General features: G+C 45.9%; 5 protein-coding genes and 1 pseudogene across 7 annotated transcripts; 3 read left to right on the top strand and 3 right to left on the bottom strand.

The window, feature by feature from the left end:
* The first annotated feature begins 48,987 nt into the window (after positions 1-48,987).
* Positions 48,988-56,857, top strand: LOC103631744 (serine/threonine-protein kinase EDR1). 2 transcript variants are annotated; one of them, XM_008652999.3, is made up of 13 exons: positions 48,988-49,650; positions 50,940-51,359; positions 51,676-51,782; positions 51,982-53,195; positions 53,377-53,417; positions 53,572-53,640; positions 53,763-53,863; positions 54,436-54,514; positions 54,592-54,690; positions 54,762-54,830; positions 54,938-54,987; positions 56,017-56,193; positions 56,291-56,857. In XM_008652999.3, exons 1-13 carry the CDS (start codon positions 49,204-49,206, stop codon positions 56,424-56,426), a joined length of 3,009 nt encoding a protein of 1,002 aa, XP_008651221.1. In that variant the 5' UTR covers positions 48,988-49,203; the 3' UTR covers positions 56,427-56,857. The 2 variants fall into 2 exon arrangements, with proteins under 2 accessions (XP_008651221.1, XP_008651224.1); XM_008653002.4 differs by lacking the exon at positions 50,940-51,359 and having other exon boundaries at positions 48,995-49,650.
* A 452-nt stretch (positions 56,858-57,309) lies between these two features.
* LOC100275123 (uncharacterized) lies at positions 57,310-58,056 on the top strand. Its single transcript, NM_001365942.1, has 2 exons — positions 57,310-57,787; positions 57,903-58,056. The coding sequence occupies exon 1, from the start codon at positions 57,369-57,371 to the stop codon at positions 57,771-57,773; it is 405 nt and encodes a 134-aa protein (NP_001352871.1). The 5' UTR covers positions 57,310-57,368; the 3' UTR covers positions 57,774-57,787; positions 57,903-58,056.
* Positions 57,427-78,191, top strand: LOC103631745 (uncharacterized; annotated as a pseudogene). The gene is made up of 5 exons (NR_158682.1): positions 57,427-57,787; positions 57,903-58,032; positions 75,898-75,980; positions 76,395-76,481; positions 76,613-78,191. The product of NR_158682.1 is annotated as an uncharacterized protein (transcript).
* A 253-nt stretch (positions 78,192-78,444) lies between these two features.
* Positions 78,445-79,446, bottom strand: LOC100279067 (uncharacterized). Its single transcript, NM_001152121.2, has one exon. The coding sequence runs from the start codon at positions 79,337-79,339 to the stop codon at positions 79,046-79,048; it is 294 nt and encodes a 97-aa protein (NP_001145593.2). The 5' UTR covers positions 79,340-79,446; the 3' UTR covers positions 78,445-79,045.
* Positions 79,447-84,813: 5,367 nt separating this feature from the next.
* On the bottom strand, positions 84,814-89,300 carry LOC103631746 (probable RNA helicase SDE3). The gene is made up of 6 exons (XM_008653011.3): positions 89,079-89,300; positions 88,900-88,977; positions 87,487-88,277; positions 87,253-87,414; positions 85,699-87,147; positions 84,814-85,614 (listed from the first exon to the last, which is right to left on the bottom strand). The coding sequence occupies exons 3-6, from the start codon at positions 88,267-88,269 to the stop codon at positions 85,105-85,107; spliced, it is 2,904 nt and encodes a 967-aa protein (XP_008651233.1). The 5' UTR covers positions 88,270-88,277; positions 88,900-88,977; positions 89,079-89,300; the 3' UTR covers positions 84,814-85,104.
* Positions 89,301-92,932: 3,632 nt separating this feature from the next.
* On the bottom strand, positions 92,933-98,357 carry sfp4 (sulfate transporter4). Its single transcript, NM_001147642.1, has 10 exons — positions 97,873-98,357; positions 97,514-97,721; positions 97,092-97,263; positions 96,691-96,756; positions 94,807-94,920; positions 94,498-94,614; positions 93,768-94,372; positions 93,594-93,679; positions 93,413-93,489; positions 92,933-93,300 (listed from the first exon to the last, which is right to left on the bottom strand). The coding sequence occupies exons 1-10, from the start codon at positions 98,198-98,200 to the stop codon at positions 93,112-93,114; spliced, it is 1,962 nt and encodes a 653-aa protein (NP_001141114.1). The 5' UTR covers positions 98,201-98,357; the 3' UTR covers positions 92,933-93,111.
* Between the last annotated feature and the right edge of the window lie 45,822 nt (positions 98,358-144,179).

A 144,179-nucleotide genomic window follows, 5' to 3' on the forward strand; every position in this document is an offset into this window, starting at 1 on the left:
CATAAGCCACAGCCTGCTCAAGCCTTCGAACAACCCGTTGTATGGCTTCGGCGGCAAGGGCACCTTTCCTGTCGGCAAAATAGAGCTGCCTCTCTCCTTCGGTGTAGCACCCAATGCCCGAAGCGAGCAAGTAACATTTGATATTGTGGATATGGTATATCCATACAATGCCATCATGGGCCGGGGCTCCATTAATAAGTTCGAAGCAGCCATTCACGGACTGTACCTATGTATGAAGATACCAGGTCCGTTAGGCGTTATTACGGTCTACGGCAATCAACAGACTGCGCGCAACATAGAGCGAGACTTCGTGCCCGGTCAGAGAAACGTGCACTGCCTCACGGCCCAGCGCGAGGTCCCCGCACCCGCCAGCCCAACCGATAAACAGCACGACAAGGCACAGCTGCAGAGCAACGACGGGACCAAGACTGTCCCCCTCGACCAGGCCACGTCCAAGCAGACAGTCACTATCAGCGAAGACCTCACTGCGCATGAAGAGGAGAAGCTCCTCTGCTGCCTGTCCAAGAACAAAGATGTCTTCGCCTGGTCAGCCCTCGACCTGGTCGGGGTCAACCGATCCATAATTGAGCACAGCTTGGGAATCGACCCTTCGGCGAGGCCAAAAAAACAGCGGCTTCGCAAGATGTCCGACGAGAAGACAGAGGCCGCCAAGGCAGAAGTGCACCGCCTCCTGGAAGCCAAATTCATCGAGCCGGTGGCTTACCCCACGTGGCTCTCCAATGTCGTGATGGTGCAGAAAAAGAGCGGGAAGTGGCGAATGTGCATCGACTTCACCAGTCTCAATAAGGCCTGCCCAAAGGACAACTTCCCGTTGCCGCGGATCGACCAAATAGTCGATAACGCGGCCGGATGCGAAGTCATGTCACTCCTCGACTGCTTCTCCGGTTACCACCAGATATACATGAGGGAGGAAGACAAGGCTAGCACCAGCTTTATAACGCCCTTCGGCACATATTGCTTCATCAGAATGCCGGAGGGACTCAAGAACGTCGGGTCCACCTTTTCCAGGCTTACCAAGACAGTGCTCAACGGGCAGGTTGGCAGAAATATATTCACATATGTGGACGACATCGTCGTCGCCAGCAAGAGCAAAGAGGACCACCTCGCAGACCTCGCCGAGACATTCGCGAACATGCGGGACGCACGACTTCGCCTGAACCCCGATAAGTGTGTCTTCAATGTTCGCCAGGGGAAAATATTGGGTTATCTGGTATCACACCGCGGCATCGAGGCCAACCCAACCAAAATCCAGGCCATTATTAACATGACGCCCCCGCAGTCACCCAGAGAGGTCCAGCGTCTGACGGGCAGATTGGCCGCCCTCAATAGGTTCATTTCCAAATCCGCTGAGCGAAGTCTTCCCTTCCTCAAAACACTCCGTGGCGCAAAAGACTTCGTTTGGGGACCAGAGCAGGCGACGACCTTCGCCTCACTAAAACAGTACCTAATGGAATTGGCCGTTCTTACGAGCCCCGACTCTTCGCTACCACTGTTGCTTTACGTCGCGGCTTCGCCGCACGCGGTCAGTGCGGCACTGGTTCAGGAGCAGACGGTAGAGGGCGTGATCAGGCAGTGCCCAGTATATTATGTCTCCGAGGTGCTCACACCGTCAAAGTGTAACATGACGGAGCTCGAAAAGATTGCATATGCAGTTGTCATGTCTTCGCGCAAATTGTGCCACTATTTTGAAGCATTCAAGGTCCGCGTCACCTCAGATAGGGGACTCGGCGAATTATTCAGAAACCCGGAGGCATCGGTGCGGATCGCCAAATGGGCGGCCGAGCTCTCCGGCTACCACATCACTTTCGAGCCAAGGACAGCGATCAAGTCACAAGTTCTAGCAGACTTCGTCGTCGACTGGACCGGGCCAATAACACAGCCGGAGCCGTCCGCAGAGAAGGTTTGGACAATCCACTGCGACGGCGCTTGGTGCCATGCAGGGGCAGGCGCTGCTGCAGTCATCACCTTACCCGCTGGGGTCAAGCACAGATACGTGGCATGCTTAAGCTTCGCTCTGGAATCTGACAGATGCACAAACAACATCGCAGAATATGAAGTTGTCATCCTCGGCCTCCGCAAATTAAGAGCCCTCGGCGTCACCATCTGCATAATCCGAACAGACTCCAAGGTAGTCGCCGGCCAAGTCGAGAAAGACTATGCAGCAAAGGACCCCGCACTTATGCAGTACCTCGCGGCCATTCGACGCCTCGAGAAACAATTCAAGGGATTCACTTTGCAGCATGTGGACCGGGCCAAGAATGAAGAAGCTGACGCATTGGCCAAGGCGGCCGCCAGGGGTGAAGCCCTCCCCTCCGACGTGTTCTATCACGTCATCGGCACACCAGCCGTCCGCAGCCCCGAAGGGCTCCAAATAACCAACGACAACGAGGGCCAGCGCACGGTCAACCTTATCATGACCGAAGACTGGAGGGCACCAATAACCCTGTACCTACAAGGGTTCTATCACCCAGTCGACAGCAACGAGGCCAAGCGCCTCCACCACCGAAGCCGGGACTTCGCATTGATCGAGGGCCAACTATACAAAAAGGGGGTCAGCCAGCCGATGCTTAAGTGCGTCACCGAGACCGAGGGCGTTCAAATCCTGCGCGAAGTCCATAGGGGGACCTGCGGCTCCCACGCAGGCCCCAGGGCCCTGGCGGCAAAGGTGATACGACAAGGCTTCTACTGGCCCGCCATTATCTGCGCCGCAAATCGGGTCGTCGGATCCTGCGAAGCCTGTCAGAAATTTTCCCCACGCTCGGGGCGCCCCTCGCAGTTCACGAAGCTGATCGCCCACACGTGGCCCCTTCAGCGCTGGGGCCTAGACATCGTCGGGCCCCTGCCCACGGCTCAGGGGAACCTCAGGTTCACCTTTGTAGCCGTTGAATACTTCACCAAATGGATTGAAGCGAGGGCAGTCTCCACCATCACATCAAAGACGGCCTAGAAATTTTTCTGGCAAAATATTGTTTGCCGCTTCGGAGTACCATCCGAACTAACGGTAGACAACGGCAAGCAGTTCGACAACCAAGATTTCAAAGACTTCTGCTTCTCCATCGGCACCAAGCTTGCCTTCGCCTCCGTGTACCATCCCCAGTCCAACGGAGTCGTGGAGCGCGCCAACGGCAAAATTTTCACAGCTGTCAAGAAAATGCTCCTCGACGACAAAAAAGGCAAGTGGCCCGACCTGTTACCCGAAGTGGTCTGGGCACTAAATACAACTGAGTGCAGGGCGACTGGGTTTACCCCCTTCCGCCTATTATACGGATCGGAGGCCATGACTCCGCAAGAAATAAAGCACGGGTCGCCTCGGACAGCCGCGTCGGCCGTCCCAGACGTAGATGAGCCAACTTCGAAGGATCTCATCGACGGAGACCGCGTCTTCGCCCTGCAGGCTCTGGACAAATACCAAGCCCAGACAAAAGCATGGCGTGACCAGGCAGTCATCCCAAGGGAATTCAACGAAGGGGACCTCGTCCTCATCCGAACAGCTCGAACGGAGTCCAGAGGCAAGCTGGAACCCGCGTGGGAGGGCCCTTACATTGTTAAGTCGAAGGCCTCCCCCAGCGCTTACAGGCTTGCAACGCCAAACGACGAAGACTTAGAGCATTCCTGGAACATTGATAATCTGCGCAAATTTTTTATTTGACTCATCAGGGCCAGCCCGCCCTTGTAATTTGTAAAAACAATTTTGTTCTGGCCCGCACTCTTTTCCTCTCGGGGGTGAGGTTTTTAACGAGGCGGAGTCATGTAATATACAAGAGAAAAATCCCCCGCAAAATCCACGTCGAAAAAAGACCGCATCAACGGTCTTCGACATTCGACTAATACAAAGTCACCGCGAGGCCCCGCAGCAGCCGCCCTCGCGTGCGACAAATCCGCGCAGAAGTCGCCTAAGGGTGCAGCCGGATTAGCACAACAAGTGTGAAAAATCGAAATCTACCGCGAAGACTTACCGTGCAGAAGTCGCCTAAGGGTGCAGCCGGATTAGCACAACAAGTGCCAAAAATCGAAGTCTACCGCGAAGACTTACCGTGCAGAAGTCGCCTAAGGGTGCAGCCGGATTAGCACAACAAGTGCCAAAAATCGAAGTCTACCGCAAAGACTTACCGTGCAGAAGTCGCCTAAGGGTGCAGCCGGATTAACACAACAAGTGCGAAAAATCGAAGTCTACCGCGAAGACTTACCGTGCAGAAGTCGCCTAAGGGTGCAGCCGGATTAGCACAACAAGTGCCAAAAATCGAAGTCTACCGCGAAGACTTACCGTGCAGAAGTCGCCTAGGGGTGCAGCCGGATTAGCACAACGAGTGCAAAAAATCGAAGTCTACCGCGAAGATTAGCCGCGCAGAAGTCGCCTAAGGGTGCAGCCGGACTAGCACAGCAAGTGCGAAAAACCGAAGTCCACTGCAAAGACCATCCGCGCAGAAGTTGCCCGAGGGCACAGCCGGACGAACGCCTTCGCAAGCATAGCCAAATGTGCGAGGGCACACAACTTCACCATACAAGCCTTTACACATGTACAAGCGAGGGCACCACACTCTACATCGGCTCAACCTTCGGAATAATTCACATCTCCCTATAGTTAAATAACATAATCCTAAGCTCCTCACCCGCAAAAAGACTTCGCAATTCCCCTTCACCTGTACTCGCGGCAGCCGGCAAGGACAACAGTTCCTGCCGGCTAGCCCTACTCACACGAAGCCGACCGCCCTCCGCCCCGCTCACTCTACGCTTCGCAACAGCCCTTCGCCACCTGCGCCCAGTACTCGGACCAGGCACATCTTCTGTGTCCGCAGCGTGCGGTGAAGCCTCCGCCGCTGCCACATCAAAGGCCGCAAAATAGTCCAAGTCCTCATCCGACGACTCCTCAGTCCACTCAACCGAGCTCCCGGAGTCACCAAAATCAGAAAACTTAGATGTGGATCCATCCGATTTATTAACACCATCCACGGTCGAAGCCGCCAAAAAATTAGTAGTGGCGGTTGCGTGCGCAGGCCCAAAATCTTGAACCTGCGCAGCAACCAAGATTCAGCAACATATCCAAAATTCCCTAACTACCCACACCCATTACGCCACCTGCGAGGACCCAGCCGTTGCGGGAGCCTCCGCCATCGCCTCCACCGCCACCGTCGCAGGATCTTCAACCCTCGGCACAGCAGTTGGCGGCGGGCCTTCGCCGGCTGCAGCGGCTGCGGGGGCATCAGGAACGCTTTCGGCGGCCTCCAGGGGTGGGCCTCCGCTGGCCGCAGCGGCTGCGGGGGCATCAGGAGTGCCTTCGGCAGTCTCCAGGAGCGGCTCCAGGGCGGCCCCGGACACGGCCTCCACCGGGTTCGACTCCGGGTCAAGCATCACGCTGTTCAACGCCTCGAAATCATCCACCCTCTCGCCGCGCGCCGCCTAAGACACAACACACAGATTCAGCAAACCCACACATAGCCCACATCCAGCAAATATCAAACAAAAGCCAAACGTTACCTGAGCCCTCGCCGTCTCGGCCCGCTCCCTGACCACCTCTCGACCGTGCGGGCCCCACATCCGGTCGTAGATGGCTCCGGCGGACTCCTTCACTATAGGGTCCTCAACCTTGTAGATATCTCGTTCAAAATCCTCATCGGCTTGGTCGAAGACCTCGAAGTGCCGGCACCCTTCGCGAGAGAGTGCGTTCATCGCCCCCTCGCAGGTGACCAGGGAGGCATACGACATAAACCCCTCCACGATAGTGGGGAGTGCCTGCAACTCCTCCTGTACCCACTCCAGGCAGCGAAGTCCAGGCTCTCGGTCCGGCACTTCGAAGTCACCGGTCCGCGCGCCCAGCTCATGGTATGGATCCATAAGCTGTTTGCGCGTCCGCTTAGCCTCCGCGCGCGTCGTGGCCTCGGTCCTCTCCACGCGGCTCTGCAGGGCGTTGAGCCGCTCCTCCAACTGCGCGGCACGCTCCCTGGCAAGATTGCCCTCCGCCCGCGCCAAATTGGCCTCCGCCAGCGTAGCCTGCGCCTTGGCGAGGGCCTCATTGGCCTCCCTCCTCTCCTCCACCAATTGGCGCCGGAGGCTGGTTTTTCCCCCTCCATCACGGCCACCTTGTCCGCCAGCTTGCAGCACTTGCTGTCGGTGGCCGATTTTTCCCGGACGGCGTCGTCATGTTGCGTCCGAAGTCTCTCGACTTCGGCAGACACAACGGCCGTAAGGGCCCCCGACGCCGCGCGGCCGGCGAAGTCAGCCGCCTGAAAAACACACATAAGACAACAGCCCCAGCGAAGCCAAAAAAACGAACCGAGGTCTAGCTCAATGTACCTGACTTAGCGCCTCCTTCATCTCCTCCAGCCGGCGGGACACAGCGCCTGCCTCGTCCCTCACAGCAGCAAGTGCCGGCATCTCGCCGCCAGCACTAAGAGCACCACCCTTCGCCTTTGGCATTACGGCAGCCGCCGTGGTCACCGCGGCAGGCGGAACAACGACAAGTTGGCCCTTGTCCGACCCTGCGACGTATCAACAAATTAAAAAAAAGGTCTTCGCAACGCCTTACCAACAAGATAGTCGTCCACACTAATGTCGGTGGTGAAGTCGGCGACGCGCTTGCCCGGCGGCGACAACCCTCGGGCCGACTTCGCAGCCTCCGTCACTCTGCCGGACGCCGGTGCAGCCTTGGAACCACCGGCGGCAGCCGCAGGCTCCGGCGCCCTGCTGGATGCAGGGACGACCGACTTCGGCGGATGGCCTCCGCCGGGGGCCGTAGCCTTCGCAGCCCCCCGCTGCCTCTTTGGCCTGGCTTCATGAAGCCTGACGACCGCCTGGCGCTTCTGCGCAGCTCCTTGGCGATCCTTGTCCATCACTGCCGACACAACAGCAACAATATTCCGCCCGTAAGGAAACACTTTCCACTCACGAACCATGCGAGATGTAAAAAAAACTTCGCCGGCCGCGCGGGGGATAGGAACATTCCTAGGCCACCAACCCCCAGTAACCCTCAGCATCCGCGCCGAAGACTCCCGGAGCTCGGGCGAAGACATCCTTCCCCCCGGGGCCGCGCATGTCCTCATCAATTCTCTAGCAAAACCATCGGAAACCCCAAGTCCTCCCACAGCAGTACCTAGTTTCCTCTTCTTCGAGGATGGGGCGGCCGCCGACGTAGGGTCGTCTCCAGACTCTACCACCGGTTTCTTCCCGCGGCGGTCCACATCGTCTTGGCCGGGATAGCCGTTATACGGCAGTCGATTCAATTCAAAAACCCTGTTCAAACGGTCATTCGACCCGCGGATATCCCAGCTACGCTAGCCCTCTGTCCTCGGCACGTATCGACCAACGATCCGCACCGCCCCATCCTCCGCCTCACGCACAAAGGCGGCCGGATCGCGGCTTTGCAGATCTAGCGCGAAGGCAAGACTTCGCACCAGCTTCCCACCATGGGAGGGCATCTGGTGAGGGCACACTTCGCCCAACGCCCAGCCATGCGCCAAGGGCCACACCCCGTACGCCACAAATTCTTCAACCAAATCGCGCCCACTGCTCAGGCCGGCGGCGCACCGAAGGGCCCCTTCGTCCGCATCCTCCTCCGCCACCTCAAAGGGCGGGTATGCTGAGTAAAAATGCGAACACATCTCAGACACGGGGAGCCCCTCATGGTCTTCGACGGTACCCTCCGCGACGTAAAACCAAAACCCATTTCAATTGCCCCACTTGTTGCGGGCGCAAGGGACCAACTCGACTACCTCCATCGTGGTCTTGCCGGTCTTCGGCGTAAACGTACAGGACCCAAACTGAGCAACTTCATCTCCAATCATCCTCTTCTGCCAGTGCAGGCAATAGTACTTCGCAAAGACTTCGACTGATGGCTGCCCGCCGTACGAAGTCGTCGCCCAGACATACTTCGACAGAGCCACCACGACATTCGGAGTCAGCTGATGTATCTGAACATTGAATCTGCGCAGGACTTCTCCAACAAATCGGTGCGCAGGCAGGCGGAGACCAGCGGCGAAGAACGCCTCGAACACAACCAACTCGCCCTCCGGCTCGGGGACTTCCTCCGTCCCCGGGACACGAGCAACTCCGCCGCCAAAGTAACCCAACCGCTGCATATCTTGCACGCGGACCGACGACATCCTCAACACACCAAAATCCACCGTATCGCCGGCGCGCAACTCCTCCGCCACCAAAGTACTCAGCGTCTCCTCAGACGAGGCGTCGGCCGGCGGCGAGGCGTCGGCCGGCGGCGTAGCGGTAGCAGAAGAAGAGGAGGTCGGCATCGCTACGTACCGTCGGCGGTGGCGGGCGGTCTGCTTCACTCGAGCCAGATCTCCGGCGAACAAGAGCAAGGAGGGCAGACGAGCAGCAAGACGGTGGAAAAGGCGGCTAGGGTTTTCACGGAGCGCGAAAAGTGAAGTTCAAAAAGCGCCGACCCCCGCCCCCTTTTATACACAGGGCGCGGCGCTTCGGGAAACCCGCAGTCCAACAGTACGGTGTCAATCAACGGTCATGTCAAAAACCCCCGCGGAACCACTTCGAGCGAGGGCAGCGTCTCCGCCATCTAGCGACGTCTTTGGCACCAGATGACTTTGTCGAACTGGTCCCTCGGAGGGCAAATGTTGGGGCGAAGGCAAAGATGCCACCCTTCGCTCGAGGCCTTCGCTGCAGTCGTTGGTCCAACGGAGATAAAGCGGGCAGGGACACCCTTCGCCCCACACGACATCAGGCGAAGGCCTGCGACGAGGTCATCCCACCATGCGGCCTCGTCCAACTCGGAGGCCCACGTGTGACCCGACCCATTGTAACGGGCCCTGCGTGGCCGCTGCGTGTTACGGGCCTAATCTGTAAAGGCATCCCTGTAATTACAGTCTGTAACCCTGCTTTATGGGAATATTCTGGGGATAACCTAGGTGTCTGAGGGCACATGCGTCCTTAACACGAGACGCTGGGTGCTCAGACACCTATAAATACCCCCGCACAGTGCCCGTGAGAGGCTAGGTTAACAGAGCTATTGCCATCTTGCGCGAGAACCCTGTTTACGTCACTACTCCCCCCGTTGGATCCCCTTGCAGCAGAGAGCAAGTTCCAACAAGCGTCCTCTAAATTTTAGAGGATGTGGCAGACACTCTAAATGTGGAGGGCTCCGGGAGTGCGCTATCCGCGCTGCTCCTCCACCAGCCGCCGCGAGGAAACTTCCGCGTCCTCCTACCCCGCGCTGGCGACTGCATCTTCCGGGGCCGAGCCCTCGATCCGGCGCGCTTCGCCGCCGACATCGAGGCAGGAGGGCGAGAAGCGGCCGTGCGGAGGCGGGTATGTCGGCGTAGAGCTCGCACCCCTTCGAACCGAGGCCGTGCGACCCACCGCAACCCAAGATCCAAGCTAGCTTCCCCCTGCTCGTCGCCGGAGAGTCGCCATCGGCAAAAGGCTTCGTCGTCCGCCGACTTCGTCGAAGGCAGCCGGCAAAAGGAAGAGAAGCTCGTCGCCGCCGTCGTCTTCCTCTTCGATTCGGTCCACCGAGGCAGATCCGCGAAGAGCGAGGTACAAACTACACAAATCCTTTTTGTTTAGTACTGAATCATTACCGTATTGTATTGTTCGTATTTGGGGGCATGGATTAGGGTTTGTGGGATGTTTAGGGTTTACGATCTGGAGCATTCTAAATAATGCGCTTCAAATTCATGCATCAAAGGCTTATTGTTGTGTCCGGATGCTTAAATTTTGACCGGTTTTGGGGGATCCATTTCGGGTTTGGGGGGTTTTTCGTCCCAGATGATGCGGTTCTGTCCGGATTCAAATTAGTCAACATTATTTTTTTATGCGACCATGGTAACCTAATCTGCAAATTTATAACAGGTTCACATAGATGCAATGTACATTGATTAAGGGTTCATTTCAACAGTGTACTCATAGTTTGGAATCCCTTCTATGCAGTAGTTTGTATAAGATACATAATTTGTAGTCGGTGTTCACTAATTCAACACTGTGTTTGATGTAGCCATGGATTCGGAGAACGAAAAGCTCCGTAAAGCACTCGCTACTCTGCTCAGAGTTGTTCAAAAGCGTAGTTGTGACATCGTTGATGTCGTCAAATCAGCCTTCCAGCCTTTCAACTCACCTTTGGTCGACGAATTGAACCGAGCACTAGTTGAGATTGACGACCTCGCCAAGGATCTTGAAGACGTAGCAGTGCAAACTCAGTGGGAGGTAGAAAATATGGCTAACAGTCAAGTCAAAGAACATCCACAACAAGAGGAAGCAGTAGAGGACCTTCTGATAGAAGATGGTTCAGAAGACGACCTACTGATAGACGAAGAGTCACCAATTAACTATGAAGACCTTGTGGGCTACGACGATGGTCGTGACTACTCAACCGACGACACATATCTGTACTAGTGTTCTAGGTTTAACTTAAGTAGAAGTATTGTAGCATGTTCAGGTCTATGTTCAGGTCTACTTGTCGGTTGGTATGATCATGCTTTTGGGGGATTTAAATGTTCTGGTCTATGTAAACTGAAACCGGTTCAGTTACTACAATAATTATTGTGTTTTGTTGGACTATGTTTGCCTTACTTTATACCATGTTACATGTTCACTACATGCTCATTTATATCATGTTTGATCTGCCTCTATTGCATAGAATGGGGAGTGATTGGAACCAGGTGATGTCTCAATATGGAAGCTTCCTTAGCCAGATTGACGAGCAGCCTATCGGAACACAACATTCTGAATTTCCAGTTGATGGGCAACCCGAGGGCTCAAGAACACCAGCTGTTACTAAAAAGCCAACTCAAAGAACTAAGCTAGCAAACTTCACTACTGAAGAGGACACAAGGGTATGCCATGCATGGCTTGCTGTTAGTTGCGATCCCATTATTAACACAGGGCAGAAACGTCAAGGATTTTGGAGTAGAATTACTGAAGCATACAACTCAAGACGAGGAACATTGCCAGAAAGGTCCACAAAATCTTTGATGAGTAGATGGGATACTATCAAAACACAGTGTTCCACTTTTGCTGGATACATGATGGCTGTCCTCCGACAGAATCCTAGTGGACTTAGTGACGCAGACAAGGTACATCTTTCATGTTAAAATTTTACATCACTATTTAGAGGTTTGTTAGTATGTTCCTGTTGTAACCATTTCTTTTATGTGGCATACATCACTGGCAGCTTCTAGGTTTGCAGCAATTGAGAAGAAGCCTTTCCACTTTTTACACTGTTGGGCCATTCTTAAGGACCAACCAAAATGGATGGACAACCACATGGGTCAACAACATCAGCAAGCCAACGCTAATCCCACACATTCTAACATTGTCGATGTGGATGCAGAAGAATCTGTACCATCAAGCTTCACATCGAAGAGGCCACTTGGTCGAGATTCTTCTAAGGAAAAGGCAAAGAGGACTAAATCTGTGGACACATCTTCATCAGATTCTGAGTTCATGACACGCATGGGAGATCTTTCTTTGGAGCGCCTGTCAGTGTACAAAACAGCTGTTACAACTGAGGAAAAGAAGTTGGATTCAATGAACAAAAATGAGAGGCAGAAATTGCTCCTAGAAAAGAAGAAGTTGAACCTAGAGAAATTAAGGCTTGAAAGGCAGAAACTAAAGGAGGACAAGGAAGAGGAGATAATGATCTTAAGCATGGATTTGAGCAAATGTAACCCTCTACTCCGCAAGTACTATGAAGCCAAGCAATAAGAGATACTGGCAAGGGTTACTGGGTCTACTTCATCTGGCCAGTGATGGTTCCTTACTTAATATGTTTGTTTGTCATTTATGAATGAGGCGTAGTCGGACTTGTTTCTGTGAGCTTGCTGTCGTCAGACCCTAATCTGGTTTGTACCAGATTTTTTTAGGTCTTCTTTGAACTATTTGTTTTCAAGTATTTGTTTTGAACTATTTGTCATGGTTTGTACCTGAATGTTTTACTATATGTGTTCAACTATTTGGTTTCATTAACTGTGAGGTTGGTGTAGTTTTTGTTTTGCATTTGTACACACATGTGGTTGCATGACAGTAGTACTCCTTGTTATTGAATTGAAACAACAGCATGAGACACTACGACAGTTGTGTCTCATAGACAGACAGTACACACACTTGATAAGAACAGACATGACACTAACACATACAATACTACATTGTAAAGTAAACAAAGACAGTTCGACAGTAGATAATAACAGCCATGACAGAACTTGTTTCATTGCATCCTATGCAACTCCGGATCCATGTACATGGTAAAAGAATGTGTTAATTGTAAATACCTCCGACGAAATTGAGCATCAGTGTACACCGGGTTGGCTCCAAAGTAGTCCGCTCGGATTCTTGCATCGCCGCTCATGTGATCACAATGAATCCTAACACGCCCTGGAATCGAACCACCATGAGGACGCTCATTGCGTGCACGTCGCCTCCTATTGACCATGTGTCTCGCCAACTGCAACTCTTCTTCTTCCTCTTCCATTTCTTCCATCAACCGCACAAGAAAATTGTTTTCTAAATAGGGATTCATGGTTGTGGAGTTTGTAAAGGCAAGGTTGAGTGAAGTATGGAAGGCTCACTCGGTATTTATAGAGGAAGTACGCTTCGGATAGAAGCCATGTGGTTGTCGTGCAAGGGAAGCTAGGCTATGGCTTCTCGAAGAAGAGTACTGGCTTACGGTGCAAGCTTGTCCATTTGAAAACATATTTTGGCAACGATGTTATACTATGTGGCGCGTTATCGACAACAATTACACAACAACAAAATAAGCAATGTAATTAATATTGACAATTCGAATTTATTACTTTCAAAATTAATAAATACAATTTTTGCGTATCATTTATGTAGCGTGAAATGCGAAGAAAACAAAGAAAAATGAAAAAGAAATGGAAAATGTGAATCTGTTAACACTGTAGCTTTAGGGGATGGAATTTAGAGGACGCTGCTGGAGACGGAGAATATATAGAGGACAGAATCTTTTAGAGTGTTCTGTAAAGGACAGGGAATATTCCTTTAGGGGACGAAATTTAGGGGACGCTGTTGAAGACAGTCTAACAACCTAATAGTTTGCTAACAATTAGGTCTAGATGTTTGGAACAGAGCCTTAGTCAGGGTATTGGATGACATGCTTTATGTTTAGTTATCTGTATGGACTGTTTTCTTTTATGAAGATGGTCATGTTAGGTTGTGTTCAGCAAATTGTACATATGATTATATAAAACACTGTTTTGAAATTGGAGGTGCATGGAGATAGCCTTGCAACCATTCATACAAGAACAAGATAGATTGTAAGCTAAATAGCAGGGAAATGTACGCCTCATTTTACTTTTGGCCCGTTCTTGACTTTCAGCTTGGAGTATTTGACATAATAAAACATTGGAACAACGAATCTAGCTGTTAGAGCCTCGAAAAGAGGAACGTTGTTAGAAAGTTGTATTTTTTCAGTTATATTTTAATCTAAAATTTAATATTAAACTATTAGTGACAATAAAAAAGTGTGCGTAGATCTAAAAAGTCTACATCCAAAATGTAATTATTAATCATTGAGCATAGCTAGCATACCATGGTGTAGACATTCTACTAGCCGATATAGTCATCTCGCTCTATGCGATGCAGAACTAGTAGATGTGTAGACGTGTACTAATGTAGTTGATCAAGAAGTCGTGTCTAAAACACTCCCTAGAAACGTGATTGCCCCTCCTCACATGAGCCAAGTGATCTTATGAACAATAGTCGTTTCGAATGCTCCGCTCTTGCCATCTATGTGCTCGTAGAGCCATGATGGTGGAGATCTAGCGTAGCTAACAACAAAAATAGATGGAGAAGGGATATGTCTCCTAAACACGAGTACCTGAAGTTTGAGATAGTTGGTGTGGAATGAGATGTGTTGGATAGAGGGTCTTTGCCCTTTATAGGTGCAGACGCAGCCAAATTCGATGAACTTAGACACCTTTGGAGCCAGCACCGAGATATAATGATCATCAATTGATGTTATAGGTAACAATCATCCTAAATGTCATCAAGCCTTAGTTTAGTAATGATTGCACTGATGGCCATGAATTAGGCATCGTCAAGTCTCAACCGACAGTAGTGGTAAAAAAGATTAGATCAAGTGTGCCGCGTTGCACCACATTGTTCGTTAGGATGTCTATCCATCTCGTCTTGACTCAATATGACATGACACGACACAACACGACATGTCATGTCTCGGCCGGGCAAGGCAAGCATGTGCAAGTGGCACACCATTCTCCTCTCCTGATGTCATAGCAAATATATTTTGAATCCACCTATTAAGTTGGGCAAAGTCTCCCTTAACTAGTAATGTGGGATTAACCTCATAACTCCCTAGAATTTAATATGGGCCATGAAATTTTAATTGTTTAAAATGGGACGGGCCATTTATTCCAATAAACACATGAAGAAACAAAATTATAGTACCTTATCAAAGCATGCAGGCCTCTAGTTAATTTAGTTTTGATGGTTAATGACAACATGTGATTATTATGTAGCATGTGTTTGCAAAAAAAGGCAAGTTTAGTCAAAATGATAAGAGTTGATTGACTTGTGTGATATTTATGCTCTTATCGATGGAAATCAACAAAAGATTTAAAAATGATTAAGAAGATTAAGTATCAACTAGTTATAAGTCTCAATGAAGTTGAAAGCATCTAGGTCCTAGTTGGTTTTAGTGATTAATGACAACATAAGATTTTTGTGACTAATATGTGTTTTGCAAAGTATATGGTAAGTTAGGTCACAATGCAGGAACTTGGACTCCAACAGATGAAAACAATCCCACCGATGAAACTTGAAGCGATGGCTGAAAAACGCAAACCAAAAGGTGAAGGACTACATATCCTAAGTGTCGAAGGAGTTGTGGGACACTTAGTATAGAGTTAGGACCTTTATTTTTTATTTTGGATGTACTATAAAGAGGGGTTGTGGATGAGTAGCTTTACCAAGACATGACTAATGTAGTGTTGGTGCATGCACACACTTAAAACTAGTATTAGGGGTCACTCAATAGCCCACACATAAGTTGAAGTCAAAACCATTTGGAAAAATCATAAGTTAGAAAGGTTTGAAGTGTTACTGGGGCACCGGACTGTCCAGTGGCTCTCCGAACATTCAACATGAAGAGCATGTTTTATGCGCCTTATCTGAGATCAGTCACCAGACTGTCCGACGATTCATCGGACTATCCAATGTGCACCGGTGGCGCACCGTTTATTGCTGTGTCTAATGGCTAGTTGTTAGAATGGCTAGTTGTCAGAACGGCTAATTGTCAAAACTAGCCATTGGTGGCGCTGAAAGTAGCCTAGAGGGGGTGAATAGGCTAATCTGAAAATTTTCAACACAAACTTTGAAAGATTGTTAAATTCACAGTTCAATTGGTGCATGCCGGTTCAACTGCTATGTGGGCAAGTTGAACCACTCTGAACCAATCCAACTGTTATGCAAACTTTAGACTATTATTTAAGAGAAAATGTAAGTTGCGAATCCTTTCGAGAAGTGAAATATAACTAGGTCAAAGTGTGGAGAGTGGATATATAAAATCTATTTCATCACAAGATCCACACGACGAGAAAATCTATATGTCTATCTTGCTAATAAAAATATCTTAAGCGCAAAGCAAACAAGAACACAAGACACAAGATTTATCCCGAGGTTCGGCCACACCACAAAGGTGTCCTACTCCCCGTTGAGGAGCCCACAAAGGGTCGGTTCTTTTTCAACCCTAATCCTCCAAAACCCGACCACCAAGGTCAAGGGATTCCTGGGGTCGTCCACAAATTTGGAGACTCCCAAGAAACCTCAAACCGTCTTGAAACCTAGGGTTTCAAGAACATAAAGAACGCACAAGAGGTGTTTGCAACAAGCTCAAGATCTTAAATGAGATGGGAGAGGAAAACCAAATCGTGAGCACAAGCACAAACCTCACACCCAAGAGCTCCTCCAACAAAGTTGAATCTAGAGCAAGATAAAAGTGTGTGTGAGAGAGAGAGGGAGAGGAGTGCTTTTGTTTCAAGTTAGGTGAGCAATAAGTGTAGGGGTGTTCAGCAGCATTTAAGAGAGGGGTGTGGGGTCCTATTTATAGTCAAGGCTCAAAAACTAGCCGTTTGACCTAGGAGCTCCTCCATTTCAGCAGCATTGAAGACCGGTTGAACCACACCCTAGGGTGGTTGAACCGCCCTTGGCAGGTCAGGCAGACTGTCTACCGGTCTGACTGTCAAACTGACTGGGAGACTGACCTGCAGTCTCACCAGGTTGACTAGACCGGTTGAACCGCCCCCTGACATCTCTGGCGATGTGTCTGCCAATCTGACTGGCAGACTGCAGGTCAGAAGTCAGAGGGATCAGAGACCAGTTGAACTGCCCCTCAGGACCAGTTCAGCTGGTCTTGACCAGAGAGTTTAGGAGAGAAAACCCCAGCTCAACTGCCCAGAGGCAAGTTCAGCTGGTGTATGGTCAAAGAGGTCCACAACTGAAGTTGAAGTTCAGCTGGAGTTGAGAAAGCTCAACTCAGTTGAAGTTCAGCTCAGCTGCAGCTGAAGAAGCTCAACTCAGCTGAAGTTAAGTTCAGCTGAAAAGCTCAGCTGCAGTTGAAGAAGTTCAGCTGCTTTTCAACAAGGACGCTCTAGGTTTCTCAAACCTAACCACGGTCAACCATAGAATGTTAAAGAGATTTTTGGTTTTCAAAAATAGCTTTTGAATTTGGGGGCTTGAGCTATAGCAAACACCATTACCTGTGCAAAAACTACTAAGGAAGAATTACATCATGCAACTCAAGATTTACATAGAGTTTTATACGTCCGTCGCATGAAGTCCTTGGCAATGAACCTGCATAGTGTTTCCTTTTGTCCTTGCTACTTCCTTTAGTTCCTGTATATTCTAAATACATACTGGGAACAAAAACATTAGTACCCTTATTTGTTTTGTCATTAAATCACCAAAACCCTCACTTATGGTTGATTGCACTTACAATTTCCCCCTTTTTGGTGATTGATGCCAAAACAAATAAAGTAAAAAACATTTTAAGTAGTAAGGTTCTTTTGAACAATTGTATGTAGATGGCTCCCCCTAAATGTGTGCACAAATTTTGAATCAAGTGTGTTGACATAATATGTCAAATAGGCAACACATTTAGAGTTAGTGACCAAGTCCATACTAAATACAATCATCCGAGGGGTGCATGTGTGTCATTAAGAGAGTTGTGATGCAAATGATTATTTCTAAACACACATCATTTGTATTTTGTGGCAATATTATTACAAACAGGTAGGTCCAAAAGATGATGGCCGGAAGACCAACATAACACAGTGAATAATATGCGAGCTGTTTTATTACATTCATTCATAAAAAAAGATACAAGCCACAACAGTGGCAAAAAACAAAACAATAAAGAAAAATTACCAAAACAATAAATAAGAGTTAAGGAACCAAACTAAAACTGACTTGACCATAGATTTTAGATTTTCTTCCCCTTTTTGGCAGCAAGGACCAAAAACGAGGAGAGAGAGAGAGAAGAGGCACAAGACTCAATACCCTCCAAGAGGAGGATATGGTGGAGGGTAGGAAGGGTAGTCCCGAAAGAAGGTCCGCGTCATGTCTTCCTCGAATGAGGAGTCCCGAGGGAGCTCTTCACCAGCAGAAAAACCAGATGCAGAAGACATAGACTAATGACGAGGAGGAGGAGGGTGGTGATGGTAACCGGCAGGAATGGGTCCCTGACCTGGGTAGGGAGGAGGAGGAAAGTGACCAGAGCCAGATGGCTTGGGGTCACCAGGAATGGGTCCCTGACCCGAAAAGGGAGGAGGAGGAGGAGGAGCCGAGGTATAGTAGGAGTCATCAAACTCCTCGGCCTCGTCCTCAGGAGTAATGAATGGCACACCAAATTCCTGTTGGTGCCATTCATTGAGGTTCGCAGGGAAGGTGGGGGTCAGAGCCGAAGGTGACCCAGGAGGCAGGGGATGTGAAAGGGAAATAGGCTTACACCTTTTCCTACATGAATTTTGGTGGTTGAATTGCCCAACACAAATAATTGAACTAACTAGTTTGCTCTAGATTATGAGTTTTACAGGTGCCAAAGGTTCACAACAAACCAATACAAAGATAAAAGAAAGGGTTCAAAACAAAGGAGCAAAGTTAAACCGAAGGCAGCCCTGGTCTGGCGCACCGGACTTTCCGGTGTGCCACCGGACAGTGTTCGGTGCACCAGGGAACCCAACTCCGAACTTGCCACCTTCGGGAATTCTGGGAGACGCTCCGCTATAATTCACCGGACTGTCCGGTGTAGCACCGGACTGTTCGGTGTGCCAGCGGAGTAACGGCTACACAGCGCCAACGGTCGTCTGTAATGGAACAGTAAAAGTGAACAGTGCGCGCCTGCGCGCGCAGAAGGCAGAGCAGCGCCAGAAGGCGCACCGGACAGTGAATAGTGACTGTCTGGTGCACCACCGGACTGTCCAGTGGCCCACCTGTCAGAAGCTCCAACGGTCGAAACCCAACGACCTGGTGACGTGGCTGGCGCACCGAATAGTGTCCGGTGGCGTACCGGACTGTTCGGTGCGCCATGCGACAAAAGCCCTCACCAATGGTTACTTTGGTGGTTGGGGCTATAAATACTCCCAACCACCCACCATTCATGGCATCCAAGTTTCAGCTATTTGCATTCAATACAAGAGCTCTAGACTTCACTCCAAGACACAAACAAGAGATCAAATCCACTCCCAAGTCCAAAGTTCATTCCAATCAAATAGTGACTAGAGAGAGTGACTTTTGTGTTCATTTGAGTTATTGCGCTTGGATTGCTTTTCTTCTTCCTTCTTTCTTGTTTCCAACTCAATTGTAATCAAGGCAAGAGACACCAATTGTGTGGTGGTCCTTGTGGGGACTTAGTGTCCCGATTAATTGAGAAGAGAAGCTCACTCAGTCTAGGTGACCGTTTGAGAGAGGGAAAGGGTTGAAAGAGACCCAGTCTTTGTGACCACCTCAACGGGGAGTAGGTTTGCAAGAACCGAATCTCAGTAAAACAAATCATTGTGTCATCCGCCTTATTTGCTTGTGATTTGTTTTCGCCCTGTCTTTCGGACTCGAATTTAATTCTAACGCTAACCCTGGCTTGTAGTTGTGCTTAAACTTTATAAATTTCAGATTTGCCTATTCACCCCCCATCTAGGCGACTTTCAATTGGTATCCAAGGCCGATACTTCATTAGAGCCTAATCCCTCGAAGTGATATCGGGAGCATCCACCAAGAGGGAGATCGGGACCGGCGACAAGTCCACAAGCTTGGGGATAACACACTCAAGAGAGTCCACCGACAAGCACAAGGAGGAATCCTCTTCCTCCATCAAGTCCCAACGGAAGGGTGACAAGAAGAAGAAGATGAAGAAGGTGGTATACTACGAGATCGACTCTTCGTCACCCTCCACCTCCGGCTCAGAATCAGCATCCGCCACTTCTAAGCGCCATGAGCGCAAGAAGTATAGTAAGATGCCCCTTCGCTATCCTCGTATTTCAAAACGCACTCCATTACTTTCCGTTCCATTAGGCAAACCACCTATGTTTGAAGGTGAAGATTATTCTATGTGGAGTGATAAAATGAGGCATCACCTAACCTCACTCCACAAAAGCATATGGGATATTGTTGAGTATGGAGCACAGGTACCAAAGAAGGGGGGCAAGGATTACGATTCGGAGGAGGTCGAACAAATCCAACACTTCAACTCCCAAGCCACTACTATACTCCTCGCCTCTCTTAGTCGAGAGGAGTATAATAAGGTGCAAGGGTTGAAGAGTGCAAAGGAGATTTAGGATGTGCTCAAGACCGCGCACGAAGGAGATGAGGTGACCAAGATCACCAAGCGGGAGACGATCGAGGGGGAGCTCGGTCGCTTCATGCTTCACCAAGGGGAGGAGCCACAAGCCATGTACAACCGGCTCAAGACCTTGGTGAACCAAGTGCGCAACCTCGGGAGCACCAAATGGGATGACCATGAGATGGTCAAGGTTTGTCGGCGTTTCGACCCCAGGGGGTCCCTGGACCGACGAGTAAAATTGTCGCTACGTGCCCCAGCCCATATGGGTTGGCGCGAGACGGAACACGAAGGGGGGAAAACCGCGGCTCGTGTTATCCTGCGCCAGAGTGGATGCGCTTACAGTAGGGGTTACAAGCGTTCGCGAGGGAGAGAGAGAGAGTGTGTGAGCCGGTTCATCAGCCCGTCCTCCCGCGGGACCACCCTCCTTCTTATGAGGGCCCTGGACCTTCCTTTTATAGATGCAAGGAGAGGGTCCAGGTGTATAATGGGGGTGTGGCTATATGCTAACGTGTCCGGCAGAGAGGAGCCTGAGCCCTATGTACATGCCAACGTGGCTGTCAGAGAGGTGCTAGAGCCTTGTGCACGCGGTGTCGTGGCCGTCGGAGGAGCGCTTGAGCCCTGTAGAAGCACAGCTGTCGGGGCTGCCGGGACCTTGCTGATGTCTCCTTGCTTCTATAGGGGGTTTGAGAACCGTCGTCGTCATGGACGCATGCGGGGGTGCCATCATTACTTATTTACCGGGGCGAGCCAGATGGGACGTCGGTCTTATTCCCCGTAGCCTGAGCTAGCTAGGGGTAGGGCAATGATGTACCCCCTGTGATGTGGTCGGTCCGAGCCCAAGGTCGGGCGAGGCGGAGACTCCTCCTGAGGCCGAGGCTGGGGTCGGGCGAGGCGGAGACCACCTTCCGAGGCTGAGGCGGGGGCCGAGCCCTGAGGTCGGGCGAAGCGGAGTTTCCTATTGCGCCTGAGGCTGGACTTAGCTATTGTCAGCCTCACCCTGGCGGGTGGCGTAGTAGTCGGAGCGAGGCAGGCGGTGCTGCTTTCCTGTCAGGTCGGTCAGTGGAAAGGCGAAGTGACTGCGGTCACTTCGACCCTGTCGACTGAGGAACGCGCGTCAGGATAAGGTGTCAGGCGATCCTCGCATTGAATGCTCCTGCGATACAGTCGGTTGGCGAGGCGATCTGGCCAAGGTTGCTTCACTGCGAAGCCTGCCCGAGCTGGGCCTTGGGCGAGTCGAGGGTGCGTCCGTTGCTTGAGGAGGTCCTCGGGCGAGGCGTGAATTCGTCTAGGAGTATTGTTCCTGCCCGAGGTTGGGCTCGGGCGAGGCGAGATCGCGTCCCTTGAGTGGACGAAGATTTGACCTGAATCATGCCCATCAGCCTCTACGGCTTGTGCTGATGGTGATTACCAGCCAAGTTTAGGAGTGTTGGGGGTACCCCTAATTATGGTACCCGACAAGGTTATTCTTAGATCACTCGTATTTCTTAATCCTACTCAAGTATAATTAATTCGTGGTGATCCAAGATATCAACTAATGTCTCCCGAGGAAGTGATAGGAAAATTTGTGAGCTTTGAATTGATGATCAAAGGCTCCAAGAAAATCATCGAGCAAGGCGCCACCTCAACATCCTAGGTGCAACCCGTCGCATTCAAGGCGACGGAAGAAGAAAAGAAGGACTCTACACCAAGTAGGATCCCCATCGACGCCTCCAAGCTCCACAACGAGGAAATGACACTCATCATCAAGAGCTTCCGCCAAATCCTCAAGCAAAGGAGGGGGAAGGATTACAAACCCCGCTCCAAGAAGGTTTGCTACAGATGTGGTAAGCCCGGTCACTTTATAGCAAAATGTCCTATTTCTAGTGACAGGGGCGATGACAAGATGGGAAAGAAGAAGTAAAAGAAGAGATACTACAAGAAGGGCGGCGATGCCCATGTTTGCTGGGAGTGGGACTCCGATGAGAGCTCCACCGACTCCTCCTCCGACGAGGACGCTGCCAACATCGTCGTCAACAAGGGTCTTCTCTTCCCCAACGTCGGCCACAAGTGCCTCATGGCAAAGGATGGCAAGAAGAAGAAGGTTTATACATCCGGGGGCTCAAGTTGGATAATTGACAGTGGGTGCACAAACCACATGACTGGGGAGAAAAGGATGTTCTCCCCCTATGAGAAAAACCAACATCCCCAACGAGCTATCACATTCGGGGATGGAAATCAAGGCTTGGTCAAAGGATTGGGTAAAATTTCTATATCACCTGACCATTCTATTTCTAATGTTTTTCTTGTAGATTCATTAGATTACAATTTGCTTTCTGTTTCTCAATTATGCAAAATGGGCTACAATTGTCTTTTTACGGATATAGGTGTTACTGTCTTTAGAAGAAGTGATGATTCAGTAGCTTTTAAGGGAGTGTTAGAGGGTCAGCTATACTTAGTTGATTTCAATAGAGCTGAACTCGACACTTGCTTAATTGCTAAGACTAACATGGGTTGGCTCTGGCATCGCCGACTAGCCCACGTTGGAATGAAGAATCTTCACAAGCTTCTAAAGGGAGAGCACATTTTGGGACTAACCAATGTTCATTTTGAGAAAGACAGGATTTGTAGCGCATGCCAAGCAGGGAAGCAAATTGGTGTTCATCATCCACACAAGAACATCATGACGACTGACAGGCCACTGGAGCTGCTCCACATGGATTTATTCGGCCCGATAGCTTACATAAGCATTGGCGGGAGTAAGTACCGTCTAGTTATTGTGGATGATTATTCTCGCTTCACTTGGGTATTCTTTTTGCAGGAAAAATCACAAACCCAAGAGGCTTTGAAAGGATTCTTGAGACGGGCTCAAAATGAGTTCGGCTTGAGGATCAAGAAAATAAGAAGCGATAACGGAACGGAGTTCAAGAATTCACAAATTGAAGGCTTTCTTGAGGAGGAGGGCATCAAGCATGAGTTCTCTTCTCCCTACACACCACAACAAAATGGTGTAGTGGAGAGGAAGAATAGAACTCTATTGGACATGGCGAGGACCATGCTTGATGAGTACAAGACTTTGGATCGGTTTTGGGCCGAGGCGGTCAACACTGCCTGCTACGCCATCAACCGGTTATACCTGCACCGAATCCTCAAGAAGACATCATATGAACTCCTCACCGGTAAAAAGCCTAATGTTTCATATTTTAGAGTTTTTGGTAGCAAATGCTTTATTCTTGTGAAAAGAGGTAGAAAATCTAAATTTGCTCTTAAGGCTGTAGAAGGCTTTTTACTTGGTTATGACTCAAACACAAGGGCATATAGAGTCTTTAACAAGTCCACTGGACTAGTTGAAGTTTCTTGTGACATTGTGTTTGATGAGACTAACGGCTCCCAAATAGAGCAAGTTGATCTTGATGAGCTAGATGATGAATAGGCTCCGTGCGTCACACTAAGGAACATGTCCATTGAGGATGTGTGTCCCAAGGAATCTGAAGAGCCTCTACACACACAAGATCAACCATCTTCCTCCATGCAAGCATCTCCACCAACTCAAGATGAGGATCAAGCTCAAGATGATGAAAATGAAGATCAAGAGGAGCCACCTCAAGAGGAGGACAATGATCAAGGGGGAGATGCCAATGATCAAGACAAGGAAGATGATGATGGTCCAAGACCGCCACACCCAAGAGTCCACCAAGCAATCCAACGAGATCACCCCGTGAACACCATCCTCGGCGATATTCATAAGGGGGTAACCACTCGATCTCGTGTTGCTCATTTTTGTGAACATTACTCTTTTGTTTCCTCTATTGAGCCACACAGGGTAGAGGAAGCACTTCAAGATTTGGATTGGGTGTTGGCTATGCAAGAGGAGCTCAACAACTTCACGAGGAATGAGGTATGACATTTAGTTCCACGTCCTAACCAAAATGTTGTAGGAACCAAGTGGGTCTTCCGCAACAAGCAAGATGAGCATGGTGTGGTGACAAGGAACAAAGCCCGACTTGTGGCCAAGGGATATTCATAAGTCGAAGGTTTAGATTTCGGTGAAACCTATGCACCCGTAGCTAGGCTTGAGTCAATTCACATATTACTTGCCTATGCTACTTACCATGGCTTCAAGCTTTACCAAATGGACATGAAGAGTGCCTTCCTCAATGGACCAATCAAGGAGGAGGTCTATGTTGAGCAACCTCCCGACTTTGAAGATAGTGAGTATCCTAACCATGTCTATAAACTCTCTAAGGCGCTTTATGGGCTCAAGCAAGCCCCCAAGAGCATGGTATGAATGTCTAAGAGATTTTCTTATCGCTAATGGCTTCAAAGTCGGAAAAGTCGATCCCACTCTCTTTACTAAAACAATTGCCAATGATTTGTTTGTATGCCAAATTTATGTTGATGATATTATATTTGGGTCTACTAACAAATCTACATGTGAAGAGTTTAGTAGGATCATGGTACAAAAATTCGAGATGTCATTAATGGGGGAGTTGAAGTATTTTCTAGGATTTCAAGTCAAGCAACTCCAAGAGGGCACCTTCATCAGCCAAACGAAGTACATTCAAGACATACTCACCAAGTTTGGAATGAAGGATGCCAAACCCATCAAGACACCCATGGGAACCAATGGGCATCTCGACCTCGACACGGGAGGTAAGTCCGTAGATCAAAAGGTATACCAGTCGATGATAGGTTCTTTACTCTATTTATGTGCTTCACGACCGGATATTATGCTTTCCGTATGCATGTGTGCAAGATTCCAAGCCGATCCTAAGGAAGTTCACCTTAGGGCCATGAAACAAATCTTGAGATATTTAGTGTATACTCCTAAGTTTGGCCTTTGGTGCCCGAGGGGATCCACTTTTGATTTAATTGGTTATTCAGATGCTGATTGGGCAGGGTGTAAGATTGACAGAAAGAGCACATCAGGGACTTGCCAGTTCTTGGGAAGATCTCTGGTGTCTTGGGCTTCTAAGAAGCAAAATTCTGTAGCTCTTTCTACCGCCAAAGCCGAGTATATTGCCGCAGGCCATTGTTGCGCGCAATTGCTTTGGATGAGGCAAACCCTTAGGGACTATGGTTACAAATTAACCAAAGTTCCTCTCCAATGTGATAATGAGAGTGCAATCCGCATGGCGGATAATCCCGTTGAGCACAGTCGCACTAAACACATAGCCATTCGGTATCACTTTTTGAGGGATCACCAACAACGGGGGGATATCGAGATTGCATATATTAACACCAAAGAACAATTAGCCGATATCTTTACTAAGCCTTTAGATGAGAAAACCTTTACCAAACTTAGGCATGAGCTAAATATTCTTGATTCTAGGAATTTTGATTGATATTTTGCACACGTAGCTCATTTACGTACCTTTGATCATATCTATTTCTTTGCTATGACTAATGTGTTTTTTCAAGTGTATTTCATGATAAGTCATAGATTGAAAGGGAAAAAGAGTCTTCGGCGAAGACAAGGTTTCCACTCCACTCCATCGAATTATTCATCCTTCGCCGTCACTCCGCACCGCTCTCAAATTTGGTATAATCTTCACTCATATATTATTTGCCAAAGGGGAGAGAAAGTAAAAGGGCTTATATTTCACTCACATGTATCCGTTTTTGGCGATTCATGCCAAAGGGGGAGAAAGTATTAGCCCAAAGCAAAAGGACCGCACCACCACCAATTTCAAAAATTTGTAGTCTTTCAATTTATTAAAGAAGTGTTTGTAAAGATTTTCAAATTGGTATCTTATTTTTGATATAATTTCAAATTGGTATACCCTCTTCAAAATTAATATCTAAAACCCTCTTGAACACTAAGAGGAGGATTTCATTAATGGGGAGTTTTGTCTAGTCAAAGGAAAAGCATTTGAAACAGGGGGAGAAAATTTCAAAACTTGAAAATGCTTCTCAAAATCTTATTCATATACCTTTGACTATTTGCAAAAGACTTTGAAAAGAATTTCCAAAACATTTGCAAAACAAAACAAGTGGTGCAAGCGTGGTCCAAAATTTTAAATAAGAAGAAAAACCATCCATGCATATCTTATGAAATGAATATTGGTTTAATTCCAAGTAACCTTTGCACTTACATTATGCAAACTAGTTCAATTCCGCACTTTTATATTTGCTTTGGTTTGTGTTGGCATCAATCACTAAAAAGGGGGAGATTGAAAGGGAAATAGGCTTACACCTTTTCCTATATGATTTTTGGTGGTTGAATTGCCCAACACAAATAATTGAAATAACTAGTTTGCTCTAGACTATGAGTTCTACAGGTGCCAAAGGTTCACAACAAACCAATACAAAGATAAAAGAAAGGGTTCAAAACAAAGGAGCAAAGTTAAACCGAAGGCAGCCCTGGTCTGGCGCACCTGATTGTTCGGTGTGCCACCGGACAGTGTCCGGTGCACCAGGGAACCCAACTCCGAACTTGCCACCTTCGGGAATTCTAGGAGCCGCTCCGCTATAATTCACTGGACTGTCTGGTGTAGCACCGGACTGTCCGGTGTGCCAGCGGAGTAACAGCTACACAGCGTCAACGGTCGTCTGCAACGGAACAGTAAAAGTGAACAGTGCGCTTTTCTTCTTCCTCTATTCTTGCTTCCAAGTTCTTTGTAATCAAAGCAAGAGACACCAATTGTGTGGTGGTCCTTGCGGGGACTAAGTGTCCCAATTGATTGAGAAGAGAAGCTCACTCGGTCTAAGTGACCGTTTGAGAGAGGGAAAGGGTTGAAAGAGACCCGGTCTTTGTGACCACCTCAACGGGGAGTAGGTTTGCAAGAACCGAACCTCGGTAAAACAAATCACCATGTCATCCGCCTTATTTGCTTGTGATATGTTTTTGCCCTCTCTTTCGGACTCGAACTTAATTCTAACGCTAACCCCGGCTTGTAGTTGTGCTTAAACTTTATAAATTTCAGATTTGCCTATTCCCCCCCCTCTAGGCGACTTTCAGGATGACCTATGGCGGCGGCATAACAAAAAAAGTCCTCATGCAGCCTGTCACTCTGGCGCCAGTGCACGGACTCCTCGATCGCCCGGTCGCGGCACATGGCGAAGGCACCAAAAATACCCTTGGCCAGACGAATGAAGAGTCCCTGGCCACGACCCCGTCCCTGGCCTTGACCACTTCCTCTCTCGCTGCGGTCCATCGGATGTGAGGCAGCGGCGGCGCGAGAGGAGGACTCATGATGAGGAAGTTGAGGAGGTGGCTCATCAGAAGAAGCAGGGCCTCTAGACCCTGAGGGACCCCGCTTTGTACGAGCAGCTGGGTTGCTGGAATCAACCCAGTAGGGTACATAGCGGGAGTGTTTGACAGGTTTTCGAAGCGAGTCTGAATGACCACTTTGATCATCTTCATAATAAAGGGTGCATGGAGACACCCCTTGAGTGGAGACCAGGAAGCACGGAGGATCTCTTCCCAGATCATGTCAAACACGTTGATGCGGGCAAGACTATTTGGAGCAAGAAGAAGAAGGAAAACTCGACTCTCCACAAGGACATTCATTTGATTTCCGCCCTTCGAGAGAACGATCGTCCGGGACAATGAGTTAAGGTACTTATAGTACCTATGCATGTTGGCAGTGGTCCAAAACTCCCGCTCCAAAGAGACATGAATAAATTCAATCTCTTCCCGCATGGGCAGCCTAATGTCATGGACTTTCATGTTGCTGCCCTGAATGTATGCATCAGAGAAGCCCAAGATATGGGTAAAACAACGGTAGCTAACTTTATGCCAGACCCCCTGGATAAAGAAGTACATGACTGGGTAGTCATACCCATCAGCTTCTTCATCAACTTTCTTTACCTAGAGAGTGGCATAGAACTGAGCCACCACTTCGTCGTTCCAGGGTTATTCCATAGTCATTATGTTTTTTAGCCCCTTTCTCTCTAAGTTGCGGAGAGATGACATCATGTCAACATCTCCCATATTCTCACATCCTTCCCAGTCAATAAAACGATGTCTAACGACTGTGTGCTTCTTAGTCATGATGACTGAATTATAAAAAATCAGCATGAAAGAGGTTCCAGAACCGAGGGTCCTGGACACCAGGATGTCTGGGTGTGAGAGAGGGATTAGTGAACCTTAAGCGTTGAAGGGCTTCCACCCCCTTCAACGAGAAGTCGACTGAAGGTTCATTCGGCCCATGGGACACAGTCGCCGGATGCATGTGGAGTCCGATGACGAGGGGAGTGTCGGATGACGGAGGTTCGACCTCGTCGTCAAAAGCTCCATCCTCCTCCTGGCAAGGAGCGTATACAGCGGAGGAGGTGCTTCGACGGGGACGAGTGGCGCCAACCTTTTGACGCCCTTGGCGCGCAGGTTGCAAGGGCATCGAGGGTCCCTCCCCTTCCAAACGGCCAGAGCCTCGTCCTCACTTGGAGAGAGAACGACGAGGCGGAGGAGAAGGAACACGCGATTCCTCCTGGATTTCGTCGGAGTCACTGCTGAACTCCACCACCGAAGGGTTGCGACGACGCACCATCTTGTTGAGAAGCTCCGAGGAGATGAACGGTTGAAATGTGAGTGTTTGAGGAGGCTCAAGAGGCTGGAGGACTGAGGGCTTAATTGAGTGAGATTGGAGGAGGAGGGGGGTCTATAAATAGGCAGTTGAACTTGTCAGACGAAGACCAGTTCAACCGGTATAGGGCAGAGCGGTCAGCCGACTGTGCAGGTGCGGTCAAAAATTAAAGCAGAAAAGTGACTGACGCATCTGCAAAAGTGGAAAAAGGAGCTGACGCGTTCTGAAAAAGTAAAAAGCAGCTGACGCATTCTGAAAAAGGTGACTAACGCGACTGAAAAAGTGACTGACGCGACTGAAAAAGTAAAGCTACAGAATCTGAAAAAGAAAAGCTGAAAAAGTGAAAGCTAAAAGTGGAAAAGTAAAGCCAGCAAAAGTCTGAAAAAGCAGCTGACGCGTCTGGAAAATTCTGAAAAGGTGACTGACGCGGTCAGTCAAACGGTCAGACTAACCGGTGCCAGGCTGCTCAGACTGCGCCAGACCGGTTCAACCGGTTTCAGCCACGGAAGTTCCTGGGGAACACCAGCTGAGCTGGAGTTGAACTCTGAAGTTCAGCTAGTTTCCCGAGTTGAACTAGAAAGTTCAGCTGGTCAAACCAGTTGAGCTTGAAATGAATTTTTAAAATAATTTTCCACAATAAACCTTATTTCAAATTTTAAAATGTACGCATAGATTGAATGAACAACACTAATGTTTAAACCTTTCAAGCACAAATCAGTGAATCAAGCAATTTTTGTGTCCATTTTCAAGTTAATTTACGAGAATCCAAGATATTTAGTTCACTCCTAAGAAAGCAAAATCTAGTCTCATCGAGGGGTTTTGTGAAGATATCGGCTAGTTGATTTTCTGTGTTCACTTCGATATCTCCTTTTGCTTCGTGGTCTCTTAGAAAATGATGTCTTATGTCTACGTGTTTGGTTCTAGAGTGTTGCACGGGATTATTGGCTAGTTTAATGGCGCTCTCATTGTCACATAGTAGTGGAATTCTTTTAAACTCACAGCCAAACTCTCTCAAAGTTTGCTTCATCCATAGCAACTGAGCATAGAAAGCACCAACAACTATGTATTCGGCCTCGGCAGTGGAAAGTGCAACACAATTTTGCTTCTTAGAGCTCCAAGACACCAGGGACCACCCAAGGAATTGGCAAGTCCCCGAGGTGCTTTTTCGATCTACTTTGCAACCAGCATAGTCTGAGTCAGAGTAGTCAAATAAATCGAAAAATGAGCCCTTAGGATACCAGAGACCTAGATTTTGGGTGTGAACTAGATATCTTAAAATTCTCTTAACAGCCACTAGGTGACACTCTTTCGGGTTAGCTTGAAAACGGGCACACATACACACACTAAGCATGATGTCTGGTCTAGATGCACATAAATACAATAGAGATCCTATCATTGATCTATAAAGCTTTTGATCTACTGATTTACCTTCATTTAAATCGAGATGTCCATTTGAAGCCATTGGTGTCTTGGCGTGCTTTGCCTTTTCCATGCCAAACTTCTTGAGCATGTCTTGTGTGTATTTGATTTGGCATAGAAAGGTTCCTTCCCTGAGTTGTTTTACTTGGAATCTTAGGAAGTATTTGAGCTCACCCATCATGGACATCTCAAACCTATTTGTCATAACCCTACTAAATTCCTCACAGAAAGTTTCATCAGTACTGCCAAATATGATGTCATCGACATATATTTGACACACAAATAATTGATTGTCAACTTTGCGAGTAAATAGAGTAGAATCTACTTTTCCTATTTCAAAACCATTTTTAAGCAAGAAATCTTTAAGACATTCATACCATGCTCTAGGGGCTTGTTTAAGCCCATAGAGCGCTTTGTGAATAAGGTAGACATGGTTTGGCTTCTTAGGATTTTCAAAACCCGGCGGTTGCTACACATAGACCAACTCTTGCAGTGGTCCGTTTAGGAATGCACTTTTGACGTCCATTTGGTATAACTTGAAATCATGGTTAGTAGCATAGGCAATTAATATTCTTATGGATTCTAACCTTGCTACTGGTGCATGGGTCTTGCTACTAAGGACCATACTTCATTTATTGTGAAGTTGTTAAGCTCTTCTTGCATAGCAATGATCCAGTCTGGATCGCTTAGTGCTTCTTCTACCTTAAGTGGTTCAAGAGAGGAGACAAACGAGTAAAATTCACAAAAAATTGCTAAACGAGATCGAGTTGTTACCCCTCTCCTGATGCTACCTAGGATGTTGTCCACAGGATGATCTCTTTGGATGCCCTGGTGTACTTGAGGATGAGGCACCAGAGAATGCTTCTGAATTTGATCATCACTTTCATCTTGTTCAAGGGCTTCTTCACTAACAACTTCTTGCTCATTTTCCATAATGGTTGGCATATCTTGCGGTACAAGCACTTCTTCAAGGATCGGAGGACTTGAGGTTGATGGGTTTGCTTGGATGGAAGGATTTTCACCAACCACTTTAGCACCCCCATCAACGACCCTATTTGTTATCCAAATTCTCCCTTCATCATCATCCTTTTCTTGTGGCTTCACTTCACCCATTGCAAGCTTTTTGATAGCTTCATTAGGTGGGATTTCATTTCCTGCAATATCATTAGAAACATGCCCTTACGAGCCATTAGATTCATCAAATGTCACGTCTATCGCTATTTCAACAAGACCAGTGGTATTGTTGAAGACACGATATCCGTGCGCATTTGATGCATAACCAAGCAAGAAACCCTCGTCCACTCTATGAGCAAACTTCGAGCTCTTGACTTTCTTGTTAAGAATGAAACATTTGCAACCAAAGACTCTAAAGTAATCAACCTTAGGTTTGTTACCGGTGAGAAGCTCGTAGGTCGTCGTCTTATAAATCTTGTGAAGATAAAGACGGTTGATTGCATGACAGACGATGTTGACCGTCTGTGCCCAAAAGTTGTCAGGTGTCTTGTATTCATCCAACATGGTTCTGGCGGCTTCGGTTAGTGTTCGATTCTTCCTTTCCACTACACCATTTTGTTGTGGAGTGTAGGGGACCGAGAACTCATGTTTGATTCCTTCTTTGCCTAAGAATTCTTCAACACCTGTATTCTTGAACTCTGTCCCATTGTCACTTCTCACCTTTTTGATTTTTAACTCAAACTCATTTTGAGCTCTTCTCATAAATTTCTTCAAAGTCTCTTGGGTTTCACCTTTGTCACTCAAAAAGAAAACCCAGGTGAAGCGAGAAAAATCATCAACAATTACTAATCCATACTTACTGCCACCAATACTAATGTAGGACACATGTCCGAAGAGGTCCATATGAAGAAGCTCCAAAGTTCTCTTGGTTGTGACCACATTCTTTGATTGATGTGGAACGCCATGTTGCTTCCCTGCTTGACATGCGCTACATATCATATCTTTCTCAAACACAACATTTGTTAGTCCAATAATGTGATTATCCTTTTGAAGTTTGGCCAAGTTCCTCATACCAACATGAGCTAGCCGGTGATGCCAAAGCCAACCCTTGTCGGATTTTGCCACTAAACAAGTCTCAGGCGTCACCCTACTTGTTGTGAAATCAACAAGATAGAGTTTGCCCTTCAAGCGACCTATAAAAGCAACAGAGGAATCCTCCCTTCTAAGGATCTTCACATCAACATCAGTAAATAGGCAATCATATCCCATTCCACAAAGTTGTGAAACGGACATCAAGTTATAGCTTAATTAATTAACTAACAAAACATTAGAAAGTGACTGGTGGTCAGAGATAGGGATGTTACCAACACCAATCACTTCACTCTTGCCACTATCTCCAAACACAATTTCTTGTGCTTCTTGAGTTAGTTGCAGGGAGTGAAACATGTCTTTCTCCCCGGCCATGTGATTTGTAGATCCATTGTCAAGCACCCAGCTTGATCCATCGGAGGAGTAGACCTGCAAAACAAGTTTAAGCTATGCTTTTAGGTACCCAAATTGAATTGGGTCTTGTAGTGTTAGTTATTGCTTTGGGTACCCACACACTCCTCTTCGTAACTTTTCTCTTTGTGTAGGCACCCACATATTTCACAAGTAGTTTACCTGAATCCCAGGTTAACATATAATCACAAAGGTAAGAGTGAGAAATGGGAGTTATATGCTTTTCTCCATTTTTGGAGACAACATCCTTGATCTTGTCCTTTATGTGACTCAAGTTTACCTTTACTTAAGTTGACTTGTCATTTGAGGAATGAATCCTCCCCAAGGCATCATATAGGGTAGTTCCCTCTATGAACTTGGGGGATCTCCATCCCTTATGCTCTATGCTAGGGTTCACCTTGTATGAGTTGTACCCAAGCCCCTTTCTCCCATTGTTGGGCTTCAAGGACTTGTACTTGGGTTCAACTTTCTTTAACCCATCATTGCTAGAACATTTCTTCAATATTTTCTCAACTTTAACCTGAGAGCTTTCCTTCCTTGCATGGTTAGTCAAGCAACAAGAAGCATGATATTTTATGCAATGTTTGCAAATATTATTATTTGAGGAGCTAGCCTTAGACTTTGCAACTAAAGATGAAGTGCTAAAGTTCTTGCAGCTTTCAAGTTGCACTTGGAGTTCTTGATTTTGAACAGTTAAGCTTAACAAGCTTGATTCAAGTGCATCCTTTTCGTTTGCAAGACTAACTATAGAGGTTTTTACATTAGCCATTTCTTTCTCTTTATCCTCTATAGTTATTTTGACTAAAGATATTTCTTTAGTCAAAACTTCGAGCATCTCATCTTTATTGGATAGCAATTCTTGAAGCTCTAGGTTTCTCTCCTTTTCAAGGATGAGCAAGTCTTCTTGAGCATCAAGGGTTGCTTTCCTTTTATCTAGCTTCTCCATCAGTTTAGTGATTACGTTGTATCCATTTAAACCAAAATCTTTAATCATTTTATTTTTCATGGCAATTTGTTCATCTTCATCATTAGTAAAATCATCATTAAATAAGGTTACCTTATCTCCTTTTGTCATGAGGCAAGTGGGAGTGTAGGAGTCTTCGGAGAGGTTGGTGAAGAGTTGCGAGGTCGAGGTGGGTTGAATAGCGACATTAGCCACCTCTTCCTCTTCCTCCGAGCTTGAACTCTCTTCGTCGGAGTTCCATTCTTCACCTATGTGAGCTTGGCCATACTTCTTCTTGAAGTATCCCTTGCTCTTGCCTCCCTTCTTCAACTTGTCCCTTTTGTAATCCTTCTTGGCATCTTGTTCCTTTTTGATTGGACAATCCGCAATGAAGCGACCGGTCTAGCCACATTCATAGCATGCCCTCTTCTTTCCTTTTCTTTGATATTTGTCATTCTTCCTTACAAACTTCTTGAAGGTCTTGATGAACATCGAAGTGTCCTCATCACTTGAACTCTCTTCATCGCTTGATGTTTCAACCACCTTCTTTGACTTATGGTCTTTGCTTTTCTTGGAAGAATCTTGCTCATTTGAAAGCAAAGCATGTGAGTCTCTTGTTTTGATTGGAGCTTCTTTGGACTCAAGTTGTTGAATTTTGGCAAACAGTTGATGAGGAGTCATCTCCTCATAATCATCACGATCTCTTATCATCCTTGCCAAACTCTTGTCCTTTTCTTTATAGGCTCTCATGAATAGCCTAGTGACCTTCGAGTCATTCCAATATTCACTACCCAACACCCTTATTTTGTTGACCAATACCATTAACCGGACAAAGAGTGATTGAAGAGATTCACCCTTAGACCAATCATATATTGCAAGTTCGCTTTCCAAAGCTTCAATTCTGTGTCTTTTAGCTTTGGGATCTCCTTCATGTGACATTTTCAAAATATTCCAAATGTCACGTGCAACTTCTCTTCCTTGAACTTTTTGGTACTCTTCCGGACAAAGGCTTCCTTTGATTATGCTCACTGCTTGAGCATTGCGATGCACCTCTTGCATCATTTCCGATGTCATCTCTTCTCCTTGGGTAGGATTATGCATATCTATATTAACAATCTCCCAAAGACTAGGATGCACACCGATTAAATGCGACTTCATCTTATCGACCCACTCATCATAGTTCAACTCACTAAGAGTTGGTAACTTTCCTAGTGGAGCCAAAGAGAAGTTGGGGATAAAATTTCTAGAGTAATCAACTTGAACCTTATTGAATTCGGTACCTTTACTTTTGGTCGATGATGCTTCGGTGTTGAGACTTACCTTGCTCATCACCCTTGACACCAAAAGTTCCACCAAGTCATCATTGTATTCAATTTTTCCTTTTCCTCTGTCTTCTTTGGCCTTTCTTCTTGTTTCTTCTTCTTCGGTCTTTTTCTTTGCATCTTCCTCTTTCATTTTGAGGAACATTTTCTCCGCAATCTTCATGGCGAGGTCGAGGACCTTGGGGTCCACTTCCTCACGGTGGAGGTGGTAGGGATTTCCTCGAGAAGAGGATCCACATGGTCCATTTGCGTAGACATGATCGCAACCTCACGCGGTTAAGCGTAAAATGAGGCACGAAGCTCTGATACCAATTGAAAGTAGCCTAGAGGGGTGAATAGGCTAATCTGAAAATTTTCAACACAAACTTCGTAAGATTGTTAAATTCACAGTTCATCTGGTGCAGGCCGGTTCAACTGCTACATGGGCAAGTTGAACCAGTCTGAACCAATCCAACTATTATGCAAACTTTAGACTATTATTTAAGAGAAAATGTAAGTTGTGAATCCTTTTGAGAAGTGGAATATAACTAGGTCAAAGTGTGGAGAGTGGATATATAAAATCTATTTCACCACAAGATCCACACGATGAGAAAATCTATATGTCTATCTTGCTAATAAAAATATTTTAAGCGCAAAGCAAACAATAACACAAGACACAAGATTTATCCCGAGGTTCGGCCACACCACAAAGGTGTCCTACTCCCCATTGAGGAGCCCACAAAGGGTCAGGTCTTTTTCAACCCTAATCCTCCAAAACCCGACCACCAAGGTCAAGGGATTCCTTATCTCAAATTTTGCTCACGAGAGCGAAATTACAAACTTCTTGGGGTCGTCCACAAATTTGGAGACTCCCAAGAAACCTCAAACCGTCTTGAAACCTAGGGTTTCAAGAACACAAAGAACGCACAAGAGGTGTTGCAACAAGCTCAAGATCTTAAATAAGATGGGAGAGGAAAATCAAATCGTGAGCACAAGCACAAACCTCACACCCGAGAGCTCCTCCAACAAAGTTGATTCTAGAGCAAGATTTAAGTTTGTGAGAGAGAGGGAGAGGAGTGCTTTTGTCTCAAGTTAGGTGAGCAATAAGTGTAGGGGTGTTCAGCAGCATTTAAGAGAGGGGTGTGGGGTCCTATTTATAGTCAAGGCTCAAAAACTAGTCGTTTGACCTAGGACCCCGTTGAAGACCGGTTGAACCGCCCTAGGGGGCGGTTGAACCGCCCCTAGCAGGTGAGGCAGATTGTCTGCCAGTCTGACCAGGTTGACTAGAGCGGTTGAACCACCCCATGACATCTCTAGCGACCTGTCTACCAATCTGACTGGCAGACTGCAGGTCAGAAGTCAGAGGGGTCAGAGACCAGTTGAACTATCCCTCAGGACCAGTTCAGTTGGTCTTGACCAGAGTGTTTAGGAGAGAAAACCCCAGCTCAACTGCCCGGAGGCAAGTTCAACTGGTGTATGGTCAAAGAGGTCCACAACTGAAGTTGAAGTTCAGCTGGAGTTGAGAAAGCTCAACTCAGCTGAAGTTCAGCTCAGCTGCAGCTGAAGTCAAGTTCAGCTGAAAAGCTCAACTGCAGTTGAAGAAGTTCAGCTGCTTTTCAACAAGGACGCTCTAGGTTTCTCAAACCTAACCACGGTCAACCATAGAATGTTAAAGAGATTTTTGGTTTTCAAAAATACCTTTTGAATTTGGGGGCTTGAGCTATAGCAAACACCATTACCTGTGCAAAAACTACTAAGGAAGAATTACATCATGCAACTCAAGATTTACATAGAGTTTTATACGTCTGTCGCATGAAGTCCTTGGCAAGGAACCTGCATAGTGTTTCTTTTTGTCCTTGCTACTTCCTTTAGTTCCTGTATATTCTAAATACATACTGGGAACAAAAAAATTAGTACCCTTATTTATTTTGTCATTAAATCACCAAAACTCTCACTTAGGGTTGATTGCACTTACATGCGCACTTGTGGCTCACCGGACTATTCGATGTGCCCACGAATAGGGCAGCACATGAACAACTAGTTTTTGTGGTTGGGCTATTTATACCCCTTCCACCAGCCATATTGAATATCTAGTAGCCCCAACCACCTAACATTCATTGCATTGAGTTTGCAAGGCCATATTGCATAGTGAGGTGATTAGCGAAATCATAATCTCACATTAGGACCTCATTAGTGCAAGTGAGAGCCACCTAGAGCACACACCACATACATTCGACTTCTCTTGGTCAAGTGAAAGTCTATGGCTTATTACTCTTGGTTATTGGCATCACCTAGCGACTCGGTGGTGTTTGGAGTGTGGTGATCACCCTGGATGATTTGTTGGTGATCCGACTGATGTTTGTTCACGGTTGTGAGGGATTCACCACGCCAGAGAGGTAAAGGACTATCTCATAGTGAGCACTTAGTCCTTGCGAGGACTAAGGGGAGCTATACTGAAAGTTGCCTAGAGAGGGGTGAATAGACGAAACCTGAAAATTATAAACTTTGAACACGAACATCACCTAAGGTTAGCATTAGAATGAGTAATAATAAAATTGGAGTGTGGAAGATATTTCTTCCTGCCACGAGTTGCTTAATCAATGTAGATAACTTTGGGAGCTAACTCAAAACGATTTCAAGCAAGAGAACATAGAGAGAGAAGAGAGGAAGAATCAAATTGCAATGAAGATTAACACAAAGACACGAGCGATTTGTTTCTCGAGATTCGGTTCCGAAGAACCTACTCACCGTTGAGGAGTCCACGTAGGCCAGATCTCTTTCAACCCTTTCTCCCTCTCAAACGATCACTTAGACTAGTTGAGTGCTTCTTCTTAATCTCGAGGGTCACCTAGACCCTATAAGGATCACCACATAATTAGGTGTCTCTTGCTAGCTTTACAAGTCACTAAGAGTTTAGAAGGAGATGAAGAAAGCACGATCAACAAAGTCAAACAACAAGAGCAACAAAAAACATAAGATCACACTCTCTCTCTAGACTTTCCTGTTGGGATCTACTTCTCTGCCGAAGGTCCTCAAGCCGAAGATACTGTCTATAAGCGACAAGGTTGAATGCCGAAGCTACAACGAACATGTGTAAAAGAGCAGAAGGATGACATCTTTGACTTAAGGTGGCGACGAAGGCCAAACATAATGTTAAGTCGAAGAGGAAAAGACTAGTTAATCCCTAATGTGATTATATGTACATGTTGAGGTCATAAATGTATTTTTACTTGGGCTGCGTTCTGTGCCTATAAATAGGTGAACATTACCCCCTGTACTATTCACGTTGGATTGTAATTGCTCTCGCGTTATCACCTTCAAACAAGCCGAAGGTATCAATGTAACATAAATTTTGATAATGTTTATGTATTTATTATGAAATAAATATAAATTTGTGATTGCCATCACATTTTTGCATATATAAATTCTTACTTTTATGAATGATGAAGACTTGTTCTTCATGACCTTTGTCTGAAGACCATTATACCCAAAAGGAGATAATGCTTCGAAGGACGAATGTCCTTAACGTTTAACAATTGTGTTGCCTCGTTTTTGGTTCACAACAATCAAAAACAAGTGAACAACATTGGCACCCACCTCCGGTGAACTCACTTCCGCGACCACGATAATGACTTCGCAAGGTGATCAAGCTACATCACCTTCAGCCACGAAGCAATAGATGATATAATTTTTCCATGAAAAGATGATATAATTTTTCCATGAATTACTTAGCATAAGAACAAGGCACAAAAATTTGCATAGCCATTTTCACTAGAAATCTTTTCTATGATTTTCTAAAGAAAACAATCTTTTCTGTTTTTAAATCTAAACTGAAATTTTTTCCATACAACCAGTAACTCATATTTGATTCAGAGGTGGCAAATCACATAAGTCGTGCATAAAAAATCCCACACTGTACTCAGGTGATTTACTGTTTATTTCAATATTTCCAAGAAATCAGCAACTTCACTTTTTAATTCATAAAAGCCAATTCATTCACATAGTAGGCACGTGATAAATTTACCACATAGAGTACATTTCAAGAACAATATAACAAAAATGGACTCACATTTTCTTGACTCTTATTTTAATTACTATGATTTTTAGAGGAAAACATAGTTTCTTTGTTTGAATGAAAACCCTATACAAAAGTGTCTGGAAATCAACATGCAACATTTTTAAATTGTAGATCCATTCTAGAGAAGCATTAACAAATATTTCTACATTTTCGGAACCCTATAGCTGAAGTTATAATTTTCCAAAGTGTTTCTGTGGATTAAACCGAAAAGAGACAAAGAAAAAAAAAGGGAAAACCACTCTTGCATGTTAGCCCTCAGATTATCACCGAATAGAAATCCTCATATTTAGGTCCTCTGTCACTATTCATACGAGTCTATGACATATTGTAGAAAACCCCCTATACTTCTATTTCTTTTCCCCCGTGGTCCCTTTATTCAACAAAATAGAGAGATGGAGATGTCCACCGGGGTTAGGGCTCCCCGACAGCGGTTGGAGTCTAGCGAGGTGACGAGGAGAAGCGGCGGTTATGGCATGCTCGTCGGCGTCCTTGGCTCGGCATGAGGTGGATGGAGGCGCTATGTCCACGTGCGCCGACGTGAACCGAAGCACGACGACGTCGCCGATGAGGCTCCAGCATCCATTGAGCTCGGGGAAAAGGCATCGAGGCTTCCATAGTTGATGGATAAGACAATGCGGGGCTTGGCTCAGGCGAAGGAAGACGGTAGAGGCGTGGCCACGGAGCTCTGCGACAACAACGATGGCGGACGCGCCGCTGCACCGCACGCGCGAGGAGAAGGCAAGGGAGCGAGGTTGAGGCGAGAGGAGAGCGCCGGCGTGCTCCACGCTTAGATTAACGGAGCAGGCGCCGCGAGGATGCATGCACGCGAGGAGGAGAGCGCGCGGTGCGCGTCAGGGTGCGGTGACCACGTGTCTAGAAATCTGCCACTTGGCGATGCTATCGAGTTGGATTTCAAACGCGAAAACGACAAGGCAAACGAGCGCTCCGGGTATTGGTCACTGTAGCAAACTTTCTCCCTGAACTATAAGCTACATTTCTCTTATAGCACTCAAGGTGATTAGGACTTCGATTTAAAAGTTAATGACCTTCCAACTTGGGTTTGTTAGAGCTACGGAAATCAATGGAAACTGGTGTCAAACCTTGTAAAATTAATTCAAACACTTCTCAAATTTATACATGGCGTGCTCTAAGTAATTGTATACAACTTTCATATTTGGAGCTAATTAATTTGATGCTTATTTCTTAATGAACAGTCTGAAGTTTAGTGTTAGCTTAGGTGTAGAATTTGACTTAGGAAAAAAAATCAGATTTTCTTTATTTCTCTTAACCATCTTCTTAAGCTTTCACTAACACTCAATCATCCTGTTGGGGACTTGTTCTCAAATGCTAAGAGTTAAGAACAAGGCAACATAAAAAGTGTTAAGTGTTAAAGTCCTTCGTCCTTCGAAGCATTATGTCCCTTCGGGAAATAATGAGTTTCGGACGAAGGTCATAAGAGACATACCTTCGTGAACATAACAAGTAATGACGAAGGATTCATATAAAGCATGAAATATAATATAAGCATCATCATAGAATCATTTCTATTTTATTAACATGGAAAAATAGAAATGATTTCAAATTACAAATGTACCTTCGGTCCTGAGAGAAGATAAAAAGTACAAGCGTGACGCAAAAGCAAATGCCAAGTCAGCGTGAACAGTACGGGGGTACTGTTCACCTATTTATAGGCACGGGATACAACCCATACAAAATTACATACATGCCCTTTACATTTGGTGATAATTCCATAGCAATCTATCGAGGTCTAAATGGCCTTTTCATCTTTAAGTCGGTTCCCTTTTCTGCGAACATGTCGAAGCTTTCCTGCTTCACAGCTTCGGCACTGCCAACCTTCGTATCTTTTGAGGTTCTCCCTCTTTGATATAAGTCCGAAGGTACCTGTTCACACATTACACTCTAGAAACACTGTTAAATCATGTTTTTGAGGACCTTCGGAAGCCGAAGGCCCCCAACAGTAGCCCCTCGCAATATTAATTTGTTTGAAATAATAAATTCAGATTGCGATATGAACGAAGGCTTTATGCCGAAGGTCCGAAAAAACACCTTCCCTTTGCTAGAATAGCAACATTCAATGACAAGTGGGGTCTTTCAACTTTCAACGCATCAAGCGTATAAATACGGCCATACCGCAAACTTATTTTGCACGCTTTCTGGCCAACCACTCCTGCTCACTCATTTTTTAGCTCTTGTGCACTGTGATCTGCTAAGTTTTTAGCTTTGAAGCTTCGGCTTTTAAAAACAGTTTTTTAGTGTTTCCGAAGATGTCTGAAGCTGCTAAGAAGGCTGCTGCTGAGATGAAGCTGAGTCTTGATGAAGAGAAGAACTTAGGGTTTCTTATAGCAATGTCGAAGACCAACACAGAAAAGATCACCAGGGAAATTCTGGAAGGGCTGTCTGAAGATACTGGTGACAGTGAAAGTTATGATGTGGACAGCGGTGGCGAAGACTCCGAAGATCGCCCCTGGCGACCAAGCCATTCAGTTTATGGTAAATCAACTATCAAAGAGAATCATCTTGTTAATATGAGAGGAAGGTATTTCCGGGATCTGTCCATTGTGAGGGCGGACGAAGGGGAAAAAACTTGTCCACACCCTGAAGAAAATGAAGTTGTGGTGTATCGAAGCTTTTTGAAAGCTGGATTGCGATTCCCCTTGAGCAGCTTCGTCGTGGAGGTGTTGAAAATCTTCGAAGTCTATCTTCATCAACTTACTCCCGAGGCAATTATAAGGCTAAATATCTTCGTGTGGGCCGCGAGAAGCCAAGGTCTGAAGCCTGACGCAAGAAGCTTCTGTAATGTTCATGAATTATTATATGAAACAAAGCCTTGGGGCAAAGAACAGTACCATAACAACTTTGGCTGCTACAGCTTCGTCTCTCGGTCCGGGGCAAGCTGTCTCGTACCAACCTTTCGGAAGAGATGGCCCGGGGATTGGATGACAGAATGGTTTTATGTGAAGAATGACTTATCAGCACGAGAAGACATCAAAGGTATAATTATGCGTCCTATTTGGCAAAGCTTCGGCCTTCGGAGGCCGAAGGTTGAAATGAACGAAGCCGCCGAAGAGTGCCAAAGAGCCTTCGGCGTTGTCTGCTCTTTTATAGGAACAAGGGACTTAGTACAAGAGCATATTGCCTTCAGGGTGTGGCCGCTTGCGGAGAAATGGGAAATGCCACAAGAAACCGTTAAAGAGGCCGACGAAGGTGGACTTGTCAGGTTTAAGTACACTTTTAAATTTGAAGATAAATTTATTGAGCCAGACGATGAGTGGTTGAAAAGCATTGACAATTTAAGTGATGAGCTGCTTGGGACATACTCGAAGGCCGAAGATACTGCAATGTCAGCAGCCTTCGGAGGCCGAAAAAAGAAAAGGCTGAATCGGGTATTTGATGCCATCGGGTTCGTCTACCCTGACTATTGCTACCCCATTCGAAGGCAGAAGAGAAAAAATACAACCTCTGCAAAAGAAGAAACTGCAGCTGCTCCTAGCGAGCCAGAACCGAAAAGGAAGAAGATAAAGGTTCTTACTTATCGACCGCGTTATATTGAACCAGCTTCGGTGCCTGAGTTTACCGGAGAGACTTCTTCGGCCACCGAAGCTGAAAAACCAGCCGAGCCAACTTTGCTGCCAGAAGTCACAGAAACAGCCGAAATACCAACGAAGACAAAATTGGAGCAATCAAAAATTTTGTTACCAGAAACGAAAGAGAAGGCCGAAGCGCCATTCACAGAAAAAATGGAAGAGGTAAAGGAAGCAACCGAGGACTCCAAAACATCAGAAGTTTTGAGTCCTGTGGCAAACATTGAAACAGTAAGTAATCAAAAAGTGCCAGCAGTGACTCCGAAAAGAAGGAGAATGGCTAATGTGCTAGATGTGCTGGAAACGATCAAATCTTCAAGCACCCCTCCGAAGAAGGCTGCCGTCACTCCTGAAACAACAGTCGAAGCTTCGGGTTCTAAAGCTCCAGAGCAAGATACTGAAGCCGAAGCTGGGCCCTCAGAGCCCTCAAAGGCAAAAACCTTGGAAAGTGAGGCAGAAAAAATAACAAAGCCAACTTTTGCTGAAGGAACTGGTGTTGTTACCCCCGAAGCATCCAAAATTCGTGATTATATTTTTCGTCATGCTTCGGGGAAAAAATTAACAGAAAAAGAAGAACAAGAGGCCCAACACTATGCCCAAAAGTTGAAATATCCAAAGAGGGCGTTGATATTTAATGGCAGTGGAGAAGAAGATTTCTTGTATTGCCTCCCCGACAGCAAGGAAATTTCTGTCTGTCGGGAGATGAGCAGAAGCTTCGGATTTCCAACTTTAGAAGACGGACTTTCGGTGCTGTCAAAGAACGATCTGGCTGACAGCCTAGCTTACAACAGTTTAAAGGTGCGACAAATGGAATTCTTATATTTTTGTTGAATTCAAAATTTTTCGTTTGTTTAAAACTATTGACACAGACATATTCCTGTCTGCAGGGCCTGATACTCAGCAATGCCCTCAGAGCACAGAAAGATGCTGAGGACGAAGGATGTACTATAGCCCTGAGCAACCTTCGTTCCGAAGTAATTGAACTGAGGAACGAAGGTCTCGAAAAAGACAAAATATTATACTCATTGATAGATAAAATAAAGGAGGACGAAGCTGCTTTCAAAAGTCAAGCTGAAGCTCAGAAACGCGAAATTGAAGACCTTCAGAAACAACTGGCCAGAGCCAAAGAAGAACGTATACTTGAAGAAACAAAGCGTGAACTCAGCGATCAATGGGCAGATCATCTAGAAGTGACTGTTGAAGAGCTTCGTTCGTCCAAAAAGAAATGCTACAATAAATCTGTAGATTGTGTTAAAAAATTAAAGGCTAGCTTCGCCAAAGTCGGCGCATTCTCAAGTGAAGAAAATTTTTTGAGGGGCAATCCCGAAAGTGTCATTGAATGGATTGACCACGAAGCTGAAGCCTTCGAAGAAATTTTAAATAGCCGAGGAGATATATGTGCCTTCTCTGGCGCCAGAGGGATTGCCACCATTTTAGAGAAGAAGGGCTGTGAGCATGTGAAAATTTTAGCACAGTCCGAAGCTGCTTTGTCCTTTGAAGATACAAAAGATCCTTCGGCCGAAGCTAGCATAATTGGTGGAAAGTTTTTTACTGATATCTGGGATAACGGTGGCCGAGAAATGGCAAGAGAAATTATTCAGAGAAGTGAAAAGGGCATCCATGATGCTAGAGAAGTGGCTAAGGCTGCTAAAAAGAGCACAGAGCCCGAAGGTCAATTAGGTACTAAATAATAGTTTTTACCGTGTTGTAATCTTTAGGCTTTTAAGATCTGTTTGCGATTTGTAATAGTAATGTAGTCGTGTCCCGTCCTCACTCAGATCCTACTCAAGCATCTTCGGGCCCTCAGCCTAAAGATGACAACGAAATTAAAAAGATGGCCGAAGCTATCATGGATCAGGTTGTCGATCGACTGCTGAACGAAGCTGCAGAGATAGTACTTAGGGAAGACTAAGTGCTATTGCAAAAAACATTTGATATATGATTTGTGTAATATTCTGTAATCCTGTATGTAATATACTTGTTTTATGATTCAATTCTTTACGATGCATGAAACTTTAAACACGTACCATTTTTGAGTCTTCGACGAAAAAACACCTTCCCTTCTTTTCATGCTTCGTGAAGAAGAATTTATCATTTATCACGACAATATCCATAGTGTTCTGATAAGAAATATCCAAGCTTCGTAAAAATAATCTCCGAAGCTATACCTCGAAAATCAATATTGTTTCTCCCTGTAACTTGGCATGATTTGCCCTTTTTCAAAGCATTTTCCGAAGATCGATAACATGCCCCCTTCTTGTGCCACATGCAGCATGATGTATGATGATTATGCTATGCAAAATGATGTGATGATGTTATGTTATGCAAAATGATATTTTGTGCCGAAGATACACACATTCCTGCAATGGGGCACAATCTTTTGTATCAATACTGACTTTTTCATTATAAGCCTCCCTTAGGAGCTTCTTCGCCTTTTACTTCAGCGGAATCAGCGTTTATTTTTCGCTGTAAGTTCTGCATCCCCTTAGGAACGTCTTTGGAACTTCTTCGCCTTTTACTTAGGCGGTATAAGCTCTGCATTCCCTTAGGAACGTCTTTGGAGCTTCTTCGCCTTTTACTTAGGCGGTATCAGCGTTGACTTTTCGCTGTATGCTCTGCATTCCTTTTGGAACGACTTTGGAGCAGAAAACTTACACTGCGCTCCCTTCGGAACGACTTTTTGTGACTTCGTCAGACTTACTCTGCGTTCCTTAGAACGACTTTTTGTTGCTTCGAAGGATTTTCGATAGTCCGAAGGTCCTTTTTATTATCACAAACCTGTGAAGAAAACATATTTTTCTTGTAGGAATCAACGAAACTAATTACATGAAACCTAAACAATGTCCTTTATTAGAAAAAATAAAACTGAATGAAAAAGATTGCTATTAAGGTAGGATATTTGTCAATAGATGTGTTTTGACTCTGGCACGGTGCTGTTGACCGTGCGAGCTTCGGACTGTTCTCTGAAGTCCCTTTGATGTAGAGCATATTGGCTCCCTTCTGGCTGCTGGCCTTGTTGCAACGGAGGTGGAGGCGGGGGCTGTTGCCAGGAAGCTGAAGGCTGACTTGCCGAAGCAGCAGAGACTGCAGGATGGTTGCCCACATATTCTGGGATGTAGGGCGAATGATACGAAGCAGTGTGCATGACCTGCTTCGGCTGAGCCTGTTGCGCGGCAGCTTCGGCTATCTCTTTTTGCTTCTGAATGGTAACATGACACATCCTGGTAGTATGACCTTTGTTTTCACCACAGAATAAGCAAAATATTCTTCTGGGTTGATCCCCGAATCTTCCGCCGAAGCCCCTGGCGCCTCTGCCTCTTGGAGCTGGTGGTCGAAAGGAGCTTTGCTGTTGCCCCGAAGTCTGTGAGGAGTACTGTGGCCTTTGCTGCTGGCTCCCCTTATCATCATTTTGATTGGAATTATGAATTGATCTGACATGCTTCGGATAGAATCTTCCTCCGAAGCCCCTGGTCATCTCAGAAAATCTGAAGGCCTCCTCCCTTCTTTGGCGAAAATCATTGTCAGCTCGAATATATTCATCCATCTTCTGGAGCAGCTTCTCCAGCGTTTGTGGTGGCTTCCTGGCAAAATACTGCGCTGATGGCCCTGGCCGAAGCCCCTTGATCATGGCCTCAATGACAATCTCGTTGGGCACTGTCGGCGCCTGTGCCCTTAGACGCAGAAACCTTCGGACATATGCCTGAAGGTATTCTTCGTGGTCCTGAGTGCACTGGAACAGAGCCTGAGCAGTGACCGGCTTCGGCTGAAATCCTTGAAAACTGGTTAACAACAAATCCTTCAGCTTCTGCCATGAAGTGATCGTTCCTGGTCGAAGGGAGGAATACCAGGTTTGAGCAACACTTCTGACAGCCATAACGAAAGATTTGGCCATGACTGAAGCATTGCCACCGTACGAAGACACTGTTGCTTCGTAGCTCATCAAGAACTGCTTCGGGTCTGAATGGCCATCAAATACGGGGAGCTGAGGCGGCTTGTAGGACGGAGGCCAAGGTGTAGCCTGTAACTCAGCGGACAGGGGAGAAGTATCATCAAAAACAAAATTCCCACGATGGAAATTGTCATACCAGTCGTCTTCGTTGTGAAAGCCCTCCTGATGAAGGTCTTGATGCTGAGGCCTTCGGTGTTGCTCATCCTGAGCAAGATGACGAACTTCTTCAGAGGCTTCATCTATCTGCCTCTGCAGTTCAGCTAGCCTGGCCATCTTCTCCTTCCTGCGTTGAACCTGCTGCTGAAGGATTTCCAGATTCTGAATCTCCTGATCTAGATCATCCTCCGGATGTGTTGGACTGGTAGCCTTCCTCTTCTGGCTTCGTGCCTCTCTGAGAGAAAAGACGTCTTGATTGGGGTCCAGCGGCTGCAGCGTGCCAGCCCCTGGTGCTGAAGCCTTCTTCGGCGGCATGACGAAGCTGATGCTTGCCGAAGGTGTCGAAAAGCTCAGGAAATGGAAGTGAGTTCACCGGAGGTGGGCGCCAATGTTGGGGACTTGTTCTCAAATGCTAAGAGTTAAGAACAAGGCAACATAAAAAGTGTTAAGTGTTAAAGTCCTTCGTCCTTCGAAGCATTATGTCCCTTCGGGAAATAATGAGTTTCGGACGAAGGTCATAAGAGACATACCTTCGTGAACATAACAAGTAATGACGAAGGATTCATATAAAGCATGAAATATAATATAAGCATCATCATAGAATCATTTCTATTTTATTAACATGGAAAAATAGAAATGATTTCAAATTACAAATGTACCTTCGGTCCTGAGAGAAGATAAAAAGTACAAGCGTGACGCAAAAGCAAATGCCAAGTCAGCGTGAACAGTACGGGGGTACTGTTCACCTATTTATAGGCACGGGATACAACCCATACAAAATTACATACATGCCCTTTACATTTGGTGATAATTCCATAGCAATCTATCGAGGTCTAAATGACCTTTTCATCTTTAAGTCGGTTCCCTTTTCTGCGAACATGCCGAAGCTTTCCTGCTTCACAGCTTCGGCACTGCCAACCTTCGTATCTTTTGAGGTTCTCCCTCTTTGATATAAGTCCGAAGGTACCTGTTCACACATTACACTCTAGAAACACTGTTAAATCATGTTTTTGAGGACCTTCGGAAGCCGAAGGCCCCCAACACATCCCTTTTTGGCTTGGGCCCACAACAACTTGGTAATTTATAATGTTAATTACCTCCTCCTTTTATTTTGGTTCTTTATAACATCCTCTAACAACAAATAAATTCCACACTAGAGCACACACATAGCGCACAAGTTGAGTAAGCCATCATAACATGTGTTAATGAGTTGCAAGACTCCATCAAGCAAATTTAGAGGATTTAGACGTCCGGTATAGCCCAGCAACAACCGCTAAAGCCTCCGTTAAAATATAGCATACGTTCCTCGTCCGCTAAATTTGGAGTACAGGTGACCATGCGCTATCAACCGTTTACTCGCGCGCTCAGTCGTCCGTTCTCTCGCGCGCTCCCTCAGAAGCTTCTAGCTAGGCGTTGCGAGCTGGTCGTCGTGAAGAGCTGTCGTGGTGGAGATATTTGGAAGCCTTGTTTTTAAAGAAATTATCCTTGTGTACTTAACACACGATTTGCAACTTGTAAATGAATATTAAAAAAACCGTGATTGCAAAAATATTCGTACGTGTACCATAATTTATAATATGTGTAATTTGACCCTGTTAAAAAAAATGGTGCAACCATTTTTGTTAATATGATTGGTGAAAATATGGAGAATGAGATACAAAGGATGGAATTTAGAGAGTGTTGCCGGAGATGATGAAGATAGAGAATAGAAATTTTTAGAGTGTACTGTAAAAAATATAAAATATTACTTTATAGCTAGTTTGAGAATTTTAATTTTTCAAGTGATTTCTATTTTCTCAAGGAAAAATAAACTTATTTCGATTGAAAAAATGAAAATCTCTTAAGAAAATGAGGTTCATAACTAGCATTTAAATAATAAAATTTAGAGGATTTTGCAGGAGACAGCCTAAACCCTAACCCCCGTCCGGCAAGATGCTTCCGTTCCGCCCATCCCACCGTGACAGCTTCGCCTGAACCACCGCTAGTGTTGGCGTTGCATCTTGATTACCCAAATTTCGTGCATCTTTAGTGCATAAAAGCCGCGTCAATTGATCTGTATTCCACTTATATCTTCTAATGCTTACCGATTCTGAAGTAGCTGGTGATGTATAGGAGTAGCGATGATCAGAGTATGCATGTAGTTAGTTTTAAAGACCATTCAAGCCTGAAATACGCCCTATACAAATAATCGGTGGAGTACAATGTACAAAATCCTACAATATATTTCACCCGCGATACATTTTTTCTCGGAACAATTGGATCTATACCATTAAAAGATCTAAACTTTAGATATATACTATGTACCCCACATGTCATTGACTCATGTGCACCCACATGTAAGTGAGATAGTAATGGTATGGATTCAAAGTAGTGATCTTTTAATGGTATGGATCTAAATTTCCCTTTTTTTTCTCGGTTTGATTGACGTGTCAGTATTCTAGCTCATTTTTTGATCTGATATTGCCAGAGAAATCTAGATGTGCTATCCGTTGATGATATATGCATGATCAGTGGTGAGAGGCGAGACATGTCCCGTGTCTTGCCTCGGACATAACACTAGCCGCCGTCCGGGCGTCCGGAGCCCCACACCGCACCAACAAGGACGTCGGGTCCTACCACGATCAGTCTTCACTCTCTGTCATGTCACGTCCCCGCGTCATCTTTCTCTCTTCTCCGCGTAATCCAATCCGGTGGTTCCTTCGATAATTAACGCCAAACCCCGCAGGCCGCGGCACGCCACGCACTGGGCCGACCCGACCCAACCCGGGACCCGATCCGCCAGCCGCCACAGTCACAAAGCAGCCGCGCCATTTTGCAGTCACGCCACGCCCCGCGGAGACGGACGACTAGGACTCCACCCGCTTTCGGCTTTCCTTCGCATTTCCCGTTCCCCCCACCTGCTCGCGGCATCCGCTTCTCGTCGTTGTCGTCGCTCCTCCTCGCCGACCGGGACGCGGAGACGATCGACGCAAGCAGACCCTAGCCGACGAGCTCGCAGGGAGCCGGGAGGGATGAAGAGCCTGTTCAAGAGTAAGATCAGGTGGCAGCACCGGTCCAACGACCCGGCGTCCCCGTCGGGGCAGCCGCAGCCACAGCCGCAGCAGGCGTTGGGCCCGCCGTCGCCGTCGCCTTCGAGCTCCCCGTCGTCTGCGGCGCCGCTCTCCGTGTCAACGGCGGCCACCTCCTCCCCCTCCTCGCCCCCCTCCGCGGCGGCGACGCCCACGGGTGCTGGGGCAGCAGCGGCAGCGGGAGCGGGAGCGGCAGGGGAGGACTACATAGCGTCGGAGGAGGAGTTCCAGATGCAGCTGGCCATGGCGCTGTCCGCGTCTTCCAACAGCGATTGCGTGGGGGACCTGGACGGGGAGCAGATCAGGAAGGCCAAGCTCATAAGCCTCGATCGCTTCGCTGCCCACCGCGACGAGGGCCACACCGCGGAGTCGCTCTCCCGCCGATACTGGGTGAGCCTTCCATTCGGGACGATCATCACAGCCTCCACTTGCTTAGTTGCTTGTGAGGTTTTAGGTTCAAACCGTCTCTGCTGCTTCATACAACTGTCTCGACTTAATGTGGACCAATTGGCCAAGTACTCTTCTACCGTTCTCAGATGACACTTAGATTCACGCATTGGTTTCAGTAGCGGCTTACTTATGTGACTATGTATGTAGTTACCAATTGAACTTCACTTCAGCCCACAGCATGACGAAACACACATATCAAATAAATGCATGTGCCACGTATAAGCTTCCTGATGGCCAGTGAGCATTGGTATTAGTATAATTTTGCTCTCACCTAATTCACAATTTTTAGCTCTGACGATCAATGTCTAAAATTGACAGCACAAGATCATCGATGCTTGATTAATTGCGTAATGTGTTTTCTCTCTCTCTATATCTTTTTCTATTCAAGATAGCATGTGTTTGTTGGTATTACTAATCAAATTGTCATATTGGACACCACATGGATGTCGTAGTGGACTTTGTGATTAGAGAAAGTATTAGGTTGAGGCTCCTGTGGAAATATAGGGTTCCTTGATCACATGAAGCAGCCTTTCCCCCCTTCCTTACATGATATGCTTATACCGTTAAAACACTAGTTTGCTGATTCATCACTAATTATGGCGTCTGCTCGACGAACCAAATAGTGTTCTCGAACTTCCCTGTTATGTCATTTAGGTACACTTGGGAAACCAACATGCCAATTAACACTGTTAACTGCTGCAAATTGTGTCACTGTTGAGATACCACCTTATTTCTTGTTTGCTATCACGATTCACCTCAGTCAGTCTAGGAGTAGGAAATAATACGTGGATAAATGGAAATGCTGCTTACTATTTAGGGGCTGCTTGCATGCACACTCATGTGTTTAGCCTCTCCGTATTTGCGGGGAAAGACTTGTCTCGGTTTATCCCTTCTTTAGGCCCCACTCATGTGGGAGCCTCCGGTACTGGGTCTGCCCTTTCTGTGTTTATTTTTTTTTCGAAAGAACCCTTTCTGTGTTTATGCTAGCCAACTATTTTCTGAACAGATTCTTTCCATTGCAAATCCTATTAGGACTCTTCTTGGGAGATGCAAGATGAGTGTTTTATTAACTCTAAAGTTTCTTTGCCTGTTGTGTTTACTGTTTAGTTAGGTCAAATTATTGTCATGGTACTATTTGTTGGTCTGGTGATCACTACATATGAATGAGTGTGGTTTCTGTGCTCTAACATTCATGCTCCGTTATGACATCTGTTTTTAACTTCTTTCAGGACTATAACTTTCTTGATTATCATGAGAAAGTTATTGATGGCTTCTATGACATCTTTGGCTCTATGGAATCCTCTAGGCAGGGAAATATGCCATCATTAGCAGATCTCCAAACAGGCATAGGGGACCTAGGCTTTGAAGTCATTGTAGTAAACCGTGCCATTGATAGTACCTTGCAGGAGATGGAGCAAGTGGCACAGTGCATCCTGTTGGACTTCCCTGTTGCCAATATTGCACTCTTAGTGCAAAGAATAGCTGAGCTTGTTACAGATAATATGGGTGGACCTGTCAAAGATGCTAACGACATGCTCACAAGGTGGCTGGAGAAGAGTACTGAGTTGAGAACCTCGCTACAAACAAGTTTGTTGCCTATTGGTTGCATCAAGATAGGGCTATCACGTCACCGTGCCTTACTTTTCAAGGTCCCCTTCCTCCATCCCTCTTTCCCATGCACGCATATGCAAGAAAACTAGCTAGCTAGGACAAAAAGGAAAAAACCCAGTGCTGGCTGCTGTCAGATGAGTGGGGTCTGGGGAAGGAATAGCCGAGGCAAGCCTTACCTCTAAATTAGAGAGGCTGCGTCGAACCCAGGACCTTTTGGCTCAGTGGAAAGGCTTCTCACCACTGTGCCAGGCCTGTCCTTCACTAGTTAGCTAGGAAGTTACTGAAAAAATATTGTATTGTTCGAGCTGAGCAGCACATGCTTAGGAAGTTATGTAACTATACCTCTTCGTGCAGATCCTTGCAGATAGTGTTGGGATTCTATGCAAACTTGTCAAAGGGAGCAATTATACTGGTGGTGATGATGACGATGCTATAAACATAATTAAGATGGACAATGAAAGGTATCGATGTTTAATCATTGCACTTTGTGTATATACTTCATAGCATAAATACTTAAGATACTTCAGTTTATGCTGTCCATGTGCTAGTAATTTTTTGGTACTTAAGATGGACAATGAAAGTTTTTTGTTTACTATATTTCAATTAATTTGTTGCTGTCTATGTTTACTAAGTAGTTTTTGGGTGTGATTTTTTCTGTAGGGAGTTTTTGGTTGATCTGATGGCTGCTCCTGGTGCTCTTATTCCAGCAGATATCTTAAGTTGGAAAGGCAATTCGTTAAATTCTAATAGAAAACTTGGCCTGAGTCAGACAGCTGGATCATCGAGTACCGTTGGTGCTAATATGGGTCCTAGTGTATTGCCACTTGAACCTAAAGGTGATCAGCTGCCTTTGTTCAGCAGTGGTGATTGGATATCAGAGAGTGGTTCTGGATATGGGGCAGCAGAAACTGCAGCTTCTACTCAAACCTCTTCTGGTGCCACATCATCTGTTCCTGCTGGAAGTGCTTTTGACAGTTCATGGATGCTGATTAATCATGACCAATCAGATGGACCATCAACTTCTGCTGGTACATCATCCCAGCAGAAAGTTGTACCTCAAAACGAACATCCACGGAATTTAAACCGTCTTCCAGATTTGCAGGAAATTCCAGAGTCAAAAAACCTTTTTGCTGACCTTAATCCTTTTGGGGATACGAAGTCCAAGAAAACTTCAGTACCATTCAAAGGACCAGATCAAAGGAACAATGAGTTGCAAAAGCGCAGAGAGAACATTGTCCCTAATGGTGGAAGACCACAGCAGCGGTTAGTTATGAAGAATTGGTCTCCTTATAATGATGTTTCTAACAACAAACAGTACAATTATGTCGAGGATTCATTTGCACGTAGAAATGTTGGCAACAATGCCGCATCATCATCATCCCAGATAACACAACAAGCCGCAAGGTCTAATCTTAATTCTGGATTGCGTAATGATGCATCATATCATAATTATGATAGTATTATGGCTGGTACCTCTGCCACGAATATTACATCTACAGCTGAGACTGGGAAGGTTCCTGAAAGGGTTCTGCGTGGTGATTTGGATAAAGGTCAAACAAATTATAGACTTCAGGATCAACATGTTGTAGGTCAACCACCACAGGAAAGACTTCCATGGGGTAATCCTGCTGAAGGAAGAGTTCCAATGAATAGATTTCAGAATCAAGCAAAACAACACATGGGAAACATTGATACAAAGCAAGACCATAAGAAATTGCTCCCTGATCCAAAAAAATCTCCCCTTGACAGATTCATGGACACGTCATTGCCATCAAGAAACTTGGACGTGAGGTCACAGAGGCTTGACTTTGATGATGTGTCTGAATGTGAAATTCCTTGGGAAGATCTTGTGATTGGTGAAAGGATTGGCTTAGGTACTTATTTTGCTACCAAGTTTTGATATACACTGTGCTGCTTTTGAACTAACAACTTTGACCTGTTTTGGAAACTAATTTTAAATGTGTTGAACTGTATTTCAAGTTGTTAGCTTTGATGGACATGTTTTTTATTAGCTGAATAGGAGTGGGTTGGTTTCATGAACTTGCATTTTTATAGGTTCATATGGAGAGGTTTACCGTGCTGACTGGAATGGAACAGTAAGTAGTTCATCCCCCCCCCCTAAAATTCTATTTTTTGTATCTTGAGCTTAGCCATTTGTTCAAGATGTTCTGCGGAAGTCATAAAAGAATCAACTGAGATCATGAGAAACCAAATTATGGTCAATGCACTGAAGTTTTCGTTTATTTGCAGGAAGTAGCTGTAAAAAAATTCTTGGATCAAGATTTCTATGGTGATGCTCTGGATGAGTTTAGGAGTGAAGTAGGTGAACTTTTATCTGTTTCTATCTTGGAGTTTTCGTAAATAAATAATTCAATTATCATATTTACTCAGTCCAGTTGTTGCTTTATTGTTTGATATACGGATGTACTTTATCTGACAAGGTCCGAATTATGCGTCGGCTGCGCCATCCAAATATTGTTCTCTTTATGGGTGCTGTTACACGCCCTCCGAACTTATCTATTGTATCTGAATACCTTCCAAGGTATAATACTTACTCTTACTACACAATTGTTGTTTATATTGTGGAATGTGTGAATTAAATATCCCAGTCTAGACAACACAGAAACTGTAGCTGGCATGCATACTGAAAGTTCCTTTTACATTTTAATTTTATTGTGGTACATGCTATTAGATTTCTAGATGCTTGCAATTCTGGAGTTGCTAAATGCTACATAATATGTAGACTCGTGCCCATCAGATTCATACAAAAAAATATTTTTGATGGAGTAAATCCTTCCTTGAGCTCAGTTAAAAGTTTGTTTTTAGATGAGTTGAGTTATTGGGATAGGGCTGGTGCTAAACATATATCAAGTCTTGGCCTTACTGCTGCTGTTATTAGGGTCTAGGCTGATCCTGTGGTTTAAGGTTTTCAATCTGGTCTAGTCTTATATTTGCCCATTGGGCATTGTACTTTGGTTTACTTTGGACCTTTTTTCTCTCTTAATATAATGATGTGCAGCTCTCCTGCGCATTTGAGAAAAAAAAGATTCATACAAAAAATCTAAAGAGGTATTTGGTGATTCATTGTTGGTTCATGATTTTGTCCTTGTTTAGGGGAAGCTTATATAAGATCCTTCACCGCCCTAATTGCCTAATTGATGAAAAGCGGAGGATCAAGATGGCCCTTGATGTGGTAAGGATGAATCTTGTATATTTTGTTGATTTGTTTGTTTTTTTGTTCCTGCTCATAAAAATGACTTTTTTCTTAAGGCCAAAGGCATGAATTGCCTGCACACTAGTGTACCTACAATTGTTCATCGGGATCTGAAATCGCCAAACTTGCTGGTTGACAATAATTGGAATGTAAAGGTGTGTGATCTTGCCCGCAATTAATATTTGACCACTAATGATCATTAACATCAATATCTGTAATAAAACAGGTTTGCGACTTTGGACTTTCACGGTTAAAGCACAGTACGTTTTTGTCATCCAAATCCACTGCTGGAACAGTAAGTAACTAGCATCTGGATGATAAAATCATGTTTCCCCCTACTTTCTGTCTTTCCCTTGGAACATGATTTATTATTATTATTATTATTTTTGCATCATCTATCAGCCTGAGTGGATGGCACCTGAGGTTCTACGGAATGAACAATCGAATGAAAAGTGAGTGATTTTCTGATGCTTTCTGACTTGTATCTTTTTCTGGATATTCTGATTATTGAGCATTCCCTTGGATATAGGATTCTGTCTTCCTTTCAAATGCTTGACTTGTGGTTTTGTGCTCAGATCAAAGAATTTCGTTTTCTGATAGTTGGATGTGACTGCTTGGTATTTTTCATGCTGTGGGATCATGCATCTATCTTGTCAGGCTTTTATATGCTCCAAATATTTTCTACTCCATATGCTGCATTTTTGTTACTAATAACCCGGTAAAACACAGTTCTCTCCTCCCTCCCTCCCACCTCTGTTGCTCTCCCCGGCTCTATCCTTCTCCCTCACCTTATTCTGACAACACGGACCCAAGTACCATAGATGGCACACGTCTTGACACATACATACTTGTCACATGTGACTATGTGAGTCCTGTTCTTACTACACTTGCTAGCACTCCAACACTCCTTTCTTGCCTTTGACAATGAGTTCTTGCAATCTGCCTTCTCCAGAAGACGTACTTACCTTTCTTGCCAACACTACCCTTGGGCCTTGTTTGGATGTAGTCTGATTCGCATCAATGCACGTGTGTTGGGGTGGATTGGAGTGGAACTCGAACTAAATTCCACCCCAACACATGTGGATTGAGGTTAATCTGACAACATCCAAACAAGGCCTGTCTTCCTGCCAAACCCCACTGCAACCATGGCACTTCTGCACAGCAGGGAGGATCCTTGGTTAGTTTAAAAATAAATAACCAGTATTACCAAGTGAGGAGATTTTTTGAGATGTGGCTAGTTTTCAATCAGCTCCTCTAGCTAGTTTTACAATTTTCCAACCAATCATGTAGAAAGCAGAACCGTACAGGTTAATTGATCTATCTTCCGTCCAGAACTATAGGTTTCACTTTCACACTTTCGCTCTTCTCCTGCAACACCTTTTTATACTTTGCAAAAACTGAAGTATGATAGGATACTCACCTCTTAACTTAGTTAAATTCAGTAACGATCTTGATGCTGCCACTACCTGAATTTTGTACAGGTGCGACGTTTACAGCTTTGGTGTCATATTATGGGAGCTGGCAACGCTTAGAATGCCATGGAGTGGGATGAATCCAATGCAGGTTGTGGGGGCAGTTGGTTTCCAGGATAGACGGCTTGATATTCCCAAGGAAGTTGATCCTCTGGTAGCAAGGATCATATTCGAATGCTGGCAGAAGTGAGTTATAAGAACTAAACCTGTTGTCTGATCAAAGTCTCCTGTCTCGGTCATGGCACTTTAAATTTGTGCTAACATGTGCTCTGTCAATCGCCAGGGACCCAAATCTGCGCCCTTCATTTGCACAGTTAACAAGTGCCCTAAAGACTGTTCAAAGACTAGTGACCCCTTCTCACCAGGAGACCCAGAGCCCCCATGTTCATCAAGAAATCTCAGTGAACTTGACTCCATAGGAGGGCTGTCAACTTCCCGTTGTGCATAGTTTTTGTTCTTTTGCCGTTTGTGTTTTGTCCAAGAGCCCGCAAATGCGGGCGCGGCTTGTAGATTGAGCGCCCCAGGCGGTGGTAGACACTCTGCCGTCTGCGACAAGGACCCCGTGGTAGGGTATGTATAGAGTTGCCCATCATCGGGAGAAGTGATTCAGTGTGTAGCAACTGATCGTCAATCCCTCTTTTAGTCCTTTGTACACCCAACCGGTCGACCGGGTGCGAGCCCTCTGAAAGCAGTGAGCTCTGTGTTCATTGTGAAGTGCGTGGCTATGCTAAGTGGATTTTCTGTCTTGCTGCGCAATAGGCAGCAGCGTATCTGGAAGTTTGAAGCGTTGTAAAACTCTGTACAATCAGGACACTTGAATACAGGATACATACATTGTGTTCTTTGTTTTTGAAGATGTGCAAGCAGTCCTTCTGTGCAAGCGTGTAAGCAAACAATCTGATCTATTAGATCGTGATCCAACCGTATGTCACATTTAACACTTAAACTCTTCCATCACCAGCTCAATAATCTTTATAAAAAATTCCCTAACAAATCATGGCTGTATCCGTGGTTGAATCGTAATCTAATATATTTTAGATGGTTTGTTTGCACGCTTGCATAGAAAGACTGCTTCTGTAGCAGTCGTTACCGTATGTTTGTGTTTGTTGGCCTGCGCCTTTTAAAAAAAATATGCCACGTTGCCAGCCACTTTCGTTGGACCGCTGGGAAGATGTACCGTGGGCCCGTGGCAGACAAACCCTGAGCCCCATTCTTTTTCCGCTCCTCGCAAGACACGCATACGTCACCTCCCGACCATGCGTCCTCCCGATCACCGTCCACGCGCGCCGACAGCCGAGATCCAACGGTCTATTGCCTTCCCCTCTGCTGCTCTGCTCTGTTCGCTTGTGCTCCTTCTTTCCATGGCGGCATACGCCGGAATCCTAGTTCCACCGCTCCCCGTCCGCCTCTCGGTCTCTCACCTTAGATCCGTTACCCCGGCTTCCTACTCCCTGAACCACCGTCCCCCCCGCCCCGCGGTCGCCCGTGCGGCTTCCCGCGGCAACGGCAACGGCGGGCCACCGGTGGAGGGGGAGAAGGAGCGGCGACGCTCGTCGCTCCCGGCGCTGTCGGAGATCCGGTTGGGAGAGCTTCTGTCCCCGGACCCCGCCAATGCCGTGGCTGTGGTGCTCACGGGCGCGCTCGTATGGGCTGGCGCCTCACTGCTGCTGCAGCTCACGCTCATCTCCGCAGCAATCTTCGCCGCCGCCGTCAAGTACTCGTTTGTCGCCGCGCTCCTGCTAATCGTCCTTATCGCCCTGCTGTGATCGACCCGGCCAAGGTGCCCCCATCTCCCCATCTTAAATTTGCACTTGTTTTTCTCTATGTATATTCCTCACACCTGTCTTACTGCTTCTTAACGTATACATACTTTGGAATTTTCGTCAATATCACAGAAAAAAGCTGTAAGTTCGCACGAAGCATTCCGATTGAAGATCACGTAGAGGGCAAAGCAGCGGATTTCAAATGTTTCCATTTTTGTATGGAGCAGTACTGCAGTAGAAAATATTTGCCTGCCAGTGCCAGGTGCGTTTATTATTATTATTGTTTTTTTTTTGCACACTGAGATAATTGGATTCCAAAGTAGTCTCAGCAAACAGGGGATATCTGAGAAAAACAACCAGAATACAGTGCTGTTCAATTCAAATGTTTATTCAATATACGAACGTGCTATCTGAAACCTGAATGATGAAAATATCAATACATGTGTGTCCTACAGACAAACACATCAAATAACATCAACGCCAGTTATTCCAGAATGACTATATCGTAAATAAGAATCTCTCATTTGCGTTGTAATGCATCGAAAAGATCAAGCATTTGTTTATAAATTCATTCTGCTCATTCACCTGGCAGTACAAAAATGAGCGTCAGTTAGCTGTACCAGTAGCATCTTCTACCTTTGTACTGAAAGTATCTCCTTTATTTGCGATCAAATGGAGAGTGTGATCGAACTTCTCTTGTAAATGTAGAGTTTGTTTGGGTAGTTACTACCTTGTGCAGGAGCAGCTGTAGCTGGTCTCAGTGCACGAGCGGCTACCATGAGTCCAAGATATAGTATGAAGATCTTATGTTTGGTTCATGTACACCACAGCTTTCCTTGTGATCCTGACCATCGGGTGACCAATGGTTGTTATTGTACCTAGGGTCTGTTTTTTAAGGATATATCAATATTGCGGTGCTCGGTGATGGTACTTTGTGTGAGGAAGATGGCTATGGTTGGGACTTGTCGAGATGGGAGTACTAGCTTGATTGGGAAGCCCGTTTGAGACCTTGTAGTTGCATTTTGCATACACAAGCACATGTTGGTTAGTGTTGTGGAGATACAATACCAATGTGCTTGTCAGCAACTCAGCATATGTTGATCGGTTCTTTTCACTGAAAGATCTGGCAGTTCATTGCTTCTGTGCTGACCCTTGTGGTTATTATCCCCGTGTGCTTCATTTTCCGTTTCTGCCCACATGCTTGACTCCGCAATTACACATTCTGTTCTGCGGTTCCAGTTCATGCCTATCCCATCGCTGGACTCCTCATCGATTCATAATCCTTCGCAAGTTGGGCTTACTGATTGGCTTTCCAGCTCTGCACGATGAGGAGGCTTGCCAGCTCTGCAAGAAGACGACTCATGAGTCATGATGTATCCAGTTTTGCATCAAATGCTTCCAGATCTACAAGAGTAAGTACTGTATGTATGTGTTAGTTTGTCATCATACATGACAATTGATTGGGTCTTGGCAACTAGAGGAAGATGGCAGATGTTGACCGTATACGGCTGGGCTTGGAACGAGGCCCGTTCCACATGGATCGGCGGGACTCGGATTCAATCCTGGTCCAACTGGGAATGGTTGTTCGGTTAATTTGGGGATGAATTGCAGCTGGTTCATTCCGGCCGTTTTTCCTGTCTCATCATCCCATTGGATCGACGCCCGGCCTCCTACCGTCTGGCCTCTGGGAGGGACCAAGCCTACGACGACGACGTGAACACTAGACCAGAGGTGAGGCAACCATGACTCCATGAGCATTGAGCACCCCCCGCGCGTGAGGCGATGGCGGCGACGACACGATCGGGTTTTAGGATCTTGGATCGGGTTTTTGGATCTTGGACGGTTAGCAACTGAGCACGATGGTCTAGTTCTAGTTGACATCCGTGATGCGGATAGTCGAGATGTGGAATGATTTTGCACTCGTGAGTTCTTCTCTTCCTTCCCCCTTTTTTCTGCCCGGTGCTGCCTAGGGTTCATAGTTCTTAAAATCAAGATCCTTGTTCTTGTCCCTTCTTGTTCGTTCATGTTCAAGGTGATACTTGCATATTGTTTTAGTTTAGTTCAGTTTCGTTTGAAAGGTAGGCTTACAGAGAGGTTAGAAAATAGGACAAACAGATAAAAGACACCTGACGTGTCCCGTTCTGCAATGGATGACACATCGGATATGACACTTAGAGAGCATGTCAAAGTGTATAAGTTTAGCGAAGGCACCAGACCTGTTTGGTGCAACACCAGACTGAGCATCGAATACATAGTGCACAACGGTCGACAACAGGAAGATTCCAATAGCTAGATGATGTGGCATGTGTCCGGTGAGTTCTAACAGATTGACGAAGTTGACATTTTTTCCAACAGTAACCTCTAAGACGATACCAGACATGTCCAGTGCGCCAATAGATATGTTTGGTGAGTACAGAAAATCAAGAGTGGGGTCCCAACGACTTTTTTGAGATGGGCAACCTATATATACTCCTTCAACTAGGCACAACTTTATCAATGAGCTAAGAAACATCACACATGAGTTAGAGGATCATCTCCAAACCATCCAAACTATCCAAGTGCTCCAAAATAGTTGTGTGCTTAGTATATACATCTTCTGAGAACTAAAATATCAATAGAGTTTCTAGAGCACTTGAGTTGAGTTGTGACTCTGAGAAAAGAGAGAAGAAAAGTGATCTTTCTTGTGTTGAGTTGTTGCTCTAAGCGATCAAGAGCCTTCGACTTTGTGTGGGCCTTGTAAGAGAGTTTGCTCTCACCAATTGAGAAAGAAAGGACTCAAGCTCAACCTTAGTGGTCGTTTGAGTGAGGAAAGGGTTAAAAGAGACACGCTTTTTTTGACTCCTTAATGGAGACACAGAGTTCTTTGTGAAACCAAACTTAGGTAAACAAATCTTGAGTCTCTTGTGCATTTTCCTTCCCATTTGCATTTGCCTTTCCTCTCCTAGTTAATACTTGATTTTCTCATCATTTAAGAGTCATCACTTATATCTTGTTGCTAGCTTTCATTTTCACACTTAAGTTTTACTAGCAACATAAGAAAGTATTTATCTTTTTGATATCTTAGCTATATCATTCTCACACTGACCATTAAAGTTAGAATATTCAGATTGCTCCTTGTGTTTGGTTTAGAATTCTTAGATATTGCATATTCACCCCTCTAAGCAACTTTTAGTAGTACCATTGAGGTATCTAAAAATGAAAAAACTTTTGAAGTAGCTAAAAAGGATGCATATACTTCTTGCAATGATTTTTTTATTTTAGACTCACCTTCTTGTGATCAAGTTTGTTTTAAGATTGTGATTGTAGAAACATGATCACAAGAAATCATATTAGAGAATGAGCAACTTAAGCAAGAAGTGACATGCCTCCCAAGAACTTGACTCAAATGAAGGCAAGACGAAGCCGACCTAATCTCATCAAGATAGTACTGGCAAGGGAGTGAAGAAGCTTGATAGTTGAAATATTGTGGTTTGGTATGTGTGCCACAAGTCCTACGAGTGCAAAGTAAAGAATGGAGAAGGAATAAAGAAAAAACAAGCAAGCAAGCTCTCCAATATCCTTGTTGTCTGGCCCTCCCTTCTTGTCCGATAAACCACCCTTCTTGTATCTCCAATAACCCCCTTTATCATTATTTCTACAGTTTTAACTATCAAATATCTCTTATACTTTATCTTCAGCATCCATCCAATTATCGATCATGTCCGAGAACTCAAGAATTATCTTTGGCGTATTGCTGAAGACATCGTGGTACTAGAACTTTTCCATTAGACCATCATCGAAGTGGCTGATCATGTTTTGGTCAGAATGTCCATTAGGGTAAAGTGAATTTTGGTGAAGCATTTGTAGTAGCCACATATGCTTTTTCCATCCTTCTACTTGTAGTTTTGAGGATCGTGCTTATTGGCCAAACGAGGCCATGCACTTTGGAAGTTGTCCATGATTTCTTTGAGAGAGCTAGCTAGCTATCGATGGCCGCTCAAGCCAAGTTAGTGGAGTAGCTTCAAGTACCATCAATAAGTAGATCACCTTGATATCTTCATTCCTTCCCATGAGGCTGATCGTAGCTAACTAGCATCAAATCCATATATTTAGGTTCTTCTTGTTATTGGACTTGCTAATGTTGCCGTGCTTAAATTTCTTTGAGTACATGATGGAATTAAGACTTCTATAGAAGCAAGGGAAGCCGTCCACCATTTCTTCTTTAGCGTTGTACTGGTTCATCTGAGAAGTCTCTGCATAGTCGATATATCTTCGCCTAGAATTTAATTGCTCGTGAAGATCACGACTACAGAGGATGTCCCATAGATCAACATGATGATGATCGACTTGAGGTGGACTCTGCCTCCCCTAGCTTGGTTATCATTCCATAACCTTTTGACATTGGGCCCTCTACTAGATACTTGGCGTGTCTGGGTAGACACTTGAGAGCACCTAGAGGGGGGTGAATAGGTGATCCTGTAAAAACTTGAAACTTAATGCCACAAAAACTTGATTAGGAGTTAGCACAATAAAGCCAAGTGGCTAGAGAGGAGTTCTTGCAAGACACGATAACCACAAGAAGATCAACACAGATAGGCACAGTGGTTTATCCCGTGGTTCGGCCAAGTCCAACACTTGTCTACTCCACGTTGTGGCGTCCCAACGGACGAGGGTTGCAATCAACCCCTCTCAAGCGGTCCAAAAGACCCACTTGAATACCACGGTGTTTTGCTTTGTTTACTATATTCCGCTTGCGAGGAATCTCCACAACTTGGAGTCTCTCGCCCTTACAATTTGATGTTCATAAAGAAGCACAGAAGTAAGGCTGGGATGAGCAACGCACACAAGACACAAAATCAGAGCACAACACGCACACAAGTCACAACTCGAGCTCACAACACAACCCGAAGAGTTCTCTACTCAAAATGGAGCTCTAGTTGCTATCACAAAGAATCGAATGCGCGGAATTGGAGTCTTGGTGCTTAGGAATGCTTAGAGAATCCTTGGTGTACTCCTCCATGCGCCTAGGGGTCCCTTTTATAGCCCCAAGGCAGCTAGGAGCCGTTGAGAGCATTCCAGGAAGGCAAATCTTGCCTTCTGTCGTCTGGCGCACCGGACAGTCCGGTGCACCACCGGACACTGTCCGGTGCGGATTTCTTTCCTTCTTTGGCGAAGCCGACCGTTGGAGATTCAGAGCCGTTGGCGCACCGGACACTGTCCGGTGCACACCGGACAGTCCGGTGCCCCTTCTGATCGTTGGCTCTGCCACGCGTCGCACGCGGATTACGCGGTCGACCGTTGGCCCGGCAGACTATTGGCTCATCGGACAGTCCGGTGCGCCACCGGACAGTCCGGTGATTTATAGCCGTACGCCGTTGATCGCTTCCCGAGAGCGACGACTTCGCCTGTGAATGGCTCACCGGACAGTCCGGTGCACCACCGGACAATCCGGTGATTTATAGCCGTACACCGCCGTCGAAGTCCCGAGAGCAGCCTTTTCACCAGAGGTGGCCTGGCGCACCGGACACTGTCCAGTGCACCCAGACCGAGCAGCCTTTTTGGCTGTACACAGCCAACTTCTCCATAATTGTTTCTCCTGTTTCTAGCACTTAGACACAATACATTAGTCTTCAAAACAATGTACTAAGTCTATAAACATACCTTTAATCTTGATTTGCACTTCTTGAGTCCTTGGCATAATTTAACACTTAGGTACTTGTGTTGGACACTTAATCACCAAAATACTTAGAAATGGCCCAAAGGCACATTTCCCTTTCAATCTCTCCCTTTTTGGTGATTTATGCCAACACAACAAAAAGCAACTAAAGGAAGTGCAATATCAATGCAAATGAAAACACAAATTTCTTTTGATTTCTAAATTTGGCATATTTGGATCATTCTTTGCCACCACTTGGTTTGTTTTTGTAAATCAAACTCAATTTCCTATCTCTAAGTCAAACACACTTGTTGAGACATAAAGAAAGGTATTCCAAGAGAAATTGATCACTGATTCAAAAACTCCCCCTATTTCCCATAATCAACCATTCTGCCCACAAGGGGCCAACTTTTGCAAAAGAGACAGTAAGAGATTTTTGACAAACCAAAAGCGCTATTCTACTATTTTCAAAATTCTCAAGTGGTAGCTGATCCATTTGTTGCTTTGGCCTTATTTTCTCCCCCTTTGGCATCAAGCACCAAAACGGGATCAATCTTGGCCCTTAAACCCCATTACCTCACCAAAATCTTCAATTAAGAGTAAAAAGGCAATAAGAGCAAGAAGATGAACTTGGAGTTAGTTACTCTTTCATCGGAGTGCAGTGGAAGTCTTGCATGGTCCAAGTCCACCTTTTCCCTTTCAATCCTCCTTTGAGACTAAATTAAGAAAACTCAAGCACATGGTTAATCTCAAAGGGTCAAGTTGTAGCACATCTCTCCCTAGATATGTGCATCACTCACACATGGACTTTTGAGGTCCGGGGAGTGTTTGTACAACTTGAACACCATAAAACAACAAAATGCTTAAGGAACATGATCAAGGCATAAAACACATGTATGCTATAAATCAATCCAAGTTCTGCGAATCTAAGACATTTAGCTCACTACGCAGCCTGCAAAAGGTCTTCTCATCTAGAGGCTTGGTAAAGATATCGGCTAGCTGGTTCTCGGTGCTAACATAAAACACTTCGATATCTCCCTTTTGCTGGTGGTCTCTCAAAAAGTGATGCCGGATGTCTATGTGCTTTGTGCGGCTGTGTTCAACAGGATTATCCGCCATGCGGATAGCAATCTCATTGTCACATAGGAGTGGGACTTTGCTCAGTTTGTAGTCAAAGTCCCTGAGGGTTTGCCTCATCCAAAGTAGTTGCGCGCAACACTGTCCTGCGGCAACATACTCGGCCTCAGCGGTGGATAGGGCAACGGAAGTTTGTTTCTTAGAACTCCACGACACCAGGGACCTTCCTAAGAATTGGCACGTCCCCGATGTACTCTTCCTATCGACCTTACATCCAGCATAATCGGAGTCTGAGTATCCAATTAAGTCAAAGGTAGACCCCTTTGGATACCAGATCCCGAAGCAAGGCGTAGCGACTAAATATCTAAGAATTCGCTTCATGGCCACTAAGTGACACTCCCTTGGATCAGATTGAAATCTAGCACACATGCATACACTAAGCATAATATCCGGTCTACTAGCACATAAATAAAGTAAAGACCATATCATAGACCGGTATGCCTTTTGATCAACAGACTTACCTCCTTTGTTGAGGTCGACGTGTCCGTCGGTTCCCATTTGTGTCTTTGCGGGCTTGGCGTCCTTCATCCCAAACCGCTTTAGCAAGTCTTGCGTGCACTTTGTTTAGGAGATGAAGGTGCCGTCCTTTAGTTGCTTCACTTGAAACCCGAGAAAGTAGTTCAACTCGCCCATCATAGACATCTCGAATTTCTGAGTCATCACCCTGCTAAACTCTTCACAAGACTTTTGGTTAGTAGAACCAAATATTATGTCATCGACATAAATTTGGCACACAAAAAGATCACCATCACAAGTCTTAGTGAATAAAGTTGGATCGGCTTTCCCAACCTTGAAAGCATTAGCAATTAAAAAGTCTCTAAGGCATTCATACTATGCTCTTGGGGCTTGCTTAAGTCCATAGAGTGCCTTAGAGAGCTTACACACGTGGTCGGGGTACCGTTCATCCTTGAAGCCAGGGGGTTGCTACACGTACACCTCCTCCTTGATTGGCCCGTTGAGGAAAGCGTTCTTCACATCCATTTGGAACAACCTGAAAGAATGGTGAGCAGCATAAGCTAACAATATGCGGATTGACTCTAGCCTAGCCACAGGAGCAAAAGTCTCCTCAAAGTCCAAACCTGCGACTTGGGCATAACCTTTTGCCACAAGTTTAGCCTTGTTCCTTGTCACCACTCCGTGCTCGTCTTATTTGTTGCGGAACACCCACTTGGTTCCCACAACGTTTTGCTTGGGACGAGGCACCAGTGTCCAAACTTCATTTCTCTTGAAGTTGTTGAGCTCTTCCTGCATGGCCAACACCTAGTCCGGATCTAGCAACGCCTCTTCTACCCTGAAAAGCTCAATAGAAGAGACAAAAGAGTAATGCTCACAAAAATTAACTAATCTAGAGCGAGTAGTTACTCCCTTGCTAATATCACCCAAAATTTGGTCGACGGGATGATTCCTTTGAATCATCGCTCGAACTTGGGTTGGAGGGGCATGTGGTGCTTCTTCCTCCATAACTTGATCAACTTGTGCTCCCCCTTGATCACATGCCTCTTCTTGATGAACCTGTTCATCGTCTTGAGTTGGGGGATGCACCATTGTTGAGGAAGAAGGTTGATCTTGCTCCTTTTGTTCCTGTGGCCGCACTTCTCCAATCGCCATGGTGCGTATTGCGGCCGTTGGAATATCTTCTTCATCTACATCATCAAGATCAACAACTTGCTCTCTCGGAGAGCCATTAGTCTCATCAAATACAACGTCGCTAGAGACTTCAACCAAACCCGATGATTTGTTGAAGACTCTATACGCCTTTGTATTTGAGTCATAACCTAACAAAAACCCTTCTACAGCTTTGGGAGCAAACTTAGAATTTCTACCTTTTTCACTAGAATATAACATTTGCTCCCAAATACACGAAAGTAAGACACATTGGGTTTGTTACCTATTAGAAGCTCATACGAAGTCTTCTTGAGGAGGCGATGAAGGTACACCCGGTTTATGGCGTGGCAAGCCGTGTTCACGGCTTCCGACCAAAACCGCTCGGGTGTCTTGAATTCTCCAAGCATTGTCCTCGCCATGTCTATGAGTGTCCTGTTCTTCCTCTCTACTACACCGTTTTGCTGTGGTGTGTAGGGAGCGGAGAACTCGTGCTTGATCCCTTCCTCCTCAAGGTACTCCTCCACTTGGAGGTTCTTGAACTCGGACCCGTTGTCGCTCCTTATCTTCTTCACCTTGAGCTCAACTCATTTTGAGCTCTCCTTAGGAAGTGCTTGAGGGTCCTTTGGGTTTCAGATTTGTCCTGCAAAAAGAATACCCAAGTGAAGCGGGAAAAATCATCAACTATAACAAGACCATACTTACTTCCTCCTATGCTTAGATAGGCGACGGGTCCGAAGAGGTCCATATGAAGCAACTCCAAAGGTCTTGCTGTGGTCATCACATTTTTGGTATGATGAGAGCTTCCCACTTGTTTACCTGCTTGACAAGCTGCACAAGGTCTATCTTTTTCGAAAGTAACATTTGTTAGACCTATCACGTGTTCTCCCTTTAGAAGCTTGTGAAGGTTCTTCATCCCCACATGTGCTAAACGGCGATGCCACAGCCAACCCATGCTAGTCTTAGCAATTAAGCATGCATCTAGACCGGTCTCCTCTTTTGCAAAATCAACTAAGTAGAGTTTGTCGTCTAATACACCCTTAAAAGCTAATAAACCATCACTCCTTCTAAAGACAGACACATCTACGTTTGTGAATAAGCAATTATATCTCATATTACAAAGCTGACTCACAGACAACAAGTTATATCCAAGCGACTCAACTAAAAACACATTGGAAATAGAGTGCTCGGATGAAATAGCAATCTTCCCTAGTCCTTTGACCTTGCCTTGATTCCCGTCACCGAAGATGATTGAGTCTTGGGAGTCTTTGTTCTTGACGTAGGAACAGAACATCTTCTTCTCCCCCGTCATGTGGTTTGTGCATCCGCTGTCGATAATCCAGCTTGAGCCCCCGGATGCATAAACCTGCAAGGCAATTTAGGCTTGGGTCTTAGGTACCCAACTCTTGTTGGGTCCTACAAGGTTAGTACAAATAGCCTTAGGGACCCAAATGCAAGTTTTATCTCCCTTGCATTTTGCCCCTAATTTTCTAGCAATCACCTTCTTATCCTTTCTACAAATAGCAAAGGAAGCATTTAAAGCATGATAAATTGTAGAAGGTTCATTACTTGTTTTCCTAGGTACATGAGCATTTCTCCTAGGCACATGATGAATGATATTTTTCCTAGCCAAACTTCTATTATGCATAATAGAAGAACTTGAAGCAAACATTGCATTTGAATCATAAGCATGTGAAACAACATCATTGCAACTTCTATCATGACGAACATTCCTAGAATATCTCCTATCATGGTATAAGAAAGCATGATTCTTTTGAATACTATTTGCCATAGGGGCCTTCCCTTTCTCCTTGATGGAGATGGGAGCCTTATGACTTGTCAAGTTCTTGGCCTCCCTCTTGAAGCCAAGCCCATCCTTAATTGAGGGGTGTCTACCAATCGTGTAGGCATCCCTTGCAAATTTTAGTTTATCAAAATCATTTTTGCTAGTCTTAAGTTGAGCATTAAGACTAGCCACTTCATCATTTAGTTTAGAAATGCAAACTAGGTGTTCACTACAAGCATCAACATTAAAATCTTTGCACCTATTGCAAATCGTAACATGTTCTTCACTAGAGTTTGTTTTACTAGCTATTTCTAACTTAGCACTCAAATCATCATTAACACTTTTTAGGCTAGAGATAGATTCATGGCATGTAGACAATTCACATGAAAGCATTTCATTTCTTTTAATTTCTAAAGCAAGAGAATTTTGTGCTTCTACAAACTTATCATGTTCTTCATACAAAAGATCCTCTTGCTTTTCTAATAATCTATTCTTATCATTCAAGGCATCAATCAACTCATTGATCTTATCAATCTTAGTTCTATCTAAGCCTTTGAACAAACTAGCATAGTCTATTTCATCATCGCTAGATTCATCATCACTAGAAGCATAAGTAGACTTTCGAGTGTTTACCTTCTTCTCCTTTGCCATTAGGCATGTGTGATGCTCGTTGGGGAAGAGGGACGACTTGTTGAAGGCCGAGGCGGCGAGTCCTTCGTTGTCGGAGTCAGACGACGAACAATCTGAGTCCCACTCCTTGCCAAGGTGTGCCTCGCCCTTAGCCTTCTTGTAAGCCTTCTTCTTTTCTCTCTTCTTTTCTTGTTCCTGGTCACTATTATTATCGGGACAAATAGCGATAAAATGACCAATCTTACCACATTTGAAGCATGAGCGCTTCCCCTTCGTCTTATTCTTGTTGGGATGCTCCTTGCGACCCTTTAGTGTTGTCTTGAATCGCTTGATGATGAGGGCCATTTCTTCTTCGTTAAGCCCGGCCGCCTCAACTTGCGCCACCTTGCTAGGTAGCGCCTCCTTGCTCCTCATTGCTTTGAGAGCCACGGTTTGAGGCTCGTGGATTGGGCCATTCAACGCATCATCGACGTATCTTGCCTCCTTGATCATCATCCGCCCGCTTACGAACTTTCCAAGTATTTCTTCGGGCGACATCTTGGTGTACCTAGGATTTTCACGAATATTGTTTACAAGATGTGGATCAAGGACAGTAAAGGACCTTAGCATTAGGCGGACGACGTCATGATCCGTCCATCGCGTGCTTCCATAGCTTCTTATTTTGTTGACGAGGGTCTTGAGCCGGTTATACGTTTGGGTTGGCTCCTCTCCCCTGATCATCGCGAACCTTCCTAGTTCGCCTTCCACCAACTCCATCTTGGTGAGCATGGTGACATCGTTCCCCTCATGTGAGATCTTGAGGGTGTCCTAGATCTGCTTGGCGTTATCCAAGCCACTCACCTTATGGTATTCATCCCTGCACAATGATGCTAGAAGAACAGTAGTAGCTTGTGCATTTTTGTGAATTTTCTCATTGATAAATATGGGACTATCAGTACTATCAAATTGCATTCCACTCTCTACTATCTCCCATATGCTTGGATGGAGAGAGAACAAGTGACTACACATTTGTGACTCCAAAATCCGTAGTCCTCTCCATCAAAGTGAGGAGGTTTACCAAGTGGAATGGAGAGTAAATGAGCATTTGTACTTTGCGAAATACGAGAATAATCAAAAGAAAAGTTTGAATTGACCATTTTCTTTTTCTCGTAGTTGTCGTCGTCCTTTTGGGAAGAAGAGGACTCGTCGCCGTCGTAGTAGTAGACGATCTCCTTGATGCGCCTTGTTTTCTTCTTCTTCCCGTCTTTTCTTTTGTGGCTCGAGCCCGAGTCAGTAGGCTTGTCATCTTTTGGATCATTGACGAAGGACTCCTTCTCCTTATCATTGACCACCATCCCCTTGCCCTTAGGATCCATCTCTTCGGGCGATTAGTCCCTTAGGTGAAGAGAACGACTCTGATACCAATTGAGAGCACCTAGAGGGGGGATGAATAGGTGATCCTGTAAAAACTTGAAACTTAATGCCACAAAAACTTGATTAGGAGTTAACACAATAAAGCTAAGTGGCTAGAGAGGAGTTCTTGCAAGACACGATAACCACAAGAAGATCAACACAGATAGGCACAGTGGTTTATCCCGTGGTTCGGCCAAGTCCAACACTTGCCTACTCCACGTTGTGGCGTCCCAATGGACGAGGGTTGCAATCAACCCCTCTCAAGCGGTCCAAAAGACCCACTTGAATACCACAGTGTTTTGCTTTGTTTACTATATCCTGCTTGCGAGGAATCTCCACAACTTGGAGCCTCTCGCTCTTACAATTTGATGTTCACAAAGAAGCACGGAAGTAAGGCTGGGATGAGCAACGCACACAAGACACAAAATCAGAGCACAACACGCACACAAGTCACAACTCGAGCTCACAACACAACCCGAAGAGTTCTCTACTCAAAATGGAGCTCTAGTTGCTATCACAAAGAATCGAATGCGCTGAATTGGAGTCTTGGTGCTTAGGAATGCTTAGAGAATCCTTGGTGTACTCCTCCATGCGCCTAGGGGTCCCTTTTATAGCCCCAAGGCAGCTAGAAGTCGTTGAGAGCATTCCAGGAAGGCAAATCTTGCCTTCTGTCGCCTGGCGCACCGGACAGTCTGGTGCGGATTTCTTTCCTTCTTTGGTGAAGCCGACCGTTGGAGATTCAGAGCCGTTGGCGCACCGGACACTGTCCGGTGCCCCTTTTGACCGTTGGCTCCGCAACGCGTCGCGCGCGGATTACGCGGCCGACCGTTGGCCCGGCTGACTATTGGCTCACCGGACAGTCCGGTGCGCCACCGGACAGTCCGGTGCGCCACTGGACAGTCCGGTGGTTTATAGCCGTACGCCGTTGATCGCTTCCCGAGAGCGACGACTTCGCCTGTGAATGGCTCACCGGACAGTCCGGTGCACCACCGGACAGTCGGGTGATTTATAGCCGTACATCGCCGTCGAAGTCCCGAGAGCAGCCTTTTCACCAGAGGTGGCCTGGCGCACCGGACACTTTCAGGTGCACCACCGGACACTGTCCGGTGCACCCAGACCGAGCAGCCTTTTTGGCTGTACACAACCAACTTCTCCATAATTGTTTCTCCTGTTTCTAGCACTTAGACACAATACATTAGTCTTCAAAACAATGTACTAAGTCTAGAAACATACCTTTAATCTTGATTTGCACTTCTTGAGTCCTTGGCATAATTTAACACTTAGGTACTTGTGTTGGACACTTAATCACCAAAATACTTAGAAATGGCCCAAAGGCACATTTCCCTTTCAACACTGCCTATGATGTCATTTGTCTTCCATAAGCATTACTGTCATAGCTTATAGTATGACCTTGTGGCCTTTGAACTTAATAGTTAGATTTTCCTCATTCATAATGCAACCACATACATGATGTTTCCCTTAGGAGTGTTATAAACTTTGTGGCCTCTAACTTCTTAGAAGTTAGAGATTGCATTTCATGGAGTTGCCCATATTGCGCATGTTGTGTTGGTGATGGTAGAGGTTAAAACATTTGTTCTCATTGTGGGGATACTATTCAGCCTCGTACTGTTTTAGTAGTTCACGATGATGTCTAGCACAGATACGACATTGTGCATATTGTCATATTCTTGAATTACAAACTTTCTTTCTATACATCAGTCTAGGTATTCGATGTTGGACTAGCTCCACATCGTCCTCCTATGCTCCTGCAGTGGGTGATTCATCACGTCATGAAGTGTGCGAGCACGATGATCGACGTCAACCCGACAGTAGTGAGTTGGACGATCTTCCCTAGCATTGAATCCCATACCATGCACATCTCTAGCATCTCCTCCCATCAAGTCTTCTCGCTCGTTGGCTCCCCCATCATCTCAATGCTGGCTTTGGGAGCGACGATGACGTACACCCACATGTCTCTCTTATGCTCCCACATGTCAGTGAGGTCAAGAGAGATGTACAACGTCCGAGGCTTTAGTCTTGAGCAAATCTAGAAGTAGTAACCCCAAATGAATTTTGACTACTCGATTATTGGAGGATGAAGAAGTTTCAGAATATTGTCATGTAGGGCCTCATCTCTATGGACACTTTGCATAGATAATCAAAGGTCGATATGACAAGGATGGAGTTAGGGTGATGTGACTGATCCGGAGGCCATAAAACTCTAAGATATGTAGGAAGAATCGCGACAAAGTGAAATTCAACCCCACCATGGTAATGGAGTAAAATAAGATGTACTCCCCACACTACCTTGAGGTGTCCAAGGTGGAATCATCATTGCATGCACATTGTTTAAGGCTAGCGATGTGGTCCACTCTAGGAGTTGACATGTCTTCCCCAACCCCTCCTAGTTTAGGATTTGTGCTCTCAGTAGCGAGTCCAAGGGAGAGGTATCTACCATGGTGCCACAAAGGATCACGGGATGAGTCAACTATGGTTGGTTGGCGGTGGCTTCGAAAGCGAGAAGAGCACTTGAGGGCAAGTGAAGCAGATTGCGCAGAGAGTGATGAAAAAGGAAGATGGATCTGCACACCTAAGATTTAGCACGCCCTTGTCTTCGTTTTTACAATCACTGGACAACATACAAAGCGTCACATGACCCTTATGATTTGAGAGTCATTCAGTATGACTACTGCCTTATGCAATGACTGTTGATTAGGGCGGTCAAAGCTAACAATATTATTAGCACACATGATAGACTTATTTTATCTTGCATTTGCGAGAACGATGGTCCTACATGCAGGCCTCCTTGGGTCTATTGAGGGTCTGGGAGCCACTATCAATAATATCCAGGAAAAGGCATATTCCTTCGTGCTAGCAAAATGCCATCTAGTACTACAACAATAGAAAACAGACCTATAGAGGACTCAACTCGATGGGGAGAGCCCATGTTGACTAGACCTCGAGGCATTGAACTAGGGGCCTTATGCAGGAGCCCTTTGGCACTCCCTAAGACACCCTTGAGGCAGGAGGCCACGGGGCGACAAGGACCTAGTGCCATGTGTATTCCTAACCACGTCAAGTACATGTGGCACAAAGCGATTAACATAAGGATTCTATCATATTTAATGTGAGAGGCGATATAATGGTCAAAATATGCCACCGTCGTCAAGCCTCAGATCGCAGGTCGGCAGGTGTATCCGTGAGCACTATGCAGTGTATGCGCCTTCTGCTGCTACCATAACACACTCAACAGCTTGGAAACCCATTCCTACCAATGTGGCGTGTAACGCTCGCTGTTGTTGTACTTCAAAGGCATGCTTCACATATGGTACACCAATTACGACCAGGGACGGATGCAACGGTGGGGCGAGTGGGGCTCGAGCCCCCCTACCGATGTCGATCCTATGGAGCCCCCTTAAGCCTCCCCTAAAATTGGATCCTATATTTCTCATTATATATTTTATGAATTTTATTGTTCACATATTTCTCAATATAAGACTACTTTAAACTATTATATTTGTCTATTGTGAGTGGTTTAGTGAGATTACATCGTTGTAACGGTTTCCCCTCCTAAAATTTTTCGTGGCTCCATCCTTGACTATGACAAAATGGAAGTAGTTATATAGGGCCTACTCTCCATGGATGGATAAAGCTCTCTCTTCCCTTATGATATATATAAGAGACATGTAGAACAACATAGAAAAGGGTTTAGTTTAATGTCACTTTGGATTCACTTAGCTTCACTTTAGCTTTAGTCTTTAGTTCAAGATAAGTCAACACGTAGTAAGAGCTCGACTTAGCACTAGGTATAACAAGGGACAATTAGAGCTCTTCTCACTCGTTAACTCAGATATTATCTGAACATATAATCTCTGCATATACTTGCATATAAAAATAAATATAAAAAAGACATGATATTACGCTCGGGCGACCCTGGATGCCCTTATTCATCGGTTCCATGCGCACCTTGCTTTCTCTTCGACTTTTTGGTATGGTGTTTCAATATGATGACATGGGTTTAGTTGAGATGTTGAGCTAGTTTTAGGGTAACCTTGTTTTTTTAACATGCTTTAAGGGTAGTCACTCCAGATCTAGGAGCGTAGGCCAAGAGAGAAGATCCGGAAGCAGATGGTAACCCCACTCACACGCCAGGTAGGGGTGCTGCATTGTGTTACATTACATATCCCTCGGTGCTGGCAAAATGATGTTTCAATATGATGACGGGGGTTTAGTTGAGACGCTGAGCTGGTTTCAAGGTAATCTCCTGCTTTGAGGGTAGTCACTCCAAAAAACGTAGGCCAAGAGAGAAGAACTTGGGTGCCATTTGGTTCATATATTAGTAACGTAATGGGTAACCGATAAGACGATAATCTCTACTACTCTATAAGACTCTAATGTAGACCATCCGTGCACCATGTTCTGCCATTCTGCCTCCCGTCAATCGGTAACGTCCGTGACATCCGACGGCTCGCGTGCGTTGACCCCGCCCCCCGTTCTGCCCACTCCCGAGCCATCGCCACTCCACCCCGTTCTGCCTCCTCCCACCGCGCCCCCGCTCTCGCAATTGTCGCCCTCGCGTCCGCAATCCTCGCCCCCAAGCTCACTCTTCCGAGCTCCTATCGGCACCCATCCTAGCCTTCGACACCACGTCGTGCCCAACCCTAAAACCCACGCCGCGCTGGTAGCTCCACCTTCTTTCCTCGCCACCACGCCCAGATGGAAGGCGCGACTGGGATCTCGGAGCACGTCTTGGATCTCATCTTCCATCCACTCTCCCGCAATCCTCGCTCCAAATGCCGCTGTCGCTTTGCCCCCAATCTGTGCGACATCTTCAGATGGACGCTGGGGCCATGCCGAGCCCCGACGGTCGCCATTCCAGGATGCCACTCCGTGATACTCGCCCCCTCATCATCGTCGCTCGCGTGGCCTCCCGACCGTCGTCTTCACCCGCAAGATCCACCCCCACCACCCGATTCGCCCACCTCTCTGTCCACCACCGCAAGATCCACCGCCGCACGCGCTTCGCCGCCTCGGGCGACCTGCAGCTGCCCAGAAACATCCACGACCACGAGTGAGTACACGACACGTTCATGGCATCGCATCATCAGCATCAATCCGTCCGTCCAGGAACCTGACGGTGATTTGTTTCTGCAGCCGGATCTTCTGGCTGGGCGATCTGAACTACCGGCTGGACGCGTCGTACGAGCGAGCACACGAGCTGATCTCGGCGGGAAGCTGGCGTGAGCTAGCCGAGACGGACCAGCTGTAGCGGGAGCTGAGGAAGGGGCGGGCGTTCGACGGGTGGATGGAGGGCGTCCTGGAGTTCGCGCCGACGTACAAGTACGAGCTCGGCTCGAGGAGGTACGTCGGCGTCGGGGACCACCAGGGCCAGAGCCAGAGGGGCGGCGGGCGGCATGCGCTATCTACGCGGATCCGCCACCTCCTCGTCGGCCGCTGTCAATGGAGGAGCAGCTATGGGCCTATGGCGCCGGTCAATCCCCAGTCCACGTCTCCATCGACGGCGCGCACCCGGTGGTCTGCATCACCTTCTCGCTCCTCAACGTGCCGGAACAACTCTCCATGACTCCATCGTCGTCGTCGTGCACCACATCGCTAGCTGGACCCCCTTGTCCTCCGACCACCGCGGCGCGTGTGACAACAAGTTGTGTGCGCGTCCGGCTGCATCGTCGAGGAGTTACAGATGGAGTAGTCCGTGCAACCGTACCTTTTGCGTTCGCCGCCAGAAAAAATTGATGGTAGATCAAATTCCAGAATGGAAAGAGTAATGTTCACATTTGTGCAATATTTTGTTTACAGTGAACCAATCTATATTACTGTAAAGCTATGGGTTCTCTAAATAACAACAAATTCCAAATCATTCAGTGGCTTACGTTCTTTTCAAATTGATAACGTGGTGATGAAAGATCGGGTCATGTGACTTGTAGTTCAATATGGCCAGCAACTCCAGCAGGGTGAGAAAGATCATCATCAGGTTCTAAAGGATTTCTCAAAGTTGCTTGATGATCAGGTAATGCTATTAAATAGAAATATGTGCAAAGTCATTAGTTCAAACTCCCTGATCTGCTTTAACTTGCAAACTTTAGCTTCTCTCTAGATATTTAACTTGCTGATTGTACCATCAACATGGTGACCAAGACGGTGCTACTGATCTAAATGCAGTGCTAAATGATGTCCTTTGCTTTGAGCTTTTAGCTATTGCTTGGGCCCTTAACACTTCTAGGGTTAATTTTAAAAGTTGGTCGTATTCATTGTGATGTATAAAAAACAAGTGCTATATCACCTCACCAAATTTCATTCTAGCACCACCAAAAACTATCTATATATTTTGGAGTAGCACTAAACTAATATTGGTTGCTTAGTTTGTTGTTAATTACTTAATTTAGTTTTTCATTCTGTGCTTGTATGTCTTGCTTGTTTGCAGGAGTTTAATAGTAAGTATTATCATCCAAGCAACGCTAGGATCTGGTTCTATGGTGATGATGACCCAAAAGAGCACACATTCTAAGTGGTAAGATGCAAATCTAAAGAAAATACTGATTGTATTCACATGGCTGCTGTTTTTTAACAACATTTTTCATGATCCTCCAAGTTTCCTGTTCCTTATCCCTCTTAAATGTTTATCTTTTTCCCCTTCTCTAGAATACCTTGATCAGTTTGAAGCCAGCCCTGCTCCTAAATGTTCGGCAGTGGTGTGCATGAAGGATTTGAGCTCCCCGTGCTCTACTCGCCAGGCCAGTCGACATCCCAGTCTTGCGCTACAGATCGGTGTGTACGTGCCTGACAGTGGCTAGCGCCTCTATTCTTAATTACTCTGTTTTTCCTTTTCTGATCGAACGTTTAGATTTAGATGAATATGGTTTTCACGTCTTCAAAATACACATTACGAGATTTGGTGTGGGCGGTCTATAGAGTACAGAGAGATGTGAAACATGGGCATCCTAAACACCTTTCGAAAGAATTGCATGTTGAAAAATCTTGCCAAACTTCAGTGTTATAACCTCATAGGGTATAGTATATACTTGTAAGGAGGAAAGGCTTGACAAATTGAGGTTAAATTTAGACATAATGAAATGTGGCTTAACTATATTAACAATTTAGAAATCACGTATCGAATTTTGTGCTTTAGTGTGCTACACGATTTTAAATTTGTTTATGGATGAAATGAACAATCTGATAAATTCACACTGATATAGCAGATTATTTGATTTAGTATGTAGGCATTGTGATACTGTGCATACTATAGTAATGAATTGTGTTATGTAATGCTAATACTTAACATAACTACCTCATATGCCTGATCTATTAATATGTTCATTGTATATGTTTGTTTTTTCTTTGCTTTGTCCACATTCAGTTTTTTAAAAAAATCTCATGAAATGAGATAATTAGTGTGGACATAGGATTGTATTTTGTTGGTTCTTGTTATGATCTCCAGATATATTCTTGAACCATCTTTTCCCCCTTGTTAATAATTTCTATTTAGAATCATTAATCTGGGACACATGTAACATTATCAAGTTACTCCTTGTGCTGATGACTTTCTGTATTCTGATTTTTGCATGCTTAATGATATTGGTGTTACTCTAATGACAACAGAAAATGGCATCGGATTTCCTGGGTACTTCTAGATTTAGGTTGATGCGACTTGGTTTGTTTGTACAGTTTTGATCTGGTAGGGTGTTTTTGACGATAGAGTTGCCTGACGCCAAGGGTGTGAAGCAGAGCTTAAAGCCTAAAGGCCATTTCAACTTGTCTAGCTCAGATGACTCGCCTTGCGAGTTTGATCTTGAGTTGTTTGATGTTGTCGATTTAATACATGTTGAATTAGCGTTTCAGATTTTGATTGTATTGGTCTTCCTATTTGCAGGAGAGCAAAGCAGTTGTTGTCCCAAGAACCATATGCTACCAGAACAAGAAAGATGAGAGCGGTTGGTGGCCAAGGCTCATGAAAAAGGACTTGTGTTCTTGAAGGTTGACTGGATAAATGGTAGGATGAGGATGGCGAAGATGTTGGATGTTAGTATTTCACTTTTGGTTGATTATATTTTTTCTTATGCGCCTGACAAATCTAGATTTGCAACCAGACATGCTTTATTCTTGTTCCTGTTTTGTTTTCCTTATGTATTAATTCCTTAACTTGTAATGCACACGATGTTTTCCTTATGTATTAATTCCTTAACTTGTAATGCACATGATGTTTTCTTTATGCATTAATTCCTTAACTTTTAAAGCACATGATGAATGCTGGTTATCGGGTAAGTTCTCTTAAACTTTGGTAAGTTTACGTACTTTTGCTATGGATCTTTTGAATCAATTACAAGGTAATTCATTTAAAAATAGTAGTAACACACATGTATCTAAATAACAGTACCGTGGTATTATGTGTTTCTGTTGCAACGCACGGGTATTCACCTAGTGTTAAATTATGTTTGTTTAAGTCCAATCGTAATCGATACCACACTAGAAATAAATACTAATTTATTTAAACTTATTACCGCAAATATTCGAGTGACGTCACATTTGAAATCTAGAAACAAATGGTACCCCCTCCAAACACCCACACCCACGCCAGGTAGGGGTGTTGCATTGCGTTACATTACATCCCCTCTAGAGAAAGAAATATGCAGAGCATGGACAGACCGGATATGTAGGAATGGAATTGTACTACGTGCTATTTTCGCCTGCCGTCCGCAGATCATACACGTAGTTTCCTTATTGACGAAACAGCTGTAGCCTGAAGAATGTACTAAGCCTAATGGCACTGACTGATGTAGCGGCGTTCTAGTTCTAGCTTCACCTTTACAGCACCTACGAGTCCCTGGGTTCTCAGAGATCACCAAACTAAACACCCTAATACTGCCGACTGCCGAGCCATTTCCTTGCACATACATGATGTTGCCAGCAGCTCACTGCGCGGAGACGACACAGCAATGGCCAATGGCCGGCGTGGTCGCCTTTGTCTTGTCTTGCTTGTCCATGCCCAAAGGCTCGCTAGACGACGCGGGTGGGTCGCACTGCCGATTTTTCGCCGTGCAACGCCGCCGCCGACGACGACGCGGCCGGCGCCAGCAGTCACTTGGAGCACCTGCGCAGCATCTGGCGCATGCCGTCGGCGACCCGGAACGCGGGGCTCCGCCTGCACTTGCCGCAGAAGGCCATGTGGTCCCGGAGCGCGTCCTCCAGCCCCGCGGCGGTGGGGCCTCTGGCCGTCGTGCCCCTGGCCGCCTCGTCCCGCACCGCCTCGGAGCAGAGGCCGCAAAGCCACCGCCCGCCGAAGGCCGCGCGCACGCCCAGGATGTAGTCCCGGGTGCAGTCCTCCACCAGGCCGCAGCACTCGCACTTGGCGCACTCTACCACCGCCTCCATGCTGGCCGGCGGCTGGGCCGGGAGGTGCAGTGCGTGCAGCTGAGCTAGCTGTTGGTCAGTGTGTGCGGCGCGAGAGAGGAGAGGACTAGCGCGGTGCTGTATTTAAGGCGGCTGAGGACGCTAGCTGTGTGGGGAAGAAGAAGAAGATGCTGCTGGCTGGCTGCTGTAACTGTAACAACAAGACAGTGAGGAGCCAGGTGGCGGTGCTCGTCTGCGACGGGCTTTCACCGTGACGCGTCAGACAAAATACATGCCGTCTCTCCTGTTTCAGACGACGCCGGCCGAGGTGCCATCGTTGTGTGCATGCTCTGGTCTATGGATTACACTTACATACATGAGAGTATGAGACACACCCAGTAACTAAGTATCTTGGCCAGCTGCCTCTGGCCTTCGCTTGGCATCTGAAAAAAAAAATGTCGCTGCAGCATGTTTAGGTCATTTACTGATATTCTTGCAGAGTTATACACAAGAATTCCCGTCTGTTGCGCAATGCAGTCTACGAGCTTGACAGGTCGTACCAATATTGCTTCTGAATGACAGGGGAGTACCTTGCAGATAAAGAAACATTCAGGACAGTATGCAATGTAATTATGCATGCTAGGAATATTTCGAAGGTGTACAAGATACTCTAGCAAGCAAAGCACCTGCGAGACACAGGACAGGATGTCAGGATCACAGAGGGTCTTATCTTGGCGGTTGTTTTTCTCTAAATGATGGCACCCCGGTTGCCTTGTCGCATCGGTTGTTAAGTAGTCTAATGACGGCACCCCGGCGGCCGATGATTTATATTTAAACTTATCGTAAACACAAATCGCAGTTTCCACATACTACACCAGCTGGTGTTCCTGGACTGAAGAAGTTCTATCAGCTTCCACATATATACACCAGCTGGTGCAACAGCAACACGCACAGAGTCCGACTCCGACTCGACTCAACCACTGGTGTAGTGTGGCAGGCAGCAGGAGGGACCGGACCCTACCGTCCGTGCCAAGTGTGCAGGCCACCGTACGTTGTGACCTAACCATGCACATCACAAACATACATATGCCACTTGGCTGCTGGCCTAGCAGTTTCAAGTCTGCGTACGTACTGGGCTAGCTACTCATTCATGAGCTGCAAAGGTTGGTGGTACGCTTGTACAGCTGGGGTATTTGGCCCCCATGCATGGACGCGCGCGGGGGGGAAACGGGAGCACCAGCTGTGCTGTGTGTACAACCATGCATGGCTTCCTGTCCTGGGGGTCGACAGGCGGTTGTACCATGAGCAAGTACAATGAGACGCACGGACCAATGCGGACCTAGTGCTAGTGGCATGCCATCCTCTTCTCCCACCCCTTGTCTCTTCCTCATGTGGCAGCCCAGCACAAAAATGTACATGGCTCTCCACTCCTGGGCTGGGCGTAGTCTCTTGGCGCCATGACTGACTGATTGCGCTCCGATCCTCCCACATGATCGCCACATGCACTTGTCCCCGTGAATTACTTCGCTTTCACTCTCTACCTCTGTCTGTATCTAGAATGATATTACTATGTAATTTTTTTAAAAAAAAAAGATGCATAGCTTTTACTACCTCCAATCTTATATATTTGACGCCGGATAGTGTCACAACAGCAATCCAGGATATTCCCGTCGGTACCCGGCCGACAGGAGCTACCCGACGGGGATTACATTAACTCCCGTCGGGGCCGACGGGAGATAATTATCTCCCGTCGGCCCTAGGTAGCCGACAGCGGTTGTCGCTCCCCGGCCCAGGGCTGACGTGGCGGGCAATTAACTCCCGTCGGCCTTAGGTAGCCGACGGGAGTTATGTGTCCGCCACGTCAGCCCTGATTGCCGGGACGGGGGAGCGACAACTGCCGTCGGCTTGGCTAAGCCGACGGAAGTTATCCTGGACAGTACCAGGATAACTCCCGTCGGCTTTGCAAAGCCGACGGGAGTTAAACTGTCACCCCCCCCAAAAACCCCATATTTATGATCAATGGCACAGAAAATATACACAATATCATCATGCACATTCACACATCAATCACATCCATCCACACACATCAATCACATCCATCCACACACATATATATAAGAACATTCATACACATAAGAAGTGTTCATCCACATAAGAAGTGTTCATCCACATAAGAAGTGTTCATCCACAAAAGAAGTGTCCATTACTGAAAAGGTAGAGATCGAAGTGTTCATTACTGAAAAGGTATCGACGGAAGCACATTCACGAACCGCGGCGGCTAGGGTTGTTGGAGCTTTGGCCGCTGCCTCCGTCCGGAGTTGGGTACGCGAATAGGGAGTTGACGAAGCCATCCATCGTTCCACTTCCTTCCTGATTGTCCTATGGAGCGAGAATGCAATTTGTCAGAAATCGTACATATTAACTGCTGAACTGTCGGCGATAGCTATAGAGTTAGAATACAAACCTGTGCTCCAGGGGCAGGTAGCTGAGCCGGCGGTGTGCTAAACTGAGGCTGCTGCGGCACAAGTCCCTGTTGAATACAAGAATAATACATATTCATGTGAGTGCAGTGCGGCACAAGTCGTCGTTTTTACTATGTAACTAGAGAATGGACATAGAATTGCTTACCGGAGGTGGAGGAGGGCCCATAGGGACGAACGTCCATTGCGGCGGAGGCGGAGGGGCCACGTACGGAATGCCCTGCTGCTGAGCTAGTAACTATTGACCAAGCATATTAGTAGTACGCATTGGATGTGTAAAGCAATGAATAAACAGTAATAATGCAATGGGCTTACTTGAATCATCTGCTGTTGCTGCGCGTGGACTGAGGCATAGTACTCACTTTGAGCCCTCAACTGCTCAGTTTGAGCCCTCAACTGCTCATCGCGCTGACGGTTCTCCTCACGCAGCCTCACGATCTCAAGCTCTTGCTCAGTGAGCCGACGAGAGCTACGACCGGAGCTTCCGGACCCAGATGCCGACCGCCGAGACGCTCTAAAATCCGTCGTGTTGATCATTCCATCAAAGAGAGAGAATCTACAATTGTTGTCAAAGAAAGATTAATTAAGGCATATGCTCATGTCACTATATAAATGACATGTAATGTAACATCTCACCGTCCATGTGCCTTTCCTCCACCGGATTTATGCACGGCTTGAGCATCGATCGGCATGGTCCTCCAATCGCAGTCTTCTCCGTGACGGTCCTTCATCTCTTCCGCATATGCCGCCTGTATCGATTATATAACCTTAGTTAGTATGTTGCGAGCATTAACCGAATATTGAGGACAACAGCTCACCAGACGCTCCCTTTGTGTCTGGCTGCACAAAGGGTTGGAAGGGTCGCTTCCCCTATGGCCAGCTTCCCACACCTCGATGGGAGTCGGCTCGCGACCTAATTGAGCTTCCTACAACACAGAGTTAGTACAATAAAAGAATATATGACATCTCAACATATTTGTTAGTTTTCTTACCAGGCGTTTCGCCTTTCGCGTGAAGTTGTCGCCACCGAAGGTGTGGTTCGGCATGGTGCCTCGATTGTCCCTGTGACTTTTTGACTTCTGTTGGAAGGCTTCAGAAGCCCATACCCCACACCAAGCTGCGTAGGCCTCTGGCCGGTTAGACATCCACGGAACCACCACCTTCATAAAAACAAACATATATCAGTACCTATTCAAATGAAACAAACACAAAGGAAAGGATTGAAATATAACCTTACGATACTCTTCCTCGCGAAGGTATATACTCGAGGCCCCTGTCTTCTTGTTCATCTTTTGCCCTAAAATTTGTTGATAATACATGCACGTGGCCTGAATCCTTGCCTCGTACAGGGCCTCCTTCACCAACCGATAGGCATTTACTTGAAACACCTTCTCGGCATGGTTCGCGTCATCCCCGTCGGCCAACCGAAAACGTGCCTACAAAAAGAATGCAATGTTATCTAACTTTTTAATGATTGCTTCCATATAACACACACAAGATTACGTACCCAGAAGTCAGCGCGAACAAGCCCCTGGGCATCGCCATAAGTGACATCGACCTTCAGCTTGTAATCGTCCCAACATGAGACGAGGACTGGCGCAGCGTCTGCATCGTCGGACGTCTTGACCAGTCCAGGGTAGTGAAACCATTCCTTTGTGTGACATCCGCCCTTCTTCCAACCAGCATACATCCACTCACGGTCATCTTCCATGTTTGTGGACTAGGATGGCTCAGTTTTGCTGTTGTGTAAACCACCAACCAAAAATTCAGCATATAAGAGCAATGCACGTGGCTTAGGTGATAACCCTACTATAGGAAAGGACATAAACCCACCCGAGAATGGAGGCGGCCGCATGCGACTCGTGACGTGCCCGATGGTCCAAACGAAATTTCGGCAGCATAACCCCGCTGTTCTCCGAACACACGCCTATCATGGTGCGACGGAGAACAACTGGGTTATGCTGCTGAAATCTCGTTCGGACCAACGGACACGTGCACGAATCACATGCGGCCACACCCATTCTCCGGCTGTCCAAATACGTGGACAATCCCGGAACCACGCACATCACAAGTAATCTTGTGTTTGGACCGAATGAAACTATACAATCTATGCATCCATAGATTGTCTAGGTGCATTAGGCCCAAACATATGAATAAATGTGATGCATGTGCATGCTTCCGGAACGGGTGACGCCTAGGGTTAACTACTGGTCTGCGCACTTAACCCTAAAACTCTAGGAAAATAAACAGTGTATCATACTAATCAAACTACCACAACGTAGTTAACTCCCGTCGGCTTAATCAATACAATCAACCAACCGACGGGAATAAACATATTTTCGATATAAATATAAATATATATCGCAATTATATAATTTTAAATAATTTCAATCTTACTGTCTCAGTGGAGGTTGCAGCGGCGTCGGTGGAGGGGACGGGCGGGGGCAGCGGCGTCGGCAAGCCGCGGCGGAGGACGGGACGGGCGCGGCGGGGTCGGCGTCGGCGGCGTAGGCGCTGGCGGCGCTCGGGCGGGGAGGAGAACGGCGGCGGCGGCGCAGGCTCGGGCGGAGGACGGGCGCGGCGGCGGCGGCAGCGCAGGCTCGACGGCGGCGGCGCAGGCACGACGGCGGCGGCGCACGGCGATCGGCGATCGGCGGCGGATGCGTAACCGCGCGCGCGACGAATAAGACTGGGCGAGTCGGCGCGCGCGTTTTAGCCGGGCCCGCCCTAAACCCCGTCGGCCGTAACGAAGCCGACGGGAGCTACTGCATCTCCCGTCGGCCTCCGGACTAACCGACGGGAGTTATTTTTATCTCCCGTCGGCTTCGTTACGGCCGACGGTAGTAAAATAACTCCCGTCGGCAGCCCTAAAAACCGACGGGAGTTATTTTATCTCCCGTCGGCTTCGTTATGGCCGACGGTAGTTAATTAACTCCCGTCGGCAACCCTAAAAACCGACGGGAATTATTATGGCCGACGGGAGTATTCGGTTTTGCTGTTGTGTGTATTTTTGAACTAAAAACGTAACGGAGGGAGTATATCTTTTTAAACCATGAGCACACGCTCAATATATGGCACCCGCAAAATAACCACGCCACATTGCACGTACGTTTCGTGTTGCCAGCATCAGTCACACACGATGGCCTGTCCTAAACACATGGACGCCACAGTTCACTCGCTGCAACAAACTGTCCAGCAGTGAGAAATGAACGAAGGCTTGACGGAACGAAAGGGACACACCGATGAGGGTGCTGGGTTCACAAGGTCATCGGCCTCAATTATTCTGCCAATGACCCCCCCTACCAATGGCGATCGCAGGTCTGACGATCAGTCGCCCCAGCCTTGCGCCGGGATGCTCGAAACGTCGCACCAGCCAGGAGGGAAGCTGTACTTCTCCGCATATGCACCCTGGAGCTGATCGTCGGCGGTTGTCGACGATGTCGGGTCGGCCAGCACGCCTCCCTGTGCAGCCCCTTCCTCGACGACGTCCTGCTTCGGCGTCTCCTCGAGATCCGCTTGGGGGTTGCTGAATAATGGCTGCTTCTCGTCCTCAGGCAGCTCCTCGGACGGTAACTCTTGGTTCTCCGAAGCAGGTTCAGCACCACTGCCAAGCCTGAAACCGAAGTCAGAAGGCTCTTGGTTGTTGTAGCTGCAGTAGGTGGCTTCTTGGTTGTAGTAGTCGTCCTGCCCAGAAGGTCCAGCTTGATGCCCGTCGTCATGCTCGGAGAAGAATCTGGTACCGTCTGAATAAGCATGAGATTCCGGTGGTGGAAGGGGGCATCCTTGATAAGAGCCATTGTCAGCGCAGTATCGCAGGAGCCTATCCCAGTGACGGTCCTGAAGTTACAGCAGTTAGTTTGATGATGAATACATAACAGTGCATGCTATAATGAACTAATGAGTGAGTGACAGAGAGACTACCTTGGTGATAATGTAAGGGTTTCCGACGATGACGAGCAACGATTTCGCGCGGGTGATAGAAACGTTGAACCTTTTATGGTTGCTCAAGAACCCCAGGTTGAAAAACCTGTCGAACTCGTTGTGCTTTACGGTCGACCGGACTGTGGAGATGATTATCACCTCCCTCTCTTGGCCCTGGAACTGTTCGACGCTCCCGACCTTCAGGCCGGGCATTTCGAATGCCTCTAGGGCTTTCTTTATCTTGGCGACTTGCTGGCGGTACGGAGTGATTACTCCTATATCAGATGCATCAACGTCCCCGCCCCTTGTCAGGTTCCTGATGATAGAGACCACTTTGCTAACCTCGATCCTGTTGAACCATGATGGGTTGGCGCCTTCCCTCTCATCGCATCCTTGAATTCCGATGAAAAGAACAGGGAAGGACTTGTCAGGAAGGCCTATGCAATCATAAGCAGATGACTCTCCTTCTTTACAGGGAATCAGTTCACCCTCATAGAAAAGCTCTGATGGTAGCTCCAGGATTGCAGGATGGCAGCGGTAATTCCTCACCAGTTTTGTCACGTAGTTAGGATTCCTTGTTCCGTACGGCTCGAAGTCAGTCAGCAGCCTTTCCAGATATGATGTCCCCAGACCATCCTTCTCTGCTTGCTTACAGTAAACCACCGGACCTAATTGCTTTGGATCTCCTGCTAACACAACCACAGTGTCTCTTCCACACAGCCCCGACAAAGGAACCATCGCCTCTGGTTCAGAGGCTTGGCCAGCCTCATCCAGGAAAATGTGTGTGAAATGCCCTTGGCGAATGCCCTCAGCCTGCAGCTGATAGGAACTCGAATAGGTCGATATGACTATCCTGTACCGCACCAATGCTTGTAAGGGAGGGCACATGAACACCCGATCTTGAAAGAAGCAAAACTTGATAAAATCAGTACTGACATCCTCGTATTGGCGACTCTGAGCATTTAGCCTAAAGATATCACTTGGCCGGATCAGATAGCTAGCTTGAAGGAGCTTTTCCAGTACATGATCAGCTGCAGTATTGGAAGCAGCACAAATGAGAATATTTGCCCTCTTCTTTCCCGTGTAAAGCTGCAAAACGGCTTCTACAATGGTCATGGTCTTGCCAGTTCCTGGAGGTCCATATATCACATATGGTGAACCTCCTCTGCAGGCAAGTACCATTGCAACAGCATCAGCTTGCTCAGTATTTATATGTGGATTCAGAGGATTAAACGGCCACCTTTTCAAAACTCTACAAGGTGATTGGCGAGGAAACAAAATGCCAGGTCCCAAATATTTTGCATCGTCAATTGACTTGTAAAGCCTTCTCATGTTCACTCTGTTATATGTGAAGCTAACATGGTACCGGTTTCTATCATGATGATTCATGTGAAACTGATGGTCAAATTGTAAAAATATCTCATCAGCTTCAACCCTGTGAATGAAACCCTGGAGACAAACCGACGTGTCATTATTCATTAAGAGCATATGAACCTATATTCAACCTTTAAGAATGCCCAAAAGATACACAATTGTCAAGTGAAGGGGACTAACTTGGTAAGCCTGAGCATGATTCCCAGCATATCTAGCAACTACGAAGTCTCCTTGGACTAGTGATGGCCTTTTTTCTGCCAAACCAGGGACCTCAAGAGACAAAAAATGCATACCCCTCCTTCTCATTAAGACACCCTCCATGTCATATGTTCTCATCTCCTCCTGCAAAAGGGCATCTAAAGTTAGCAAACCAAGACAAAGCTTCAAGTTTAAGGCGACATGTGTTGAAAATACCTCCAAATTGAGCTCTTCCATGACTAGAAGAGTGCTGAAATATTCTGCATAGTTTACCATGCTCAACTCATCATATAAGACATCAGGTTTCTGTTTACTTTCAATGAGCTCACGGATGTGCGCAGGTATTGCATACTGAGGAAGCCTATGTTTGAATCCTTGAACGTGCTGCTTAGTTGGACGACGACCTGGCACAGTTGGAGAAGGCCCAAATTTCTTAACTTGGTCACGTCTCCTGGAATAAGGCTTATCAGAAAATAAGGCCTGGGAGACATTGTCATCTGCCAAAAGAAAAGCCACACGCTCAATCTTCTCATCACCGATATCAACATGCACGATTGATGTATGCAGGCCAATATCTTTTGGCGTACAAGACAGCCAAACTGTAAGGGTTTGTCCAGGCAGAAGTGTACGGTCTTCCACGGACGTCAAAGCAAGAAAAGCATGCTTTTCCTCCTCATTAGCATCATCTGACGGTGGTCTCATCATTGATAGAACATAGCTGTCTTCTGGGTTCGAAGAGAAAATTCTTACACTCCACAGATTTACAGATTCAGGAGAGGTATTCTCAATCTGTATGGTATCAGCTGATGTTTCTCCGACAAGTGCAGATTTTGGTTTTCCATCCTCGAAAGGGAAAGGAGCTGAGACAAGCACAGGGGTATCTTCACATGAATAATCCTGAAAGGTGTCGTCGTTCTGGAAGTCCATGAATTCTACTTCTGGCCTCTCGCCAGCAACTGAAAATTCATCATCTGAATAATTCCTACGGTGAACCCCCATCTTGAATCCTGAGAAGCAAAAATTGTAGTAACAGTTTTTTTTTTAAAAAAAAACAACAACAATCAAAAGTTAGAATTAAAAATTAAGTCCAAAAAGAAAAGGGAAAACATTCTACTCGTGGTATTACGACCATCTACAACTAGGACAAGTGGACAACAAGCATACAAACAAATATTGCACCACACCCCAGACACCAAATACACTATAACGGTAAAACCAACTATGTGAAATAGACACGATATACTCACACCCTGTGGCAATCACCAAGTCAGTGCGGTTCCCAGAATCATGCATCTCAAGAGCTGCTGTTTTGTTGAGCTATAGATAGAGATTTCCCCTTCACACCAAACTACTCCCAGAGGCGTTTTGGCACTGCATTACTCCACTTCCTTTTTTTGCACACGACTTATGTGATGAAGCAGTTATATAATGAGGCATCTCAAAGCTGCAGCAATCACTCTGCATATCCTAGTAGCCCAGATGAATCGGCAGACGCAGTACATAATATACACTCACTTGTAATTAGATCAGATCCGAATACACATACCCAAACCCAAACAGTTCAGGTTACGGTTCGGATGCCCGGTTTTCGCGCAGCAGGAATGAAGGGAGGAGGAGGAGCGCGCATACCTAGTAGGCGCTCCTCGCCGGCGCAGGGCCCGAGGAAGACCTGGCGAAGGATCCGACGAGGCTACTACACCGGGGCACCTGGCGTAGCCGCGTAGGGAAGTGGCGTGGGTGAACGGCGGGAGAAGAAAAAGGCAGGGGGAACGGTGTAGGGGTGTACTGGAGTAGATGATGGCTCTTACGGAGGTAGACGAAGCGAATCAAGAGGTCATGAAACCACCATTGATTCGCACCGGCACTGTGTGTGTTCCTCCGTAGAAGTTCCAACTGCAACTATGTCCGGCACTGCCATGAAGACAGAAAGAAGATTCGGCAGACAATAGGCTATCTCCACGGCCTCCTGAGTCTGTTTTGGCTTTAACCCTTACCTACCTTAGAAGTGTTTTGTCTCTACGAATTCGAATAACTGATCCAAAAAAATAGATAATATTTATAGAGTAAAATTTAAAATAAAAGTAAGATAAGGAGTGGCATAAGAAGACTGCTAGAGATAGCCAACTCTAAAGATTAGAGCATATGTGTAGCTAGGAAAAAAAAGGTGGGAGTAGATAGGATGATAATAAGATTGGTAGTAAACGGTAAACATAGAAATTATATATAGAAGTCTAAAATCTGAAAGGAACGAACGGTCACAGAAGATAGATGACACTTTGTAGAAATGAGCTTTGGTTCCAGCACTGCATGGATCACTAGCGATGCTTGAAAACCATCACACACAAATCCTGAGGTAGCCACAATGGTAGGTAGAATAATAGATGTACGTACCGTAGGAAACAAGATATATGTTGTAACTACGGTGATTCTTTACCTCTGATTATAAAGATATGATGACGTATTTTTTCTTCTTCCAATTCATAGCTCGCTACATGGACTCCAAGGCTCTCTGTGTGAGAGAGAGAGGTGAGTCAAGTATTAAATGTACTGCTTGTCTCATATGAGTTATTATATAAATAGATTTTTAGATGGCTATATGTGACATGACAACATCATAAAGCCTCCTATGGGATGTATTATTAAACTTGCTCTAATGAGTATTCTAATGAGTATGTAGGAATGATTATGGATACTTATTCGATACCCGTTTTTTGTCCTTTTCTTTGATTGTGAATAAATAGGATATAGAATCGGCTATTCAAATTTGTATTCTTTTTTTAGCATTGACTTTGTAAAGATTCATATCACATGTCTTCTCAAACGATAGAAATTCAGATACAGATAGTTTTCACATTTTTTGTTGTAGGGAGCAAATTATGTATAAGAATAATTATGCAAAATGTCATTATTATTTATAATAATGTGCTTGATAATATAAGAAAAGATTAGCATCAAATTTCATATATATGTATTTTAAAATATTAAATTTGTTTACCCGTTTTGATCGCAAAGCATGTGTTGATTTATGCATTTCTTTTTCTAGCGCCTAGGGTCGACGACCCATCTTTCTCTCCGGCCCCTATTCTCGCCTGTTTTTTCGTGGTTGCACCTCATAATCTCTACCTACTTTATGTAAACTCAGTCATTGGTTTCACGTACCTCGTATAGTAGTGGTACTACAATGTGGACGTAGGGTGTCTCTCGCCAACTTCTACCATATGTAATTCAACATAATTTGTACTTAGAATCTGGTGCGTAAGTTAAAATAGTTAAAAATATCGGTACTATAATCTATGTTCACAATCCAATTCTAGACAAAAGTATGATCCACATACCTAAACAGACAAACAGTTGCCGCGGTTTGTTTGTTGGTCACACGACGCCGCCACGCGGACTGGGCGCGGCGGCCCCCACACGTCAGCAACCCGCCGAGAGGCTTTCGGGCCGTGGATGCATTGCAGATAGAAGGCAGGCCGAGGTCAGGTACCTTGACATGTTTCTTAAAAAAAAAAAAGGCAGGACGCAATGGCGGTGGGCCGGTGGCAAGCATTGCCACGCAGAACGCCTGAACGTGCCGCCACGACTGGGACCTGAAACGAGAAAATGCAGGCGAGAAAAAAAAAGGACCGGGGAATAACTCGCATGCCGCAGTAGTTAAGTCGTTTGCATGTGCGTGCGTATGGACTATGGATTGCTAGCTGCATGCATCCACGGCAATTACATACACCGCCCCATCACGTTAGAAGGATCCGAACAGTGCCGGTGCAGACACTAATAACATGTTTGGTTTGAGAAATGAGTTAATATATTATCTTTTTATTTTATTATTTGGTTTGTGGAATGAAATGAGTTTATCCGAACAATACTGTTGCAGTCACTGATTCCTCTCTTTATGGGACTTATGGTGATAGCGGTCCAGCCTGACCAGCCTAGCTGAACAGCGGCTTTCCCGATGAACTTATGGGTATCATATAGGTCTCATCTTGAATCAGCAGAAGTAGGTACCCATATTTAAGGTACCAATAGAGGCCCTGGGCCCACCTCGGCTAATATGCCTGCGCTTAGCTATAGCAGCGAAGTCCTTAACTTTTTTACATAATGGAACCAAAAAAATTATTCGAGTTTTTTTAGTCTCCTACATACAGTCTTACGGAGTAAAATTAACAACACACATAATAAAATAGAATATCCTTAGAAAAGAATATGTCCTTGAATTAAATGTCCTCTGATATGGTATTAGACCTTCATCCATATTTTACATAGATTTATATTGCCACCATCTCTAAGAATTGACATATCACAAGAATCTCTTGGTGAGTTTCTTCTTTCCGCAATAATCTCCAGAATCTGAAACAGTATGTTCCACTGAAAAGAACTTGCAAATCTGATGGTATATGTTTAAAAGTAAAGGTCACATCATTTCGACAAAGCCAGATAGACCAAAATATTGTCGCCATTCCCATTAGGAGTTTTTTCTTGTGTGTTATTCCCTTCTTAGCAGCCCAATTCATAATTATATGATTAATATTGTTGGGTCTCTGTATATAAAGCAAAGTAAATAACTATCTAAATATTTCTGGCAAAGCAACAATAAAAAATGTTGAATAGTCTCATTTTGATTACAAGAGCGCATCGGTTAATTCCAAACTCTTTCCGCCTTTATATTATATACTAGCTAGTACCTCGGTTAATTCCAAACCCTTTCTGCCTTTATATTATATTAGCTAGTTGTCCGTACGTTACCACAATTTCTATATATAATATAGACAAACCTTTCTTAAATAAGTTTTTTATTTAAATATGGTTATTTTTATTTTTAAATTATCAGTATAGGAATATTTAATATCTCTTTTTTATACAATATAACTAAATGGATATGAGTTGTAGCGGTAGAAGATGAACACTTCGAACCAAGTGAGGGCTTGTTCGGTTATTTTCAATCCATATGGATTGGAGGGGATTGATACGGATTAGATGAGATTTTGATTTGCTAGGGATTGAAACTCTCTCAGGCCTTGTTCGTTTGTGCCGGATTGATGGGTCGGAACGATTTCTAGCCGGATTGCTTCACTAATTTATATAAACTTTAATTAGCTGGAATGATTCCGGATGCAATCCGACGTAAACAAACAAGACCTTAATACTTCTTAATCCATATGGATTGGGTAGAATCGAACAAACCGTGAGGATGTTTGATTCCACTGGCCTCCCAAAATTTTGCCAATCGACATGAATTTGGCGGGGAAGACGTGGGTAGGCCACGCTCCGTGCGTGGTAGAGAGAGGGGAGACGTACGAAGATATTTACATTTTGAAGATATTTACATTTTGAAGGTGTAATATCGGCAGATAAAGATATAGACACACCGATACACACAAAAGAGGAAAAATTAACTTTCATGCGTTTTAGGGAGAAAAAAAAAGAAAACACAGCATAGTTCAGTGTTTTCATACAGGCCATCAGTGTTCAGGTTAGGCGATTCTGGATAGAGGATTTTATCATGCCAATATTTATCTAGAAAACAATATATATAGAATTTAATCCCTATAAAACTCTCATCTCCCATGGAACCCTCTGTCCCTCTCACATCTGGCCTTAACGAAGTTGCGAGCGCACCGCATGTCTGCGCGCGTTCAAGAGACCATGTCGAGATGGGGTTTTTCTTCACCAAAAAAAACCGGGTGGGATCCTTTCTTCTCTGAATTCGTTTTTCCCGCGACGGTGCAGGTGTACAATACTCGAGACACGTGTATACATAATTCATCTCGGTCCGCGTGACGACTGGTTACGTCAGACCGGAACCGGAGCACACTACACATACGGTTGGCGTGGCGGTGCTCGTCACACCATGCTCTCGTGGGCGGCGGCGCTGTCCTTGGCCATTCCCGGCTTGTGCGAGTGCAGCACGTAGTCGCACGACGCCACCGCCTCGCCCACCGTCGGGAACACCCACTCGTGGCCGATCTGCTCCAGCACCTTGGAGCTGTCCAGCTTCTTCATGATCTCGCTGCCCGGGTTCGCCAGCACGATCTGCGAACAAAAGAAAGACAGCACTGGTTTCAGAACACTCTGCTGGAGTTGAGAGCAGATAATTAAAGCACTGAATCAGGTGGATGGATGTGCCATCGCTTCTGCTCTTTACCTGCATTCCCCTCCTGTCCAAGGACTTGTTGAGCTCGTCCAGCATGCTCGTCCCGCTCGTGTCGATGCTACCGATGGCTGCATGCATGTGCAGCGAGACAGAAAGACAGATCAAGTTTCTGATGCAGATCGATCAAGTTTCAGAGCCTGCAATGCAAGTATGCAACTGACTGACTACTCACCACCCATGTCGAGGACAACGTACCGCACGCCCATCTCGCCCTGGCTCTTGGTGCGCTCCTCCTCGTCGTCGATCCACCGCGAGATCCTGCTCAACAAACCAACACAACACGTCAACACCGGAGACGGTCCAGACGGAGCAGCGTCTCAATTGCTCAACCAACACAACACGTCACCTCTCTCGCAGGTAGCTGGCGTTGGCGAAGTAGACGGGCGCGTCGACGCGCAGCACGAGCACGCCGGGCACCGTCTGCGCGGCGGCGTACTGGTCCATCCTCCGGTACACCATGGTGCCGGGGATGTTGCCGAGCACCGTGGTCCTGGGCCGGGCGACGAACAGCAGGACGCGGAGCAGGGAGACGGCGACGGCGACGACCAGGCCGACCTCGACGCTGCCGAAGACGACGCCCAGGTACGCGCCGGCGCAGACGCAGAAGTCGACCTTGTCGACGCGCCACAGGTGCAGCGCGGCCCCGAAGTCGACCAGGCCCAGCATCGCGGAGACGATGATCGCCGACAGCACCACCAGCGGCGTGTAGTGGAACAGCGGCGTCAGGAACAGCAGCGTGACCATCACCGCCAGCGACATGACCACGTTCGACATGGCCGTCCTGCACCCGGCGTTGTAGTTCACGGCGGAGCGCGAGAAGGGCCCCGTGGTCAGGTAGCACGACGTGAGCGAGCCCAGGACGTTCATCGTCCCGATCGCGATCATCTCCTTGTTGCCGTCGATGTGGTAGTTCTTGAACATGGCGAAGCTCCTCCCCACGGCGATGCCTTCCTGCACGCACGCACGCACGCACGCATTGCACACAGTGAGTGACACGTTTAATCCCCCAGTCTTACGGCGATCGAGTGACTGGGAGAAAGGAAGGAAGCAGGGTGTGGTGATTAAAGGAGCCTTACGGCGAGGGCAATGACGCCGGTGATGATCCCAGTCTTGAGCGCGAGCATCATGTAGGGCGGTGAGAATTGCAGGCTTGTCACCGACGGTGGATTCAGGCCTTTCTTCAGGTAACCGATCTATAAATGACGACGTAGGGAGAAGAAAATTTTTCATAAATCAGTACTAACCATTTTGTGTTTTTGTTTTTTGCTGTCTGCTCATGCATTGCATTTCTTTTATTATTTTTTTGCCGACAACGGCGTGATGCCTGTATAGTTGTATTGCATTTGCATCAGACAAGCAGAGTTGACAAGCCCAGCTATTCTCACCACTTCGATGCCGTGGTTTTCAGCGTGCGTGAGGTACACCAGAACGCTCCCGAGCACGACGGACGTCAACGGCGCCGCCGCGGAGATCCAGAACAGCTTGGGACGCCTCTTGCTCTGTAAAAAAAAAAAACAAATTATTAGCATCTAAAACTACACCGGCTTTGAAACGTGAAGCTCAGTCAGCCAGCTCTCGCGATTAATGTTTTCAGCGGGAAATTAAGCTGCGATCGATTGCGCCAAGAGAAACAAAGGCGATCGATTGAGAAACTACTGCTACGAGCCAAGGAAGTTTGGTTGGTGGATCTTGGCCTCTTGCAATTATTGCATATTCTTTTTTTTTTCTTCTCAACACTAGCCATGAAGCGGTATATCGTCCTATCACTTTCCGGAGTAGTATGAAATGAATGAAACAGATGATCAGTGACGACGCTTAGTCAGAACACAGAAAGCTCTCTCTGGCCTAAACCCAAAGCTGAAGCCGATACGTCTCTGGTGCAATCATGCGACGCACGGCCGGGGACGCCACGCTGATCGAGCTCTCTCTAATTAATCCGGAACAGTGATCGTGCACGTACGAGTCGCCATCATTAGCATCTTGAACACGACAAGGCCGGGGATGCTTTTGTTTCCCCGACGCAAACGCACAGCGAGACCACAAAAAAAGAGGCCGAATTATATGGACTCTAATTAGTAACGTGATGCATGCTACTACCATATCCGACGCGAATATATGTTAGGGAGATGTGTGAGTCCGATCGACGTGCATAGAGAAAAGCCAAAGCTGTGGGCAGGCAGATCGATGCATCGCCGATCTGTACGCTAGCTAGCGCGCTACACAAATTGTCGTGTTTACGGTGTCGACAATAGCCATTATTGTCGTGTCGTGTCGCCCCCATCAGATTGGGTGGGTGTCACCGTGTCACGAGATCCCTTCATCATACGTCAGTGGCGGACCTAGCTTTTTATATAGGGTGTGGCACAACAATTTTTTATATACAATTTTGTATAATCAGTGTTGGTATACTAGGACGAATTAGCGTTACTGCTTAAAATAATCATAATTTAAACCATAAATTTCCATTATGATCAACATATACTACTACTCCAACCCCTAAATACACACGCAAAATCTATAGGGGCTGGACCTTGGTGGGCTGGCTTAGGGTGTGCCAGGGCCCACCTAGAACACCATGTAGGTCCGCCACATACGTGCGTTTCGCCTCCAAGAGTCCAAGTCATCATGGGCCGACGCCGATGACAAAAACTTGTCTGCCTTTGTTGCGTCTATCTCTAGCAGTCACGGATTCACTAGGCTCTAGCCCTAACAAACAAAAAAAAGAACACGTTTACCACTTGTTTATCTCATCCGTAACAAGTTTCTATATCTCGTCCCCCTAAAGTTGTGAGGCCAGCCAAAATGGGCAGGCTGTCTATCTATCTCCGGTCACCATCCGAGTACAAGTGCGGCGTTACGTCATGGTCGTCAATTATGCAGAGATGACGGACCAAAGGTTCCAGCATATCGTCCCTCTGCTTGCGAATAGTTTTACTCCTTTTTTAGTATGATTGGACGGGCCTTTTCGCAGAGATTCTCGTGCCTTAACCTTTTCGATTAGCGGTACCGAGTAGATAGATCCCTCGCGCTTTTATATGGTTTATTTGCTCCGTATCTAAAGTGCAAAATTATACTACCTCTGATCTTTTTTACTTTGTCGTTTGTTAGTGTTAAATTCATCTATCCAGCGACAAGTAAAAAGGAACGGAGGAACTATCATTATTGTTACTCTAATAAGAAGTGCGTGTTTACGGTGGGTGTAGAATTTGCTCTTAGAGCTGAGAGTGAGTGAGATGAAAGAAATAAGGAACAAAAAGAAAAAGACTTACGATGAAGCGGGTGACGAGGAGGAAGAAGAGGAAGCCGCAGCCGAGCAGGACGCTCTCCCACCGCCACTGCAACAATCCAAAACCCACCCAACGCGTCAGCAGGACTCATCAGGATATATTCATTAGTTTAGTTGGCGTAGAATAGAATAATGAGCTAGCTAGCATCCGGAATTCTCGATAACGACGGGACCAAAAAAAATCAACATGGTGTCGCTCGCCCGTGACATGGAACCCTGCAGCAAGCTACATATGCAAGCAGAGGGCGGGCATTCATGTCGCTGTCGCCGCTGCAGGTCCCTGTGGCAGCCCTGGCGTTGCCGGAGTCGCACGCAACGCGACGTAGTACAACCTTGCTGCAGGGGCAGGGAGCGAGCTCCAGAGCTCCAGAGGGTAGTGCGTACCTGGTGTGTCTGGCTGAAGACGGATTCCATGACGGAGACGACGTCGGTGGAGGTGGTGAAGTGGACGAGGCCCAGCATGCCCTTCAGCTGCTGCAGGCACACCACCGTCGCCGCGCCGGCCATGAACCCCACGATCGTCGCGTGCGACAGCAGGTCCACGATGAAGCCCAACCTAGAACCACATTCTAGATTGTTAGCCGGCCGGCACTCGTTTAAGACTAGACTCTCACACTCTCATTTATTTTCACCCCTAGCTAAAAAAATCCGGGTCTTCCAGTAGAAACTGACAAGTTAGCTACTGCCTACTGCACTGCTTTTGTCCTTCTTTTTCTTACCAACTACGTACTCCTACTGCTTTTGCATTGGGACGGAGGGGCCGGAGCTGGAGATGCTTAATCCATGAGAGCTAGCAGCATGCGTACCTGAGGAGGCCGAGCGAGGCCTGGAAGACGCCGGCGAAGAAGGTGGCGGTGAAGGCGAGGTGCAGGTAGAGCACGGGGTTCTCCGTCGGCGACACCTCGCTGCCGAGCATGGAGCTGATGAGCAGCGACGCCACCGCCACCGTCCCCACCGCCAGGTCCTTGGAGCTCCCCATCAGCGCGTACACCAGCGGCGGCACGAAGCTCGAGTCTGCAGATCGAGAGCGCAGCCGCACGTTAGCGTACACAAGCAAGCAATGCATGGCGCCTGGAAATGATGAAAGTGAACCTGGAAGAACAGAGAGTGCTGTGCGCGCTGTATTCGTATTTCGTAGTAACGGTAGGCGATCGAGGCGGCTTACAGAGTCCGAGCACGGGCGGCAGGTTGGCGAGCTTGGCGTAGCTGATGCCCTGCGGGATGGCGAGGCTGGCGATGGTGATGCCGGCGATCAGGTCGGACTTGAAGGTGGACAGCGCGTAGGCCGGCGCCCACTCGAGGAACGGGAAGAAGTAGCGCAGCGCGGCCACGGTCCGCCGCCCGGCCCCGCGCTCCCGCACCACCCCGCGGAACGGGTCGTCCGGGAAGAAGGTCTCCTTGAGGTTCCCGCGGAACGTGTCCAGGAACGGCCGCGCCGGCGGCACCGGCACCCGCACCGACCCCGCGCCGTTCGCATCCGCGCTGCCGCCCATGGGGCTGGTTTCTTCGTTTGCTGCTGCTGCTGCGCGCGAGGAAGCAGCAGTATAGCTAGCTCTTCTTCTTCCTCGCTCGCTCGCGCGCTAGTTCGACTCGACTCGGCTGCAGAGCGACTAGCTCTCCGTCAGGTGCCTGTCAGTTGCTGCGTTTCGGTGACCGGTGGTGGTGGTGTCTCGGCGAGGCGTTCGGTGCGGTTATATATAGGCGGCTGGGCTCTGGAGGAGGCGACGACCGGCAAGTGGCGGCTCGGCTCGGGTGGCCGGGTGGGAGTGGGAGCCGGGAGGGGCCCGGGCCGGATGCCGCGTCACTTGCTCGAGCGGGCGTGTCCGGCGACGGTTTCGTACGCGTGGGCGCTCGTCGCTGCCGGGCCCCGCTCGTCAGCGAGCCGGTAAGTGGCCCGGCCTCAGGTGGGCGCACGTGGAAGCGGAAGGAAGTGGGCGGCTGTATGCATCCTTCTCCTCAGTTCGTGCGGGTTGGCGCCGCTGTCGACGGCCACGCCGGGCGTCGGCACGAGGAGGCAGGAGGCTCAGATCCGGTTCGGTCGGGTGTCGCGGCCGGGGGGATATCTTCGCGGCGCGCCGGCGCGCGGACGCGTCAGCTCAGCGGTTCGATGATCACTAACGAATATTCTGTACAACTGATCTCATCCTAACCGATGGGATTTCTTGACAATTAAGGTCTTGTTCGTTTGTATCGAATTGCACCTCGAATCGTTTCAGCTAATTAAAATTTATATAAATTAGAGAAGCAATTCGGCTAGGAATCGTTCCGACCCACTAATTCGGCACAAACGAACAAGGCCTAAAGTCCCGTTTAGAAGCAAGAATCCAGTTTCATCTCTATTTTTTTAGAAACCAGTTAATGGTAAAAAAACAGGTAACTGTTAGTATAAAGTGGTTTAGCTACCTTCTTGGTTTTTAATAGACTAGCAATTTAGTTTCTATATAAGCTTTGACATAAACTGTTATGTTTGAAACCACCTTAATTTTCATAAACTGGATTTTTAAAATCTGAATGCTTCCAAACAAACCTTAAACCATCCTGTATGCTTTTTTACATCGCACGTACACTCGCAAACGGGTCGAATAGAGTAGAATGCAATCAGAGACAAAGCCAAAAAGATTAGAAGAGAGATTGAACTAAACTAACCCACATGTGATATGTTAGCGGGTTTTTTATCGGGTGACGGGTATAAATTAAGAGAATATATCCGTGCCCATACCAATATATATATATATATATATAACAAATGACCCAATAAAATACTCATAGGAAATTGCCATATCTATACTATAATTGAATTTTATCCATCAGATGGATATCCATTTTCGGGTACTCGTTGCGATCCCCTCGTGATGTTTCCTGATTCGGGAGTTGCCGATACCAGGTAGCCTACCTCGTGCGGATCCTAGGATTTTGGAACTTTGGTACCGTGACGACATCCGCCTAACATAATGATCCAGCGGGGAGAGAGCGTGACGTGCTGGTGCTAGAGACTACTACATATAGCGTGTTGTTGCCGCCGGTGTTTGTGTCTCACAGCTTAAATCTGATTGATCCTCGTGCCAATTTCTGGTTCGGTTATAGTAACTCGATCGGACACGCACACATATGCTATACTTCTGCCCAACCGTGCGCACGAGCACAGGTCCGTGTAAACAGATACAGAATGCTTATACCTGGAGCGTACACGCCCATGCGTAGCTGAGCTCTGGTGACGTTGCGTCCGTCAGCTAGCACACGCTTTTACCTGGAGCGTACACGCCCATGCGTAGCTGAGCTCTAGGGTAAAAGAACACGTGTTGATGGGTATATTTATATTCGTATCCGTACGAAAGATGCTAAATTTGATCCATGATCATTGACACAAGTTGTTCTCTCTGTACAATATTGGTGGTCATGCTAAAATGAACAGCCACGCATACCTTACTCACACACCCGTAGTTCTTCTGTCTCGTGCATGATTTATGCCTGCCTTGATGTTTTCCATATTTTTCCTTACTGTTATTCAATATAAAATTAAATTATAACGCCGTTTAATTAAATTCTACACGATCGTCTCTTTCCGTACTTGAATATGTACTGTATCTTTATTTTTTATATGTCTTTTGTTTATATCTATGCCATAGCAATCTAGACGATCAACGTCGTAGTTTTTCACACATAGAAGTAAAAAAAAGACATGGCTTTTTAGTTTTATTTATAGTAATTAACTTTTTTTATTTATGTGTCTTCCGAATATATAGAAGTCAAATTATTAGCTTTCAAACTTACAATGTTAAATTTATTAGATATTTCATAGTTATAATTTACATGGACTATTTGAGTAGGTATCTTTTTATTTCCAATTCATTTGGAGATCAAAATTACTTTCTCAGCCTTTTGTTCAAATTTTGTCTTTGATAACTCTATTTTTGTCTGGGACACATTATTTAGTTATTTTCTTTTTAAACTTGTACAGAAATCAAATTGTTTTTTTCTTATTTTTTTCATAAATTTAGTACACCATTTATTCTAATTATAGATCAGTATGACCTTTTTTTAACACATAGCTGTTACAATTGTCTAACCTTTATATAGGTACATAGCAAATGTACATAGAAAAGCCAAAACGATATATAATTAAAGACTGAGAAAGTATTTATTAATTATATTAGCCATTAACTCTTCAATTTAATATAATTTGGACCATCATAAAGTCTAACAATGCATGTTTTATTTTTAAGTTTTGATTAATGTGAAAATTTCTTGATTTTCTCTGCAAACACGATAGCTTTTTTTAACACTGTTGTAAATAGATAGATTTTAATTCTGAATTTCACTACATCTTGACTTTTACATGAACAACACAAAACGTCCTATTGTTATATATCTTTCAAGATTTCTATCCTAGTAGTGTACATATCAAATACCATGTGTGTGTGTGTGTTTCTTTTGGAGATGCTCTAAATATATTAAACTGTTGACTTTTTAAAAATCGTATTTGGCGTGGACTCTGCCCTCTGTTCACAAATATATTTGACTTTTTGTTTCAAAAAAAAAGTTCCCATCGAACCGGGAGAGGATTCTTTTAATTCTAATTAATACCCCATTCGTCCTAAAATATAATTCGTTTTAGATTAAAGCCTACATTCATTAATCATCCAATGAATATAGTTTACACGAATATGTCTACATGTATTATCATTAATTTGAATGTGAACTGAAAAAACAGGGTTAAAAAGAATTATAGTTTGGAACGGATGGAGTATAATATAATAGACGGTGAGCGCACGTTTTATTCGGAATCCGGATCTTACAATGATGTCACAGGGTACCAATTCCAGCCAATTAACCTGGAGCGTGCGTGCGTGGAAAGAACTAAAGCATCAGATTAGATGCTCGTTTAAGGCGGTAGTATAACTAATTGAGTATAGAGTAACGATCGGCCATATAGTCCATAGAGAAGCATGGAATGATTAGCCCTAGCTAGTAGCCAAAAATGCACATCAGCATCGTCTTTTCCTTTTTCCTTGTCTCTGACTAGCAGATCCATATGTATAAAATATATATAATACTATGCTTTAGTATTAAACTTTTGATGTGGCTGTAGATATACCGCTCCATTGGATGACCAATTGACCAGACCACACCACACGTACAATCTCACGCAAGCCTGATCGACCGTGTACATCGGTTTTGGGCGTATATGTAGATACAACCAACATAACTTATTTTACATCTGTCCATACAGCCTGCGTTTCACATGTATAGACAACCAAACACAATTTTATATTAAGTCAACGTACATGATGACGCGGGACAAAACGGTGCAGTTAACCAATGACACCGATAGTAGTGCGCACGCACGAGTGATTCTCCGCGCGAACACGTGTTCTTCACCGTTGTGGAACTGCTAGCGCCCCGGCCCGAGTGGCTGCTACCCCAACGAGACGAATCCACGTCCACTTTTTCAGTTAAATAATTAGATCAGCCCCGATCTCTCGAAGCTTTCATTGTAATAATTCGCTAAGCTAGGCGATCTGATTCTTCACCTGCGGGACCGATGGCGACGGGATTCGCCGGTCACTAGCTAGTCAGCACAGCCCCGCACGCTGCAAGGGAGGAGAGGAGGGGGGGGGGGGGGGGGGGGGGGGGGGGGTGCTGTGCAGATGCTAGTGGCCACAGTGGCCGCACTTGGGGCCGGGGGTGTGACTTGCATGCGGAATGCATGCCTGCTGCTTCACGTCTCGTGGTCGTGGATGGACGCATCATAAGGTAGCATCGTCCGCAAGCAGTCACCCGTGCAAGTCCTAATCGAACCATTGACCGCGCATGACATTATAAGTGAATATCCAGGTCAGGACTTAAGCAAGTTTGCTTGGTTACATTATTGGAATCGCGTCTAGACCTTAGGGTTTAGGGTTTAGAATTTACGAGGTGATGTGATTCGTTGCATGGCATTAGAAGTGAATATAAACCTCATATATAGTTGCGCTTCATCAATTCCATGCTCTTCTTGGCGGCTACTACCAGCTCTATATTGGACAATCTGGATGGACGATAGAAATTAATGATATATATAGCATCCGATAACAAGAAATCTACTACCTTTATGCATGCCATTTTTTACAGCAACCAAGTACTACTAGTTTCGAATGTGGTAGCTGCTGCGTACGTTACGTAATAATAAGGTGGAAGGAACGTGAAAGATGGCTGAAGACTCTTTTTTGGAGACTTTTAGCTATTTTTCTATTCAATATCTAGACTTTAGTTTGTTTTTCTTATCTCTGACGTATTTCAGTATGAGCCTAATTAATAAGTGCTGGTTTTGAATTTGACCAGTTGGTTTTAAATCAGATTTCAGTATATATGAGCCTAATAATTCCACTCTTTATTGTTGCCAATGCCAGGGGGAACGATTAGAGGGAGAGTCTATCATCCAGCGTGTACGCCACCGAGGTCGATCATCATCAGACGCGTATCAGCTTATCATCGGCCCGAGGCTGCACTAAACCGTTGACGAGCTGGAGCTGGAGCTGGTTTTTATCAAAACGCAATTATCACGACGACGGGCCGGCCGGGGCCAGCAAATGTGAGCGCCACACGACGCGTCCATCGATCACATGGCATGTTCCATCTGTTAGTTGGGGAACATTCGGTACACTCGAATCATTTCAGATAGAATCTGATGCGTACATCACCAACAAGTGTAGTACCAGCCGACTGTGTCACTCTCCTGTTTGGATCTTACATTATTAGGTCTCGTTTCAATCTCACGAGATAAACTTTAGCTTCCTGCTAAACTTTAGCTATATAAATTGAAGTGCTAAAGTTTAGCTTTAATTATCACCATTAGCTCTCCTATTTAGATTACAAATGGCTAAAAGTAGCTAAAAAAGCTGCTAAAGTTTATCTCGCGAGATTGTAACATGGACTTATTATTAAAATATTTATTGTTTTTGGAGCATAGCAGCCTCCACTGGACGGCGGAACACCCCTCGTCTCAGAAATGCGGACTCCGGTAAGATCAGTTTCTTCAGCAACAACCGTCTATTCAACGGCAGAGTGTTGGTTTAAGTGTCAGACCATGATTATGGAGGTTTTGATCGAGCTGACTACCGGCTAGGAGATAGACCGCCTCACATATTTCTAGCGAGACGACAGACGACACGAAACAAGATGTGCAGCTTTCCCTCTATTCGCTTGACTTTAATTCGTACTGGCTTCTGCTCGATAGGAAGTAAATCTTAGACAGGCTGTACCCCTAAACTTATTTCGACCATGTTGGAGCCCATTTTTAGTAGGGCGGACGGTCCGGCCCTGAGGCCGGACGGTCCGCGGTCCGGACGGTCCGCGCGTGCGCAGAGCAGTTTAGGGTTCCGAGTTTTTTGCTACGGTTGTTAGCTAGATTCGCGAGATTCACTCGGAAATTTGTTTGTAACGGGTCCAGCCCTCCTCATCTATAAATAGAGAGGTCTACGGCCGATTTGAAACAACGAATCGAACCTTCAATCAATACAATTTACATTTTATCATAGGAGTAGTTCTAGTCTAGTTTAGGTTTAGCTATCCAATCCCCAAATTCTTCGTCTCTCTTCGGCTCTACGTCGATTAGAGGAGTCTAGGTCGGCCGGCCCGAGCCTAGACACCACCTAGGATCTCTCCTCCCCGACGGGGTCCCTCCCGGGAGCGAGATCGAGGCGCCGCCGGCGACTCCCGCCGCCTCTGCGTACGCGCGGACCGTCCGGCCCCCAGGCAGAGAAGCCCTAGCCGGGCACCAGGCCGCGGACCGTCCAGCCCCAGGCCGCGGACAGTCCGCCCCTGCGCAGAGAGTACCACCGCGCCTCGCACCAGGCCGCGGACCGTCCGGCCCCGCGCGCAGACCGTCCGCCCCTGTGCAGAGGGCACCGCCACGGTTCTTGTTGAGTGTTTGACGCTCCGAAAAGGCGTCAACATACTTTTTGGCGACTCCGCTGGGGACAGCAAATATAGACGCATCAAATCGGCCCTCAATGGTCGGTTCAAGAGATAGCTCTGATATTTCCCCAAGCAACATCATAGAGCCGACTTGGGAGACCTTGCCGGCTGACGAACAGCTCCAATTCGAGGAGCACAAGGAGCGTATGATCCAGGAGGCAAAAGCAAAATTCTTGGCCAACTTCAAAGTGGACAGGAATAACAAGGTCGTCCGACATCGGGCGACGGATCCGGCTTCGCTCCAACCCACGCCAGATATCCCCAATGTAAGTAATACCAACGAGCTACAATCTCTTAGAAATTATGTAGAAGAGCAACGTGAACAAATGCAGAACATCATAGGGGGTATGCAAAGCGATCTTAAGAGACTAGTACGTGCATTTGATAAATCTAGTATCACAAATTTTCCTTCACACGAGGTTGAGTTAGGAGGTAACACGCGTAACACATCGGCTACAGGTTGTCACGACCAGTCACAACCCCTTTATGGGATGCCGATGGACACATACCCTGAGCAACCGCAAATCGGCAGCAAATCAGCTGATCTGCACATGCCCAGACCGTCCGCACGTGAGCGCGGACCGTCCGGACCAACAACAGTTGGGCCTATTTTTAATGAGTTACCTAGATATGCGCCCGAACCACCACACACAACACAGAATCTAAACTACCCAGTCGGACCGTCCGCGTACAACAACGGACGGTCCGCACATAATCACGGACGGTCCGGGCCAATGTCCGGACAGTCCGCACATGACCTTTTTGAGGAGGATTGTTACCTGAATCCTCACCCGTCCCAGCAGCACTTCCCATCGCACTATACAATGCATCAACCCATTAATTCGAGATCTAGAGCCCAGGAAAACTTTCCGGCCCCACCGAAAAGGCCGGAAAGGAACGATCAAACATATGAACCATATAGGGCAAGTGGCAATGCACCACGTAGTTCAAACCAATGGGGGGAAAGACAATATGCTAATATCCAGCCAACCCCACCTATGTTTGATCAGAGAGCCGGTGGTCTCGCACCGGCTGCCATTGATATAGTAAGGGAAGAAATAGCCGGGGCGTTCCGAGATAAGCTCGGAGTAAGCATGGTCCCTGGAGGGCAATCATATCGGAAACCTTATGACAGCCGATTTGATCACCACCCATACCCACAGGGAACCAGGATACCCGAATTCGCAAAATTTTCGGGTGATCAAGGAAAGAACACACGTGAACATATAGTCCAATTTTTAGCACAATTAGGAGAGTTGGCCGACACAGAGGCATTTCACATACGTTTATTTTCATTATCTTTAACAGGAACTGCGTTTGCGTGGTACACCACTTTACCTCCTAATTCCATTTCATCATGGGGGGATCTAGAACAAAAATTTCATGATCATTTTTTCTCTGATGACTATGAGTTGGATTTGGTAGATTTAGTGTCATTACGACAAGCAAAAGATGAATCGGTTAATGATTACATCCGGAGATTCCGAGATACAAGAAACCGATGCTTCCAAATTCATTTAGCAGAGAAACAGCTAGCAGGATTAGCCTTTAATGGTCTACGATATTATTTAAAAGAAAGATTAGAAGGCATCCAATTTTTTACACTAGCACAGTTACACCAAAGAGCTTCGGCTTGTGAAAGCCGAAGCAAAGAAACTGCTAAAGCAATTCGTCATAACGTACATATAGTAGAGTGCGATCAAAGTAGCTCAGAGAACGAGTCAACAGAAGTATATGCTGCTGAAATGGTTTGGCCAAAGCAGGCCAAATCTTCGGGTTGTGCTTCCGTACTGTAGGATCTAGGACACCGGCTAGAGGGGGGTGAATAGACGGTTTTGACTAAAAACAACAATACTAAATAAATTTAATCAATACAACAAGAGAAATAAATTATCTAGTGTCAATAAGTAAACAATGTATGAAAGACAACTACGGAGATTGAATACTTGAAGAACAACAAGCAAAACACTTAATCAATTGCAAGGCAATAAGTAATGCTAGAAGGAATAGACACGAAATTTATCCCGTGGTATTGGTGATTTGCCGATCACCCCTAATCCACGTTGAGGTGGACTTCAAGCTTCACTTGCTCCTCTATCAAGACACGACTTGATCTTTGAGCCAAGTGGACAAGAAGTCACTCAATACCTCGATTCCACTAATGTCACCTTTGTCGCTCCGGCGAGGTAGGCGCGAACCCCTCACAATCCACACCGCGGCTTCTCCACAATCTTCTTGGAGAGCTCGATGGAGACAATCACCCGAGCCGTCTAGGAGGCGGCAACCTCCAAGAGTGACAAGCCAACGACGCTTGCTCGGTGTACCACCTAGTGCCTCAAGAATCACCAAATGATGCAAATGCACTAGGAACCCTCAATCTCTCACTAGAATGCAATCTCAAGCAAAGAGTGTGAGAGAGTGAGTTGGAGGATCACAAATGAGCTCAATGTGTGCAAGGAATGGCCAAGAGAGCTCTCTCACACGAGCTACCCTTCTATTTATAGCCCCCCATCTAAAACCAACCGTTATGTGCAAAAGGGGGCAATTCTGCGCACACGCGGACCGTCCGCGCCCTAGGCCCGGACGGTCCGCCGTACATCATAACGGCTATAATGACCGTTGAAACATGTCAGAGCTGACTCAAAAGGAGGGTCCGGACAGTCCGCCCTTCAATGCCGGACCGTCCGCGACCTGGCAAGTTCAAACACCCGAGCCTCGGATCAAACAGAGTTAACACACGCGGACCGTCCGGCTATAAATCCCGGACGGTCCGGGACCTGAGACTGTACTGTCCGGACTGGTCCCCCGGACAGTCCGTAGTACAAATCTATAAAAACACACAGTCCCTGTCCAAAACGATGTTGACACATGCGGACCGTCCGCACTTCACAGGCGGACCGTCCGCCTATAATTCAGGGACTGGCCCGAAGCCACCCTTCTTTGGACATGACTGCGGACGGTCCGGCCCTAAGGCCCGGACGGTCCGCAGTGCCATAGAACACAATGTCAAAACAGAAGGTCAGACTTCGGACCCCTCTGGAGGATCGCGGACGGTCCGCCCCCAAGGGCCGGACAGTCCGCGCGACCATGACTTCGCACCTTTCAAACATGCTTTTGAATGAACTTTCAACTCACGAAATGAGAAGCGCTGTTAGTCCTCATGCAAATGCAACTACTTGATGCTCTACGAGGCACTAAGTTTTACACAGATCTGAGTCATTGACCCCTCTTAATAGTACGGCTATCTAGCCTACCAATCCGGTCAGGTATCTTCTCTAAACTCCTCAAGACCGGCAGAAGTAAAACCTATATTATACCTTTTCCTTCATCTGATCCACAACCAATGCGTATGACTTTTCAACATTTCCTGTTATATGTGGTCCAACCCTGCATTCTTATTTCTCCAAGAATCGTTAGTCCACAAGTAGCTGTCATTAATTACCAAAACATTACCAAAGGGGCCTAGATGATTCACAATCTCCCCCTTTTTGGTAATTGATGACAACACCACATAGTATATTAAAGAGAAGTTTAGTTTCTCCAAATCTCTCTCATACCTAAGGTATAAGATAGATCTTGAAGATGAGTTTCATAGGACTTATCTTGATTTGAAGTTCTGTCCGAGAGATAGATAAATCCCAATAAGAAACTCAGTATGTAAGAAAGGCTCCCCCCTAAGTGTGTGCAGGATTGTTTGAAGTTGAAGATCTAACACACATAATATATTGGAGCTTGATGGAGACTTTCCTACAATCATGGTTATCGAGGCATACAAGATATGATCCGTAGAGTGAGCGCAGCAATTATAATCACACCTCGATTAACCACACACAGAGTAATTTTGAACTAAAACATAGTTCATCCCACAGAATATTACAGATAATAGTCTACAGACATACGACATAGAGTTAACAGGTCAAGCCAGTTCCAAATGCATAAGACATAAACTAATGCAAGCGTCATGAAAAAGGTAAAATGCATATGCATGGTCTTAATGTCCACATAACACCACCAACTCCCCCTGAAGGAGACGCCAGATAACCCCACCAACTTCTCTTCCACTTCTCTCCCCCTTTGGCATCAATTGCCATAAAGGAGAAGCCTCACTGATCACTCGGCGGAGGATGCATGTTGTAATAATGAGTGCTGAAGGTGTCAAACAGGGAGGAGAACTGGCTAAAATCCTGCTGAAGCTGCTGCTGCCTCTGACTTATATCATGCATGTTGTCATTTGTAGAAAGATTGTCAAATTGACTAGAGAGAGCACCCATATTATCTTGAAAACTCTGTTGCATATTATTCAGCCTGGACATGATGGGATCAGTGACATTAGTGTGAATTTGATCACGAAAGTCAGAAAATTCAGAGTTGAGCGCATCCCAGTTACTGTCAAAGCGAGACTGCATGTCATCGAGGCGGTGATCCACATGTGTCATCAGGCCCTCAAAGCGAGTATCAATATTAGTCTCAAGCCCTTGCTGCATAGTGTGAAAATAAGGATCAAAGTATCCTGGAGCAGGCTCCCAATAGTGCTGAGGCTGAGGAGGAGGTGGAGGAGGAGGCATCTGCTGTCCCTCAACATTAGGAGCTGCTCCACCCTCATAGCCAGGGTCTTCCTCATCATCTGGAAAGGGAGTGAGTGGCCTGGTGAGAAACCCTATCTCATTCTTGAAAGGCCTGAATGGTGTGTGAACAATCTCACATGGCCCCTCAAATCTTGTCTTGGATTTGATGAGAGCCATAATGTAAGGAGCATATGCTAAATTTTGATTTTTGTCCATTTTCAAATCATTAAGCTGCCTCATCATGAAAAGAACAATATTCATGACTTCACCATTCATGATGTGCTGGATGATGTTCCAGAACTTATCCCGTATTTTACTCTTATCACCACTCTTAGGAAGAATGGTGACTCTGGCAATCTTGTTGATTACAGCAGGATGATGTCTGAGTCCTGCTGTCTCTCCAAACCTCCTGGGTATACCAAGCCTGGCTGGCTCATAAAACTGCACAAAATCCTCAAAATTATCTTCAGTATAAAGATCCAGCCCAGCAGAAATGGTGCCATAGTTCAGACTGTTTGCAGCGGCAAAGTCAGCAAAGGAAGCAGAATAGCGCTTGAAGCCAGTCATCCAGGTGATAGATTCTTCTTCAATATCAATCTCTGAGGTAGCCAGAAATTGTTTAACAGCCATTTCATTGAAATCTGTGTGTTGCCCCATAAACTGATATAGTCCACATGTTACAAATTTAGGGATCAGACCCTCCATGACAGATTGACCGAGCAAGAAGGACCAATCAATCACCTGATGCTTATGAAAATTGGTATCCACCAGGGTGCCCCAAAAAACATCAAACTGCAGCTGAGTGTGAAAAAACTGGATATTTGTATCAGATGGCAGAGTATACTGGTTCACAGTCCGTCTAGAGCAGTACTCAGCCATAGAAAATCTCCGCTTGGGATAAGTCCAGCCTTGGGTATCAATGGGATAATCGGGATGAACATGAGGAAAATCATCAGCATCCATGGATTCAGTGCCCCCAGCTGAGGATTGGGCCTCTGAATCAGTAGTTGGTGTATAGTCATCATCATTTCCACGAGGGCGCTTGGATTTAAAGCGACCTGCAAGTTTCTTGCGGAGACCACCGAAACCACTGCAACAATGTGACAGACATCCATAGATAAATAATTGATACCAATCACCACTATAAACGGGAATGGAACTGTAATGCTCTGCCAGGGTCCGGACGGTCCGCGCTAGGGGGCCGGACTGTCCGCGCCAGAGGCCCGGACGGTCCGCGTCCACCAGGCGGACGGTCCGCGACCGACCAGGGGCGATTCCAAAGAACCCTAGCCGCCACCCAAGTTTAATTTGATGATTTTGCAGAGAATACGCATCCAAACAAGTTCAAAATTTTGCATAGCATTGACATTGAGGAGAACTATCAATCCCACCAATCAGATTTTGAAACCCACTGCTCAATTTCAGATCAGAGAGAAAACCCATATAATCTCAAAATGGAAGAAATTTGATGAAATTCACAAGATTGAAGATACCGTGATGAAGACATGTTGATGAAATGTTGCCTCAAGCTGTCGGACTGTCCGCACGCAACTTCACTACACCGTCCGCGCACACTCAACACAAGAGAGTATTTTGCGAGTGGAGAGCAAGAGAGGAAGAGCGAGAGAGCACAAATGACAAGTCTGCGGCCACTGGTCGACTTTACTGCCCTGTCGCGGACGGTCCGCGCTGGGGCGGCGGACGGTCCGCACCCTGATGTGTGCAGACGGTCTGCGAGGCTGAACGGACTGTCCATTTCCTGATGCTGCGGACGGTCCGCGGTCCATGGGCGGACGGTCCGCGGCCTGATACTCATTTTTCAAATTGCTGTCCGCTTTCTGATTTTGAATTTCGAATCCGAGTTGGTGCTTATATATGGACATTTCGACCACTCCAAGAGTTAGTATGCATGCATATATATATTATGTAATTGAGTAGTGCAAAATTGTTGAATTAAACTATCTAGAGCAATTTGGAATGAAAAATGCACCAATAATACCAAATAAATAGCATAAAGAGCATATTTAGACCCTAGATGCAATACGACACATGTGTGATCAACTTCAAGCCACATTTGAGAGATCGATCACATTCATTTCACTTCTTAGAGAACAAAATCTTGTTTCATCCAAAGGTTTTGTAAAAATGTCTGCTAATTGATCATCCGTGCCAATGGAATAAATAGAGATATCTCCCTTGCCAACATGATCCCTTAAGAAGTGATGTCGTATATCAATATGCTTGGTTCTTGAGTGTTGGACCGGATTGGTAGCCAATTTTACCGCACTCTCATTATCACACATGAGAGGCACATTCTTGAAAATAATGCCATAGTCCAATAAGGTTTGTTTCATCCATAATAGTTGAGCACAACAATTTCCGGCCGATATATATTCCGCCTCGGCGGTAGATAGAGCAACCGAATTTTGTTTCTTTGAAGACCATGAAACAAGAGATCTACCAAGAAATTGACAACAACCGGAGGTGCTTTTTCTATCAACTTTGCACCCCGCATAGTCCGAATCCGAATATCCAATTAATTCAAATTGAGCACCTTTGGGATACCATAGACCAATATTGGGAGTATACTTCAAATATCTTAGAATTCTTTTAGCGGCCTTCAAGTGAACCTCTCTAGGAGAAGCTTGAAATCGAGCACACATGCATACACTAAACATAACATCGGGCCTAGATGCGGTAATATAAAGCAAACTACCAATTATTGAACGATAAAGTTTTTGATCAACCATAGTACCTCCTTCATCTAAGTCTAGATGACCATTTGTTGCCATTGGAGTCTTGATAGGCTTAGCATTTTCTAAACCAAACTTCTTGAGCATGTCCTTCAAATATTTTGATTGACTTATAAAAATTCCATCTTTCAATTGTTTGATTTGAAGGCCAAGAAAGAAGCTCAATTCTCCTATCATAGACATTTCAAATTCTTTTGACATCATTTTTCCGAACTCCTCACAAAATAATTCATTAGTAGATCCAAAAATAATATCATCAACGTAGATTTGACAAACAAATAAGTCTTTGCCAATTCTTTTAGTGAATAGAGTAGTGTCAACCTTCCCAATTTTGAAGTCTTTGGAAAGCAAGAAATCCCTAAGCCTTTCATAACAAGCGCGTGGAGCTTGCTTAAGCCCATAGAGAGCTTTAGAAAGCTTGAACACATGATTAGGTCTTTTGGGGTCCTCAAAACCGGGAGGTTGTTCAACATACACTAGTTCACTAATCTTACCATTTAGGAAGGCACTCTTTACATCCATTTGGTAGAGCTTGATATTATGTGCACAAGCATAAGCAAGTAGAATCCGGATTGCTTCTAATCTTGCTACGGGAGCAAATGTCTCTCCAAAATCCAATCCTTCAATTTGAGTATATCCTTGTGCAACTAATCTTGCCTTGTTTCTTACTACCACACCATCTTCATTGTGCTTGTTGCGAAACACCCATTTTGTACCAATAACATTGTGGTTCTTTGGTCTCTCAACAAGCTCCCAAACTTCATTTCGAGCGAAGTTATTTAATTCTTCATGCATTGCATTCACCCAATCAACATCAAGTAGAGCTTCATCTACACGGTTAGGTTCCATACAAGATACAAAAGAGAAATGTTCACAAAACGAAGCTATGCGAGAGCGAGTTTGAACACCCTTACTAATACCACCCACAATTTGATCAACCGGGTGATTCTTCACAATGGAATGATGAATTCTTGATACCGTTTGATAATTGCTTGTTGAAGCATTGAGAGGAACCGAAGGTCTTGAAGTACCTTGATCATGAGTATCCATGGTTTCATTAAGTTGTTGGTCTTGGTGATCTTCCTCATTTATAGTTGAGGATGAAGGAATGACAACCACACTATTTTCATCATCATCTTCCTTTGGTTTTATTTCACCAATGGCCATTGATTTCATTGCATTTATCAATTGAGTCCCCCCAACATCATCGAGATTATCACTCTCATCTTGAGACCCATTTGTTTCATCGAACTCAACATCATATGCTTCCTCAATAATACCATGAGTTTTGTTGAAGACTCTATAAGCCTTACTATTTGATGAATATCCAAGAAGAAAACCCTCATCACATTTCTTCTCAAATTTAGAAAGCCGGCTCCCCTTTCTCAAAATATAACATTTGCAACCGAATACCCTAAAATATGAGATATTTGGCTTTCTACCAATGAGCAATTCATATGGAGTTTTCTTCAAGAGCTTGTGACAATATAGTCTATTTGATGAATGACAAGCGGTATTTATTGCTTCGGCCCAATAAGAATCCGATATATTATATTCCGCTAACATAGACCTTGCCATATCAATAAGAGTTCTATTCTTTCTTTCAACAATACCATTTTGTTCCGGGGTATATTTTGAAGAGAATTCATGTTTGATACCCTTGTCATCACAATATTGATCAATTCTTGCATTTTTGAATTCCGACCCATTATCACTTCTAACCTTTTTGATGTCGAAATCAAATTGATTTTGAGCCAATATAGCAAATGACTTGAATGTTTCAAACACATTGGATTTGTCTCGTAGAAAATAAACCCATGTAAATCTTGAATAGTCATCCACAATCACAAGACAATAAGAATTACCACCAATACTTACAAAAGATGTGGGCCCAAATAAATCCATATGAAGTAATTCCAAGGGTCGATGAGTGGACATTTGACTTTTATTTGGATGAGTGTTTGCCACTTGCTTACCGGCTTGACAAGAGCTACACAATTTGTTTTTTTCAAACTTCACATCTTTTAAGCCTCGAACTAAGTCATGCTTGGTTAACCGATTGAGTTGCTTCATCCCAACATGACCAAGTCTTCTATGCCATAACCAACCTAGTGAAGCTTTTGAAAATAGGCAAGTTGTGAGCTTTGCCTCATTAGATGAGAAATCAACAAGATAAAGATTTTCATGTCTAAAACCTTTAAACTTAAGATTGCTACCATCAACACTAGAGATAATAACATCTTCAACCGTGAAATTGCAACAAAATCCTAAATCACATAATTGAGCTACGGAAAGTAAATTAAAATTCAAAGACTCAACCAATAGCACATTTGATATAGAATGATCATTTGAGATAGCAATTTTACCCAAACCTTTAACCTTTCCTTTACGATTATCTCCAAATGTGATACTATCATAATTTGAGCAATCTTCCTCACTCATTTGGGTAAACATTTTCATATCCCCGGTCATGTGTTGAGTACATCCACTATCCAACACCCAATGATTCCCTCCCGCCTTGTAGTTTACCTACAAAAGGAAATCAATCTCTTTTAGGTACCCAAACTTGCTTGGGTCCTTGGATGTTAGTGACCAAGGTCTTTGGTACCCAAATAGCTTTCTTTTTGTTTCCAACAATTGAAGTACCAACAAATTTAGCATGAACACCTTTTGCATTATGAGAAAGAACATAACAATGCTCAAAACAAGTGGAGGATACATTTTTGAACTTGGGACAATATTTCTTAATATGTCCCTTTTTGTGACACTTGTGACACACTTTGTCACATTCTTTCATAAACAATGTCTTTTGCTTTACAAAAGCATTCTTTCCTTTCTTGGGAACATATCCAAGACCTTCACGGTTAAGAGAGCATCTTTGACTTCCCAATATGAAATCCAATTTAGTCTTACCACCATATGCCTTTTCTAAGTCATGAGTTAGAGTATTTATTCTATCTACTAACGCTTCATTCTCAACAATAATTTTTGATTCATCAAGAGCAATGTTATCATTGAGAGAAATTTTGCATTTATCACAAATAAAGTTAGTAGGTAGTGGTTCACTTGTAAGACTATCAAGTAAGTCACAAGTGACTCCAACATCCTTAGTGACCACCTCAACTTCATGCACAATAGACAATTTTTGAGCATCCGCAAGCTTCTCACAATTTTCTTTGAGGTCATTGTGAGAGGTCTTGAGCTCCTCAAAAGACACTTGGAGGTTTTTATACAATTCCTTCAAGGTCTTAAATTTTTCTTTTTCTTTGTGCATGTAGTCATCGGCCTCACCTAACATTCTAACAAGATCATCATATGAATAGCCATCATCATCAACATCATCGATATCATCATCATCTTTTATATCATTTAAATCGGTGATGATTTTTACCTTAGCATCTCCCTTTGCCATGAGACAATGGGGGGATGAGAAGAGTGAGGGAGCTTCCTTGATGGCAATTCCGGCATTAAGCTTGGATGAGGTGTCATCATCATCATCATCGTCCGAGCTATCATCCGAGTCCCATTCAACTAAGTAGGCTTTGCCATCTTTCTTCTTGTTATAGTATTTCTTTTTCTTCTTGTCACTTTCATCTTTGCCCTTCTTCTTCTTGCTTGGGCAATTCATGGCAATGTGACCGGGTTCTCCACACTCAAAACATTTTCTATCATTGAAAGCATTTCTTCTAGATGTTTGACCTCTTCTAGGTTGACCTCTTTTCATATTCATGAATTTATTGAATTTCCTTACAAATAAAACCATGTCACCATCACTCTCACTTTCATTTTCTTCATCATTGCTATCTTCTTTTTCAATTGCCTTTGATGCCTTGGCTTTGAGAGCAATAGATTCATTTTTCACCTTCTTTGCCAAACTTAAAGCATCGGCTTGTGACTTCTTAAATATATCTTGAGTGAGAATTTCTCCCAAAACTTCGGTTGGAGAAGTTGTAGATAGATCACTCCTTACTAGCATTGTCACAATAGTCTCATATTTCTCCGGAAGTGATCTAAGAAACTTGTGTGTGAAATCCACATCCGGTACATTAAAACCAAGTCCTTTGAGTTCATTTACTATCTCATTCAATCGATTGAACATATCGGATACACTCTCATCTTCTTTCATAATAAATTGCTCAAACTTCCCTTTGCACACATATAGTTTGGCACTCTTCACAATTGTAGTTCCTTCATGAATTTCCATTAGTTTTATCCAAATCTCATGAGCGGTTGTGAGATTCTTGATACGATTGAACTCATTTATATCAAGAGCATCATAAAAGACATTCATGGCTTGATCATTTGTGAGGATATTCTCATTATCACTAACGGATGGTTCATCTTCCTTCAATACAACAAATCCATCCCTAACAATTGGCCAAATTTTTCCACCCATTGCTCTAAGATGCATAGACATTCTTATTTTCCAATAATCATAATTGTTTCCATCAAAGTGCGGTGGCTTCCCAATGTGCACATTGTTGTTACTAGCCATTTTGTCCCACTCCGGGATGATTAGATCCACAAACAATGGAGTCCTCGGCTCTGATACCACTTGTAGGATCTAGGACACCGGCTAGAGGGGGGTGAATAGACGGTTTTGACTAAAAACAACAATACTAAATAAATTTAATCAATACAACAAGAGAAATAAATTATCTAGTGTCAATAAGTAAACAATGTATGAAAGACAACTACGGAGATTGAATACTTGAAGAACAACAAGCAAAACACTTAATCAATTGCAAGGCAATAAGTAATGCTAGAAGGAATAGACACGAAATTTATCCCGTGGTATCGGTGATTTGCCGATCACCCCTAATCCACGTTGAGGTGGACTTCAAGCTTCACTTGCTCCTCTATCAAGACACGACTTGATCTTTGAGCCAAGTGGACAAGAAGTCACTCAATACCTCGATTCCACTAATGTCACTGAAAGTCGCCTAGAGGGGGGGGGGTGAATAGGGCGAAACTGAAATTTACAAATATAAACACAACTACAAGCCGGGTTAGCGTTAGAAATATAAACGAGTCCGAGAAAGAGGGTGCAAAACAAATCGTAATCAAATAAGGAGTGTGACACGCGGATTTGTTTTACCGAGGTTCGGTTTTCGCAAACCTACTCCCCGTTGAGGAGGCCACAAAGGCCGGGTCTCTTTCAACCCTTCCCTCTCTCAAACGGTCCCTCGGACCGAGTGAGCTTTCTTTTCTCAATCACTTGGAACACAAAGTTCCTACAAGGATCACCACAAGATTGGTGTCTCTTGCCTCAATTACAAGTGAGTTTGATCTCAATGAAAGAATCAAGAAAGCACGATTAAAAAGCCAAGCAACAAGAGCGACAAATGACACACGGATCACTTTCTCTCTCAAGCCACTAATCACTAATGATCTCTTTTCTCAATTGTGAAACTTGGAGAGATGGAGGCTTTGAATGTGTCTTGGAATGGATTGCTAGCTCTTGTATTGAATGTTGAAGGTTGGAATGCTTGGATGAAGTGAATGGAGGTGGTTGGGGTTGTATTTATAGCCACCAACCACTTCCTAGCCGTTGGGCCATTCTGCTGAGCGCGGACGGTCTGCCCTCCTGGTGCGGACGGTCCGCCCCTGTAGATCAACGGCTGAAAATGCAACGGTCAGCAGTAACGGCTATATCAACGGCTATATTGCATTTAATGCGTCGTCAGATGTCAGACAGAGCCAGTCGCGGACGGTCCGGTCGTGCACCCCGGACGGTCCGCGAGGCCCCCTATAATTCATTTCTCCGAACCCGTCACCTTCGGGTTTTTCGGTTTCTTACCGACCGGACGGTCCGCGCCTGAGGCCGGACGGTCCGCGCGAGGGCTCGGACGGTCTTCGCTTTTCCTCCGGACAGTCTGTAGTGGAAACTTGTGTTTTTGCATTGGTTCTGTCCGAGGGTCATTCTTCTGTCACGGACGGTCCGCCGCAGGGGCCCGGACGGTCCGCGCTTGGCCTGTTTTTCCAAAAAGCTTCTCCTGTCCGGAATAATCTACGGTATTCCGGACAGTCGAATTAGTATAGTTGTAGATGAACCTTTGGCACCTGTAGAACGTATAATCTAGAGCAAACTAGTTAGTTCATCAATTTGTGTTGGGCAATTCAACCACCAAAATAATTTAGGAACTAGGTGTAAGCCTAATTCCCTTTCAATCTCCCCCTTTTTGGTGATTGATGCCAACACAAACCAAAGCAAATATAAAAGTGCATAATTGAACTAGTTTGCATAATGTAAGTGCAAAGGTTGCTTGGAATTGAGTCAATATAAATACTTACAAAATATGCATGAATTGTTTCTTTCTTATATAACATTTTGGACCACGCTTGCACCACATGTTTTTGCAAACTCTTTTGTAAATCCTTTTCAAAGTTCTTTTTGCAAATAGTCAAAGGTAAATGAATAAGATTTTGAGAAGCATTTTCAAGATTTGAAATTTTCTCCCCCTGTTTCAAATGCTTTTCCTTTGACGAACAAAACTCCCCCTAAATGAAATCCTCCTCTTAGTGTTCAAGAGGGTTTTGATATGCCTTTTTGAAATGCTACTTTCTTCCCCCTTTTTTGAACACAATAGGATACCAATTGAAAATATTCAACACTAAGTTTTTGAAATTGGTGGTGGTGGTGCGGTCCTTTTGCTTTGGGCGGTCCTTTTGCTTTGGGCTCATTTCTCCCCCTTTTTGGCATGAATCGCCAAAAACGGAATCATTAGAGCCCTCGAAGTACTTTCTTCCCCTTTGGTCATAAATAAGTGAGTTAGGATTATACCAAAGACGAAGTCCTTTTGCTCTCTCCCCCAAGGATGGAGAGTGGCTTGGAGCGACGGCGAAGGTTGAGTTACGGAGTGGAAGCCTTTGTCTTTGCCGAAGACTCCAATTCCCTTTCAATATACCTATGACTTGGTTTGAGATAGACTTGAAAACACATTAGTCATAGCATATAAAGAGATATGATCAAAGGTATATAAATGTGCTATGTGTGCAATCTAGCAAAAGAAATTGCGGGAATCAAGAATATTGAGCTCATGCCTAAGTTTGGTAAAAGATTGTTCATCAAGCGGCTTGGTAAAGATATCGGCTAATTGATCTTTAGTATTAATGTATGAAATCTCGATATCTCCCTTTTGTTGGTGATCCCTAAGAAAATGATACCGAATGGCTATGTGCTTAGTGCGGCTATGCTCGACGGGATTGTCGGCCATTTTGATTGCACTCTCATTATCACATAGCAAAGGGACTTTGGTTAATTTGTAACCGTAGTCCCGCAGGGTTTGCCTCATCCAAAGCAATTGCGCGCAACAATGGCCTGCGGCAATGTACTCGGCTTCGGCGGTGGAAAGGGCGACCGAATTTTGCTTCTTTGAAGCCCAAGACACCAAGGATCTTCCCAAGAACTGGCAAGTCCTCGATGTGCTCTTCCTATTGATTTTACACCCTGCCCAATCGGCATCCGAATAACCAATCAAATCAAATGTGGATCCCCGAGGGTACCAAAGCCCAAACTTAGGAGTATAAGCTAAATATCTCAAGATTCGTTTTACGGCCGTAAGGTGGGATTCCTTAGGGTCGGATTGGAATCTTGCACACATGCAAACGGAAAGCATAATGTCTGGTCGAGATGCACATAAATAGAGTAACGATCCTATCATCGACCGGTATACCTTTTGATCCACGGACTTACCTCCCGTGTCGAGGTCGAGATGCCCATTAGTTCCCATGGGTGTTTTGATGGGCTTGGCATCCTTCATCCCAAACTTGGTTAGAATGTCTTGAGTGTACTTCGTTTGGCTGATGAAGGTGCCCTCTTGGAGTTGTTTGACTTGGAATCCTAGAAAATACTTCAACTCCCCCATCATAGACATCTCGAACTTCTGTGTCATGATCCTACTAAACTCTTCACATGTAGACTCGTTAGTAGACCCAAATATAATATCATCAACATAAATTTGGCATACAAACAAGTCATTTTCAAGAGTTTTAGTAAAGAGTGTAGGATCGGCTTTACCGACTTTGAATCCATTTGCAATAAGAAAATCTCTAAGGCATTCATACCATGCTCTTGGGGCTTGCTTGAGCCCATAAAGCGCCTTAGAGAGCTTGTAGACATGGTTAGGATACTCACTGTCTTCAAAGCCGGGAGGTTGCTCAACATAGACCTCTTCCTTGATTGGTCCATTGAGGAAGGCACTTTTCACGTCCATTTGATAAAGCTTAAAGCCATGGTAAGTAGCATAGGCCAATAATATACGAATTGACTCAAGCCTAGCTACGGGTGCATAGGTTTCACCGAAATCCAAACCTTCGACTTGGGAGTATCCCTTGGCCACAAGTCGAGCTTTGTTCCTTGTCACCACACCATGCTCATCTTGCTTGTTGCGGAAGACCCATTTGGTTCCTACAACATTTTGGTTAGGACGTGGAACTAAATGCCATACCTCATTTCTAGTGAAGTTGTTGAGCTCCTCTTGCATCGCCACTACCCAATCCGAATCTTGGAGTGCTTCCTCTACCCTGTGTGGCTCAATAGAGGAAACAAACGAGTAATGTTCACAAAAATGGGCAACACGAGATCGAGTAGTTACCCCCTTATGAATGTCGCCGAGGATGGTGTCGACGGGGTGATCTCGTTGAATTGCTTGATGGACTCTTGGGTGTGGCGGCCTTTGTTCCTCATCCTCCTTGTCTTCCTCATTTGCATCTCCCCCTTGATCAATGCCATCATCTTGAGGCGGCTCATTTGCTTGATCTTCTACTTCATCAACTTGAGCTTCATCCTCATTTTGAGTCGGTGGAGATGTTTGCATGGAGGAGGATGGTTGATCTTGTGCATTTGGAGTCTCTTCGGATTCCTTAGGACACACATCCCCAATGGACATGTTCCTTAACGCGATGCGTGGAGCCTCTTCTTCACCTATCTCATCAAGATCAACTTGCTCTGCTTGAGAGCCGTTAGTCTCATCAAACACAACGTCACATGAGACTTCAACTAGTCCAGTGGACTTGTTAAAGACCCTATATGCCCTTGTGTTTGAGTCATAACCAAGTAAAAAACCTTCTACAGTCTTAGGAGCAAATTTAGATTTTCTACCTCTTTTAATAAGAATAAAGCATTTGCTACCAAAGACTCTAAAGTATGAAATGTTGGGCTTTTTACCGGTTAGGAGTTCATATGATGTCTTCTTGAGGATTCGGTGTAGATATAACCGGTTGATGGCGTAGCAAGCGGTGTTGACCGCCTCGGCCCAAAACCGATCCGAAGTCTTGTACTCATCAAGCATGGTTCTTGCCATGTCCAATAGAGTTCTATTCTTCCTCTCCACTACACCATTTTGTTGAGGTGTGTAGGGAGAAGAGAACTCATGCTTGATGCCCTCCTCCTCAAGGAAGCCTTCGATTTGAGAGTTCTTGAACTCCGTCCCGTTGTCGCTTCTTATTTTCTTGATCCTTAAGCCGAACTCATTTTGAGCTCGTCTCAAGAATCCCTTCAAGGTCTCTTGGGTTTGAGATTTTTCCTGTAAAAAGAATACCCAAGTGAAGCGAGAATAATCATCCACAATAACTAGACAGTACTTACTCCCGCCGATGCTTATGTAAGCGATCGGACCGAATAGATCCATGTGTAGGAGCTCCAGTGGCCTGTCGGTCGTCATTATGTTTTTATGTGGATGATGAGTGCCAACTTGCTTTCCTGCTTGGCATGCACTACAAATCCTGTCTTTCTCAAAATGAACATTGGTTAGTCCTAAAATGTGCTCTCCCTTTAGAAGCTTATGAAGATTCTTCATCCCAACATGGGCTAGTCGGCGGTGCCAGAGCCAACCCATGTTAGTCTTAGCAATTAAGCATGTGTCGAGTTCAGCTCTATCAAAATCTACTAAGTATAGCTGACCCTCTAACACACCCTTAAATGCTATTGAATCATCACTTCTTCTAAAGACAGTGACACCTACATCAGTGAAAAGACAGTTGTAGCCCATTTGACATAATTGTGAAACGGAAAGCAAATTGTAATCTAAAGAATCTACAAGAAAAACATTGGAAATAGAATGGTCAGGAGATATAGCAATTTTTCCCAAACCTTTGACCAAACCTTGATTTCCATCCCCGAATGTGATCGCTCTTTGGGAATCTTGGTTTTTCTCATATGAGGAGAACATCTTTTTCTCCCCAGTCATGTGGTTCGTGCACCCGCTGTCGAGTATCCAACTTGAGCCCCCGGATGCATAAACCTACAAAACAAATTTAGTTCTTGACTTTAGGTACCCAAACTGTTTTGGGTCCTTTGGCATTAGAAACAAGAACTTTGGGTACCCAAACACAAGTCTTGGAACCCTTGTGTTTGCCCCCAACAAACTTGGCAACGACCTTGCCGGATTTGTTAGTAAGCACATAAGAAGCATCAAAAGTTTTAAAAGAAATGGCATGACCATTTGATGCATTAGGAATTTTCTTTCTAGGCAACTTGGCATGGGTTGGTTGCCTAGAACTAGATGTCTCACCCTTATACATAAAAGCATGATTTGGGCCAGAGTGAGACTTCCTAGAATGAATTCTCCTAATTTTGCTCTCGGGATAACCGGCAGGGTATAAAATGTAACCCTCGTTATCCTGAGGCATGGGAGCCTTGCCCTTAACAAAATTAGACAATCTTTTGGGAGGGGCACTAATTTTGACATTGTCTCCCCTTTGGAAGCCAATGCCATCCTTGATGCCCGGGCGTCTCCCATTATAGAGCATGCTACGAGCAAATTTAAATTTCTCATTTTCTAAGTTGTGCTCGGTAATTTTAGCATCTAGTTTTGCTATATGATCATTTTGTTGTTTAATTAAAGCCATATGATCATGAATAGCATTAACATCAATATCTCTACATCTATCACAGATAGACACATGCTCAATAGTAGATGTAGACGGTTTGCAAGAATCAAGTTCAACAATCTTAGCATGAAGAATATCATTTTTATCTCTAAGATTGGAAATTGTAACTTTGCAAACATCATAATCTTTAGCCTTAGCAATTAAATTTTCATTCTCTAATCTAAGGCTAGCAAGAGATACAATCAATTCATCAATCTTAGCAAGCAAATCAACATTATCATCTCTAAGATTGGGAATTGAAACATTACAAACATGTGAATCAACCTTAGCATTTAAACTAGCATTTTCATTTCTAAGGTTGTCAATAGTCTCACGACAAGTGCTTAGCTCACTAGACAATTTTTCACATTTTTCAACTTGAAGAGCGTAAGCATTTTTAACCTTAACATGTTTCTTGTTTTCCTTAATAAGGAGGTCCTCTTGGGAATCCAAAAGGTCATCCTTTTCATGAATAGCACTAACCAATTCATTCAATTTTTCCTTTTGAGCTATGTTAAGATTGGCAAAAAGGGAACGCAAATTATCTTCCTCATCACTAGCATTGTCATCACTAGAGGATTCATATTTAGTGGAGGATTTAGATTTAACCTTCTTTTTGCCGTCCTTTGCCATGAGGCACTTGTGGCCGACGTTGGGGAAGAGGAGTCCCTTGGTGACGGCGATGTTGGCGGCGTCCTCGTCGTCGGAGGAGTCGCTTGAGCTCTCGTCGGAGTCCCACTCGCGACAAACATGGGCATCGCCGCCCTTCTTCTTGTAATACCTCTTCTTCTCCTTTCTTCTCCCCTTCTTGTCGTCACCTCGGTCACTGTCACTAGATATAGGACATTTAGCAATAAAATGACCGGGCTTACCACACTTGTAGCAAACCTTCTTGGAGCGGGACTTGTAATCCTTCCCCCTCCTTTGCTTGAGGATTTGGCGGAAGCTCTTGATGACGAGCGCCATTTCCTCATTGTCGAGCTTGGAGGCGTCTATGGGTTGTCGACTTGATGTAGACTCCTCCTTCTTCTCCTCCGTTGCCTTGAATGCAACGGGTTGAGCTTCAGATGTGGTGGCATCATCAAGCTCGTTGATCTTCCTCGAGCCTTCGATCATGCACTCAAAACTTACAAAATTCCCGATAACTTCCTCGGGGGTCATTTTAGTATATCTAGGATTACCACGAATTAATTGAACTTGAGTAGGGTTAAGGAAAATAAGTGATCTTAGAATAACCTTAACCACCTCGTGGTCATCCCACTTTACGCTCCCGAGGTTGCGCGCTTGGTTCACCAAGGTCTTGAGCCGATTGTACATGTGTTGTGGCTCCTCCCCTTTGCGAAGCCGGAACCGACCGAGCTCCCCCTCGATCGTTTCCCGCTTGGTGATCTTGGTGAGCTCATCACCTTCATGTGCGGTCTTGAGTAAATCCCAAATCTCATTTGCATTCTTCAACCCTTGAACTTTGTTATACTCTTCTCTACTCAAAGAGGCTAGGAGTATTGTTGTTGCTTGAGAGTTGAAGTGCTCGATTTGGGCCACCTCATCCTCATCATAGTTCTCATCCCCTACGGATGGTACCTGCGCACCAAACTCAACAACATCCCATATGCTTTTGTGGAGCGAGGTTAGATGAAATCGCATTAAATCGCTCCACCTAGCGTAATCTTCACCATCAAAAGTTGGTGGTTTGCCTAATGGGACGGAAAGTAAAGGTGTATGTTTGGAAATGCGAGGATAGCGTAGGGAGATCTTACTATACTTCTTGCGCTCTTGGCGCTTAGAAGTGACGGAGGGCGCATCGGAGTCGGAGGTCGATGTTGATGAAGTGTCGGTCTCGTAGTAGACCACCTTCCTCATCCTCTTGTGCTTGTCGCCTTTCCACTGTGGCTTGTGGGAAGAAGACTTTTCCTTCTTCTCTTTGTGGTGAGAAGAGGAAGACTTTTTCTCCTTCCGTTTGGAGGAGTCCTTCTTCTTCTCCTTCCTCTTGGTGCGGGACTCTTCCGATGAAGTGCTCCCGTGGCTTGTAGTGGGCTTTTCGCCGGTCTCCATCTCCTTCTTGGCGTGATCTCCCGACATCACTTCGAGCGGTTAGGCTCTAATGAAGCACCGGGCTCTGATACCAATTGAAAGTCGCCTAGAGGGGGGGGTGAATAGGGCGAAACTGAAATTTACAAATATAAACACAACTACAAGCCGGGTTAGCGTTAGAAATATAAACGAGTCCGAGAAAGAGGGTGCAAAACAAATCGTAATCAAATAAGGAGTGTGACACGCGGATTTGTTTTACCGAGGTTCGGTTTTCGCAAACCTACTCCCCGTTGAGGAGGCCACAAAGGCCGGGTCTCTTTCAACCCTTCCCTCTCTCAAACGGTCCCTCGGACCGAGTGAGCTTTCTTTTCTTAATCACTTGGAACACAAAGTTCCTACAAGGATCACCACAAGATTGGTGTCTCTTGCCTCAATTACAAGTGAGTTTGATCGCAATGAAAGAATCAAGAAAGCACGATTAAAAAGCCAAGCAACAAGAGCGACAAATGACACACGGATCACTTTCTCTCTCAAGCCACTAATCACTAATGATCTCTTTTCTCAATTGTGAAACTTGGAGAGATGGAGGCTTTGAATGTGTCTTGGAATGGATTGCTAGCTCTTGTATTGAATGTTGAAGGTTGGAATGCTTGGATGAAGTGAATGGAGGTGGTTGGGGTTGTATTTATAGCCACCAACCACTTCCTAGCCGTTGGGCCATTCTGCTGAGCGCGGACGGTCCGCCCTCCTGGTGCGGACGGTCCGCCCCTGTAGATCAACGGCTGAAAATGCAACGGTCAGCAGTAACGGCTATATCAACGGCTATATTGCATTTAATGCGTCGTCAGATGTCAGACAGAGCCAGTCGCGGACGGTCCGGTCGTGCACCCCGGACGGTCCGCGAGGCCCCCTATAATTCATTTCTCTGAACCCGTCACCTTCGGGTTTTTCGGTTTCTTACCGACCGGACGGTCCGCGCCTGAGGCCGGACGGTCCGCGCGAGGGCTCGGACGGTCTTCGCTTTTCCTCCGGACAGTCTGTAGTGGAAACTTGTGTTTTTGCATTGGTTCTGTCCGAGGGTCATTCTTCTGTCACGGACGGTCCGCCGCAGGGGCCCGGACGGTCCGCGCTTGGCCTGTTTTTCCAAAAAGCTTCTCTTGTCCGGAATAATCTACGGTATTCCGGACAGTCGAATTAGTATAGTTGTAGATGAACCTTTGGCACCTGTAGAACGTATAATCTAGAGCAAACTAGTTAGTTCATCAATTTGTGTTCGGCAATTCAACCACCAAAGTAATTTAGGAACTAGGTGTAAGCCTAATTCCCTTTCAGTCACCTTTGCCGCTCCGGCGAGGTAGGCGCGAACCCCTCACAATCCACACCGCGGCTTCTCCACAATCTTCTTGGAGAGCTCGACGGAGACAATCACCCGAGCCGTCTAGGAGGCGGCAACCTCCAAGAGTGACAAGCCAACGACGCTTGCTCGGTGTACCACCTAGTGCCTCAAGAATCACCAAATGATGCAAATGCACTAGGAACCCTCAATCTCTCACTAGAATGCAATCTCAAGCAAAGAGTGTGAGAGAGTGAGTTGGAGGATCACAAATGAGCTCAATGTGTGCAAGGAATGGCCAAGAGAGCTCTCTCACACGAGCTACCCTTCTATTTATAGCCCCCCATCTAAAACCAACCGTTATGTGCAAAAGGGGGCAATTCTGCGCACACGCGGACCGTCCGCGCCCTAGGCCCGGACGGTCCGCCGTACATCATAACGGCTATAATGACCGTTGAAACATGTCAGAGCTGACTCAAAAGGAGGGTCCGGACAGTCCGCCCTTCAATGCCGGACCGTCCGCGACCTGGCAAGTTCAAACACCCGAGCCTCGGATCAAACGGAGTTAACACACGCGGACCGTCCGGCTATAAATCCTGGACGGTCCGGGACCTGAGACTGTACTGTCCGGACTGGTCCCCCGGACAGTCCGTAGTACAAATCTATAAAAACACACAGTCCCTGTCCAAAACGATGTTGACACATGCGGACCGTCCGCACTTCACAGGCGGACCGTCCGCCTATAATTCAGGGACTGGCCCGAAGCCACCCTTCTTTGGACATGACTGCGGACGGTCCGGCCCTAAGGCCCGGACGGTCCGCAGTGCCATAGAACACAATGTCAAAACAGAAGGTCAGACTTCGGACCCCTCTGGAGGATCACGGACGGTCCGCCCCCAAGGGCCGGACAGTCCGCGCGACCATGACTTCGCACCTTTCAAACATGCTTTTGAATGAACTTTCAACTCACGAAATGAGAAGCGCTGTTAGTCCTCATGCAAATGCAACTACTTGATGCTCTATGAGGCACTAAGTTTTACACAGATCTGAGTCATTGACCCCTCTTAATAGTACGGCTATCTAGCCTACCAATCCGGTCAGGTATCTTCTCTAAACTCCTCAAGACCGGCAGAAGTAAAACCTATATTATACCTTTTCCTTCATCTGATCCACAACCAATGCGTATGACTTTTCAACATTTCCTGTTATATGTGGTCCAACCCTGCAATCTTATTTCTCCAAGAATCGTTAGTCCACAAGTAGCTGTCATTAATTACCAAAACATTACCAAAGGGGCCTAGATGATTCACACGTACAGCCAATTCAAAAGAAACGGCAAGAGGATGTAAAGTTTACGTTTAATGTTGGCAAGTGTGATAAAATATTTGATGAATTACTCAAAAATGGCAACATTAAAATAAATCACACTGTTCCATCTGCCGACGAGCTAAAACGTCGTGCATACTGCAAGTGGCATAACTCATTTTCTCATGCCACTAATGATTGTAATGTATTTCGGCGACAGATTCAATCGGCCATTAACGAGGGACGATTGAAATTTCAGGAAATGCAGGTGGATACAGAGCCTTTTCCGATGAACATGATTGACTTCGAGGGCAAGAAAGTCCTAGTTCGGCCAAACACAGCCGATAAAGACAAAGGCAAAGAGACAATCATCGGCAATGCTAAAGAGGCCGATGGGGATCGTAAAGTTTCTTGCAGGAAAGTGGTAGCCGAGAAGACTCCCGATGGAGGGGAGACCCTAAAGGTGACCATCACAGCCTCCAGTACCGGGGGGCAAGCGCAGACAGGGAGACAGATGCAGGAACCCGTGCTGCGTATCCCGGACGGTCCGACACGTAGGCGCGGACGGTCCGGGACCCCACCGGACGGTCCGGAGAGAGCCGGCGGACGGTCCGAAGAGAGCCGGCGGACGGTCCGGCCATACTCAGGACTCGCAACGGCCACGTACTTTCAAACCACGACGACCAGAGATAGGTACGTGGAAAACAAATACATTCAAGGCAGCTGGTCGGTTGGTTAAAGCCGGCCCAACTTTTGATCAATTATTATCTAAATACGTAAAAAAGAAGGCCGGCCCTAGTGACCGGCCAGCAAAGCGACCCCGCTCACCCATTCATGAGCAACGTTAGGTAAGGCCGATTGGACCACCTCACCAATCGGAAGAAATGAAAGGTCATACTGTACAACTGAGACCTAACATACCTGCATGGACACCTCCACCTTATCCGCCTATGTCATATCTATATCCATATTTACCTCCACCATATGTCCCAAATCAAATGTGGGGCATGCCACCATATCCATTTGGGATGCCACAGTACCCCGCCTGGGGGGCACCCCAAACATCCGTTTTTGATAGGTTGGTGCCGCCAATGCAAGACCGATTGAGCACTACTGAATCCGGTCACCAGGCACAGGCCCAACAAGATTGCCGGACTACTCGGCCTCCTAGGCCGACCAATCCGGCAGGGGGGCATATGCCTGTAGCAACTCAAAGAACAACAAAAAAGGACATCATCAAAATAGGCACCGCAGATGTTGTCATACAGCGGGACAATAAAGGGCCGATGATTTTCGGCGAATCGGCCAACACAACCGAAAAAGATACGGCTACCATCAAAACAGCCGATCCAAAATACTCCATGCATCGATGGTGCCCAGCGGGATTGACACGATCCCAAAAGAGAAAATTACAGCGCCTAAGAGCAAAGGAGAGCCAGGAGAAGGAGGCGGAAAAGACATTTAATGACACACATCCACTATACCCGCCACCACAAAAGAAATGGAGACCGAAGGCCGTTGAGAAAAAACAAACGGCCACAGAAATAGAAAGTCAACCTGCACCAGGCGCGGACCGTCTGGCCCCCGCGCACGGACCGTCCGCCGTTCACCAGGAAGCCTCTGGACAACCTGCACCAGGCGCGGACCATCCGTCCCCCGCGTGCGGACCGTCCGCTGTTCACCAGGAAGCCTCCAACGACACGACAACATCAATGGAAGAGGACGACCTACTGGGAGAAGACCTGGTCGACTACGAGGCTTCTCTAGAACGCCCAGGTATGGATGTAAATATTATTACATTTTCTGTCGATTGTACTATCATCGGCGACGATGAACCTGTTGTTGCCCAGTTTGATTTTGGTCCTAAAGAAGCCGCCTTTACTAAACCAAAGGAATCGGTAAATCATTTAAAGCCGCTCTTTGTGCGCGGTCACATTGATGGAATACCGATTGCTAAGATGTTGGTAGATAGAGGGGCGGCTGTAATTCTAATGCCTTATTCATGATACAGAAAATTAGGTAAACAAGATGACGAACTTGTCAAAACCAACATGACCCTCAGCGGTGTTGGGGATAGTTCGATTAAAGCCAGGGGAGTCACGTCCGTTGAATTAACCATCGGGACTAAGACCCTTGCTGCTGCATTCTTCGTCGCTGATGTAGAAGAGAATTACAGTTTAATTCTAGGCAGAGATTGGATTCATGCCAATCAATGTATACCTTCTACATTACATCAAATGCTAATACAATGGGTAGGCGATGAGGTAGAACAAGTACATGCTGATATATCGGCCTACATCGCTGTGGCCGATGCCCCTGTACTCTGGACTTATGAGACTGCTACATGTCTCACAGGAGTAGATTTTTCTGATTATCAGTTCATAAGTATAGATAAGAAAGGTTTCATTCCTGTAATGCTAGAGCCGATGGAGAATTGGCTAAATCCTAAATAAAGTTTAAATGATAAATACACACAGAGTTCATGAGTCGTTGATCACGGACAATTCGGCTCTCAAAGCCGGATGGTCCGGTCTTTCACAAAACAGTTCGGACTTTAAGACCGAACATCTACCACAGCGAAAAGACAGTATTACGGATGATCCGGTCCCCGAGACCGGAAAGTCCGCCATCACACAAAGATCATCTGATTCCTCTGTGGGGGACATGATAGAGGAATTCAGAGATCTTGATAAACTAGGACAGGGGTTTACATCGGCCGATCCTTTGGAGGAGATTGACATAGGAGATGGTAAAACTCCAAGGCCGACTTTTGTAAACAAGACCCTGGAGACCGATTCTAGAAATGAGATGATCGGTCTATTGAAGGAATATTCAGATTGTTTTGCTTGGAATTACACTGAAATGCCTGGACTAAGCCGAGAGATTGTCGAACATCGGCTGCCTATTAAGTCTGGTTTCAGACCTTTCAAGCAAAAAGCTAGAACATTTCGTCCAGATCTTCTCCCACGAATCAAGGATGAAATCCACCGGCTGCTAGAAGCTAATTTTATTAGACCGTGCAGATACGCAGAGTGGGTCTCCAATATTGTGCCGGTAGAGAAGAAGGAGTCAGGTAAGCTTAGGGTATGCATTGATTTTCGCAATTTAAATAGAGCAACTCCTAAAGATGAATATCCCATGCCCGTAGCCAACACATTAATCAATAATGCATCAGGAAATAGAATTATTAGCTTTCTTGATGGTAATGCCGGATATAACCAGATTTTCATGGCCGAAGAGGATGCGTCTAAAACGACCTTTATATGTCCAGGCTTCATTGGTTTATTTGAATGGGTTGTCATGACATTCGGTCTTAAAAATGCTGGTGCTACTTATCAGAGGGCTATGAATCTGATCTTCCATGAGTTGTTAGGAAACACTGTGGAAGTCTACATTGATGATATTGTAGTCAAATCGGCTGAGTTTAGTCCTCATATAGCTGATTTGCGCAAAGCCTTTGATAAAATGTGTCGGTATGGTTTGAAAATGAACCCACGTAAATGTGCTTTTGGAGTGTCGGCTGGTAAGTTTTTAGGATTTGTCATCCATGAACATGGTATAGAAATAGACCCTGACCGAATCAAGTCTATTCGGAATGTGGGACCTCCGACTTGTAAGGTCGAAGTGCAGAAGTTTCTCGGCAAGGTGAATTATTTACGAAGGTTTATTTCTAACCTAGCCGGGAAGATTGATGCCTTCACCCCTATCCTTCGGCTTAAGAATGATGCCGAATTCACTTGGGGGGCAGAGCAGCAGGAAGCATTTGATCTCATTAAAAAATACTTGTCTTCGGCTCTCGTGTTAAAAACACCACAAGCAGGAGCACCATTCAGATTATACATTGCAGCTGAAGACAAGGTTATTGGGGCTGTTCTGACACAAGAAACTGAGGGGAGGGAGCATGTGGTGACATATCTAAGCCGAAGGTTGGTGGATGCTGAAACAAGGTACACTTTTATTGAAAAGTTATGCTTATGCTTGTTTTATGCATGCACCAAATGTAGATGTTATTTACTGTCTAGTCATTGCACTGTTTCTGGTCAAGCCGATGTGATCAAATACATGTTGCATAACCCAATTATGAGTGGTAGGATTGGTAAGTGGGCTTATGCACTCATAGAATATGACTTGGCCTATGAACCATTGAAATCTATGAAAGGCCAAGTCGTAGCGGATTTCATTGTAGAACATCGGGTTAATGATATTCATGAACTAGACATGTCATACCTCACTATTACTCGTTGGACTTTATATTTTGATGGATCGGTTTGCAATGAAGGGCAAGGAATTGGCATTGTGCTTGTTTCACCAAGTAATGTCTCCTTTGACTTCTCTAGCCAATTGAAAACTTATTCCACTAATAATCAAGCTGAATATGAGGCCCTCCTATTCGGCTTAGAACTTTTAAATGGTATGGGAGTAAAACATGTGAAGGTATTTGGTGATTCTCAGCTGGTTGTCCAACAATTGTTAGAAGAATATCAATGTTTTGATGGTACTCTAAATAGTTACCTTGAGAAATGTTGGAGCATAATCCATTCTTTTGACGAATTCAGTATTCGGCATATTTCTAGAGTTGAGAATCATAGAGCTAACAATTTGGCACAAGATGCATCAGGTTATCGGATAAAGAGAAGGAAATTTCACAAAACTGAAAATCTGATAACCAGTGCAGAGCCAAATTCCCAGGTCGCGGACCGTCCGCGTGATGACGCCGGACCGTCCGGGGTTACCAGAAATGTTCTCTTAATCGATTCGGCCGACATTGAAGCCGATGCAAGTGATTGGAGGACACCTATACTTAATTATTTAAGAAATCCCAATATCAGGACAGATAAAAACATTCGGCGAACAACTTTCAAGTATGTTTTGATGAGTGATGAACTTTACCGCTGAACAGTCAATGATGTCCTGCTTAAGTGCTTGGGCCCAGATGATGCTATATTAGCCATGGCCGAAGTACATGAAGGAATTTGTGGTACTCATCAATCAGCTCCAAATATGAAGTGGTTGTTGCGAAGGTCTGGTTTTTATTGGCCTAGCATGATAGCTGATTGTTTCAAGTACTACAAGGGTTGCCAAGTGTGTCAAAAATTCGGCGACCTACAGTTGGTCCCTGCAGCCGAATTACATCCTATCATCAAGCCTTGGCCGTTCAGAGGATGGGGATTAGACTTTATTGGAGAAATTCATCCTTCATCATCAAAGGGGCATCGGTTTGTGTTAGTTGCCACTGACTATTTCACTAAATGGACTGAAGCCGTTGCTCTAAAGAACATGACGCACAAGGAGGTAATTGAGTTTATAACTGAGCATATTATTCATAGATTCGGCATTACCCAGACCTTGACTACAGATCAAGGTACTTCTTTTATGTCAAAGGAGGTACGTGAATTTGCTGAATTATACAGAATTAAGCTGCTTAATTCGTCTCCATATTATGCTCAGGCCAATGGACAGGCCGAGTCTAGTAATAGGACATTGATTAATTTGATAAAAAAGAAGGTATCTGATAATCCTAAACATTGGCATAAGATTTTGTCTGAAGCTTTATGGGCTCATAGAATATCTAAACATAGTGCTACTAAAGTATCTCCTTTTGAGCTTGTCTATGGGCAGGAAGCAGTGTTACCTGTGGAAATAAGTTTGAATGCTGTCAGGTTTGCCAGACAAAATGATCTAACTGCTACTGATTATTATAATTCAATGATGGATAATATTGATGAGGTGACCGACAAGAGGATGATAGCTTTGGGAGCAATAGAAAAGGACAAGATCATGGTAGCCAGGGCCTACAACAAGAAGGTCAAAGCAAAATCATTTCAAGTAGAAGACTTGGTGTGGAAGACCATTCTGCCTCTAAGGAACAAAGACCGAAAGTTCGGGAAATGGTCGCCAAGCTGGGAGGGTCCTTATAAAGTGAAACAGGTGATGTCTGGTAATGCCTATTTGCTACAAACATTACAAGGCAAAGATTTGCCTAAGGCTTTGAATGGACGTTTCCTCAAGCAGTATCATCCCAGTATGTGGCAAAATGCTTAAGAAAACCGATGTAATCACATCGTGTTAAGATGCTTTTGGTTCGCTCAGCTCCACCAAAAGGCAGGGGGCATATGTTGGAGCCCATTTTGAGCAGGGCGGACGGTTCGGCCCTGAGGCCGGACGGTCCGCGGTCCGGACGGTCCGCGCCTGGGGGCCGGACGGTCCGCGCGTGCGCAGAGCAGTTTAGGGTTCCGAGTTTTGTGCTACGGTTGTTAGCTAGATTCGCGGGATTCACTCGGAAATTTGTTTGTAACGGGTCCAGCCCTCCTCCTCTATAAATAGAGAGTCTACGGCCGATCTGAAACAACGAATCGAACCTTCAATCAATACAATTTACATTTTATCTTAGGAGTAGTTCTAGTCTAGTTTAGGTTTAGCTATCCAATCCCCAAATTCTTCGTCTCTCTTCGGCTCTACGTCGATTAGAGGAGTCTAGGTCGGCCGGCCCGAGCCTAGACACCACCTAGGATCTCTCCTCCCCGACGGGGTCCCTCCCGGGAGCGAGATCCAGGCGCCGCCGGCGACTCCCGCCGCCTCTGCGTACGCGCAGACCGTCCGGCCCCCAGGGCGCGGACCGTCCGGCCGTCAGGCAGAGAAGCCCTAGCCGGGCACCAGGCCGCGGACCGTCCGGCCCGAGGCCGCGGACAGTCCGCCCCTGCGCAGAGAGTACCACCGCGCCTCGCACCAGGCCGCGGACCGTCCGGCCCCGCGCGCAGACCGTCCGCCCCTGTGCAGAGGGCACCGCCACGGTTCTTGTTGAGTGTTTGACGCTCCGAAAAGGCGTCAACAGACCACTATTCAGGTTTAAGAATAATGCTATATCTATCAAATGGACCATGTAGTTAACCATAGATATGTTAGAGATCGAGTTCAGACATGTCATCAAAGCTATCTTTAACATTGTTTAAAAATTTATTTACGGCTAGTTTGACAACTCTATTTTTTCATTAGATTTCTAATTTCTCAATGAAAAATGAACTAATTTTCTTTAGATAAATAAAAAATCCTTCGAAAAATAGGGTTATCAAACTAACCCTTAGATAATTCTAGATAATTTGAGGAATAGAACATCTGATTTTACACGTAAGAGGGCGAAGTAGACAACTACGAAATTGAGACGTTAAATAGACTTTTTTTTTCTCCCGTGGATGCTGCCACAGCCGTGCACTAATGACCTAGCTTTGCTGTGTCTTTTGGGTGGTTTAAGGGTTGAATGTAGTGTACAAGTGCAGAACGTCACTGCAAGGAACGATCGGTTGATTTCCAACAAATGTGCAGTCCGGATCAATGGAATTCAGTTTCGAGCTCTCCTCCATCACAGTTGAACTGAAACCACCAAAATCTGATCCACATAGCGAGCTCTGAACAAGTGTCCAGTAGTCTGACTAGGCATCAAGAGAAGAAACGGCGATGATCTTCGCTGGAGGAGTACTTGGACGAAGAACTGCAACTGCGGTGGGTGAAGGGTGATGAGCAAGCACGCCAAAACTGCGGCGTGGAAACTGATCTGCCTTCCCACCGGTTTCAGAAAAATTCAGAGTCAAGTTTCCCCTGACGGCAACGGATCATATCTGATCCAATCTCTTCCTTGTCCAGATGGAGTATAAAACATGTTTTGCCCATCATTTTCAGAGCATATCTATCTATCTATCCGGAGCACAAGGCCCACAGCGCCACACAAATATTCGCCTCCATGTAGCTCCGGACAAGAAGCGCTCCGGCGGGCTCAAACTGAAATGGATACGTCCATCGGCCGAACAGGAAATGGCGCGAGAAAAGTGACGGCATTATTCAAGCATATCTGGATCGGCGTATCGCGGCCGTTCTCAAACAAGTGCCGGTCACGAGGGGGTGGGAGCCAGGCTCTGGCAATGTACAGACGAACCGAGTTAGTGAGTTCACGAGACAGCGATAAAAAAAAAAAGAGAGACAGCGATTTATGAGCAAACACAGTATGGGAATTTAATTATGTACCTATGCATACTCCCTCTTGCATTCCCGAACAAAATGCAACTCTCCGTTTTTTATAAGAGTTAAACAGTTTTACGCTTAACTGGATCTACAAAAAAAACTAAACCTATTTGAAAACATAAATACTGACACATGTAAAGCTAATACTGACTAAATTTGACTTGATTCGAATCTGAAATTGTGCTCTCTCTCTCTTTTTTTTGGGATGGAGAGATAGTACATCCATCCATGTCTACTCCCTTCATCTAAAGAAAATATCATCGAAGTTAAAGGAATCTCGACTTTGACCTAACATGTATATATAGAAAGTTGCTGGTATATTTATGTTGCCTAATGAATATCATCAGATGTATCACATAATAAATTCTCATGATAACAAACTTATGTAGAGATATAATTGTTTACAACATTTTATATAAATCAAGACAAAGTTCGAGAATTTTGACTGAGTTCAAACCTAGGACGGGCAGAGTGGGTATATGTCGACTTCCACGCTTTACAGATGAATGAGGAGTGTTCAGCTGAAATTGAGCCTCCCGGCGGCTTTAGTTTGCTGGAGGACCATGCATGATGTGTTATCGGTGCCGCTGTGGCTTTCAAACAGGTTAACTTCAGCAACATTCTTCTGGCCGTCTGCTTCAACAGATCAGACACGGTGCTCGCTAGATTAGATTCTTCAATTAATATCTGGTCCCCGACGTGGTGTGGTGTCGCTTTGGGCCCCTGGAGAATGGGAATAATAATCTTTGGAGACGCTGTTTCGAGTGGCAGGAAATATGGAAAGCGATAAGCAGCCCAGTGTTGCTGTTACGTTAGCTTTGGCTATTACTCAACAGATGGGGGGTAAAAAAAAGTCGAAACACTTTCACCTCAGAGATGTACTTTGGCGTGTACGAATTGCTCTTGCTGTACGTATGCCGAGACTAATGTCTACATCGCATGTGTGGTCGCCCCTTCTTCTTCTTCTTTTGATACGACACTGTGAGCTGGAATAGTAGAGATGAAGAATCCCAGACGGACCACCACATCTCGGCAACCATGTTGAGTTGTGTGGTACACTCATTTTATATATGTGTTTTCTTTCTTCAGAACCTTTCAAATCTTGTAAAATTTTTCTTGCATTGGCTGATGAAAGCCATGGTAAAGGTTCTTCGTTCCACATCTTCACTATTACTCCCTCCATCCCATTGATTAGATTGACATGGTAAAATTTCAAGAGGAGATGCAACTTATACATGAAATCTACTACAAGAATTGATAAACAAATATAAAAGGTGAACACTAAAGAATTAAGGCTTTAAAAGATTAGATTGACTTATTCAGTTAGATGTTTGAAGGTTCTTTTGCGTCAAGGATTGGTATTGCTGTGGGCATGGTGAAAGTGAAGATTCTAGCAAATAGAGGGAACTTTCTTGAACTTTCGAAATGGCTTTGCATCAAACAATGAAGAGGTGGATAAGCATATTTTGAAAAATGCTACAGGTAATTATACCTTGACGTGCCTAGATACACAAAAGGAAATTATTCAATGTTATGCCATAAAAACTAAAAATAAAATTACTAACAACTATGCAATTATAGCTAATGAGCCAAGTGATGCATCACGCAAAGAATAGCTAGGTGTTTGCTTGCGTTATGTTGATAAATTATAAAGGCCTTGTGAACAATTTCTTGGTGTTGTGCATGTACATGATACTAATTCTTTATCGCTTAAGTAAGCAATTCAATATTTACTTGTTAGTCATAATTTGATTATAGACCAAATTTGTCACCAAGGATATGATGGGCTAGCCTCGGCATGAGACGAGAGAGCTTAAAGCTAGGGCTCAAAACATTGATCATGAAAGACTCATCTTCAACTTACTATGTCCATTATTTTGCACACCAACCTTATCTAGTTTTTTGTTGTTGTTGGCAAGAAAAATAATGTTAATTGATCGATTGGACCACCGTAACATCAAATCCTAGATTCGGCAGTGATGAGCATGGAGAGTGAACAGTATCCATGTTCCTTGAACTTTTTGTGGACCAGGTACAACCTTCCTCAGGCAGGCAGAATGGCAGATTAAATAGTCTTATATAGTAAGGGCATGTCATCTGTCATTCACTCCCATTATCCTGATCCAAAGCTGGACCTCAGATGATATCTTAAAGGCGCACCTGTCTCTGCACTGCAGACGAAAAGCTCCAGCCGTGATTAGCTAAATGGAGCATTCCTTCTTCACCCACCAAACATGCTCAGATTCTACGTTGGTTGGCGATGCATGCATGACCCTGAAGAGACAAAGTTTATTTGAGGCGGTTGCAGATTTGGAGCGAAACCATCAGCTTTACTCGAGCCTTCCATAGTGGAGACGGGTAAAAGACGGGCAAAGAAGTGTTGGACTCGGAAAACGACACAGTATAGCCCCTTCCCCGGATGCGGATGAATGAGCAAAGTGTTGCGGTATGTAGTAACTTGAGACTGAGAGTATGCAACGTCAGGTCAAGAACAAAGGAACCAAAGAAACATTCTTTGAGCAAAGACAGAGATGTGCGATATATAGGGGTTTAATTTCAGCTAAAATGTACGTGTATAAAGTGTAGGGTTTTTGGGTCTTCAGATACGCCGAGCAGCATATCATCAGCGAAACAGCAGCTAGTGTGTGTTGAGATAATCGGATCGGCTTGAGGAATATTATCTCTCTCTTTTCTGTTGTATTATTGCAGTTTTCTGCGGGCCACGCCACTGAACTGAACGTGGCTCTCAGCGCAGCAGACGACGTTCTTCCTTCTCCTACAGGCAAGCTCAGTGGCTCGCCAGATTGTTCAGAGGTCAGCCCTCTAGCTAGGGCGAATAGATCGTATCACGCAGTAGCGAAACAGGATCCGGGGACAAACAGGCGCCCTGCAGCTGCGCCTGTCGGCTGCATAATTGAGAGAAGCAATGATGGATGGATGGATGATCGATTGATCGCTTAGTGGCAACTCCTGTAGCCCCATGCTTTGCGTCAGCGCATGCAGGGCAACGGCTCCCTGTTCATCCGAGCGGCCGGGCCTGTGACTGTGACCAGCACCGAGCTGCAGCCGCAGGAAGGGACTCGCGGCTCTTTTCCATGCAACCGAACAGGATCTGCGCCGTCGCGGTGGCCATCGTTCTTCGTCCACGTCTCCAGCCGGGTTGCGAACCGGCCGGAGCGCCTACCATGATCGATCGAACGGGGAACGGTAAGACGACGTACGTGTATGCGGAGGAACAGGTGGCGGGTCATTTTCGAGACATGCATGAACGTTGCAGTGGAACTTATTGCCCCTCCTGAAATCGGAGTCGACGAACGGGCTCTAGAGTCTAGAGCGTCACGAGAACATGCGTGCATTGTTCTCGAAGCTGCCAGCGTATGGATCGGATCGGATCCTCCTGCATGGACTCTCCAACTCCAAGGTCCAAGCTCGGCTTGCGCTGGATCGAGCAGTGGAGCTCCTGTCGCGTAAAGAACCAGGCCCCTCCGCCGCCTCGGCATCGCCCTCTGGTTCAGGAGGTAGGTCCCGGCGTCTACTAGCGTGCTACCGACCTCCACTCCACTCCACTCCGGGCTCCCGCATCCACAATTCTAAATCGTACGAGTCGCACCAGCGCCAACGCCGCCGCTGCATCCTCCGCCACACCACCAACGGCAGAGGCCACAGAGTTTGGCCCGCAGCGAGGGGACGTTCTTGGACAGAAACGCCGGGGACGAGGACGCGCAGGCACGGAGACACGCAGACGTGCCGTCCCGCGCTTGGGAAATGGGAACTAGAGGCGCGGACCAACGTCGTACGCCGAACGCACTGATCGGCCGTCCATCAGCACCGTGTGGTGCTGGTGCACCGCCACTGCGGCCGGTGGCCGGTGCGCGCGCGGGTGGGCGATGGGGGCTGTGCCACAAGGGAACGACGCCGACCGACGGCATGCAGACGACGCACATCACACATAACCTGAAAGCTAGCTCGTGGTATGCGTGATGCGCGCGCGTGTTGACTCTTGCGCTAGCTGTTAGAACCTGGCTAGCTAGCGCGCGAGACGGCGTCTGTCGACTCAGGCAGGAGGAGGGATGAGTCGGGGAGATGGGGCTTTCGGAATCTCTCTCGTCTTTCCAATGGCGGGGCCGGCCTGACCCCGATCATTGATCCCACTAGCGCCTGAATTATTGCCCGAAAGCTAATTTGCGTGCGGTGCGATGCGATGACCCAAGATCCTCTTCTTCCTCGATCTCCCTGTTTGTTTGCTCCCTCCCTGTGGAACCCTGAAAGGTCCAGCCAGCCAGGCTATGCCACTGTGGCGTGGTCCGTGCTGCAGCAACATGGACATAAGATAATGGCGTACGTATTGCGGTTGACTCGGGAAGAAAGGGACGGGTTAGTGATCCAGTGGATATGTAATGCCTAATAATGGCGATGGGAGTTGACTGCTGATCCTGTTGATTAGTTTCAGGGCGTATTTTTGCATGATAGAGACTAGAGAGGGACGAGCAGAATGACCTGCGTAGGTTCTCTTCGAAACAGGCGAAGGAATGCACAGAGATGGAGGACTTTGCGTTCTTGATCCTGATTGGATCTTACAGTAGTACTGAAATACTCCTATGATTGTCGCTATGGTTTAACTTCAAGTTTGACTAGCTATAGATTTATAAAAAAATATTGGTAATGTTTATATCTCCAAATAATTTTACTAAAAATAGATTCAAATATCTGTCTAACGTTACTTACGATGCACTATAAATATTAATACTTTCTTATATATATATCTAATCAAAGTTACAAATAGTTGACTCCTCGTATAGTGAGAATGACAAACATTTTCGAACGGAGGGATTATTATTGTATTGGCGGCTATAAGAGCCAAAATAGATATGTAATCGGATCAGATACATAACAGTATTACTCGTCCAATATTTGTTTTCAAATTTTCTCTTACGAGAGACATTTCTTCCCATCCGGGATAAATCCCCGACAGGGATTACTGTCCCCGCTTAAATTATAATTAGGACATATATTCTTTATTATTAGTGCAAAACTTTGTCACCTATACACATTGTCAGATGTAAGACATCAAAATGAACACATTTATACGATGAGTGATCTTTTGACAAGATAATTATTTATTTTTATCTTTAAGTATCACACGAAAACATCATCACATGCTGGTTTAACGGGTCCACACAGAGAAATCCACGTCCCCATTTACCTATCGGGAGAGAATTTTTTCCCTTTACATCCCCATTGGAAATAAACTTCTCCATTCCTATCCTCTAATAGAAGAATTCTCTCGTGGGAATCGAGGATCGAAGCCCATTACCATCTCTAGACTAGTCGAGTGGCCGTCCATTTAAGGGTAGTGACGTGACAAAGAAATTTAAAGATTTTTTATAGGACCACCTACAGACTTACTCGATAAAAAGATAGGTCGATACATAAATTGATAATAAGGCACATAATAAAAAAATATCAAGTGCAAATAAACCATACAAACCAACACAAGAATGAAAGTGTGATGACTTTTAAAAATATTATATTTTGAATCAATTCTTCCATCTTCATTTTAAAATGATACTCTCACATCCATTCTTGTGTACAAATAATTTAGTTTACACCTAATATGTTCTTGAATAACATAGTGTGACTTCGACATAAAGAAATCGACATAGTCGACTATAGGAAGGACAGTCTTTGTAATATGATTAGCACTCTTCTATCGTACTCAACTAGGATAACAATTGTGCACCTACTCCCTATACTATATAAAGAGAGGTTGTGGTACTCTTCTAATAGACCATATTCAACAATATAATGCAAGATAATCCAACAAACATGATATTGGGTATTACACTATTCAACGGTATGAACTTGTCTAAATGGTTCTCATATTTATCATTGAGTTTGATTCTTTATTGATGTCCATCAAACCTTACTCCAGATAACCTCGTAGTAAGATTGTTGGTCTTTAGAAACCAACAACTAGCACGTCAGGTAGGGCATCTCGACATAAAAACTCTCAAAAAGTCGATGGACCTTAGGATCATCATCACATTCGCAATGGGATCGGCCTTCATCTTTGGTTTTGGATCTGCACGACCGGCGGCATCTAACAAACTCCATAGTCGCGTTGTGAAAATACTATGGCGAATCAAGCATCTCTAGCTCACTGGTAGAATGCGTTGGAGGGTCTCGTTGAAAATTTCGATGATTTTTTTGGCCTGAACAAGACGACGAAACAACTGAGACAAATCACGTCTGACCTCAACATGATCAAACTTTTCGAGTCAGCTTCTAAGACATCGGGCAGTTGTGGTCCAAGCTTAGTTCGACTACCATTTAGGTTCAAGAATGTTGCCTCTATACATCAAACGACGGTCACAAGACCCATACCATCCATTCTTGCAACAGAGGAGGAGGGATGCAGCGAAGAATTCCTAATGACATGCGCTCAACAAGGTCTAGCCAACAGCACCACAATAGGGGAAGATCATTGTCGGTGTTTCGAAACCCGGGGGGTCCCTGGACCGACGAGTGAATTGTCGCCGCGTGCCCCAGCCCAGATGGGTCGACGCAAGGTGGAACGTGAAGGGGGGAAAGGAAGCAGCCGGAGGGAGGCAGGCGTGTGAGAGAGCGGATCCCGCGGCCTTCGTGTTAGCCCCGCGCCTGAGTCGGGTGCGCTTGCAGTAGGGGGATACAAGCGTCCACGCGGGAGTGGGAGCGAGCGGCCTTGCGCGAGCGTCGTCCCGTCCTTCTCCGCGCGGGCCAACCCTCTGTAAGAGGGCCCTGGTCCTTCCTTTTATAGGCGTAAGGAGAGGATCCAGGTGTACAATGGGGGTGTAGCAGAGTGCTATGTGTCTAGCGGAGGAGAGCTAGCGCCCTAAGTACATGCCATCGTGGCAGCCGGAGAGGTTTTGGCACCCGGTTCATGTGGTGTCGTGGCCGTCGGAGGAGTGCTGGAGCCTGGCGAGAGGACAACTATCGGTGCTGTCGAGTCCTTGCTGACGTCCTCTTGCTTCCGTAAGGGGGCCGAGAGCCACCGTCGTCACAGAGTGTGCGGGACACCATCATTGCCTATCTGGCGGAGCGAGCCAGATGGGACGCCGGTCTTGTTCCCCATAGCCTGAGTCAGCTCGGGGTAGGGTAATGATGGCGCCTCCTGTCGACGTGGTCGGTCCGCGCCCTAGGCTGGGCGAGGTGGAGGCTCCTCCGAGGTCGAGGTCGAGTCTGTCTTCCGTGGTCATGGTCGAGTCCGAGCCCCTGGGTCGGGCGAGACGGAGACCGTCGGCTGAGGCCAGGGCTGAGTCCGAGCCCTGGGGTCGGGCGAAGCGGAGTCCGTCGTCTTCCGGGACTGAGCCCATGTCCGAGCCCTGGGGTCGGGCGAGGCGGAGTTCGCCGTCTTCCGGGGCTGAGCCCGAGTCCGAGCCCTGGGTCGGGCGGAGCGGAGTTCGCCGTCTTCCGGGGCTGAGCCCGAGTCCGAGCTCTGGGTCGGGCGGAACGGAGGTCACCGTCTTCCAGGGCTAAGCCCGAGTCCGAGCCCTGGGTCGGGCAGAGCGGAGTTCGCCGTCTTCCGGGGCTGAGCCCGAGTCCGAGCCTTGGGGTCGGGCGAGGCGGAGTTTCCTATGACGCCCGAGGCCGGCCTTGGCTGCTGTCAGCCTCACTATGTCAGGTGGCTCAGCAGTCGGGGCGGCGCAGGCGACGCTGTCCTCCTGTCAGACCGGTCAGTAGAGCGGCGAAGTGACTGCGGTCACTTCGGCTCTGTCGATCGGAGGGCGTGCGTCAGGATAAAGGTGTCAGGCCACCTTTGCATTAAATGCCCCTGCGATTTGGTCGGTCGGCGTGGCGATGTGGCCAAGGTTGCTTCTCGGTGAAGACGGGGCCTCGAGCGAGCTGACAGTGTACCCGTTGCTGGAGGGGGGGTCCTCGGGCGAGACGTAGGTTCTCCGGGGTCGGCTTCCCTTGCCCGAGGCTTGGCTCGGGCGAGGCAAGATCGTGTCCCTTGAATGGACCGATCCTTGGCTTAATCGCACTCATCAGGCCTTTGCAGCTTTGTGCTGATGGGGGTTACCAGCTGAGATTTAGGGTCCTTGAGGGTACCCCTAATTATGGTCCCCGACAGTAGCCCCCGAGCCTCCAAGGGAGTACTAATACTCGCTTGGAGGCTTTTGTCGCACTTTTTTGCAAGGGGACCAGCCTTTTTCGGTTGCATTTTGTTTCGGTGGGTGCGCGCGAGCGCACCCGCCGGGTGTAGCCCCCGAGGCCTCGGAGGAGTAGTTTTACTCCTTCGAGGTCTTAGTGCGCTTCGCAACACTTCGGCTGGTCTAGTTGTTCCCTCATGCGAGCTGGCCGTAGCCCGAGTGCACGGTTGGGTCCCAAGTTCTCGGGCTGGTATGTTGACGCTGTCAACGGTTTGGCCGGAGCCGGGTTTGCGAGAGCAGCCCTCGAGCCTCTGCACTGGGCGAGAGGACGGTCAGGGACAGACTCGACTTTTTTACATACGCCCCTGCGTCGCCTTTCCGCAAGGAGGAGGGGGGAAAGCGCCATGTTGCCCTCAGGTGGCGCCGAACATGGTGTCTCCGGTGAGCTGCTGGCAGGTAATCCGAGCGGACGTCTGTGCCCCATTTGATAGGGGTCGGCTAGAGGCCCAGAGGAG

Source organism: Zea mays, chromosome 1 (genome assembly GCF_902167145.1).
Source record: "Zea mays cultivar B73 chromosome 1, Zm-B73-REFERENCE-NAM-5.0, whole genome shotgun sequence".
In the NCBI taxonomy this organism is placed as follows: domain Eukaryota; kingdom Viridiplantae; phylum Streptophyta; class Magnoliopsida; order Poales; family Poaceae; genus Zea; species Zea mays.

What these genes read in the sequence shown, in the direction of transcription:
- LOC103631744 (XM_008652999.3), top strand. Translation starts at nt 49,204, where the DNA reads ATGAAGAGCCTGTTCAAGAGTAAGATCAGGTGGCAGCACCGGTCCAAC. An exon ending in TGGTGAAAGGATTGGCTTAG is followed by an intron (nt 53,196 to 53,376) that starts GTACTTATTTTG and finishes GCATTTTTATAG; the next exon opens with GTTCATATGGAGAGGTTTAC. An exon ending in TCAAGATGGCCCTTGATGTG is followed by an intron (nt 54,515 to 54,591) that starts GTAAGGATGAAT and finishes TTTTTTCTTAAG; the next exon opens with GCCAAAGGCATGAATTGCCT.
- LOC100275123 (NM_001365942.1), top strand. Translation starts at nt 57,369, where the DNA reads ATGGCGGCATACGCCGGAATCCTAGTTCCACCGCTCCCCGTCCGCCTC.
- LOC100279067 (NM_001152121.2), bottom strand. Translation starts at nt 79,339, where the DNA reads ATGGAGGCGGTGGTAGAGTGCGCCAAGTGCGAGTGCTGCGGCCTGGTG.
- LOC103631746 (XM_008653011.3), bottom strand. Translation starts at nt 88,269, where the DNA reads ATGGGGGTTCACCGTAGGAATTATTCAGATGATGAATTTTCAGTTGCT. An exon ending in TGGAAGAGCTCAATTTGGAG is followed by an intron (nt 87,415 to 87,486) that starts GTATTTTCAACA and finishes GCCCTTTTGCAG; the next exon opens with GAGGAGATGAGAACATATGA. An exon ending in ATCATGCTCAGGCTTACCAA is followed by an intron (nt 87,148 to 87,252) that starts GTTAGTCCCCTT and finishes GTTTGTCTCCAG; the next exon opens with GGTTTCATTCACAGGGTTGA.
- sfp4 (NM_001147642.1), bottom strand. Translation starts at nt 98,200, where the DNA reads ATGGGCGGCAGCGCGGATGCGAACGGCGCGGGGTCGGTGCGGGTGCCG. An exon ending in TCTTCAGCCAGACACACCAG is followed by an intron (nt 96,757 to 97,091) that starts GTACGCACTACC and finishes GGATTGTTGCAG; the next exon opens with TGGCGGTGGGAGAGCGTCCT. An exon ending in CCGGCGTCATTGCCCTCGCC is followed by an intron (nt 94,373 to 94,497) that starts GTAAGGCTCCTT and finishes GCGTGCGTGCAG; the next exon opens with GAAGGCATCGCCGTGGGGAG.